This window comes from Bufo gargarizans, chromosome 1 (genome assembly GCF_014858855.1).
Source record: "Bufo gargarizans isolate SCDJY-AF-19 chromosome 1, ASM1485885v1, whole genome shotgun sequence".
Classification (NCBI taxonomy): domain Eukaryota; kingdom Metazoa; phylum Chordata; class Amphibia; order Anura; family Bufonidae; genus Bufo; species Bufo gargarizans.
The window spans coordinates 83,719,808-83,863,986 of record NC_058080.1 but is presented as its reverse complement, the minus strand read 5'-3'; the positions used below and the strand labels follow the sequence as shown (position 1 = coordinate 83,863,986).

The window sequence follows — 144,179 nt, the reverse complement described above, 5'->3', positions numbered from 1 at the left end:
TTGCACATGCTGGACAGACTGTGCGAGCAGCAGCAGGCCATAGTGGAGTTTCAGCTGCAGCACGCACGGGTCGGTCGCACTGCGGAACAGCACCACTTCACCACCAATGACTGGGCCTCCATGCGAGACCTGTGTGCCCTGTTGCGCTGTTTCGAGTACTCTACCAACATGGCCAGTGGCGATGACGCCGTTTTCAGCGTTAGAATACCACTTCTATGTCTCCTTGAGAAAACACTTAGGGCGGTGATGGAAGAGGAGGTGGCCCAGGAGGAGGAGGAGGAGGAGGAAGAGGGGTTATTTTTAGCACTTTAAGGCCAGTCTCTTAGAAGTGACTCAGAGGGAGGTTTTTTGCAACAGCAGAGGCCAATTACTAATGTGGCCAGCCAGGGCTCACTACTGGAGGATGAGGAGGAGGTGGAGGAGGATGGGGATGAAGCATGTTCACAGCGGGGTGGCACCCAACGCAGCTTGGGCCCATCACTGGTGCGTGGCTGGGGGGAAACAGAGGACGATGACGATATGCCTCCCACAGAGGACAGCTTGTCCTTACCTCTGGGCAGCCTGGCACACATGAGCGACTACATGCTGCAGTGCCTGCGCAACGACAGCAGAGTTGCCCACATTTTAACGTGTGCGGACTACTGGGTTGCCACCCTGCTGGATCAACGGTACAAAGACAATGTGCCCACCTTACTTGTGATAGGAGCGTGATAGGAAGATGCGTGAGTACAAGCGCACGTTGGTAGACTCACTACTGAGAGCATTCCCAAATGTCACAGGGGAACAAGTGGAAGCCCAAGGCAAAGGCAGAGTAGGAGCAAGAGGTCGCCAACGCAACGGTGTCACGGCCAGCTCCTCTGAGGGCAGGGTTAGCATGGCAGAGATGTGGAAAAGTTTTGTCACCACCCCACAGCTAACTGCACCACCACCTGATACGGAACGTGTTAGCAGGAGGCAGCATTTCACTAACATGGTGGAACAGTACGTGTGCACACCCCTCCACATACTGACTGATGGTTCGGCCCCATTCAACTTCTGGGTCTCCAAATTGTCCATGTGGCCAGAACTGGCCTTTTATGCCTTGGAGGTGCTGGCCTGCCCGGCGGCCAGCGTTTTGTCTGAACTTGTATTCAGCACGGCAGGGGGCGTCATTACAGACAAACGCAGCCGCCTGTCAACAGCCAATGTGGACAAGCTGACGTTCATAAAAATGAACCAGGCATGGATCCCACAGGACCTGTCCATCCCTTGCGCAGATTAGACATTTATAACTACCTCCGCTTAACAATATATTCTTGTACTCCAGTGCACTTCTTCATTCAATCCTCTTTTTTTAATTTTACCATTATATTGCGGGGCAACCCAAAGTTGAATGAACATCTCCTCCGTCTGGGTGCCAGGGGCATAAATATCGCAAACTGGCCTGTTCCAATGGTGGGTGACATGAAGCCTGATTCTCTGCTATGGGACCTCTCTCCTCTGTCTGGGTGCCGGGGCCTAAATATCTCACAGTGGCCTGTTCCAGTGGTGGGTGACATGAAGCCTGATTCTCTGCTATGGGACCTCTCTCCTCTGTCTGGGTGCCGGGGCCTTAATATCTGACAGTAGCCTGTTCCAGTGGTGGGTGACATGAAGCCTGATTCTCTGCTATGACATGAAGCCTGATTCTCTGCTATGGGACCTCTCTCTTCTGTCTGGGTGCCGGGGCCTAAATATCTGACAGTGGCCTGTTCCAGTGGTGGGCAGGGGCGGACTGAGAACCCTCAGGGCCCCCGGGAAAAATAAATCAAGGGCCCCCTTACAGGCCCCATCCATGTTCTGATGCAAGCCCCACCCTTGTCCCGCCTCCAGCCACACCCTACACAATCTTTAATAAGATTTCAAAGTTAAAGTGACACAAAAGGCACCCAGACCACTTCAGCTCATTGACGTGGTCGGGGTACAGTGTCCCTTTTGCAAATCGAGCTGCAATGTTCTAGAGAAACTGCATTGTTTACGTTCCAGCCATAAGTCAGCCTCTAGTGCTGGCAGCCACCTGAGGGCTTCCTGGATTAAAACAGACCTTTGGTCCGGTATCTGATGCTGGACGTCCTCACACCCTGCATGATGACCTCCAGGGTCAAATTGATTTAATGCTCTTGTATGGGGTGATCTGATCTCAGCGTCCATTAGTGAGCCTCTGTTAGAAGCAGTGTGGGCATAACTACTGTGAAGGGGGCACATATCTGGGCATAACTACTGTGAAGGGGGCACATATCTGGGCATAACTACTGTGAAGGGGGCACATATCTGGGCATAACTACTGTGAAAGGGGGGGAGGCCCTTCACAGTAGTTATTAATCCCTTTAAGCAGTCTCCCCCTTCAGTGAATTCAGTTAATAACTACTGTGAAGGGCCTAGCCATCTGGGCAACCCCACAGATCATCCCCCCACCCACCTTGTACTTGTTCCACTGATCCGCTACTTGCGGGCTACATGGGCATGAGTTCAGTCACTTCAGTGCGCAATCCCATCCTGTGGCGCGTGATCCCGCGAGACCCGTGACCTACAGCGGCAGGTCTTGCAGGATCACGCGCTGCAGGACGGGATTGCCCACCGAAGTGACTCAACTCATTCCCGCGTGCCCACAAGTAGCGGAACAATTACAAGAGGGGTGGGGAATAGCCAATGCACCTATTTTGAACCAAAAGGTGTTATGGGGGCTCTGTGGATGGCACTGTTGTGGGGATCTGTGGATGACACTGTTGTGGGGGGGGGGATCTGTGGGTGACACATATATAGCACCTTATGCTATATATGTGTCATGCACAGATCCCCCCATAACAGTGTCCCTGTGAGTGAATGGTCCCCAATACACTGCGCATGCGCGAAAAAGACGACTTGGCGCAGGCGCAGTAGAGGTTAACAAAATGCAAACAAAAATAAAGGTTAACAAAATGCAAATATCTCGACCTCTTCAGCACCTCTGCGACGTTAAATTGACAGTATTATGTCTATATCGTGGAAAATAGTTTTAAGGAAATGAAATAAAGATTTAAAATTTTATATTAATCAGCACTTCAAGCTAGACGTAATGTAAAACTATCTCCCACGATATAGACATAATACTGTCAATGGAACACCGGCATCTGGTGTTGTAATGGCAGCGGGGCCCGGTGCAGTCACTGTATTCTATTACACCGGGCCCTGCTCACTGTAATACTAATATTCCTATGTGAACAACTTGAAATCCTCTGTGATCCTCTCCCTCTGAGCTCTCTGTACTCACAAACTCAGTAGCAGGCCATTCACTTTATGAATGAAGCAGGCGGAGCAGGCGCGTGACGTCAGTGAGTTGCGCTGCCGCCCGGCCTGCTACTGAGTTTTAGAGATGGGAAGTTCGGATCTTTTTCATGAATCGGATCTTCGGTTCACTTCCTGAGCCGGCAGAAGCAAGTGAACTGAAGATCAATGCGCATGCTCAGCTCATCGAATCTTCGGTTCACATGCTGAGTCGGCTCTCAAGTGAACCGAAGGTTTGGAGGGACTCGCTCCTGGCAAACACAGCTCTGCTGCAGTGGAGCAGACTGATGTAATTACACTGTATAGTTATTGCAGGGATTTAGATAATGGTCTAAGAGTTTATTAGTTAAAAGAATCAAATGAGTCAGAGACGTGTCACCGAGTCCCTGCCAGGCTTCCTGCTCTGCTACATTGCTGCATGCACCCTGTACACACACAGCTCTGTACTCCTTAGGGATTATCTGCAAAAAAATCAGGCAATAAAATAATCCATGTGTGAATGACCCTTAAAGTCCTTTTACACGGGGCAATTACAGCCCAGAACAGGCACCACTCAGTTACATACAGGAATGGGAGATAAGTGATCACAGTCGTCCCCCATTCAGTTTGCATATTGTTGGCAGCACATCCCCGTTTACACAGGGCAATGTACTGCTAACAAATGGTGACACATCAAAGAGGAAATCAGACGCTAAGGGAGCGTCTTTAGGTTTGTCCCAGGATAGGTGGCATTCTTACAAGGGCTAATTATTGGGAACGGTGTTCGCATAAACGGTCATTCCTAATAACTGGCCTGATCCTCTTTAACTATTTGGTCTCTTTGATTATAATGAAATCTGTAGTCGATTATAATGCAAATTCAAAGACTAGAAAAATATTAGAAATGAGGTGAAATGAATAGTGATAAGATTTAATACAAGGGAAAAGGTTTTGATTTTGACTATAACGGCAGCTGAAATTTTGAAAAAGTATTCTTACGCCTGCAATTTACTTTGTGAATTATGTCAGACTTGCACTTAAACAAGACAATCTTGTCTTAAAAATAGTTTAGCGCTCTCTTTTTTGACAGTTTCCACTGAAGGTGACTGTGCCAATGTGGGTCCTAGGGAGGCTGCCCATTACCACAGCTTGTCCCCTCCAGGCATTCTCCGAAACGGTTGAAACAGCCTCATTTTTTGACCCCAGCACCCCCGAGGGTCATCACAACTGTAGGCTGCTACCTTTCTCAAGCAATTCTTCATGACCAACCAATGGCTGTGGACATGCAACCAAATGCACATTTCTCCAGTCCAACTGACTCCAAACACAAACAGAACCGGCCTAGTACACCACTGGCACGGGTGAGATGGTGCCTGGGCAGTGGCGTACCGCCCATAGAGGCAGACCACGCCACTGCTATGGGGACCGCGGCACTGGGGGGCCCGTAGCGCAGATAAGGCCCCGCCCACTCATGACCTGCAGCCGGCTATGTGGCTGCTTTTCTCCCCAGGGCCCACCCCATGTTTAGCTGAATCGCCTCCCAGAGGCGCGGCTAAGGCCCTAGACACCCGCCCCCCTCCTCAGCGCCGCGCTCTGCAAACACCCGATCTTCCTCTCGTCGGCGTCCCAAATCCCGCGCAGGCGCAGTGCCGGCGATTGCCTGCGCCTGCGCTCTGATAATACGGCTGAGGGCAACAGCTTCAACATCGTCACTGGGCATGCGCCGAGCCCAGTGACGATGTTGAAGCTGTTGCCCTCAGCCGTATTATCAGAGCGCAGGCGCAGGCAATCGCCGGCACTGCGCCTGCGCGGGATTTGGGACGCCGACGAGAGGAGGATCGGGTGTTTGCAGAGCGCAGCGCTGAGGAGGGGGGCGGGTGTTGAGGACTTAGCCGCGCCTCTGGGAGGCGATTCAGCTAAACATGGAGGTGTTAGAGTTTTCATATTTAGCCGGGCACGGCACTTCAGAGGGGCACCGTTCCTGGGCACCGTGGAGAAAGAAAAACGCCCCTCTGGGCTCCAGTCCTTACAGCTTCATTTACATATCATAAGAATTGATTTTTTGAAGAAATGACAAGACTGACAATCAAAAGAACAAGACTAACAGGTACTCTGTTAAACATGGATTCATGAAAAAAAAATTGGGGGTAAATTGCTAGTGACAGATTCCCTTTAAGGCTACTTTCACACTTGCGTTCAGAGCGGATCCGTCTGGTGTCTGCACAGACGGATCCGCACCTATAATGCAAACGCTTAGATCCGTTCAGAACGGATCCGTTTGCATTAACATGAACAAAAAAAAAAAATTTTTTTTTTTTGTTCATGATAGTGCAAACGGATCCGTTTTGACTTTACATTGAAAGTCAATGGGGGACGGATCCGTTTGAAAATTGAGCCATACTGTGTCAACTTCAAACGGATCCGTCCCCATTGACTTACATTGTAAGTCTGGACGGATCCGTTTGCCTCCGCACGGCCAGGCGGACACCCGAACGCTGCAAGCAGCGTTCAAGTGTCCGCCTGCTGAGCAGAGGACAGACGTAGCCATACTGATGCATTCTGAGCGGATCCGCATCCACTCAGAATGCATTAGGGCTGGACGGATCCGTTCGGTGCCGCTTGTGAGAGCCTTCAAACGGAACTCACAAGCGGAGACCCGAACGCAAGTGTGAAAGTAGCCTAACATGGCACCCCAAATAAGGAGACCTGCAGGCTGCAGCAGATATCCCATGTGACAGGTCACCCCCAGGAAACCCCTAACAGTTTCTGTAGGTCATGTATAAATTTATTTAATGGGGGTGTGGCATGGGAGGAGCAAAGTCAGGAAGTGGGAGGGGCCATGGTGGGTAGTGGGCGGGGTTAAGGGGCCCAATTCAGATTTTTGCTATGGGGCCCAGTGATTCCTATGTACGCCTCTGTGCCTGGGATAAATCCGATCCAGTTTAATCAACCAGGGCCGCAGGCCGGGCTAGTAGTACACTGGGACGGCCCTGACGGGTGAGATGGTGGCGGACAAAGTAAGTCAGTGAGTGGGAAACACTGGGAATTTAATTGATGAATCATGGATCCGATCCAGTTTCATTAACAACAACAAAACAATGTAAAAACCAATGAATTATGAACCTACCAGACTAAAACTTGGCTGGGGGCTGGCTGCCTTCTGACTGTGGACGGCGGGCCTTCCCTGGCGCTGCTGGCAGAGTGTCAGACTGGGCTGTGGCTGGCCTGGCTGCCAAATGCCAATGGTATCCAACAATCCGTATCCGCTTCCTTGCTTGCTTTGCTTTGCTTTTCTAGTTGCTCCTTCTCCTTGCCTCAATGCCATTGCCAATGCCTCTTGCTCAGTGCACCTTAAGTACTATCCGATTCCTCCAAGCAAGTTCTCTGCTCTGGGCGAGGGGGCGGAGCCTGTGGCAACATACGTCAGCCAGACGCAGACGTGCCTGCCTGTGCCATGCATGCCGCTGCTGCTACAGTCTTGAATCTCTTAAAGAGACAAGCAGCGGCAGCGCAGCGCAGGCACAGTCAGTGGCCGCCTGCGCCCGGCGGGGGGCCCCTCCACACTTGACTGCAGACTAGTGACGAGTCCAGACACTCCAGTCGACTAGCCGCCCAGTGAGTTAGTTTAATTTATTAATTACATTACTGCCCGCTGCCACGCTGCACCAGCGGCAGCCCGCAGAGTCCAGACACTGTCTGTCTGGTCCTGTCTGTGTCATGACTCATGTCATTGTTGTGAGTGTGACAAGTCTGACAATAAGATAATATAATAGTAGTTGCGGCCGGGCCGGCCCTAGGGGCCGGAATGGCCCCCTAAAGAGCGGGGGCCCGGTGGAAATTGCCGCCCGTGCCTCTATGGTAGCGCCGGCCGCAATGCAGGCTAGTAATATCAGTTGATAGGAAATAATAGGTGTATAGCAGCAGCAGTGGTGGTGATGACAGCGATTGGCAATATAGTAAAGATTATACCACCGACCCCATAGATGAAGGTAGTAAACTTCACCATAGGGGCATATAAATAGCTATACAGGTGACAGTAGTAGGCCAGAAATAACTGACAAAAAACAGTAAATAATATAAACAATAAGACAGAGCTAGCCCGCACCACTGATAATTTTAAATTGTCTATAGAGTGTTGATGTTTATATAGAGATAAGAAATGACAAAGTGTATTAAATAAAACAATAAAAGTGAAGTTTTAACTAAAAAACAGTACATGATCCAAAGACGTATTCAGGTCCATAGTGACCATCAGTTCGTTTTCTTGTTTGGCTGTTAACCCTTGCTTTGTTAGCGGGAAAAAATTGATTAAAATGGAAATCTGCCAAAAAAGTGAAATTCTGAAATTTCATCTACATTTTCTTTTAATTCTTGTAAAAAAAAAATCTTGTCTAAAATCTGTTTTGAATCCCTTGAGACTCAAGTTTTATATGGGGAATACCCGATAGATAGCGTTAACCTTATGGAAAAATCAAAGAGGGATCCACCCTGGAGCATTGAGAAGCACATATAACAGCTGGGGCATGAGAATCATTTTGATAAGATTTGATGGCCCAATCAATGTGAGAGGAAGCTTAGACAATATCTATATCTTACGTTGGAAGGAACCCAACAGCGACTGCAGGTTTAACCTGTCATAGTCCTGAGAATTGGGAGATACTACTATTCCTAAATACTTGAATTCTTTGACTATCTGCAGTCCCCTAGCCTGAGTACTAGACACATCCGTCCCCTGCCTAATGGGGAGTAGCATCGATTTTGTCCAGTTAAGGCCTCATGCACACGACAGTGGCAGGGAGGCCATCCTGCTCCTGGAGCTTTACTGTTAGACATAGATTTCAGCGCTTCCTCTGATTCTTAGGGTAAAAGGGGCATCTAGCAATGCTCTCTGCTCCGCAGTTAGTGTCTACAGAGGTAAGGGATTCAAAAAGGAGTGTAATTCCCTATCGGTAGTGTGACGGACTGAACCATCACTGGGGCTGCTGGAGAAGCCTGAGGGCCAGCCTCCTTCCTACGGACTATGGACCCAGAACTATGGAGACCCCTTCAGACCTTTTGGGGTTACAAGTAACTATGAACCCTGATTTATTTGTGGAATTTATATGACACATATTTCCTATTGCCCATTAAAAAGGCATGGTGTGGATTCAGCAACACAAAAAGGGGTAACTCTGCACTGAGACTCCCACTGATTGTGTTAGTGATGGGATTAAGATAGCTGACTCTAGGAGCAGCCGATGAGTAGATCACCCTTATGATACACTCAGGAGATAATCCCATCACATGTGTCTCCTCTGTTCCTATTCCTCAACCAAGCTGCGGCGGTTCGTGGGGTCAGCAGTGATTACGGTGTCATGTGGAGTGCTTGGAGCCCTCAGGATGCACTAGGAGCATCCATCAACAGAGGTACCCAGTCGGGGTGCCAGGAGATCCGTTACAGGTAGGGCTAATCCTAGCCATATACAAAGAGGAATAAAAGGATTTCAAGATGTCTAAGACATATCTCGGTGCAGCGCATAGCTCCCACGACTCAGAGCGTAAGGCCACTATATATGCTGTGTCATGCTGGGCCTTAGACATCGACGCTAGTAGGCGTACCACTCTCTCCCCATCTTCATAATATTTGGTTTCTGGAAGAAATGCTTATTGTTTGCATTATCCAAGAGCTGTTTATTGTAGCGCTGCTGTGCTTGCTGCCACTGCTGCGCATTTTCTTCCAAAGGGTCATTTAGATATATACTTTGTCATAAATTCTTGAAATCATGAGCTGGTTTATAGGCCCGAAAACTCTCAGCTCCCTGGGACTGCAGTGCCAAATCTCTAGTTAAGGCCCTATTCTTATTTTTCGTCCTGTTGACCTCCGCGATCAACATTCCCCTCAGGAGGGCCTTTATACTGTCCCATATCACTGATTTGAAGGCTAAGCCTTCATTAGATTCAAAGAACTCCTGCAGTTTATACTTTAAGCCCATTATGTCTTCTAGTACCTGAAGCTAGAATGTATTAAATCTCCAAATTGTGATGCCTCTTTGCCTAAGAGGAAGGTAATTAGCTGATAACAATACCGGGGAATGGTCAGAAATATGTCTTGGCAAGTATTAAACATCATTCACCAGGTACCCCATTGGAGTATTAAACATCATTCACCAGGTACCCCATTGGAGTATTAAACATCATTCACCAGGTACCCCATTGGAGTATTAAACATCATTCACCAGGTACCCCATTGGAGTATTAAATATCATTCACCAGGTACCCCATTGGAGTATTAAACATCATTCACCAGGTACCCCATTGGAGTATTAAACATTATTCATCAGGTACCCCATTGGAGTATTAAACATCATTCACCAGGTACCCCATTGGAGACCTGTATGTCCTAGAGCAACAGGAGAAATGCTTTGCACCCGGATTTCTTAATTTCCAATAATCCATTAAAGATGCTTCTGCCAGTAATCTACGAAAAGCAGAAGGCTTACAGGATTGCAGTTGTGACATAGAGGGCCGCACAGCCCATTAGGCGATGTGAGGTGATCTTCTCAGGCGGCGCGGCCCTGGTGACAAGTGGGCGGCGGCAGGGCACAGGGAGATGAGAGTTTCCATTGTGGAAGCGCTCATCTCCATAGTCATTTGTATCGCCGTCCTCAGGACAGCGATACAGATGGATGTGCCCTGGGGCAGGGGAGAAGCATCTCCCTTTCCCGTTCCTATCAGAGGCCGGTGCAGGCGGAGCAATGACGCTATCACGCCACCTGAGCCGTACAGAGTGGGACACAGGCCTGCATCACATTGCTGCCAGCCTGATGGAGGTAAGTATGTGAGGTTTTTTTTTTTTATATGGTACAATACAGGAGAGGAGCGCTGTGGGGGCACTTGTTACTGGCACATGATTGGGGGGGCACTTGTTACTGGCACATGATTGGGGCATCTATGTGGGGCACTTCTTACTGGCACATTATTGAGGGGCATCTATAGGGGCACTTCTTACATTATTGGGAGGTACTATGGGGACATATACTGAGCCCACAAAGAAGGGGTATTTTATATGGTGGGTACTATGGAGAAGGGGGGAGAGGAGTACTATGGGGTCATCTAAGGAGGCACTAAGAAGGGGTATTTTATACTTGCAAATTATGGGGGACACTGAGGCCATCTACTGGGGCACTATATATGGGCATTTTATAGTGGTACATTATGGGGGACACTAGGAGCAAGTGGAGAGAGGAACACTATGGGGCATTTACTGGGGACACTATATAGGGGTATTTTTTGCTGGCACATTATGGGGGCACTAAGGGGACATTAACTCAACTAGGAGCATTAAAAGGGTTTTTGCACTGGCACACATTATAAGGAGGCATTTTTTGTACTGTCACATTATAAAGAGAATTATTACTACTGGGGGGCATTATGGTGGACTTTATTACTACTGGGGGTCTATGGGGAACATGATTACAAGCATGGGCACTATGGGAGCATTATTACTTCTGGGGCACAGTCAGGACATGTAGGGGGCACTGTAGGAGCACTATTACTACCATGTGTGCTCTGGCAGAGAATTATTACTATTGGTAAGATTTTGAGGAGTACTATTACTGTGGGGGCACCTTGGCAACAGTATCAGCTTATCACAGTTATTTTGGGGGGATGTTATGTTTACACTGTTAGTGTCAAGGACACTATTTGCTGGGCGCAGTTATTTTAGGACACTGCGTGCCAATAATTATTGAAGGGCACTGTCTCCATGGTACTAGTATTATCAGGGGGTATATCTGTTTCTGGAGTATAATATTGAGGAGCACAGCAGGCACAGTATTGGGGGTGGTAGGATGATTTGTCCAGAAGATGGGAGGATGATGCAAAAGTAGTAAATTAAGAATTTTTTTTCAGGGGCGCCCGGGTCGGGCTATGCGAAAGACCACTGTTGTAATGACATGCTGAAAAATTACTTCCTTTCTGTGAGTATAATAAAACGGAGGATTTTAACTGTGCTGGTGGTACTCTCACTATTGTGTGGTATATGACATCTTGCAGAAAGCCCACGACAGCTCAGCATAGAGGTGTGGGCGGTTCTGAACCATACAGAGATGACATGCTGAGCTTTCCAACCTTTGTGGAAGTATACTGCGATTTAATCTAGAGGTGTCTGTCTTGAGCCGGATTAAGTGAATATCTGCATTCAAGGAAAAAAAGCTCTGTTTGAATGAGGAGCAGCGCGGTCCCACCATATGGACATTTTATAATTGTGAAGAACCCACTTTGTTCAAGGAGACCAGCAGCGCAAGTACCATTGAAACCTAGCGACTCATTTTTACTCTTTTTGCTTTCCCATATCCCCAACAGCACCCCTTATCCCTTAACATGTGCACTCCCACCCAACAGACTCCCACTTGTACACTCCAAAAAGAGCCCGTGAGAATAACTATCACCTGTCAGGAGGGCCACCCACCAGGCGAGATCGCTGCAGTGGATCTACCCGCGGGCTTACCCAGCACATGGTATTTTAGCAGGCAAACAGGTAAAACAAGGAAAGAAGGGATAAAATTAAAAAAATGAAGAAGTTAGACAAATAAGAGAAAAAGATGGAGGGAAGACCAGAGCTAACAATATCTTCCATTGCTTCCTCTGTATTCCTTAGTGTATCCTACTCCATTCAGCTCCCGGCCTCCCCCGGTTACGCCATCTGGATGGCTAACTACGGCGCTGCCGCGTAGTGTATACAATTCACACTTGCCATACATTTCAGCACTACACAGACCCCTACTAATCATCTTAGCACTTCTAGGTTACTTATGAGCCTTACTGATAAACAAACATAACCATGTCCTGCTTATAGTTGGGTACTTGCATATAATGTCTGCAGGGCAATTCAGGAGTCCCGATTAGCTTCCTCTCCCAATTGGTTTTTATTACGATCCAGCCACCGCATCGCTTCTTTGGGATCTTCGACAATAAAAGGGGTGTGGAGTAAGGCTGAGAAAAACACGCTATCTGCACGAGAAGGCTGATTCCACAGACTTAAAAAAGGAGTGCTTTTCAACTCCGAAAAGCGTTGTCACCAATATGTTAATAAAATAGAATCGTCTCCAATTTCTTGAGGTTGTGGTTTTTGCACCAAGTATCGAAAACAGTGGACCCCTATTACTTCACACCCCTTTTATTGTCTCTCATTACTCCTCTGGAGGATTGGCACCTCCACAAGTCAGGAGCGAACGATACTGGCAGCACCGACTATTATTAAAATACACGTCTACACTAGTCTTGTGCCTATGCTTGCACAACACCAAAAGTTGAGCATAATCACTACTTTTTCTTTAATCAACTGACCAAAAAACTATAACCCTATGAACACCTTTAACGTTTTTGCCAGATGTTAGGATCTTCGAAGAAGTGTGTGGAATAAGGAATCTTCAGGTTTCTTAGGCGCCACTTGATATCTATGAAGCGTGCTCTCCTCTTCTGCACCTCCATTGAGTAATCTGGGAACAGCAACACCTTTTGACCGTTTATGGAGATGTCAGGCTTGACTCGGGCCCGGAGGAGGATAATGTCTCTGTCCCTCTAATCCCCCCCAAAAGATGGATCCCACCAACTAATGCTGTCAGCGGGATCCCTTGGGGCCAGACTAATCTATACACCAAAAGAATAAATGTCCCCCCACTAATAAAGAACAAAGAGAACAAAGACCAAAAATCTATATCTTTATTAAATTATGCAAATCGTGAACATATAAAAACAGTCACAACAGCTACATACATATGCAAGCTAGGAGGATACATTGGTACTGCAGTAAATGGTTATAGATATTCAATGAGCTACATCCATCTCAATATAGCGTCCCAGTCTATCACAGGATTACAAAATTTGTACAAAAATACTTCTAAAGTGCATGTAAAAATAATACATGTCCCAAAAAGAGAATAGAACAAAAGGACAGCTAAACAAGCACATCAAATTACATCACATACCAACAAGCCACAATATAACCCATAATGATCAAAACCATACAGACCAAAGTGCCTCCAATACTGATGTACGTTTCACTATACAGCTTTCTCATCCCTTGAGAAAGCTGTATAGTGAAACGTACATCGGGTTTGGAGGCACTTTGGTCTGTATGAGCAGCTTTCTGAGCAGATCGCAGTGTGGTGAAGCTATAGTACATAGTGTATAGGCAGTGCCCCACTTATGTGTGTATGGGCCACTTCAAATTTCTATATGACCTTTCATGTCATCTTGCATAAATCACTGTAATTTCCTTTGTCACAGCTGCTAAATTCCTATTACAAGCTGGTGAAATGCATTACACGCTACCAACACTAAAGGTCCACACAGAGAGAATGCACCAAACAGATATAACACTGACTATGCTGGCAAGACATGAATGCAGGTATTAAAAGCTGAGACTTTTGCCAATATATTCCAGTCATGGAGATATCGGAGCCCATCATGCACCATGTCACGGTTCTCAGCATGGCAAGGGGTCCTAACCACTGCTCTAACTGTGGTGTGAACACGGTCTGGAGGTGATATAATTCAGCTCGCAGCCAAGCTCCCACACAATTGCCCAGCATAAATACTGCAGTTGTACAATGTGAATGAAGCCAGGCCGCGAGCCACACCCACACCAGACCATGTGATGGAGGTTACCAGGTGCAAAAGAGTGTTAGAGTGCCAAGTAAAGGCAAACGCACTCAAATCTGGGTGTGGCTCGCGGCCTGGCTTCAATCACATAGTACTACCGCAGTATACATGCTGGGCATTTGTGGGAGCTTGGCTGCGAGCTGAATTATATCACCTTCAGACCGTGTTCACACCACAGTTAGAGCAGCGGTTAGGACCCCTTGCCAAGCTGAGAACCGTGACATGGTGCATGATGGGCTCCGATATCTCCATGACTGGAATATATTGGCAAAAGTCTCAGCTTTTAATACCTGCATTCATGTCTTGCCAGCATAGTCAGTGTTATATCTGTTTGGTGCATTCTCTCTCTGTGTTCCATATGATTGCTACATTCTGTGTAGTTTGCTCTTGTGGTGCATGTGGACCGCGCCGATATCTTCCATTGTATGCATATTTTGCTGGGGTTAGTCGATTACTGCGGTCCACATGCGGTCGGGCTGCTCCCCTAATAAAAGACACGCCACAGTGTCATGGGCTGAGCAGCTCCTCCAGAATTGCCACTATATATCTTTTTGTTTTTCGTTTTCTGCAACACTAAAGGTCACTATAACACCATTTATATAGGTCAGCCACAGGAAGTTGGGGAGTTAGTTTAGATTAGGAGTGAGGAGGAGGAGAGGAGACAGACTTGTCTCTGTTCTCCTAGGCCTTGCCCAGGAGGTAAGCTACTTGAACTTTTGGAATCCAGAAGCAGGACTTAGTAATCCTGCATTGTAGAGTCAAGTTTAGGTGCTACTTGGACTATAGTTCAGACAACCTTTTCAAAGAATAGAGCAGAGAGTTTGCCTGCCATGAGGGAGACAGCCCTTGGGTTGTATACTATTAGTACCAGAGGATCCATATTATTTCAAGACTGAATAGCCAGAGCAAGATCAGGAACTAAGTAAAGTATCATAATAACTGCTGCATAAGTTGACCTGGAACCTATATTAATCACCTCACAGAGCCTGCTAATTGGGATTTGTAGCTTTATCATTTTTACCAACTTCATGCAAGACAAAGTACTGCTTTTGAATGCTACTTATTGCAAGACTACAACTTACAAGTAAAGTTCCTGTTTGGTTCAACTATTGCCTCTCATTATTCTACTCCATCTCCTGCTGGCGTCATGAACACAGGGGCCCAGCCACCAAAGCACCCTAAGCGTTACCCAATTACCATCAAGGGCACCCAAACCAACATCTGGCTGGTGTTCCCTGCAACAGAGAGTGCCCCGGAGGATTTAGGGCTGTCTTCCCTTCCACTGCACGCCGGCCCAGGGAGCTACAGAAAAGTGAGTACAACTATTGCACCCACTTGGCACATTATTACCACTCTGACCGTGCACTCACTACATCCCCTGTGGCCCGGTCGTCGCATATATGATTGGTAGGACACAGCTCTTCGATAGGGCTCTGCCCTCAGCCTGATGGCCAGTCCTGTCAATCAATGAAGAGGGGTGTGTGCAGAGCACAGGGGATGCTACAGAGCAGTGCTCAGAATATTTAGCCCCACCTCCGAGTGTCGGAAATTCTCATTTGCATATGAATTAAAACGCAGATTAAGCTGAGCCCTATCAGGCTGTATGTCTCGTTAAATTGGGTTGATCCAGGTGACAGAGCCTCTTTAACCACCTCAGTGCCCCTAGCTTAAACACCCTTAATGACCAGACCACTTTTTACAATTCTGCACTACAATATTTCACCGTTTATCGCTCGGTCATGCAACTTACCACCCAAATGAATTTTACCTCCTTTTCTTCTCACTAATAGAGCTTTCATTCGGTGGTATTTCATTGCTGCTGACATTTTTACTTTTTTGTTATTAATCGAAATTTGCCAACATTTTTGCAAAAAAATGACATTTTTCAGTTTCAGTTGTAAAATTTTTCAAAAAAATGACATTTATATATAAATTTTTCTCTAAATTTATTGTTCTACATGTCATTGATAAAATAAAAAAATATGTTTGGGTAAAAAAAAATGGTTTGGGTGCGTCCACTCGGAATAACAGGCCCGCCGCCAGAACGTGATCCTGCGTACAGTGGTCCTGTAGTGGTTAAAATGGAACAGCAGCAACAGTATCATAATTTTTCTCAGCTTGTACTTGACGCATACTGTATATTGCAGTTCTCTTCACAGTATAGTCCTAGTCCCTTTACCCTTGGTAACACTTCTACCTTTTATTCAGGGGCAGACTGGGAATTGAATGTGGACTAGTTGGAAAAAAGCCTAAAAGTGTCCCCATAGTGTTTCCAAATTAACAGAAGGCAGACAACACAGTAGGCAGGGCCAATACAAGTACATGTGGCTAACACAAGTAGGGAGGGTCAATAATACCATAGTGCACCACAAAATACTCTCCCAGCAGAACCACATATCATAGTGCAGCATAGTATACTGCCCCAGAAGCTGTCTCTCCATGGTGGTCATTAGGGATGAGCAAATCGACTTTGGATAAAACATCCGAAGTCGATTCGCATAAATACTGTACAGAGAAAGAGCTCCGTACAGTATTAGAATGTATTGGCTCAGGTGAGCCGAATTTATTACTTTGCGAAGTCTCGCGTGACTTCGCGTAATAACTTCATAGATTTCCTGAACTTGGGTTCGGTTTCAAGTGGTACCTTGGAAAAAAAAAAAAGAGTTCGGGAAATGTTTTTTTACAGTAAAAATGTATTTATGAAGTAATTACGCGAAGTCACGCGAGACTTTGCAAAATAATAACTTCAGCTCATCTGAGCCAATACATTCTAATACTGTACGGGGCACTCTCTCCGTACAGTATTGGGCCGAAGTTTTATGCAAATCGACTATGGATGTTTTATCCAAAGTCGATTCACTCATCCCTAGTAGCCATCAATAGCTGCCATGTTCAGTCCTCCTCCTCTAGTTGCCTCTAATTAAGATATATTCTCCTAGATATGACTCCCATAGTTCTCCCAGTAGTATGTTCTCCAACTGGCCAAGGAAAGTAGAAAAAAATACCTGAGTGTTATTCCAAGTTGCCATCTACGGTGCAGGCCAAAGGCCTAAGATGCCCGTGTCTCTGTCCAAAATGTAGACTGCCTGATATAGTGGTCTGTGTACTATGAGCAGCAGAGCAGGGAGCCAAGGGCCTCCCATGCCCTACCACAGTATTTAACTTCATCACCGTCCTGAGGACATAAGTACCTGATACTCCCAGCCTTGAATACAGCTGAGACCATTAGATCATTATGTACCCAGCCAGAAGCAGTGAAGTGGGTTTGGGCGGCCCCCAGGGCATCGGCACACTAGGAAATTTCACTGTGGGACCTATAGCCAATCCACCCCTGTTCTTATGGCATACAGGAAGAGGGTTGACTACAGACAATGGTTTATGTTTCAGTCCCTAACTGGTTATGGCAAGTGTAGATACATCCCATTGCTCCTCCAACTGTAGCACAAGCTTAATCACACACTGTTAAGGCCTATGACTACAATACACATTCATTTCACGTAAGCAGGCTGATATGGTCCTCAGCCACCAATAACTTAGCTTTCTAGCCCACACACCACAGGAGAGGTCAGTAATTCATCGATTGCTTAATGGGAACCGGGATTTTGGCCATAGAGCTGGGGACATGGGCTGCTAGATGGCCGCTAGCACATCCGCAATACCCAGTCCCCATAGCTCTGTGTGCTTTTATTGTGTTAAAAAAACGTTTTGATCCACATGCAAATGAACTTCATATGTGTCCTGTATCCGGAGAGGAGTCCAGCGGAAAGGAGCCCAGCACCGCCCCGCGTCCTCCGAATCTCCTCCTTGCTGGCTGACGTCACAGAGCTGGAGCGCCAAAATCTTGCGATGCGCGAGCTAGCGAATGCGTAGTTCGTTCCCTGTGCTGATGCCAGCACAGGGAATGAACATGATGCCGACACTGCGCATGCGCTAGCTCGCGCATCGCGAGATTTCGGCGCTCCAGCTCTGTGACGTCAGCCAGCAAGGAGGAGATTCGGAGGACGCGGGGCGGTGCTGGGCTCCTTTCCGCTGGACTCCTCTCCGGAAACAGGACACATTTCAGGTTCATTTGCATATCGATCAAAACGTTTTTTTAACACAATAAAAGCACAGAGAGCTATGGGGACTGGGTATTGCGGATGTGCTAGCGGCCATCTAGCAGCCCATGTCCCCAGCTCTATGGCCAAAATCCCGGTGACAGGTTCCCTTTAAGAGTCCCAAGTAGATTGCTGCTAGAGCACCACCTTCAAGGTTATCCTCCTCGGAAATGTGAATGAAGTTGAATTGCGACAGAGCTCAGAAGCTGTTGGCTCAGTGCCCTGCTATGTCGTCATCCTCCTCTCACCTCATCACTGTGGTGGTAGTGGGAGCACCTTACACTGCATAGCATATATTCCTGTATTCCTACACCCTGCGACCACTTTCAAATGTGATTTGGAAACATTCTGTGGCTCAACAGAACAAATCTGCTGCAGCACATCATGTGCACCGCTTAGTATGTCTCTTTTTGTGGACATTATTAGTCATGGTTGGAAGAAATGTTCAAGGTGATCTGAGCCCATATGGAGAAGAAGAAAGACAGTTTCTACAATTACAGAGGACATTATCAGTGAATCTCTGGATATAATTGTTGTAAATTCTGCTTCTGATACACGCCCCTGTTAACGTCAGCACTTTTCCGTTATTGCCCTGTCAAAACTCAATACCGTGTAGATCTCAAGATCCTTCTAAGGGCTCATGCACATGAGCGTATTTTTTGGTCTGTGTCTGTTCATTTTTTTGCTACCCATATGCGGAAACATTCACTTTAATGGTGCCGAAAAGAAACGGGAATGACTATGTGTGCGTTCAGTGTCCGTATGTCTGCATGTCTGTTTCTACAAAAAAAAAAAAAAACATGTTATTTTATTGTCCACATTACGGAAAAGGATAGAACTGTTCTATTATAGGCCAGCCATTCCGCAAAATGAGGAATGCACACGGCAGGTATGCGCAAAACAACAACAGTCATGTGCGCAAGGAGAGAAGAGCCCCTGACCCCTGAATGAGGGGCCCCTGCCTATTGCCAGGTGTGATAGTGTTACAAAAACTTGTTATACACAGTTCCAAAGGTGTTCAGGCTGTGACGCAGCTCCAAGGCTCCTGAGATGTCTAATATATCACTTCACACAGGAAACTCCTATCACCTCACAGTGACGGGTGCATCCCAAATCCATTACTCTCTTTCCATGTCCTTCAGCAGCGCAGACTCTGCAGGGATATAAACATCAGCCGAAACCTTTGAATCTGGACAAGTGCTGCAAAATATGTATGACCAACAGCTGTGACCTTTACAATATGTCTGGCCAAATGCTATGGGGTCGGTAACAGTCGTGTTGTTGCCCCTAAAGACAACTCTTGCACGTCTTCCACAGTTAGTTATGGCTCACAGGAGTCCATTGGAGATTTTTGTGGCTGGACCAACTGGCAGAGACTGGCAGGCAGCTGTTTGCCCTCAACTCCTCACAGTAGCACTAGGAGGACGTGTAGGAGCTTGTAGCACCATTCTCTTTCTAGCTGCATCTCAGGAGGATTTGGTAAGACATGAATCAGCCAAACATGGATTTAAAGTTACACTACAACATCACGTCAGCAACTGCAATAAATAAATAACCAGTCACTAGCAGTACTTAGTGGAGTTAGTGGCTTGTTACGTGGACTATTTAGTGGTGGCAGAGAGAACTTTGTGGGATGAGATGAACTATGTTAATTTAGAACACAATACTTATGGACACTCTTATCGAGATTGGGGACTTCAAACCCCATAGAGAGTCCCACCCAAGTCTGGTAGTGCCAGAAGTTCTATGACCATGTGAGCCAGCCCGTGCCTACACTACCACCGCCATGAACCATAGAGGAGCAACTCTCTACCACATGACCTTACCACGTACCTGTTATATCAACTAGTGGACTGGCGTAAAAGAATACTGCAATCTACACCAGCCAGATATCAGTATAAGCGCACAGACTACGGGAGGTTGCACCACCAGTCTATGATACCTCTGCCCCTATCTATTGTACCATGTCATCTATTGAAAAATGGGGGGGAAAAAGCTTTGTGGAGTGAAACAGAAAAAAACATTCGATTTCTTTTCTTTTTACGGCATTCCCTGTACGCCAAAAATTTTGATAACCTTATTCTGCTGGTCGTCACAATTATGATGATACAAAATGTATGCAGTTTTTATTATGCTGTACTATTAAAAAAAATAACCCTGAAAAAAACTAAATTTTCTTTGCATCGTCGTTTTTTGATACCCAAAACTTTTTTATATTTATCTTTACACTGAGCTCTCCCTAGTGGCCACTGCCAGAAAATGCAGCAAATCCAAGTCGGGAAAGAAGTAGTGCAGTGCTAGGCCCCATAGGAGTGGAGATAGGAGTGGGTTCCAGGGGTGGGACCTGCAGCAATCTGACATTGACCAATCTCTGAGATGAGATAACCCATTTAAATGGAATATGCTAGGACATGCCATTACCTTATGATTGGTGAGCGTCCGATCTGAGAATTATAAGGCTGTAGCACTGAAGGGGAACTGCAGACTAGCTCCATTAAAGTGAACATGGCCAGCTGCGGGCCAGGAGCACAGCTGTTTAGGAAAAAAACTGTGAAGATTAGTCCCCCACTGATTATAAAGTGTGTCTTTTTCGGTGATAATTGGGCTTGATTTTTTATGTCATTTTAGGTGTTATCTTTTGTTTTTTCCTCATGATTGATTTATGTTACTGTACAAAAGACCTTTGGGGCAGTTTCAGTACCACAGACCCGAGGTATCTTCAATTTGTGTTATTGTATTGTTATATTGTGTTATTTTCATGTTTTGGTCGTATGTTCCAGCAGAGAAGGTATGGTTGGCAATGGTTGTCAGGAACAGGACTAAACACCCTGTTCCTGCTCTTTTGATGGGGTAGGCTGGTGCTGCTTCATACCATGAGGGGGAGGTCCAGTTCAACCAATGAAGAGAGAGGAAGCGCATGTCAGAGCTTTTACTCCTAGAAACTCTATGCGATTCTTGTGTGAGACCAACACTACAGAGAGATCATCAGCATCAAGAACACTGCTTCCAGAAAGCATCAGTGTGAAAAGACAGCAGAATAATCAGCAAAATCACTGCTGCAGGTGAGGGAATATTGCTCAGACAGCCATCACCCAAACCACCTCCAGACCAGACTTACTCCAAGCCTGTATCACACAGTGGACCACTATATCCACAAGTAACTGCAAGCACCATTTAATTGCCACACAACCAGCCACCAAACCTTCTGGTGCCAGAAACTGCATTTTCTACGTAATACTGCTAGATGTCCCATAAGTTATATTCTGCACTAAGTAAAGGGAGACTTTTATAAGTTTACTTCTAGCCTGATTCTTCAAACCACCTTTCCACTGCACCAGTCCCCAGGGAGCAATGGCCTGAGGGAGTCCACCATGACACAACATCTCATCAGGGCCACTACCACTCCCATCCTCTGCACTGGCTTCTCAGGGACTTGCTGCACATTTTACATTATATTTTGTATTATAGCTGATTTCTCATGTAACTGGGGCTGATATATTACCACTATTTATATGGGCAATACAGTCTCTGAAGCCTCACTACAAAGCTGATCTGGGTCTGCTATGGCCCAGCAGCTCCTGCAGCTACCTGGCACCCCGCAATCACTTAATCAATGGCAGGAAAGGAAAAAGCATTATGGCGCATTGATAGGGAAGGCAGGGGCAGTAATAAGCCATGTCTGCCTTCTTTTTGGGGAGTCCGGATGTCACTGACAACTGGCTTCCCACTACTACAGCTTCAAATGTTTCTTGTGGACCTGCCGGATGTCACCTAGTATTCCAGAAACGGTTAGACTTAAAAGTTTGTCTTTCATATAGACACAGCAGCTGGCTAATGTTAAGCCTCATGCACATCAATGAGTTTCACGCACGCGTGCCAACCGTGTTTAATTTTGCGCTCAAGTAATGGTAAACTGAAGGAAGTTCTGTCAGCAAGCAACTGATTTTTTACCCTCAGTTCTTCCTGTTTGCTTCAGTGTTTTCTGTGATTCTGTTGCGTTCTTCCGTTTCTTCTGGACAAATACTGTATTATCATGCATATTTCCATGCGTTCTTCACGTATGTGAAAAAAACTGAAGAATAACACCCAGCATCTCCCTGAAACCATAAGCGAAAAACCGACAGTCTGTCAGTGTGCTTCAATTTTTTTTAATCACTGACCCATTGACTTGAATAGGCAAGTTCTGGGTGAACAACGCAACACTTACCATGCTGTGGCAGCTATGTGTGAAACTTGCTTGTGTGCAGGAGTCCTTAGGCTAATTATACATCAATGAGTTTTCCATCCAGGTGGGATCCATTTTACAAATGGACAGCCTACGGACTAAATCCTGACCCATTCATTTCAGTGGGTATATGTATATGTGTGTACTTTTTCATGTATCATCCTTAGGGCTTGTTCACACGACCGTGCCATTTTTTGCCGTCTGCAAATTGCGGATCCGCAAAAAATGGATGCCGCCCGTGTGCCTTCTGCAATTTTCAGAACGGAACAGGAGGCCCATTATAAAAATGCCTATTCTTGTCCGCAAAACGGACAAAAATAGGACAGGACTCATCATTTTTGCTGGGCCACGGGACAGAGCAACAGAGTGCTGTCCGCATCTTTTGCGGACCTACTGAAATGAATGGTTCCGTATACGGACCATATGCGGAATGCAGAAAACGGCCTGTATACGGAACGCAAAATAAGTTTGTGTGAACGAGCCCCTATGTTCAGGAAAGAATGCAGCATGTTCTATATTGTGCAGTTTTCACGCAGACCAGTCCCATAGACGCAAATGTGGCTTGTGTGAAAAGCATGCGGATGCAATGTGTTATTTTTCACTGATGGTTGATAGTAGATGCTGAGAGTTATTCTCCAGTATTTCTTCACACCCATGAAAAACGGATGCAATCTGGACGGAAAAAACCTAAGCACTGAACTCAGTCGAAGACAATACTGATTCAACCTGCATGTAGAACTATCATTTTTAACTGAACATGCAACGGGCGGCCGCACCCCAGGGCCCTCTACACCAAAGGTGTAGGAATGGCGAGTGGTATGTTGCAGCCTAAGATGTCTCTTTATGTGTGTCACAGTGCTCCTACCTGGATACAGCTGGACACCAGCCGTTGGCTCTGAAGCAATAAATAGGGGGAATAATTGAGGGATTTGAAGAAATAACTTGGGTCCAGGCCTTAATCTGAAGTTCAATGGCAGCTTTACTTGAATAAATGTTTCTCCAAACAGGCTCCGGCTTTGTCTTGGTTCCAGCAGGCTTTAGCATTAAACTGGCAGGCAAACTCAACTCTATAGCTCTGTTTCTCTCTGAATCTGCTGTGCTGACAGGCTGGCTGTATAACTCAGCTCCTTCTGTATGCTGCACTTCCTCTCTGCAGTCTGACTCTAGGTTATGCCAGGGAATTTTCCTCCTGGCTCCTGAGGCTTTAAGCTTTAGCCTCCATGGCCAGCAGAGCTTAAGGTGCTCTGGCTACTGTGGGCATGTCCAGCAGAGACGTGCCCCTGCACACCCTTACCCTTGCAGGGGGTGAACTGCATCTCAAACCAACTGCCTCCCCCTTCCTGCAGGAAGTAGGCTGGCCCAGCTCTCTCCAGAGGATGGAATTGAAGGTTCCACTCTATCTAAGATAGCTCTGCCATGTTTGTATTAGAAATGCACAGTGTGGAGGACCTGGAATAAATACATAAGATGCATTCAGGTTAGCCCGTTAGAGATAGTAGCAGGGTGCAGACCCTGGGGTGTTACAAACAGACCCTGACATATTCTGTACTGCTCATGTGAAAGAGGAATTAATGAGCTTTTGACACAGGTCTTGCTGATTCTAATCAAATGGGCAGTGATACAGACTGAAACACACTAAAGGATTGTCCACTTTTCACAAGGGATTGCTGGGAGATGCTCGGTGTTATTCTTCAGGATTTTTTCATGCCTGTGAAAAACACATGAAATCAGATGACATCCATAAAGAAAAAAAGGAAGAACTTAAAGGGGTTCTCCCATGACTAATGTAAAAAAAATGAAAATCAGACATCATATAGTACATGACAATCTCTTTCTAACAAAAGATAGAACCAGCCCTGTACCTCCCATGGATCCAGAGATCTCCACATCCACTGCTCTAATTGCTCTGCTAGACTTATTTAAGCTGACAGCTTGGGGCAGGGAGGGGGGGGGGGGAACTGTCCTTTCTCAAGTAGAATGTCCTTTCTGCTGCAGTTCTTTCCCTGTCACAGCTCAGGTGGGTGTGTCTTTTCTCAGGGAGCATGTCCTTTCTGCTGCAGTTCTTTCCCTGTCACAGTTCAGGGGGCATGTCCTTTCTCAGGGTGTGTGTCCTTTCTCAGGGGGCATTGGGCCTCTACTTTCTGCTTAAGCTCTCTTTCTTTCACAGCTCAGGAGGTGTGTCATTTCTCAGGGGTGTATCCTTTCTGTTGCAGCTCTCGCCCTGTCACAGCTCAGGGTGTGTCCTTTCTCAGGGGTGTATCCTTTCTGTTGCAGCTCTCGCCCTGTCACAGCTCAGGGTGTGTGTCCTTTCTCAGGGGTGTGTCCTTTCTGTTGCAGCTCTCGCCCTGTCACAGCTCAGGAGGTGTGTCCTTTCTCAGGGGTGTGTCCTTTCTGTTGCAGCTCTCGCCCTGTCACAGCTCAGGAGGTGTGTCCTTTCTCAGGGGCGTGTCCTTTCTGTTGCAGCTCTCACCCTGTCACAGCTCAGAAGGTGTGTCATTTCTCAGGGGTGTGTCCTTTCTGTTGCAGCTCTCGCCCTGTCACAGCTCAGGGTGTGTGTCCTTTCTCAGGGGTGTATCCTTTCTGTTGCAGCTCTCGCCCTGTCACAGCTCAGGGTGTGTGTCCTTTCTCAGGGGTGTGTCCTTTCTGTTGCAGCTCTCGCCCTGTCACAGCTCAGGAGGCGTGTCCTTTCTCAGGGGTGTGTCCTTTCTGTTGCAGCTCTCGCCCTGTCACAGCTCAGAATGTGTGTCATTTCTCAGGGGTGTGTCCTTTCTGTTGCAGCTCTCGCCCTGTCACAGCTCAGGAGGTGTGTCCTTTCTCAGGGGTGTGTCCTTTCTGTTGCAGCTCTCACCCTGTCACAGCTCAGAAGGTGTGTCATTTCTCAGGGGAGTGTCCTTTCTTTAGTGCCTGTCCTTTCTGTTGCAGCTCTCACCCTGTCACAGCTCAGAAGGTGTGTCATTTCTCAGGGGAGTGTCCTTTCTTTAGTGCCTGTCCTTTCTGTTGCAGCTCTCGCCCTGTCACTACTCAGGAGGTGTGTCCTTTCTGTTGCAGCTCTCGCCCTGTCACAGCTCAGGAGGTGTGTCCTTTCTCAGGGGTGTGTCCTTTCTGTTGCAGCTCTCGCCCTGTCACAGCTCAGAAGGTGTGTCATTTCTCAGGGGTGTGTCCTTTCTGTTGCAGCTCTCGCCTTGTCACAGCTCAGAAGGTGTGTCCTTTCTCATGGGTGTGTCCTTTCTGTTGCAGCTCTCACCCTGTCACAGCTCAGAAGGTGTGTCATTTCTCAGGGGAGTGTCCTTTATTTAGGGCCTGTCCTTTCTGCTGCAGCTCTCTCCCTGTCACTGCTCACAGGCGATGTCCTTTCTTTAGGGCCTGTCCTTTCTGCTGCAGCTCTCTCCCTGTCACTGCTCACAGGGGATGTCCTTTCACATGTGCTTTCTGATTCAGATCTCTCCCTGTAACTGTCACAGCTTTAAACAGTAGATACAGGTGGTGGCAGTTGAAGGATGAAACTGAGCATGTGTGACCACTCTAGCTTATATTACTGAGGTGGACAGAGAAATAAAAAACCAGCAGGTGGTGCTATACTGATAGTTTTTATCGAATAACTCAGTGAGTATACTACATTTTTATTAGATATAGCTACAAAAGTTGCTGGTTTTAAAGATGCTGAATATTTTTCGTGGGACAACTTCTTTAAAAGAATTGCAGAAAACAGTGAAGCAAACGGAGGGGAAAAAGTCAAGTTTTTCAGTGACAGAACTTCCCCGAGTTTCCTACTGCAGGTGTGCACGAGCCCTTACTCTCACCTGTCCTGTCTCCTGCCACCACAGACGCCCAGCTCCCTGCCAGACCGGCAGTAGTTAAATCTCCCTCGCCCTGCAGGTGAAGAGTTACTCAGTGTAGGTCTAGGAAGTAGAAGAATTTATTTCCATGTCTTGTCACGTGATCCCTTAATTCTCAGTGTCACCAGCTCCCGTCCCTCATTAAGAGAGGTCATGCAAACTGCAGGCTGCTCCAGCAAGTCAGACTCATTTCACATTCAAATCCAGATGACAGGCTGAAAACTATGGAGCCTACACAGAAGAGGACCTCACCACCCCATGCACCAGGAGAGGACAAGTAAGAACCCCCTCTACTTTCTGTAGTACCTGGGCTGTGAGTACTGACACACCTGTTACTGCATGCAAGACCTTACTGGAAGATGTAGCAGAGCTGAACTCGGCATTTAGCTAGTCTGTAACTCGTGTGTTAGACGGAAAACAGAGGTAGGTACTGGATTTTGAGACAAGTTTTTTAGTGGCGTTTCTTGCACTAAAACTTGAGGTTGTGGCAGATTTTACGGTAATAGCGCCGGCTCCAGATTTTAGCTGAAGGTCTATAGAAAATATAAAATTCAGGATTGATAAGTGTTTTTTTGTCTACTGGTGTTTTTCTCTAACTGGTGATGTTTTTTGGCTCGTTGCATGTTGAAATTTTTCGGCATTTTTTACAATTCCTGCTAAAAAAAATGCCACCCACACATCGGTTTTGTAAAAAAAAAACTGCGCTAGAAAAAAATCAAAACATTATATTGACAAAAAAAAAACGCAAGAGGTGTCTACAGTGTTTATTAGTGGTGGAAAAACGTCAGTACAGGAGTATTCCGGGTGAAGTAAGTTGTCCCGTGGATAGGAGATAACTATTAGATCGAGCAGTAGAACCTCCACTGATCTGAGAACTGCCCGACCTCATAACCCAATGGGCACCCCTGAAATGCATGGCGGTGTACAGGGTACCCCTTCTCGAGATCGGTGGGTAGGGGATAACATGCTACAACCGGAATACCCCTTTAAGATAATGCAATAGGTTTACCTGCAGTCCTATGTAAAAGCACAGCTCAACGCTGCTGCACTTGAATATACCATTTTATATACCATTTTATTACTTTTTATGCTATTGTATAGTTATTGTAAATAATAGAAAGGTATAAAATAGTGTCCGTTTTGCGGACCACAAGCCGCGCATCCGCAAAAACCCCATTGACTTCAATTGGTCCGCAATCCAAAGAAATCGTGGACCAGCACCAACCTAGAAGCTCACAGAAGGTCTAAAAAAGACACCGCTGTGTGAATGGACCTTCAGCAGAAATATTATGCGAGGAGTAGAAACTAATAAGAAATGGCGAGATATTTGGCGTCTGCGGTGGACCTGTATCACCACAGAGACGACATATACCGTCATATTAATTGCGGCCACCAGTTGGGGTTCGCTCTGCCGGACGCTCTGCTGAACTGTTCTGAATATTCTGGGTGATACGGTTGTAAATGTCCGTTTTATATTTAGCTGCCTGTTACAGCCAGAAGCAGGAACATAAATCATTGTACAATGTGACTGAAGGCAAACAACAGCAGGTTTTGTAGATAAAAGCCAGTAAAGGTTGGCACGGTAACAATATGGACATTGTGAGTAGAGACGTAGTAGAGCCGAGTTTGCCATTTGCAAGATTTGTGAATTGACGTTTACCTAGTACTGACTCAATACAGTGCCACAACTGTTCTGTGACAAATTCTACTCTGCTACATTTGTGGAGAGGAATTTATACGTCTCACAAATGAATTAGGCCTCTTTCACACGGGCGTCACAGATTTTGTCCGGGTGCATTGCGGCAAACCCGCGCGAGTAGGCACGCAATTTCAGTCAGTTTTGTCTGTGATTGCGTTCCGTTCAGTTTTTTCCGCGTGAGTGCAATGCGTTTTGCACACGTCTGATAAAAACCTGAATGTGGTACCCAGACCCGAACCTGAATGTGGTACCCAGACCCGAACCTGAATGTGGTACCCAGACCCGAACCTGAATGTGGTACCCAGACCCGAACCTGAATGTGGTACCCAGACCCGAACCTGAATGTGGTACCCAGACCCGAACCTGAATGTGGTACCCAGACCCGAACCTGAATGTGGTACCCAGACCCGAACCTGAATGTGGTACCCAGACCCGAACCCGGAGACTTCTTCACTGAAGTTCGGGTTTGGGTTAGGTGTGCTGTTCGTTTTATTATTCTCCCTTATAACATGGTTATAAGGGAAAATAATAGCATTCTTAATACAGAATTCCAACTAAAATGTCCATTGAGGGGTTAAAAAAATAAAATAAACTCACCTCATCCACTTGACCTGCAAAAGGACTTTGGATGACGTCATCGCGCTCACCAGTGACGTCAGCGCAGGTCCTGCTGAACGAAAATAGAAGGACCTGTATTAGGAACGCTATTATTTTCCCTTATAACCGTGTTAGAAGGGAAAATAATACAGTGAATAGACTTTAATGGGGTTCCGGGGTTGCTCATCCCTATCATCTCCTAGCAACCTTGAGTGAAAATCGCACCACATACGCACTTGCTTGCGGATGCTATGCGATTTTCACACAGCCCCATTCATTTCTATGGGGCCTGAATATAGAACATGCTGTGATTTTCACGCAACGCACAAGTGCTGCGTGAAAAACACCGCTCATGTGCACAGCCCCATTGAAGTGAATGGGTCCGGATTCAGTGCGGGTGCAATGCGTTCACGTCAATACTGCGGAATACTCGCCCGTGTGAAAGGGGCCTTAGAAATTAACTTTTTTTCCCCTTGGGCCAGGATTCAACTGAGGTTTTTTTTATGCAGTTTGCGAAGCCAAAGCCAGGAAAGGATCCTAAATGGAGGACACACATACAGGAAAGCCTGCGCCTTCTCCTCTTTATAAATCCATTTCTGGCTTTGGCTTCAAAACTGCAGGAAAAAGTCCTGAACATGGACGCGGCGGTAGAAGTGAGGTGCTTGGTTTTCTTTCACTGAGTTTTGTCAGAAATGAAAAAACAAACAAAAGAAACAAACAAAATGAGGCTGAAATAAACCGGTATGACACTATCAGCCAATAATCGCAAATACTGCCGCCAATTACCGGATGAACGAGCAAACACGCGTTCATCAGTCAATTCAGATTTTTAAGCTTGTTTAAAAATCTGTCTTTCCGGCGGAAGATCGTGCTGTCTAATAGCAATCTGCCGCCGGCAAACCACTAGACAGTATGGGGCCTAGCGATGGCATAGCGAATGCGCCAGGCTGCGGAAGAAATCGCTGCATGTAATAGTAGCAGTCTCCTCCGCTAGTTAGCACGCTATTACCAGGAGGGAACGCGTCCTTCTTGACAATCTTGATGATCTGCCTGTCCAATCCAGGCTTTATTGTGGGTTTAACAGAGCAGGGACCTTCCTAAGGCCTCTTGCACATATACGTATGTATTTTGCGGTCCGCAAAAAACGTATCCACAAAAAATATGGATAATGTCTGTGTGCATTCCATATTTTGCGGAACGGAACAGCTGGCCCCTAATAGAACAGTCATATCCTTGTCCGTAATGCAGACAATAATAGGACAAGTTCTATCTTTTAGCGGAACGGAAATACGGACATAAAGAAACGGAATGCACACGGAGTAACTTTCCTTTTTTTGGCGGACCTATTGAAATGAATGGTTCCGCATACGGTCTGCAAAAAAAACGGAATGACACAAAAAGAAAATACGTGTCTGGTTTGCTGTGGTCTGGTGTGGTCTGGTTTGGAGCTAAAGGGTATGTCCCCACTGGCCAAAACTGGCAGATTTGCTGATACGCAGCACTGACTTTCACTGTCTAGTCTATCCCTTAATTAAAGGGATTCTGCATATGTGTACAAAGAGGGGTGGGCTACTTTCTGTGTATGTAAGATGACTAGAGTGCATTCGGAAAGTCTTCAGCCCTTTTCACTTTCTTTACATTTTATCATTCTGCACTCAATACCCCATAGTGACAAAGTGAAAACAGAATTTCGAAATGTTTGCAAAACATAAGTATTCAGACCCTTTGCTATGACACTTGTAAATTACCTCTGGAGGCCTGCCATTTCTCTTGATCATCTTTAAGATGTTTCTACACCTTGACTTGAGTCCACTTGAGGTAAATTCAGTTGATTGGACACAATTTGAAAAGACACACTCCGTCTATATAACATCTCACAGCTGGCAATGCATATCAGAACAAAAAACAAACTGAGGAGGACAGAACTGCCTGTAGAGATCAGATATTGGATTGTGCGAAGGCACAGATTTGGAGAAGGGTACAAAAAAATTCTGCTGCACTGAATGTTTCCAAGAGCACAGTGGCCTCCATAAGCCTTAAATTGAAGAAGAAGTTTGAAACAACCATGATTCTTCCTAGAGCTGGCCGTTCCAAACTAATTAATTGGGGAAAAGGGCCTTGGTAAAAGACGCGACCAGGAATGCAATTGTCACTCTAGCGGAGCTCGAAAGATCCTGTGTGCCGTTTGGAGAAACTTCCAGAAGGTCAACCATTACTGCAGCACTCCACCAATCTGGGCTTTATGGCAGAGCGGACAGAAAGAGGCCTCTGCTCAGTAAAAGACACATGAACGTTTTCAAAAAAGTGCCTCTCAGATTGTGAGAAAAATGAATTTCTGGTCTAAGCATTATGTTAGGAGTTAACCAGGCACTGCCCATCATCTGCCCAATATCATCCCTACAGTCAAGCATGGTGGTAGCAGGATCATGCTGTAGGAGTGTTTTTCAGAGCCTGGGATAGGGAGACAGCTCAGAGTTGAAGGAAAGCTTAATAGAGCAAAGTACAGCGATATTCTTGATGAGAATCTGATCCAGAGTGCTCTGGACCTAAGTCCTGAGTAAAAGGGTCTGAATGTAAGATTCTATTTTTTTCTTTTCAATAAGTTAGAAGATTTCTATTCTCACGTTCTTATTATAGGGTACTGAGGGCAGAATGATGGGGAAAAACATAGAAACATAGAATGTGTCAGCAGATAGGAACCATTTGGCCCAACTAGTCTGCCCAATATAACATTAACTATTTTTATTTTAGCACAAGGCCGCAAAAAAATGTGAAAAAGTGAAAGGGTCTGAAGACTGTGTATATGAAGACACTGTATATGGCACTAACTAAGAAAAGTCTTTCGTGATATTCTGTGCTGTTTGATATATTTGATAACTGTCCTCAGGGCAAATCTTCTGTGCTGTCCACCTAGAGGTCCTGTCCATAAGATGGCTGCTGAGGGTCATGTGACCAGACACATCACTCAGCCTCCTCCATTTCAATACACTGCCCCTGCCATCTGTACTTGTACTGTTAGGATTAGGTTTAGTGCAGGTGCCGTGTGTCTGAATGGAGGAGGTTGAGTGATGTATTTAGTGTGTGAGTGGGAGATTTATCAAAATTGGTGTAAAGTAGGGCTGGCTTAGCAGCCCACAGCAACCAATCAGATTCCATATTTCATTTTTCAGAGCTCTATTGGAAAATGAAAGATGGAATCTTATTGGTTGCTACGGGCTAACTAAGCCAGTTCTACTTTACACCAATTTTTATAAATCTACCCTCGTATGTTCAGTTGGCAAGGTATGAAGAGATCAAGGAAAGGACCATGACTCTGATGTGGAGGGATGAGAGAGCTTCTAACAGGAGCAAATGGTCGATCAGAGGTGCAGGGACAGTTTAGGGTGGACATGTTGTTTTGAGACAGTGTGATAGAGTGAAGGAAGAACAAAGAGGATAGGTGAAGGGATGGCTGCTTAAGGAAGGGTGCGATGGTTGCATTTTTAAAAGATGAAAGGAAAACGCCATTTCTGTGGGCACCTCTATGGGAGCAGTAGTAGGGCTCCACACGGAACTGAGCTGTAACATACATTGAAAATCCCGCCCAAGGGAACATCCAACTTCACCCGGAAATGCCCGTTAATGGATAGAGTTATCGCTGGCCTTACCCATTTTTGGCCCAGGACAGCCTGAATTTGCTTGGACTGTCTCTGAAAACCAGGGACAGTCCCTGCAAATTTGTGACAGTTGGCAACGATGCTGTAATGCAACAGTGTCCATGACCCTGCTGCTAGAAATGACAATTAGGGGTGAGCAAACCGAGCTTTGCTGATTCATTCCTAAATCGTTTTAATGCTGTACAGACCTGTTTCCGTACAGCATTAAAATGTATGTGCTGCGAGGAGGTAAAATTAATTAAAAGTCTAACTTCAGCAAGTGGCATTTATCATGTAGAGAAAGTTAATACAAGGCACTAATGTATTGTGATTGTCCATATTGCTTCCTTTGGTGGCTGTCTTGCACAATATACCAAAAAGCATCGGCCTATGTGCACAGTCCCAGCAAACAGAGAGGCTGACGCTTTTTCCTATAGTGTGCAAGCACGACCACTGCTGATGGATTGTAGGGTGGTCATAACCATGGAAACAAGCAGTGTATAATGTAATAGAAAAATGAATCCAGCCAGCAAAGGAAGCAATATGGACAATCACAATACATTAGTAAGTGCCTGGTATTAACTTTATCTACATGATAAATACCATTTGCTGAAGTGAGACAACCCCTTTAACATGGTTACATAGTTAATACGGTTGAAAAAAGACATAAGTCCATCAACTTCAACCAAGGGATAGGTGGGGATGCAAATCCCAGAAAGAATTGAGACTCAGATACACGTTTTCATAAGCATTAATGTTGTTTACTTTTAACAATTCATCTAACCCAGGCATGCTCAACCTGCGGCCCTCCAGGTGTTGCAAAACTACAACTCCCATCATTCCCTGACAGCCTACAGCTATCATCCTACAGAAGGGCATTGTGGGAGTTGTAGTTTTACAACAGCTTGAGGGCCGCGGATTAAGCATCCCTTATCTAAACCCTCTTTAAAACTGTCCACTGTTTCTGCTGTGACCACGTCCTGAGGAAGTCTATTCCACAGCTTCACAGTTCTCACAGTAAAGAAGCTTTGACACTTCTGGAGACTGAACTTTTTCCTCTCCAATCGGAGGCAGCGCCCCCTTGTCTTTTGAGGGCATTTTACAACAGTTTTTCACCATATTTTTTGTATGGCCCATTTATATAGGTTAATCATGTCCCCCCCTTAGACGTCTTTTCTTAAGACAAAATAAATTCAATTCTTTTAATCTTTCTTCATAACTAGGACCCTCCAGGCCCCTTATCAGTTTAGTCGCTCTCCTCTGTACATTCTTCCAGCTGCAGAGCATCCTTTCTATGTTCTAGTGCCCAGAACTGGACTGCATATTCCAGATGAGGCCGCACCAACGCTTTGTAAAGTGGTAGTATTACATCCCTGCCCCGCAAGTCCATGCCTCGTTTAATGCATGGCAATATCCTGGTGGCCTTAGAAGCAGCTGATTGACATTGTATGCTGTAATTTAATCTACCATCCACAAGGACACCCAAATCCTTCTCTATAAGTGACTCTCCCAGTGCTACATCACCTAGGACATATGAAGCACAGAGATTATTACTACCAAGATGCATAACTTTACATTTGTCCACATTGAACCTTATTTGCCAAGTTGATGCCCAATCATTTAGAGTGTTCAAGTCAGCTTGTAGTATATGGACATCTTCCATAGACTGTACAGTACTACACAGCTTAGTGTCATCTGCAAAAATAGAAATGGTGCTGTTAATCCTGTCCTCAATATCATTAATAAATAAATTAAATAATAAAGGGTCCAGCAATGAACCTTGGGGTACACCACTTATAACTCAAAAGCCTTTGCAAAATCCAGAAACACTACCTCCACAGCCGCCCCTCTGTCCAGGCTACTACTCACCTCCTCAAAAAAACTAATCAGGTTCGTCTGACAACTTCTGTCCTTGGTAAACCCATGTTGGTTATCACTTATAATATTATTTACAGTCACATACTCCTGTATATAGTCCCTTAAGAGTCCTTCAAACATTTTTCCCACTAACTAACCGGTCTATAACTGACTGGTCTATAATCACCCGTGAAGGACCTTGACCTTTTTTTGAATATGGGCACCACATTTACCTTGCGCCAATCACTTGGCACTGTACCAGTCCCTAGAGAATCTTTAAAAATTATAAACAGGGGCACAGCAATGACTGAACCCAGCTCTTTAAGCACTCTTGGGTGTAATCCATCTGGACCTGGAGTTTTGTTCACATTTACCCTATTTAACTTCTCTTGGACCATATCTACAGTTAGCCAATTGAGTATATCACTGGATGTACTAACAGCCCCAGCACCACAGATATCAGCTCCTTTCTCTTCTGTATATACAGAGCTAAAAAAAAAACATTTAGTAACTCTTCCTTGTTTTGCTCTCTTTTGCTACCTGCTGTTAGTTTTGTATTTTTGCTAATTTTATCCCTTTTTTACAGATTTTTTTAAGCCCTCTGTAATCTTCAAACGCACCAGCTGACCCCTCATATTTGTATTTTTTAAATGCCCTTTTTTTGTCTTTTATTGCCCTTTTTACAGTAGCTGTAAGCCATGGGGGGTTTAATCTTAGCCATTTATGCTTGTTACCTAAAGGAATAAAAAAAAAAGCGCAATTACTCAATGTGGATTTGAAGCTCTCCCATTTATACTCAGTATTATTATCTGACAGTAGCTGCTCCCAGTCTATGCCCTGAACTGCTGATCTCAACCCAGGGAAATTAGCCTTTTAGAAATTTAGTGTCTTTGCTCTGCCTGACAGAGTTTGCTTCTTATAGTTTAGGGGAAATATACTGTATTTTTCGCTTTATAAAACGCACGTGATGATAAGACGCACCCCAGCTTTTAGAGTAGGAAAATAATAAAAAATATTTTTTAGCAGACCTCATATCAGCCCACTCAAAACCCCATGAGACCTCATATCAGCCCACTCAGAGCCTTATCAGACCTCAGATTAGCCCATAATACCGTTATCAGACCTCAGATTAGCCCATCAGACCCTTATCAGACCTCAGATTAGCTCATCAGAACCCAGATTAGCCCATCAGTACCCCCATTAAGACCTCAGATCAGCCCATCAGAATACCCAGACCTCAGATCAGCCCATCAGACTCCCATCTTCCGGCCTGTGATACACATGACTGCGTGCAGCGTAAGGTCATAGTGCGCGCACTACGTCCTGACGCTGTACGGGGTCAGGACAGTGCAGCACAGGCCGGGAAGATGGGAGTGCGACAGCTGAAGAGGAGCTGCGGAGCAGACCAGGCAGGGTAAGTATTACCTGTGCTTGCGGCGCTTCACTCCCCACTCCTAATACATACTAGTGAGCGCTTCCATAATGGAAGCGCTCACTAGTATTAATTTTATAAGACGCACAGACATTTCCCCCTCACTTTTTTGGGGGAAAATTGCGTCTTATAAAACGAAAAATACCTGTGATTATATTGTGGTCACTATTACCTAGTGTTTCTTGAACAGCAACATTTCCAACAAGCTCTGCATCAAAGTTTAAGTTCAAAGTCATGTGAGGAATCTGAAGTCGGCTTCAATACCAAGTTACCAGCCGGTAGGGAAGCCAACTTCAGATTCTTGTTTTAAAATGGTTTTTAAAGTTGTAGAATCAAAGCCTGAAGTTGTTCATTGAAGTCTGGCACGACATCAGACTTAACTAATTTTTCCTCGCACCATCAAATACATTTTAATGCTTTACAGAGACAGGTCTCCGTACAACATTAAAACGAAGTTTAGGAAGAAATCGACTTCTGATCTTGGATCCGAAGCTCGATTCGCTCACCCCCGATTGAGGGTGTAATCGACCTTGTCCCAGGATGCTTTCCTAGAGTTCTCTGCGAATGACTGCATTAAACATGGAAAGGTGAAGTAGAACCTAATATTTCATTAAAAAAAAAAAAGATGCGACAGAACTGCACTGTGAGAACACAGCCCGCCTCTCCTGATAGCCTATGTACGTATACGCATTATGCTAGCAGCCATTTCATAATTTGCATTTTTTTTTACTTTAGACTTTATATGTGCGGCTTCTTTAAGATTGTGAATTTGATATTTAGTAATACGTATTATAATATAGATTTTGAAAAGGTAATTTGGTCCTTGTCACAAAATCCAACCTGAAAGTTCTCACCTGTCACAAGCTCGGCTCCATGGATTCTGCTAGATTTGTTGTCTAGGAGGTATGGAAATGGGTGCTGACAGCAGAGCGGAGAATGTGGAGCCGCAGGTGGCAAAACGCGGGTGTCCTCCTCTTAGAACTTCAAAAATCCATCTCATAATCCTGGTTATTTCAACATTGCAGCTTCTACAGTTGCCTATAATATCATTTACACATAGGTGGTAGATTTTTCTGAAGGCATATACATAACCAATTGGCTGACAACAGGGAACTATAGCTTGTGTTCATCTGTATTGTTTTTACCTAAATAGGTATAAGTCTGAACTGATGATTTTTCATTATACTATTAATATATCTTGACATCAGTCTGAGCGTTTCTGAAAAAGGCTCCAAATCCTTTACATACAAATGGGCTTAAATTATAAACTTTCAGATCACCATAAGGGGGAGCTTTTGTGATTGCTGTATATGGTGTACTCCATAATAAAGCAATGTGCTCCCCCTAGTGGTGGCAGTCACAGCTCTGAGGGCTATAAAGAATATATATGAAAGTTTTTTTTTTAGGCTTAGACTTTTCCACCGATGACCTTTCCTCTGGATAGGTCATCAGTATCTGATTGGTGGAGCTGTTTGGGAAGGCATAGGCACTCGCACTCCTTCTCACAGCTTAGCCTAGGCCAGGTGCCGTCACGGTCATCGGTCATGTGGCCCTGGCGCAGCTCGGCCCCATTGAAGTGAATGGGGTCGAGCTGCGATACCAAGCACAGCCACTATCAAATGGATGGCGCTGTGCTTGGTGAGAAGAAAAAAGGCCATGGAGCAACTGCGAGCACCAATTCCTTCTCAGACCCCAACCGATCAGATACTGATGACCTATTCAGAAGATAGGTCATCAGTAGAAAATATCTCAGAATACCACTTTAAGACATTATAATCAAGACAGAATGTTGGACTCAAAATTGATTGAGGTCATGGAGATTTGTTTCTATATATGTTTCTGATTACTGCAATGACGTCCACACTTTCTCCTAATCTCCTAATGACGGTCATTTGTATTCAGCCCTGGTTTCCCATTACTTACCTTATATCTGATCTAGACATGAAATGTTAGGACAATTCCACATGATGGTCTTCAGTCTGGGAAACATGCTCCTTGTGAGAGCAGTATTTCCCGGGCAGAACACTGCTCCTGTGACACGAGGGCATGGCATTATATCGTTTTATATTGCTGTCAATACCAGTCCAGATCTACTGAATTACCCTCACGGCATTATGCGAGTACGGTTCAGTCAGGGCCGGTTTTAGACAAAGTGTGTCCCTGGGCAAAATGCTAAGTGGGGAAATGAAATATGTCGCCTGCCTGCGCAGATTGCAGATAAGCATGGTTTTCCACGCAGATTCTCGTGCGGAGAAACTGCAGCGTAATACAATACCAGCAAGGTGTAAAAGATTAGACAAATCTCAGGTACATTTTGCTTCTTTGTTCCTTTCGCAAAGTGACTTGCCATGTGGATTTAGAAATCCGCAGAATGTCATGTATATACAGTAATGATCAAATAATACTATACAGGACCAAATGTTACTACTATAAATTGATTAAATATAAATTAATTGGTTGTGTAGTTGATAAGATTGAAAAAGAAGGTTTATCTAGTCCAACGTCCAACACTAAAAATGAACAAAACAAACTGTACAAAGGCCAGTATTACCAGTAATACCACTATATGGGGCATCATAACCACTACCACTACTGAATAGTATAAGCAAGGGGGTGCAGGTGATCAACACTCTTTAATGCTCTGACTCCTCTGGGTTCAAACACAACCACAATAGGATGGAATAGATTTTTATTTATTGGTAAAATGGTAACAAAATAAAAAAATTAAAAATCTATTCCATCCTATTGTGGTCGTGTTTGCACCCAGAGGTGTCAGAACATTGCACAGTGTCGACCGTTTGCACCCCCTTGCTTATACTATTCACTTTCCTCCGGAGGGTTGGCTACCCCTTGTGTTGAGGACCTAACGACACTGGCAGCACCGACCAATGGCACCTACAGTACATACCTTTCACTACCGTTGTGCCTATGACTGCACAACACCTAAAGATGAACATAATCATCTAGTTTGTATCCTAAATTATCATAGATATCACCCTATAAGTGCCTTTCCCCCTTTTTATTTTGCCACAGTTTGCATTACCACTAGTAACTGAATAATATTACCGTAGTCTTACTGAATAAAAAATCACTACACAAAGACCAATGTTACCACCATACAGTGACTATAAAGTGTAGATACTAGTTCTACAGAGGAGCTCAGAAGAACAACATGTGATCTGGGGATTCAATATTGATGGTCTATCTTTAGGATAGGTCATCAATATCAGACCGGCTGGCGTCCATCTTCCAGGACCCCTGCCGATCAACTGTTGGGGCGGCCAGTGATGTCACTGTATATCAGTCACAAGGCCTAGTTGCAGTTCAGTCCCATTCAAGTGAAAGGAGATGAGCTGCAATACGAAGCACCGCTGCTGTCTAATGTCTGGCACGGTACTTGGTCAGCTATATAGAGACTGCAGTGCTCTCCGGAACTCTGGTGAGCGCCGTGGCCTCTTCAAACATCTGATCAGCGGGGGTGTCGGTAGTCGGATCCCCGCTGATCTGATATTGATGACCTATGCTGAGGATAGACCATCCATATCAAATTTCCGGGTAAACCTTTTAAGTGAAAAAACAAGAAGCAGGTTGGAAAGACAAACATATATAGTGTGACTCTCTTTTAAAAACACTATATATGTTTCCTAGTGACCTGCCAATTTTGGAAATCAGGGTATTGAGACCCCTCTTAAACAAGGAGGCAGAAATGCTCAGCCTTGTACTGTCCCTCCTCACTAACAAAGACTGGATCACAGACTTTCTATAAGACCTCATGCACATGACAGTATCTATGGTCTGCATGCATTCCACATTTTTTGCGGTTCGGATGCGGAACCATTTATTTCAAAGGGGCCACAAAAGATGCGGACAGCACATTATGTACTGTCCGCATCCGTACATCCGTTCCGTGGCCTCACATAAAAATAGAGCATGTTCTTTTCTCTAGACTGGAAAAAGAAAGATGGCATGCTCATGGCCAAGATCTGTGTTCTGCGGACGGCTATACAGATTGGTCGTGTGCATGAGGCCTTACTGAGTCTTCAGCTAGCGAGGAGGGACAACACCTGACCGAGCACTTAAAAAAGTGAACAAAGAGGCAGAAGTGTGTGTCTATACACTGTGTATATATATATACACACATTTTGACACATTTTCATATATATATATATTGTGGGGATTTGCTCTGGTAGACAGGCTTGCAGACACAGTACAGAGGCAATGACAACATCTTTAACTTAAACAGTGCAGTGTTTTATTCACACATAAGGCAGTATCAAGGAAAAACAGTCACCTTGAGTCTGGTGTTTGTTCACACCAGGCTGCAGCACATAAGTCCTTGGGTGCAGCAGAAGTCCACGTGCTTTTTCCTAAACAATATAGCAGGCCTTAGTCCCGGCCCAAACTCTCAGGCCCCAGCACAGAGACTGGCAAAGCTCCAGTATCAGATGGAGGATAGTCCACACAGCTGAGACTGCTGGCTGGGTTTTTATCCCAAACCAAAACTCTGGCCTGGAATGTGGGGAACAGCCACCCACCCTGCACTTTGGCTGCTCCCAGTAAGAGCCGGCCTGGATCGGCTTTACAGCAACACTAAATAATCAATAGTGTCAGTCAGCACTAGCTGCCACTGACACTTAAAATTACCAATGACGGCCCCTTGCGCTTTCCTACAATACACACACTCATACATAAGGATATACATACAGTGTGTGTGTGTATGTATATATATAGACACAGACATAACTACATAAAAGCACACCAAAAACCTCATTTACGAAGGTATGGCCATACTGTAATTACGGTAAATTCACTTTACATACATTACTTTTTATGGAGCATAGCTGGGTGAACTGGAGGGAGAGTTAGCTGGCAGGATGGAGAGTGGATGAAAACCTCCTCCCCCACCCCTCTCTGTCCCGACGCTGCTCTTCATCACTAAGGCTACTTTCACACTAGCGTTTTTACTGGATCTGGCAGGGTTCAGCAAAAACGCTTTGTTACTGATAATACAACCATCTTGTATTATCTTTAACACAGCAAAGAAGGATCCGTCATGAACTCCATTGAAAGTCAATAGAGGACAGATCCGTTTTCTATTGTGGCAGATTGTGGCAGAGAAAACTGATCCGTCCTCATTGACTTGCATTGGGGGTCATGCCGTCTTGCTCCGCATCCCAGGACGGAAAGCAAACTACAACATGCTGCGGTTTGCTCTCCAGTATGGGAACACAACTAAACGGAACGGAATGTAATTTGGAGCACTCCGTTCTGTTCAGTTACGTTTTGTCCCCATTGACAATGAATGGGGACAAACCTGAAGCTTTTTTTTTAGGGTATTGAGCCCCTATGATGGATCTCAATACCGGAAAACTAAAACGCTACTGTAAAAGTAGCCTAATAAGGGGCTGAGGTATCTGTGTGTGTGCCGGGGGAGGTGTATGACGGGAGCACAGGCTGTAAATCAGCTGCTAGCAGAGGGAAGGAGTCAGCTGCTGTCCGCCTAGTGCAGACTGATTCCAGTTCACCTCTGCTCCCAACTCCAGAGCCTCATAGCATTGTTTTCTGTAAAGATAGGAGGCAGACCACCTGAAGGGGGGCCCTTTGGTGATGGGGACCCAGGGCAATTGCCCAGTTTGCCCCCCCTAACGCCGGCCCTGAGTTCAATAAAGCCGAGGTCAGGCAGGAACCCCCCGCCAAGCAATTGTATAAGTCTAGCTTCATCTCTGGAAGCTTGTGCCAGAACTACAGAGCACCATCAACATTGTACTAGAGGGAGGCCATTACTACAGCACTGCTCCCATTGGTGGAGCTACACCCCGACAGCTGATGGTGGGTGTGCAGGGTGTCAGACCCCCACCAATCAGCTAGTGGTTGTCTATGCAGAGGATTAGCCATCACTTAGAAAAGGATAACATTTCTTTAAAAGGGTTCTCTGAGCTTTTAGTATTGATGACCAATCCTCAGGATAGGTCATCAATATCAGATTGGGGTGGTGCGATACCTGGCACCCCTGCCGATCATCTGCTAGAGGAGATGGCGCATGCAGTGTGCACGTGCCGTCTCCCGTCTGTCTTCCTGCTCGCTGCTGCTTTGCCATAGACATAGCAGCAGTGAGCAGGAAGAGAGACAGGAGATGGCACGTGCACACTGTGTGCGCCTTCCCTTCATACAGCTGATCGGGCCGGGTGTCGGACCCCCATTGATCTGATATAGGTCATCAATATTAAAAGCCCGGAGAACCCCTTTGATACATTTAACAAAAATTCTATCTCTGTGGAGACTACACACATTTTCACAAATAAAGTCACAATGTTGTCATACATCATAATTTGAGATTTTTTTGACATATTCAACATCAAAAACTGGTGTAACCTGGTAATGTCTACAATTCTAAAACAGGTATACCAGCATTTTCTCAGCAGTTATCACCTCCTTAGGCCTCATGCACACGTGCTTCCGTGGTGTTTCTGCACCGCAAAAAAAAATGAACATGTTCTATGTTTTTTGCTGTGCGGACAGATCACGGACCCATTCAACTTGAATGACCATGTGCATGAGGCCTTGCAAAATATGCTTGAAGAAGTCTGACCTCTTGTAAAGTTAATTGACCTGGGAGTTATAATGATCCTTTCTGTACATTTAATGCATCTTAGTGGACTTGTTATGGCACCGCTATGATAATCAGAATGACCAAATAAAATTCAGGAAATACTATTGTCTGTCAGGGCAGTGTTATATTTAATGTGGGTTGATAAACCACACATCTCAGGGTTCATTCATATCTCCGTTCTGTAGTGTTCCTCCAGTCGTCTCTTCCAGCAAAGGAACAGACTACCGGAGTTACTGTATCAGCATAGCCGGGCACCTCCGGATTCCCACTAAAAAGGGATCCAGCTTGTTTCTGGAATAAATGCCAGACTTCTGCCAGGGAAATAGTGCTGCAGGCATCAGTTCGTCAGGTCTACACAATAATCTTATTTCTAAGCAATGCATAAGTCACACCCTATTGACATAAACCTTGCACTGGCCGTCATAGGACGCATTTAATAAGACCAGTATTTCATATGATATTGATAATTTTGTTGCATCTTGGGAGGCCCATGCTCTAGACATGAGATTTGTATCAGGTAGCGTAGATGTCTGGTGTGTCACCAGGTTTGTGCCGCATAGGGTGGTAAATTTGTCGTGCTGTGTAGGCCCCATCCCCTCTTGCATCTTTCCTGAAAAGTGGCTAGTGTGGTGTAAATGGTCAAAACATTTTCTTAATTGGGGTTTACTGCATGTTGGCCACAACATTTCTGGTACTGAAGATTGATAACTTTCCCCCTTAGAACATGTGAGTAGACTTGGCAAGGGCAGAATCAACTCTCAAAGGAGCTATACACATTAGGTAAAGGTAGCGAATATGCTATGGGCCCTGGAAAAGAAGACGCACAGCCCAGGTTGGTCTCATCACTTTTCCTCTCTTGGGAACTGTGTTGTTCGAAAACAATGGGACGTGGAAGGTTTGGGGAGAAGACAACAAACAATAGGCACTTCTGATTAAAAAACAGCACCATAATGTAGAGGCCATTTTAACCTTTGCTAGTGGGTCCTCTCATTGTTATGTACACCACTACACACCACCTATCTACCCCAATGTCCAATAAACATGCACCTTAAACTTGACCTAGTATGCAAGCCTTTCAGTAGGGAGAGAGGGATAACCCACTGCCAGATAACTCTGGTGCTGGATAATCTCCCATGGGTACAAAATCCAACATGCCGATCCTTTTTACCCCAGTAGGTAACTCTGTCAGACTGCCCTTATTGGGTTCTGCTGACTTTCATCTAATGTGAACACTGAACCTACAGATCCTTAAAGGGCTTTAGTGGGAGTAGAACATTGATGACCTATACATTGGATAGGTCATTAATATCTGATCAATGGGGTTCCAACAGCAGACACTACCAACTGAGCAGCTGTTTGTGGAGGCACAGCATACAAAGCACAGCTCCGTACATTGTATGCGCTTAGTATTGCAGCCCACGTCAATTCACTTGAATGGGACTGACCCGCATCTAGGCCATGTGAGTTATGAACATGATGTCACTGTCCTAGGAAGAGGCCGTGGCCCTCACCGGAGGGATGTGGCCTCTTTAAACAGCTATCCACCAGCAATCAGCTATTAATGAACTGTCCTGAGGATACTGTAGGTCAGTGATGGTTAACCCTCCATCTATCCGGCTGTGGTAAAACTACGACCTCCAGCATGCTCAATTCATTTCTTTCTTTGGATTTCTGAGAACAGCCAAGCAAGAATACATCTTGGTAGTCCTAGTTTTACTACAGATGGAGGTTAGCCACCACAGCTGTAGGTCATTAATATTCTACTCCTGGAAAACCCCTTTAAGGGACTGTAGGCATAATATACACATTAAATGAAAGTCAGCAGAACCCAATAAGAGCAGGCTGATAGTTCTAGATCCTGGGGGGGGGGGGGGATTGGCATGTTGGATTTTTGGAGATTATCCAACACCAGAGTCATCTGGCAGAGGGTTACTCCCATCTCCCCACTGAAAAGCATGCATGCTGGGCCAAGCTGAAGGTGCATGTCCTAAGAATAGGTCATCGATATTAAACTCTCGGAAAACCCCTTTAACTCTAACCCCACAGCTTTCCCTATTAACACTAAGGATCTGTTCACACTGGTATCACGGCTTCTATGATGGATAGGATGGGTTCATTATTATCCATCAAGATCCCTTTTGATCTGTCAATATTCCATATACAGTGGTTATTTCCACATGCTATTATTTTAGGTGGGAACCTGCTGCCGCCTTGTGATCTACGATCCTCATGCTCGCTGTCTTTTATTGTAATTTTTTTAAATGATTTTAATTGACCGCTAAGCAAGCTCTAATAAAAGGCGTTTTCATGTGGCTTTTAACAAGGATGAATAGCTAATAATTAAAGCTATGTGTCTTGTGATGACATCATAGTGCACAACATTTTACAGCCTATTATTATATAACATAACACATCAAATCTTCTGATTATGTCATAATTAACAGGAGAAAACCATGATGAAATCATCTGGATGTGATCTCAGACCATGGATTTCCTGGGTGAAAAGGCTCTATATGGGGCTACTGCAAAGAGATTTCTGTTGCTGAAAATCTATGTCCTTCAGTTGCTTACTGCGTTCCTTAGGCCGTGTTCACATCACTATTTAGTTTTCCGTTAATCTGATCCATCAGAAGAACAGAAAACAAAAAAAAACACAAATTTGATATTTAAAATTTCCATTATGCTCAGTTATACAAATTTTACATCTCTTTTAGCCATTCCCGTCTGAGATCCATTATTTTAGTGTGGGTTTGCATCACTTTTTATGCTTCCGTTTTAGGCTACTTTCACACTAGCGTTCGGCTGTCCGCTCGTGAGCTCCGTTTGAAGGGGCTCACGAGCGGACCCGAACGCTTCCGTCCAGCCCTGATGCAGTCTGAATGGATGCGGATCCGCTCAGACTGCATCAGTCTGGCGGCGTTCAGCCTCCGCTCCGCTCGCCTCCGCACGGACAGGCGGACAGCTGAACGCTGCTTGCAGCGTTCGGGTGTCCGCCTGGCCGTGCGGAGGCGTGCGCATCCGTCCAGACTTACAATGTAAGTCAATGGGGACGGATCCGTTTGAAGATGCCACAATATGGCTCAATCTTCAAGCGGATCCGTCCCCCATTGACTTTACATTGAAAGTCTGAACGGATCCGTCCGAGGCTATTTTCACACTTAGCTTTTATATGCCAAAATAATGCAGACGGATCCGTTCTGAACGGAGCCTCCGTCTGCATTATTATGATCGGATCCGTTCAGAACGGATCCGATCGAATGCTAGTGTGAAAGTAGCCTGACATATACGTTAGGAAAAAAGGATACAAAAACAGTCTGGTAAAAAAAGTTTTATATTTTATTGTTTGTTTTTTTACAATGGAACTGTATGGTGAACGGATGCCACTGTATGGCATCAGTCTGAGGCATCTATTTAACGTATATATTTTTTGCATACGTTAAAGTGTTAAACGGATGGGAAAAACGGGATGTGAACCCAGCCTTAGACAGAAAAAAGGCCTCCACAAAATATTTTTTTTCCGTCTAAAATAATAACTCTCAGACTGAAATGGCTAAAACAGATGTAAAATGTGCATAACTGAGCATAAGGCTACATGAACACGACTGTATGTGTTTTGCGATCTGCAAAAAATAAAAAACGCATGACATCCGTATGCCATCCTTTTTTTTTTTTTTTTTTTTGCAGATCCATTTTAACAATGCCTAAAACGGACAAGAATAGGACATGTTCTATTTTTCTTGCGGGGCTACGGAACGGACATACTGATACGGACAGTATGAATAAATGGGTCCGCATCCTATTCGCAAAAGAAAACGGAACGGACACGGAAATAAACAACGTTCATGTGCATGTAGCCTAATGGATGCATAAAATACCTTTTTTTGTGTTTATATTCTGTACTTTTGGCGAATCAGATGAACGGAAAACGAAACGTTGATGTGTACCCAGCCTTACGTGTATAGTGTTTTTTGCTGCTTGGTTTGTACATTGTAGCAATTGGTGGCAGATTTTATCCAAACATATATTTTATTGTCACACATATGTCCCAGGCTCAGCCTCCTTTTACCTTTTACTCTGAGGCCCTAGTTAACAATCGCCAAATGGCAACTATTTGTCCAGGATGGGCTAAAATAACAGAAATAATCCATATTGTGACCTAATGTCATATAAGGAACTTACATACGTCTATTCTGTAATTTTCAGTCGCCCTCATTGCTGTTGTTTGTACATTGCTGTTGATGTATCTTTAAGTAATGACTGGACTTTCCCTTTAAATGACTAGTAAGTCACATGTAACATAGTAACGTCATTTAGAATGAGCTACAATCATGTTTTCCATTTGAAGAAACATCTTAGTTATCACATTTCAAGGTATTTCTGCTTCTATACCCAGCCTTCATATAATCTAGTAATCCGCTTCCTTCTGGATGCTGTAAGAGTGACACAATCATTTATACCAGGAAACTAATGCTTAAACAGGCAGTGTACCTTCAATTAACTTTGCATAAATCAATAGTATCAGCAAATACCTGTATATAAAAAAAAACTGTAATATAGCTTATCAGAGAAAAATTCCTCTTTCTCTGTTCCTACCCCTGCCTCCTGAACTCCCAAATTCACAGCTATTATCCATCTGGAGAGAGGAGATTGACTGAGGGATCAGGTTACATGCTGCCAATAGAAGTCTATGGAGAGGAGAAGAGGGAGTTTCTGGGGAAAGACAGAGGCTCAGACACAATGGGCCAGATTTATCATGACTCTGACAGCTCACTCCACTTTCACATATGGCTAAAGTCAGTTTTAGCCAAGTCAGATTTATGATCGCCCCTTTAAGACTGTAATAAATGTGGTTTGATAGTAGCAGTTTATCTGTCAGTAAGCAGCTTTACAAAAGTCGCACATCTTTGCGAAAAACTCGCACGTTTTTATGAAAAAGTCGCATGTTCTATTAAAAAGTCTCATAAGATAAGCATGGTCCTCACTGGAGTGAAATTGCAACTTTTTTGCGACTTTTCTGCGACTTTTTAAATAGTCCCAATAGTAAATCTGTCTAGAGATTCATTTACATAAGAAAACACGCCCACTTTCAGAAAACTGGCGAGCATAGTGCAGAGCAGAAAAAAGTCACAAACTTGTGCGCAGTTTTAGCGTTTGCGCATTTTTTTGGGACTTTTTCACTCCATTATTCTGACCTGAGCGAATGATAAATCTGGCCCAGAGACTCTGTTCCTTGCTCTAGTAAGTTTTCTATCTTACTCCAGTGCTGGATTCACAGCTACACTTGTTGTGATGTTGTGCTAATGTCATTCACAGCTACCAGTAGAGTAATACTTACAGCTATGGCTGGGTTTTAGAATCAATATTTTATTGGCCAGCCCGAACGATGTAATAATCATTGTAAGATACACTTTGCTTCTATTGTAACTCGTAGTAGCTGGAAAAACAGGCTTGTAATATGGACAGTAAACTGCTGGAGAAAGAGAACGCCTCAGGGAGTTGTTCCACTATGATGACAAATAACATGAGGTATTAAATGCTTAAAGAATGTGGGGGAACCAGGTTGGATGCATGTAATACATCACCTCCGAGACAGATGCATCACAGGGAACTGGTCACCAATTTACTGCCTGCATTTCTCCAATCACTTACTAGTTCCATTTATAAATCCAATTATCGCAGCTGTGCGAAGGTGAAATTCTGAGCATTCATTACAATGTAGCCGACTCCTGAGGATGGTTATTAGGGCTGACATGACACTGCGCAAAGTCACCGCATTAAATCGCTTGCAATCTCATTTTATATGCATTGTCACCTTCCTCCTATAAAGGGTTGTCAACCATTCAGAAGTTCCTGGACGGTCTATGAAAGTAGGGGGCTTTTTCCAGTGCCCGTGACAAAAATAGCTGTGTCCGTGATTTTTCATTTATTTATTTTTTTGCGGCTGGTGGAGCTTAAAAAGATCGTTGTGATTGTAATTATCATAATTTGACAGCTTTCCAGTAAATGCTGGTAATGGGTTAGACCTATAGATATGTCTTACTTATTATCTATCGTTCATTATCTCAATACCGGAAATAAAAACGCATCCGTTCTGATTTTGCACATCAGGGTGCATCCGTTCTGTTAGGATGTGGTTGTGTGAAATGAAAACGGAAAAAATAAACGGATCCGGCACTAAATACTTTGAGAGTCAGTGGGTGATGGATGCGGTTTTTTATCTTCTTGTTTTCAGTGCCAGATCCGTATTTTTCCGTTTTTATGACCAGGCACTAAACTGGATGGACAAATGTCTTTTTTCGGCCTTATATACTATGTAACTATGTTACTATGTATAGCGCCACCTGCTGTTTGCCCTCTTTTTAAATTCTCTGTCCAAGGCACTGAGGTTAACATAAATGGTCAATTCCATCCTTCAACTGCCACCAGCTGCAGCAGAAAGGACAAGTTGCCTGAGACCTTACACACCATTAATCATATATTGATGGTCTATCTTAATGTGAGCCATACATTTAGATTGTTGTCCAGCATACCAGGTTCTTCTTTCCTCAAGATATGCCTGAGGTAATGGACTCTCATCCATATTGTGGGCCAATAATGCCAAAACTAACGTGCAGGGCCAGCTTAAGAATATTATCAAATATTTGCGAACCGTTCGTGGTGGACCTCATTAACTTTCAGGTCATTTTTGCAGCCACCAAATACTAGAAGTGCAAAAATGGTCCCACAACATGGACAGTAACATACCAGAGGGGGATCAATGGTAAAATTCCCACCCAAAATATGTATTTTAATCAGGGGCCATTTTTATGCATCTTAAAGGGAATCTCTCAAAAATGTGCCCTGCTGGAGCATCGAAAAAATTTATTTTAGGTATATTAGGCATTCAACTGACAGAAAAGAACAAGTGATTATGTGGCTGGAGGTACATTAGGCGGTTTGGGGTTTCGCTCTGGTAGATAGGGTAAGCGGGCGCAGTACGGAGGCAAAATACAAGTTCTTAAGTCAAATCGTCAGTGTTTATTCACACTTGAGGCAATTGCACAAAACAGCACATAACTTTGCAGTCTTGGTGTTAATTCACACACAATGGAAAGTTCATATAACACAAGTTACCTTGCTGGCAGTTCTGCCTCCAGTAGTCCACGGCAGGCTTTAGGGGGCCTGTTTCCCCAGCATGTGGCTCTCAGCCCTCCATCTCTGCTGAGCCCAGCTGCCAATTTAAGGACAGCCAGGTGCTTAAAAAAACTCGGACCGGCACTTAAACTCCGGTCCGGTATTTTACCTCACCTGGCTGGAAATCAGCCCACCCGCACATGCTGGGAGGAAAATACCTGCCTTGCCAGACACAACCCCTCACTGTGTCATAGCGGTCACTGGATAGCAATTTTACTGTAGGCCAGTAAAGGCCCCAAAAATTAAGTATTCACCTGACAGAAAAGAACAAGTAATTATGTGGCAAGAGGTACATTAGGCGGTCACTGGACAACAATTTTACTGTAGGCCACTGGAGTAGAGTCCCCAAAAATTAGGCATTTACCTGACAGAAAAGGCCTTTTATGCAGCTGTATATACTGTACATAAGACAAGGACCATTCTTTGTTCTGGGTGGTGGCGGATATGTGTGGGCTGGCATGAGGAAATTAAATTACATGTGATCGTCCTCCGAGATCCATGCCTCATTCATTTTTAGAAATGTGAGGTAGTCCACACTGTCGTGAGCTAGGTGAGTGCGCTTATGTCATGATCCCACCTGCTGCGCTGAACGTGCTTTCGGACAGGACACTCGACGAGGGGCAAGCCAAGAGTTCCATGGCAAATTGTGCCAGCTCTGGCCACAGGTCAAGCCTGCACACCTAGTAGTCTAGGGGTTCCTCGCTTCTCAGAGAGTCCACATCAGCCGTTAACCCGATGTAGTCGGACACCTGTCGGTCTAGGCGTTTCGTAAGGCTGGATCCAGAGGGCGGCTGTCGATTGGTTGGCTGCAAGAATGATCTCATATCCAAAGTGACCAACACATCTTCAAACCGCCCTCATCTTTCAGGCACAGTAGGATTGGTACCCGCACCTGTTTCGCTGTGGGTGGAACTTCCTCTGCCAGCGCCCGTAACAGTAGAATGCAGCATCTCTCGCAGCAAGGCCTGGAAATGCTGCATTCTGATAGCCCTCTGTGATGCTGGTAACATGTCCGCCATTTTGTGTTTGTACTGGTGGTCTAAGTATGTTGCCACCCAGTACTGGTACTTGCCCTTTATGCTTTTTATATGGGGGTCCCTCTTCAAACACTGGAGCATGAATGCCCCATTTGTACTAAATTGGAAGCGGTAGAGCGCCCTTGCTCCTGCTCATCTCCCAGGAGAATGTCGTCCTCGGTCTCCTCCTCCAGCCACGGACAACACCAGGGATCCCTGAAAAGTTTAAAGTCCCCCCCAAAGCCTGCTCTTCTTGCTCCTCCTCTTCCTCCCCCTAGCCACCATCCTCTTCTAACTTCTCTTCAGACTCCTGCTGACTTGTCTCAGATGGAGTAGCCCCCCCTGGGAATTCATTCAGCATTGCAACTTCATCTTCCAGCTCCTGCTCCTCGATGGCTTGATCAATGACACAACGCAATGCACGCTCCAGAAAGAAGGTGTAAGGTACGATGGTGACCTGGGTGCGACTGGCCAGTTTGGTAATCTCATCAAATGGCCGCAGAAGTCTGCATGCATCGCGCATGAGCAGCTCCCAGAACCTGTCCTGCTGCATAGTTCGTACAGGTACGTTGCTGTTGGAGAAGCCTATCAAGCATATACTATATGGATCTTGGCTTGCATACACAACAGCCGCAGCACAGCATGGCAACGTCTCACCTGGCATGTCAAATAGGTTCTGGGGAGATTGGGGGGGTGCAGCGGAAGAGGCGGTAGCAATGGAAAAGGAGGAGTCAGCCTAGGAGGAGATGGAGGATTGAGTAGGAGGAGGAGAAGAAGAGGCAGGCCTGCATGCAATCCGTGGAGGTAACACCAAATCCACATGGGATTCACGGGTTACATGCTTGACGGCCGTCAGAAGGTTCACCCAGTGGGCAGTAAAAGTTATGTACCTTCCCTGCCCGTGTTTGCTAGACCACGTGTCTGTGGTCAGATGTATCTTGGCACTGACACTGTGCCAGAGATATATTCACTTGCTGCTGAAGGTGGCCATATATCTCTGCGATTCTGGGAGAAATATTTCCTGCCGGGGACATTCCATTGCGGTGTGCCAATTGCCACAAATTTTCTAAAGGCCTCTGAGTCCACTAGTTTATATGGCAGTAGTTGGCGGGCTAGCAGTTCCGACAAGCCAGCGGTCAGCCGTTGGGTAAGAGGGTTAACCAGCGTCATCAACTTTTTACGTTCGAACATTTGGGCCACGGAAGCCTACCTTCTGCCAGATGAACGCGACGACGGCACATTGGAAGGTGGAGTGGAGGACAAATGGGAGGAGAGAGGAGAAGGAGAAGAGGCAGGACGTGGAGCGCCGGGAGTGTGGCTTTGTGGGTTCTGACGGCATTGCTCCCACTGGGTTCGGTGATGGGAGGCCAGGTGAGTTTTGGGCTTACCGCGACTTATGCTTTGACAGCACAGGCTGCAGATGGCAACACTATTGTCAACAGCTGACATGTTAAAAAAGCCCACCCTGCGGAGCCATGTGTCACCGTTCTGGGAGCGTAAGATGTGACTGTACATGGTGGATGGCTCGCTCCAGATACATTTGCAGTCTGCTTTTTGCCTCCTGTGCACTGCAAGTTCTGCCTGCTTCTCCTCCTTCTCCTTCCTATCTGCTGCTCCGTCTCTCCCTCTGAACTCCCCTCCTCTTCCTCTATTGTGGGCACCCACCTGACATCTATCGACACATCATCATCGTCGCCTTCACCACTGACATTAGAGAACTCGGAGTAGGCAGCAACAGCGGGGAACACCCTCCTTGGACTGATCTGGGTACTGTCGTCAGACCGCTGGGCGGTGGCCGTTGCTACCTCCTCTTCCTCATCCGATGCCAAGAATGGCTGCGCATCGGTAAGGTCTGGGAATGGATAGGAAAATAATTCCTCTCGAGTGGGGGGGCTATGGTGGTGGTGGTGGTGTCGTCTTTGGGGGTGCACACAGCAGAAAGTGAGGAGGGTGCAGATACAGAGGATGAGGAGGGTGCAGAAGCGGAAGGCTGAGTGAGCCACTCAACCAACTCTGGTGCATCCTTTGACGTAATCGCATGCACCTTCTCGAACTTCCCACTTAGGCTCCGGCCTGGTGCACCTGCCCGACCCTACCACCCCTGCGGAATGGCCTGTTTCTTCCTCTGCCTGTCATTTTCAAAATGACCCTGTGCCAAAGTCCCTAGATAAGAGCAGTATTTGTGGAATCAGATATATCGCAGGCCTCAATCAGTATTTGGTGAAAGCAAATCCCCTTACTCAGTATTTTGCGGAAGCAGGTGTATCGCAGGCCTCAATCAATATTTGGTGGAAGCAGGTATATCAATCCCCTTAATCAATATTTTGTGGAAGCAGGTATATAGAACCCCTTAAACAATATTTGGTGCAAGCAGGTATATCGCTCCCCTGAATCTGTATTTTGTGGAAGCAGGCATATCAAACCCCTTAATAAGTATTTTGCGGAAGCAGGTATATCGTAAGCCTCAATCAATATTTGGTTAAAGCAGGTATATCAAACCCCTTAATCAGTATTTTGTGAAAGCAGGTGTATAGCAGGCCTTTAATCAATATTTGGTGGAAGCAGGTATATCGCACCCTTCAATCAGTATTTTGTGGAAGCAGGTATATAGAACCCCTTAATTAATGTTTGGTGGAATCAGGTATATCGCACCACTCAATCTGTATTTTGTGGAAGCAGGTATATCAAACCCTTAATCAGTATTTTGTGGAAGCAGGTATATCGCACCCCTCAATCAGTATTTTGTGGAAGCATCCCCCAGAGGAAGTCATTCTAGCCAAACACGTGTCGGGGTACGTGGCTCTCCTGAGGTCGACATTACTATTATATGTGTATGTTACTCTATGGTGTGAGGTCTTTTACATGAGTGGTTGGGGCCTGCATATGTTATCTTTGTTAGATTTGGCCATTTGCCATATGTTATAGGGACATCGCTCTTTATATTTATCTGGTGCGATCTCTCTTTCTTATAGATTTTGTGCTCACTAACAGGCCATTTAAGTGATTCATCTATAGAGATATATATATACTTTTTTGCTTACGGCCCCATTCTTAGGGCATTGATAGTCATTTCCCTTGCACTCAGAGGTATGCACCTGCACTTTTTGATATGATCTGGATACTCGTGATATTTTTGTGATTTCTGTATATATCAGTTTACTTAGTGTATAATCTAGCCAATTGTGGTTGTCTTATTCCCCTCTACCTACTGGTTTACTGTGTCATGTCCCCTCGGGTGTATGCCCACTTTTTTATCTGATGTATTACATCATATATATATATATATATATATATTTTTTTATGAGAATTATTGAATAAAGTATATTTAAATTTTGCTACTAAGCCCGTTTAGTCTCAGTTTATCTTTTGTTTGTGTATGTCGATGTACACTGAGTGGGTATGTTACTGGAGGGTGTTCTTTTCACATAGGATCACTATATCTTAATGCAAATCTATGTTTATTTTGTGACCAATTTGTTTAATTATTTTGAGGAAGCTGGTATATAGAACCCCTTAATAAATATTTGGTGGAAGAAGGTAGATCACACCCCTCAATTAGTATTTTGTGGAAGCAGGCATATCAAACCCCTTAATCAGTATTTTGTGGAAGCAGGTATATTGCCCCCCTCAATCAGTTTTTTGGGGGGCAGCAGGTATACCACACCAGTTGCAATTAGTTATTTCAATAGCGTTTGTCCCTCTATATAGCTGCAGTATGGCAGCAGAACCGCACACAACTGCAGCACAATACAAATGCACTATAATATACTTTCTATGTTAGAAAGTATATCATAAGTATATCACACCCCTCAGTATATCACACCTATCGCTAGCACACCTATACCAGTCCTTAAAAGGACTTTTGTGGCCCTACATCGCCATATGTTTGCATGTTCGGCGAATCACGAACGTGCTAAGTTCACCGCAAAACGACCGCCGGGCAAACCACAAGGCCATCTCTAATGACAACCCTTCCGAGCATGTTTTATCATTTACATAAGCCCAGGTAATGTGATCATGTGGAAATTTCAGTGGAAGAGGTTACTCTCTAAGCCCAGGAATTAGATGTAAAGCTCTGTACAGAGGCCCGTGTGAGAGGTTATTCACTGCTGCACAACACGTCCATAAATCTTCGAGGCATTAGGTGTGAGAAATAAATATTAAAAAGAGCGTTTGCTTGCTTAGCAAAGGGTAGAGGGCTCCATAGCATGGTCTGTCCGCATGGTACGTACACCCTTGGGTCTCCTTTTTAGAACAGGTTACATGGGCAGATAAAAAGCCTAGGGAAAAATAGCTGCCTAACTTTCTGTGTAGGTTAAAGTAGGTTGGGTTAGGAGTGGTATGTTAATTACACTTCGTATATAAAGTATAAACAGGTATGTTTGCTTGGATGTACCTTCACAGCCGACACATGGTCAAACTTCTCTCTACTATTCAACCAGTTGTTGGATTATTATATCTACAGTAGTTCTTTATGCTGGATGAAATAATATATACATGGTACAGTACAGTATTGTTGTTCTCCTATACAATTAGTAGAAAACCTAGGTGCACTATCTTAGAAAGCTGCCTCTGTGCCTAGAAGTCATCTCAGCCACCTGATGTGTCTAGAATAATAAATTGTGTCGTTTGTTAAATAATAGTAGTTTGTTTTTAAATGAACATAGACTGGTTATCTATATGTAGTACTATTGGTCTACTATGCCATGTGCCACTTGTGCAGAGAGTAGGGGACTAGGGGCCCACCTTGATCAGGAGAACACCAGGGGATTCACCTGTTCCCCTGTGCACCAGTCAGAGCCTGAACCACTTGCATCTGTGTAATGGATGACTATGTGCATAACCTAAAGATACTAACAGATGACGACTTACTGCATTCAAGGAACTGCATGTTCACATTCCCTATGTAGGATTTACAGGATCCGCAACTGAAATCCAAGGATGAAATTTCTACCCTGGATGTGTCAGCAGATCTGTACAAGGGTCTTAAATACCCGGCTCATAGGCTCTGGATGCGACATATTTGTGGATTTGATGAGGACCTAGACAGCTAAATCCTCATGAAATCCATATGATGAATGAATGACTTCTCTTTACTTAAAGGGAACCTGTCATCAACTTTATGCTGACCTGACTGAGGGCAGCATCAGTTTGTAACAGAAATGCTGATTTCAGCAGTGTGTCATTCATGAGCTACAAGTAAGTGGTTGCCAAGAACCAGCATTGTAACCATTGCAGCCCGGGCCTGGAAAAGAGTCAAATATACTTGAGAAGTCATGGTTATTCATAATCTTCTGCACTCTCACCCATCTGCTGATGATTGGAAGTTCTCTCCTAGAGATAAATGGAGAAAACTAGGTATTAGACTATCAGTCATCAGCAGGAGAGCAAGAATTCATGAACAACCAGGACTCTTCTCAGGTGGCAATGACTCTTTTCCAGGCCCAGTCTGCAATGATTGTGATGCTGGTTCTCGGCAACCATGCACTTTTAACTTATAAATGAAAGACCGCTGAAATCAACTCACCTGTCTCTACTTTATTCTGCCGTTAGTATGGGCAGCATAAAGTTGATGACAGGTTCCCTATAAGATAAACCCAGAAAATGAACTTCATTACTATCATTGTTTTGCATCACTTTTATTAAAATCATCATGCAAAAGCAGATATAATTCAGCAGATCGAATTCTGGCTCAAATAAGTCACAAAATAGGGTTTTGCGACTTGTTCGGAAAACTTGCAAAAACATTTTTGAGACTTTTTTGTGTTTTTACACCACTCACTCCAGTTTTGAAAAGTGGATGGGCAAGTGGGCGTGGTTCTATATGTTAAGGAGTTTCACATACGGTTTATCACTGTGACTTTTTTTAAAAGTCACAAAAATTGTCACCAAGTACAAAGGTGGCATAAAAAACTGGAGTAGAATTTCTAGGCAAATTGTTGTGTTATAAGATGCCCAAAATTTAATGAACAACATGTGGCATTTGATTAATTTGCCACAAAGTAATTTAATGCAGACTATGGCAAAATGGACTTCAAATACTAAAATCAAACAAGCATAGCAGCATTGTTCAAACTGTCTATATACAAATTAATACCTCATCTAATATACAATCAGAGGATCTTAGCAGATATATTTTTTGATCAAAAAGTATCTGGGCCCATCCACCAACAGCAAGGTGACCTCAATGTATTGGTCATTGGTCATGCTCTTCAAACTAATGTCGGACATTGTCTTGTTGGAAGATCCCACCCCCCCCCCCCCCCAGAGAAGACATCACAATGTATGGGTTTATGCGATCTGAAAGGATGTATTCATACCCATATCGGTTGAGAGTGACTTCCAGATGGATGAGTCGGCCACGAAAACATTCCCCAGACCATAAAACCACCAGCTTGTTTTTTTCCTGCAATGGTTGCAGGGTGGTTGTTCTCTGATGTTTCCCACCTGACACACCAACATCCATTTGTTCAATGAAGAAGAAAACGTAACTCATCAGAGAAGGTAACCCTTTGCCAATCAGCGGAGGTCCAATTCCAATACTGCTGAGAAAAACTGATGTCTTTTCTGCTAATGCAACATCGTTAGCAGAGTTGCAGTGACCATCTGTCTGCTTCCGAGCCCCATATGCAGTAGGTTTTGCTGAACTGTTGTTTTAGACACACATCTGGTAGCCCTTCTGGTTCATTTTGGCAGTGAGCTGCTCCACTGTAGTGTGTTGATCTGCCCTTGAGCACCTTCATAGCCAGTGATCACCTCTCAGTTCAGTGGCACGTGGTGCTCTGCAGTTTCCACATCGCTTATTCACAATGGTGCCATTTGTCAACTAACGATACATTTTCACCACAGCAATACATGAGCAGTTAAACTGGACTGTTTCAGAAATACTGTCACTTTTGGTCCAAAAGCCAATTATCATCTCTTTTTACAATTCTGATAAATCACCCCTTTTACCCATGGCAGCAACAAGGAATATGGGTGCAGACAGCCTATCACACATCTTATATACCCATCAAGCCAGCTCATGACACATGACTTCCTTCAAGAGCTATATGCTGCTGACATCGAAAGTAGGAAGAGGTCATAATAATGAGACTCAAATTTAGATATGATCTAGATAGATGTGAGACATATATCTATATATACAGACAGATGGGTAAATAGACAGTCATTATAGGCTATCCATCTTCTATGTTCAGAAAATGCTATTTTCCACTAGTAGATGTACTCATAACCTCCTGTCTATTCGTTTCTATAATGAAATGTATGAAGCCGGACTATTATGTCATTAGTGCATGTCCTAACATGAATTGATATTTTCTGCTGTATAAGGGGCATTCCTGGAACTTTCATTAATGGTCAGTGTAATATAAATTCATGGTTTTCCCTTATTTATCTATAATCTTGCTGGCAGCCACATCTTCTGATTATGAGCAAAGGATCAGTTACACTACATAAATCACATCTGCTAGGACTTGCCCTTCATCGGATGGAAATTATTAAGAGTTTACACAAAACATGACAGAAGTAGATAGGAGTAATAATCTCATAGCAAATACCTGCAGACTGTCCTAATATCCATGGTGGAATGAGCTACCTATTTATTAAAGCAGAAGGATGGAACACGTGCTGCAGGTTTGGGCCTCCCATCCATTGGGCCTCTTCTATTAAAATGATGGCAAAGATTTCATTCATACTTTCTTGTATGTAACAGAAGATCCACAACCTGTAAATGAATGTGCCTTTCAGTGACCAGTCCAACTCTTATTGGGTCATACTCACCAGCCTACCTCCTACTGGGTCATATTGAGGTAATGGAGAAGAACCTCTTAAATTGGCTAAAGTCCATCACCACAAAAAGAGAATCTCTTGGCTCTAGAGGACCACCAAGGCCTATTGAAAATAAAACAGGTCCATTTATTTGCAGGTCCAAAAACAAACAAAACAAAAAAAATATACATTAAAAATAAATGCATCCCACAAGGATTGTGAAAAATAATGGATTTCCATTGAGTTTGCAGAGGGATATTCTCAATACGGATGAATTGTGGCTTATCAGCAGCCTCCATGCTCTGTAGTCAGTAGCAGTCAAACTGGTTTATGCTGTTTACTCAGTGAATTCAATGGCAGAGAGATATAAAGGCTTTGGAGATAATGGAAAAATTGAATAATGCATAGGACCGAGTATTGTATGTTATATATGGTGTTCTTCATTCATTTTATGGTTGACTTACCTTTATCATAGCCTTCCATTTAAACCAAGCCCTTTATCTTTAGATCCATGTTGTAGAATCTACCAGAAGTAGAGCTTGCAACTATTTGGCAGCCAAACATAAGTCATTCATATAATGAGCCCTATAGGAATATATACAGAAAGAGGTCACAGCATCTAATAAATGTAAGCAATGTAAATCTGCAGAACCCATAAATATCCTTTAAATTTTAGACTATTCCTTATGTGTACATAATGACAAATTCCAAATTCCATTTAATATCACACTGAGAACCCCCACACACACATTGGAATAATGAGTATTTTCTTTATTTAGTTACTTTCTGCATTTTAACTTTTAACTGTTACTTCAGTGGGTGTGGACCCACTGTGCCAACCAACACATTTGACTTAGGGCTAAACCTAAGGGAGTATCCTGTTGATTCCCTGATTTTCAGCCTTTAACCCCTATACAGGGATCTAGATTTCACTGCAGGGAACACACCAAGCTGCTACCTCCTGGAGCAGTCTCTGTGAGGTTGTCTGCTGACCCACATGGGGTGAAAGACATCAGTACAGAGCACCAAAGGGACAGGCAAAACTCATAGTAACAGGCCAGGGTCAAGGAAGGTAAGGTACATGCAAATCCGTGAAAAAGACCAAAGGTCAGGATCGGCAGTGGAAGGTCAATATGGTAATCGGGCATGGTTCAGGTCAGGCAGCAGAGGATCAGATTCAGTAAACAGGTAGAGTTCGATACACGGACAGACAGGTGGAACAGCACAACTTACGCAGGGACTAGCAAGCGTTAGGTGCCTTAAGTCTCCACAGGCAAGCAGGCCATTGGCTGGTGAAGATTAGGGTGCACATGAGCTGGCCCTTTAAGAGCCAGGAAGCGTGCGCACCCTACAGGCAGAATGGAGAGGTCTAGCTGGCAAGCAAAGGCCGTGGCCTGCAGCAGAAAGCAGAATATGGGATGCCAGTATCTGAGCCCACTGCTGGGCAGAGGGGGCCAAGTGGGTCCGGACCGCCAGGATAGAAACAGCTGCAGGGTAGCAGGATGGCAGCAGGCATGGGCTGCCAGCATAACATTACCATAGGGGCAGTCTATGTGTCAGCTATGCGGCACCTGGAGAGAGGACCCAGTCTAGGTTAGCTACATCACTTATATATAGATGGGAAGAACCAGTGCAGGAATCCCCAATCCACATGTCCTTCAAACCATAATGTATGGAGTTAACTCAAGGACATAGGGCAAGAAATCTCCAAGGCCTCCTGCCCAAGGTATTTACAGACGTGGACAAAATTGTTGGTACCCTTTGGTCAATGAAAGAAAAAGTCACAATGGTCACAGAAATAACTTTAATCTGACAAAAGTAATAATAAATTAAAATTCTATAAATGTTAACCAATGAAAGTCAGACATTGTTTTTCAACCATGCTTCAACAGAATTATGTAAAAAAATAAACTCATGAAACAGGCATGGACAAAAATGATGGTACCCCTAACTTAATATTTTGTTGCGCAACCTTTTGAGGCAATCACTGCAATCAAACGCTTCCTGTAACTGTCAATGAGACATCTGCACCTCTCAGCAGGTATTTTGGCCCACTCCTCATGAGCAAACTGCTCCAGTTGTGTCCGGTTTGAAGGGTGCCTTTTCCAGACTGCATGTTTCAGCTCCTTCCAAAGATGCTCAATAGGATTGAGGTCAGGGCTCATAGAAGGCCACTTTAGAATAGTCCAATTTTTTCCTCTTAGCCATTCTTGGGTGTTTTTAGCGGTGTGTTTTGGGTCATTGTCCTGTTGCAAGACCCATGACCTGCGACTGAGACCAAGCTTTCTGACACTGGCTAGTACATTTCTCTCTAGAATTCCTTGATAGTCTTGAGATTTCATTGTACCCTGCACAGATTCAAGACACCCTGTGCCAGACGCAGCAAAGCAGCCCCAGAACATAACAGAGCCTCCTCCATGTTTCACAGTAGGGACAGTGTTCTTTTCTTGATATGCTTCATTTTTTCGTCTGTGAACATACAGCTGATGTGCCTTGGCAAAAACTTCGATTTTTGTCTCATCTGTCCACAGGACATTCTCCCAGAAGCTTTGTGGCTTGTCAACATGTAGTTTGGCATATTCCAGTCTTGCTTTTTTATGATTCGTTTTCAACAATGGTGTCCTCCTTGGTCGTCTCCCATGTAGTCCACTTTGGCTCAAACAACGACGGATGGTGCGATCTGACACTGATGTTCCTTGAGCATGAAGTTCACCTTGAATCTCTTTAGAAGTCTTTCTAGGCTCTTTTGTTACCATTCGGATTATCCGTCTCTTAGATTTGTCATCAATTTTCCTCCTGCGGCCACGTCCAGGGAGGTTGGCTACAGTCCCATGGATCTTAAACTTATGAATAATATGTGCAACTGTACTCACAGGAACATCTAGTTGCTTGGAGATGGTCTTATAGCCTTTACCTTTAACATGCTTGTCTATAATTTTCTTTCTGATCTCTTGAGACAGCTCTTTCCTTTGCTTCCTCTGGTCCATGTCGAGTGTGGTACACACCATATCACCAAACAACACAGTGATTACCTGGAGCCATATATATAGGCCCAATGGCTGATTACAAGGTTGTAGACACCTGTGATGCTAATTAGTGGACACACCTTGAATTAACATGTCCCTTTGGTCACATTATGTTCTGTGTTTTCTAGGGGTACCATCATTTTTGTCCATGCCTGTTTCATGAGTTTATTTTTTTACATAATTCTGTTGAAGCATGGTTGAAAAACAATGTCTGACTTTCATTGGTTAACATTTATAGAATTTTAATTTATTATTACTTTTGTCAGATTAAAGTTATTTCTGTGACCATTGTGACTTTTTCTTTCATTGACCAAAGGGTACCAACAATTTTGTCCACGTCTGTATGGGTAAGATTCTGCTAACCAGCACCAGAAGGAGTCCACATTTGAATCTTATGTCACAGGTATGTACAGTGCTAGTCTCCAGGTTTTATGTTGGGTTTAGATCGATGTCACATTGTTGTATATAGGGTTGAAGCTGTATATTCAGAATTGATTTGTTCTAGGTGGATATAAAACTACTGATTGCCCAGTTTTCTGAGATTCTTAAATAGTGAATATTCTCGATTATCCATCATTATACATCTCTCATTGCTGCAGAGCTTCTAGTGCAGATCTACTAATCAATAAAAGTTGGGTGACAATAGCCATGGGTGCTGAGAGTTAGGAATCGGCAAGACTAGGGCTACACTTTAGCTGCGAGATTCCAACTTGGGTGTCACAGCAGCACATGAGACTACACTGGGTGTTGGAGATAATCTCTCCTAGAAACAGAATCTCTCCGGGAAAGAATTGTTTCTGGGGAATCTGTCAGATTTGTAAGGAATACAATAGAAAAACCTCCATATGTCTCCATAAATTTGAGTCATACGGAGGTACAGTTGATGGCTCGTACATTTCTATGGAAGCCCTATTACAGCATTGTGCATAACACAGCCATAATACAGCCATGTGCATGAGACCTGAGATGGGAACCACTTCACCAGTAAGTGTTCCAATTCTGCACAATATCTGTGTAAGTAAAGAGAGAACCCTTCACCTGATATGTGACTTGGATGTGAAATTCTCAACAAATTGCCATATTAATAATTTATTTTTTAATTTTAGAGGGAAATGTTTTATTTTAAGATAAATTGAGGAAACCGAGGAATTGGATGTGACTTCACTTCTATGGAGCATTAATAGGCAGATGCATCACGTGGGTTACTCCTATATTTAGCCTTCCATCCAGGTGCTTTCTGCATTTTCTTGCGGCTGCCCTTTTATGCAGACTGCTGCTCTTGTGTTTACTGTGGCCTTTTCCTTGTGTGTTACATAGTTACATAGTTGATACGGTTGAAAAAAGACATAAGTCCATCCAGTGGCGTAGCGTGGGTTGCCAGCACCCGGGGCAAGCTAAGTATTGCTCCCCCCCCCCACACCTGTGACCACGCCCTTTTTTACAAATAGCTGTCACCTGCAGTCCTACGTAACACCACAGATAACATAGTGATAACTGTAGAGTACAGTAGATGGGTGTGAGGCCCCAGAATACAGAACACACACAGTGGGACCTGAAGTCTGGGGCCAGGCTTTGGCAGTGTGGGCCAAATTCTATATCCACCCCTCCCCAAAACAGATATTTGGATGGACATTACATACATGGATATCAAATATACAGGAGAATACAGCAGCACATACCTCTTACATCCGGTGACATCTCCTGTCATGTAGACTTTCCTCAGCATCTTCATTCGGAGATAGGGCCGTCATGATACCTTCTTTCAGCTGCATCTCGTCTCTGCAGAGTTTCACAGATTTTTTTTTTAGATTCCTCACTTTACTACCATCTCAGATAACAGACCTCCCCTCTCCCCGTAGTGCTAATAAGTATAATATATAATATATAAACTAAATACATACAATATACAATTATTTTAATCTTTCTTCATAACTAAGACCCTCCAGGCCCTTTATCAGTTTAGTCGCTCTCCTCTGTACTTTTTCCAGATGCAGTGCATCCTTTCTATGTACTGGTGCCCAGAACTGAACTGCATATTCCAGATGAGGCTGCACCAACGCTTTGTAAAGTGGTAGTATTACATCCCTGCCCCATGAGTCCATGCCTCGTTTAATGCATGGCAATATCCTGGTGGCCTTAGAAGCAGCTGATTGAAAGTGTGTGCTGTAATTTAATCTACCATCCACAAGGACACCCAAATCCTTCTCTATAAGTGACTCTCCAAGTGCTACATCACCTAGGACATATGAAGAACAGAGATTATTACTACCAAGATGCAGAACTTTACATTTATCCACATTGAACCTCATTTGCCAAATTGATGCCCATTCACTCAGAGTGTTCGAGTCAGCTTGTAGTTTATGGACATCTTCCATAGACCGTACAGTACTACATAACTTAGTGTCATCTACAAAAATAGAAATGGTGCTATTAATCCTGTCCTCAATATCATTAATAAATAAATTAAATAATAGAGGGCCCAGCACTGAAGCTTGGGGTACACCACTTATAACCTGGGACCATTCCGAATAGGAATCATTGACCACAACTCTCTGGACACGGTCCTTCAGCCAGTTTTCAATCCAATTACAGATATATACTTTCCAAGCCTATAGACCTTACTTCACCTATTAAATGTCTATGAGGGACAGTATTAAAAGCAAAATCCAGAAACACTACATTCACAGCGGCCCCTCTGTCCAGGTTACTACTCACCTCCACTAAAAAACAAATCCGGTTCGTCTGACAACTTCTGTCCTTGGTAAACCCATGTTGGTTATCACTTATAATATTATTTACAGTCACATACTCCTGTATATAGTCGCTTAAGAGTCCTTCAAACATTTTTCCCACAACAGAAGTTAAACTAACTGGTCTATAATTACCTGTGGAGGACCTAGATCCTTTTTTGAATATGGGCATCACGTTTGCCTTGCGCCAATCACTTGGCACTGTACCAGTACCTAGACAATCTTTAAAAATTATATATGTGTATCCTAGTAAAAGCTTTGACCTTTTAGTATTACATTAAGGGGACCATAAGGTGGATGACATTATTTAGCAGTTACCAGAAACCAGCCTTGTATTTAGAAGCAATAAGTCCAGGTTCTACCGCTGAAAATTGTACTATGTATTTTATGTGGATTAGATAAGCCGAGCAAGATTTTACACTCCATGGGTTGATGACTACCTAATTCTTATCTCCTGTTAAAGGGGTGTCCCGCTTCAGCAAGTGGCATTTATAATGTAGAGAAAGTTAATACAAGGCCGTTACAAATGTATTGTGATTGTGCATTTTGCCTCCTTTGCTGGCTGGATTTATTTTTCCATCACATTATACACTGCACTATCCTAGACCATTAGGGCAACTGGTATTAACCCTATTATTGCCCTAGAACACTAGGGAGTTGGGTATTAAACTTTTTACTAGTCACCAAAAGAGCAAATGTTATCCCATCCTGCACCCTTAGAGCAGCTACACTACATTAGACCATCAGAGAAGCTGATATTAGCCCCTCCTCTACTCTGAACCATAAGGGAAGCAGACTAGAACCCTAAACTAGAGCACCAGAGAAGTATATAATTTGTCTTTAAATCAGCCTTGTAATTTTTTTAGATTATCAAATAAGTTAACGTTTATCATATATAGTAGCACATTATAATTATGATATCAATTGGTGGGTTCCGACACATGGGGCCCTCCACCAGCATCAGACTAGTCCACCAGAGTACCCGAGGGCCCAGGCTACCATAGTGGACCTCAAAGGTTAAGAGAAAAAAATTGGAGCTGTCTTTATTCAAATCAAAACCTATTAGACTTTATTGATGATATGGGAGTTGGGCCTTGAGAATTATTTTCTCTGGTGGGCCCAACGAACCTCAGTCCAACCCTGCCCTCCACTAATCTCAAATTCCATTTTAGTACAGAGGTTGCTATGGATTTTCCCTTCTATTTAACTTAGTAGAAGTTATGGAAACCTATTTCTTCATTAACAAACTTCATTAACCTACTTCTTCATTAACAATAGGAGATTGAGACTTCATTATTGGTGGAGGTCCCAGCTGCTAGACCTCCTCAATTCTAAGAAATATGCTTTATACTGTATATAGCAATAAAATAGCCTTTATACTGTACAGCATATACCCATAATGGATCAGGAAACTTATCATTAGTCAATGCGCCCCATTAGCAAACATAAAATCATTTCTTATAAGGAACAGCAAAGTCAAGATGATTTATGTTACACCACTGAGAAGACTGTTAAGCTATTGTTTATTGGATAGTTTCATTTAGTTGAACATAGGAGTACCATATATATATAGGAAATGAGATAAATGGGAATTGCCAAATATACTGTTAGTATCTATATCCCCCTTTAGCTGTGGGAGCTATGCCATAATGAGGTGTAGTGACACAGGAGAATTTCCTTCCTCACTATGAATTTGTCAGCTGACTGCATTGTATGATCTATTAAGATAATAAATACTAGGTAGATCAGTCTGATATATGATAAAGACATTCCAAAAAAGTGCTGCCTCTAAGATTTTCGCTTATGGAAAGAATATGGATTCTACATCAATAGTAAGGTCAGAGATATTCACAAGACTTAAAGTGAATGTCCATCGTTTAACGCAAAGTCCAACATCCTACAGTATACTGAATAATTGCTCAATATAGTTTTACATCATTCTGAGGCAGTGGCGTAGCGTGGGGGTGGGGCAGGGGGGCCTTTGACCCGGGTGCCAAATTGTAGGGCGTGTCCACAGGATGAGGGGGGACACAATACATGGCTTGCCCCGGGTGCTGGAAACCCACGCTATGCCACTGTTCTGAGGTCCATTTGACTAATACAGATATCCAACCTAATCCCCTGCATAGACATTGAGTTAAGCTGTCTGCAGCCACCACTAGGGGGAGCTTACTGCATACTGTTTTATTCTTCAGTTGAATGTATAAACAGTATGCAAATAGCGCCCTCTAGTGGTGGCTGCAGACAGAGAGAATGTTATAATGTAACTCTATATGCAAAAGATTTGGAGCTCTGTATAAAAAAAGTGGAACTCCGATTGCCATTACAAGTATAGCAGTTGGTTGAACGTGTGTTCAGTTGACAACTGTCTAAGGTGTATAACTGCTTTTACAGAATACCTTCCTGGTTCTCACCTCATCTTACTTATCAGTAAGTTAAACAAATGTTTACCTAGTAAATTATTATTTTTCTGGCCATGGCTGGTTCCCATACTTTGTATATCTCAATCTAAACATCATTGAACAAAATATACTACTTAAAGAAGTGCTTATGCATGCTATCATTGCTCACAAGCTCAAACAGTCTATAGATGAATTGGGCTTAAAGGTGTTCTCCAAGAGTATAAAATGTCCCCTCATGTGCCGGGCACCCCACATGGAATATACTTACCCCGGTCCCTGCTCCCAGGGGACCGGGGTAAGTATATTCCATGTTGGGGGCCCAGCACATGAGGGGACATTTTATACTCTTGGAGAACCCCTTTAAAGGGGTTTTCTGAGACTTTAATACTGATGACCTGTCCTCAGGATAGGGACCCTTGGGACCCCTGCTGATCAGCTGTTTGAGAAGGCAGCAGCACTCGCAGTAGCACATGACCGAGAAGCAGCTCAACCCCATTGAAGGGAATGGTGCTGAACTGTGATACCAAGCACAGCCACTATACTATGTATGGCGCTGTGCTTGGTAAGCATGGAGAAAGTCTTCTCAAACATCTGATCGGCGGGGGTCCCAGGTATCAGACCCCCACCGATCAGATACTAATGACCTACCCTGAGGATAGGTCATCAGTTATAAAAACCTGGAAAATCCTTTTAATATTTAACATTTCTTCACAAATACTTGTGAATGGTTCTGTTGACCTCAATGGGGCTGGTGGGATATAAAGACGTAATCCAAATGAAATTAACCCTTGGCTGAAACATCTCAGATATATGAATCTCCACTATAAATCACCCCACACATGCACTTCAGTCTCGCAGAGACCATATGTTCTCCAGGCTGGCTGTAGTGAAAGTCTTTACCCCGCAATTGTGTGTTGCCCCTGACCGGGCTGTGCTCTAAATAGGTCATCAGTATCTGATGGGTGGGGGTCCAACACCTGGGACTCCCGTCAATCAGCTGTTTGAAAAGGCACCAGTGCTCGCCGTAGTGCTGTGTCCTCCTCTCAACTTACCAAGCACAGTGCCGTACATTTGATAGCGACTATGCTTGGTATCACAGCTCAGACCCATTCACTTCCATGGGGCTGAGATGCACCTAGGTCATGTAACTGACGAATGTGACGTCCATGGCCTAAGAAAAGCTAAGAGAAGGCTGCGGCACTACTGCGAGCACCAGTGCCTTCTCAAACAGCTGATCGGCGGGGGTCCCGGGTGTCAGACCCCCACCGATCAGATACTCTATCTAGAGGATAAGTCATCAGTTGAAAAGTCTTGGAAAACCCCTTTAAGTGCAGTCACAGCTGAATTTTAGAGTACAGAATTAGGTGCCCATACCCATCAGACAAAAAGTAAATGAAGATTTTAGGGCACCAGAATTTCCCCAATAATAGATGTCTGTGAAAAGAAAGCTTAGGCATGTTGGATTTCTATGAGAGAAGGGTTGTTTAAGGGCACATTCATACGACCGTGCCGTGTTTTGCAGTCCGTGATTGCGGATCCCCAAAGCACAGATGCCGCCCATGTGCATTCCGCAATTTACAGAACGGAACGGTCGGCCGTTTTATAGAAATTCCTATTCTTGTGGACAAGAATAGGACATGCTCTATATTTTTTGCAGAGCCACGGAATGGAACAACGGATTCGGACAAATGAATGGGTCCACACCCGTTCTGATGCAGACCCAGAAATACGGCCGTGTGAATGCACCCTTGCAGATGTTTGGCTGGTAACGAGTGCCAGTAGACGATGACAGGATGCCGATGGGCGCTCGTTGACCACATCTACAGTACATGCAGCGTTATCTTTAGCATGGGGAAGAACCGTCCGTCGTACCATTGTTTGCCCCTGTACGGTCTTCATTTCTCTGCAGCATATATCCTGTTTATAAGGAACCATGTGCAAATGATGATTTTGGTGCTGCATAGAAGATGTGATCACCCGACAAGTGAATGTTTGCTCATTTGTCAGTGATCATCTGCATGTTAGCACGTGGCTACGATCGGCGACGCACATTGGCCACATAAAAGACCCCCAAGACCTCTGGCAGCGGCTTGTTCTCACCTTCCCCCAATTAAGAGAAACATACAAGCTGGGCCAAGACAAGTAATAAAGCTGCCAATGTATTCTGTTTTATCCCATGCCATTGTTCTCTGTATGATAATGTTACACGCATTAATCAAGGTGAAATCAAAGTAAATTGGATGATTTATCTATAGAAACAAGTAGTTTCTATGTGTACTTCCAACCTGGCCATTAATAGTCTCTAATAGGTCCATAGTCCAGTAATGTGCTGATTCATTTCACAATTTATCTTTACAGCAGTGATAGCCTTGTCTTTCTGATACAGAGCTCCAAAGCCCCCGTGTAGACCTATGGCTAAAGAATGGAATTCTAGCATCCTGCAGCCACCACTAGGGGGAGTGAAGGAGCTTATAGGGGTCTTCAAGTTGTGTAACAATTAGATTAGTGGAGATCCTACTGCTTTGACCCCCACCAGTCACAAGAACAGAGACCCAATACCCCTTGTGACTCCCCAAAATGAATGGAGCAGCAGCTTGGGCATGTGTACTGCCACGCCAATCATCCTGGATCCCGTACAGATGAACGGAGAGGCAGCTTGGGTATGTGCACTGCAACTCCAATCATCTCTATAAGCGTTCCAGAACTAGCCGAGCGATGTACTCAGCTATTTCCAAAAATCCCCTACAGATGAATGAAGCAGTAGGACACCTGCCCCACTTGTCACTCTGTTCATTTCAAGGGATCCTGATGGGGTACGGGGTCCATGTTCTCATAATCAGTGCTAGGACCCCTTTTGATCTAATAGCTAACTTGTGACAACCAGTATAACCTCTATTCATATTAATGAGGTGGCATTCCAGGACGTTGTTGAGATCTTTCTAGTGGTGACTGCTGGCAGCAAGAATTTTATGTGTTAAAGGGGTACTCCAGCACATTACAAGCTGATTGGGAACATTGTAACAGAAAAACTGACTTCTGGTGCCAATACCGTATATTACAAAGTCAACAGAGACTGTTGGGCTTAAAGTGGGTAATCGCCATGATGTAAAAAATGAAAATCAGACATCATATAGTACATGACAATCTAAGAAAGCTAGAACCAGCCCTGTACCTCACATGGATCCAGAGATATCTTCATTCATTGCTCCGATTTTTCTGATAGATTATCTTCAGGCTGGCAACTCAAGAGGCGTGTCCTTTCTCAGAGGATGTGTCCTTTCTGCTGCAGCTCTCTCTCTCTATCACAGCTTAGGAGACTGCCCTTTCTGCTACAGCTCAGAGGATGTGTCCTTTCTGCTGCAGCTCCCTCTCTCTCTATCACAGCTTAGGGGACTGCCCTTTCTGCTACAGCTCAGAGGATGTGTCCTTTCTCCTGCAGCTCTCTCTCTATCACAGCTTAGGGGACTGCCATTTCTGCTACAGCTCAGAGGATGTGTCCTTTCTGCTGCAGCTCTCTCTCTCTCTATCACAGCTTAGGGGACTGCCCTTTCTGCTACAGCTCACAGGATGTGTCCTTTCTGCTGCAGCTCTCTCCCTGTAACTGTCACAGCTTCTAACAAATATATGTCTGGTGACAGTTGAAGGATGGAACTGAGCATGTGTGACCACCTCAGTAGGTGGATGTGCACATTACTATAGAGATTAAACACTGGGGGTTGGGGAATTATAATGAAATGAAGAGCATATCTTACCACTGGAGCATTGTTGTAACAGAAAGTAAATTACAAAAGTAACAAATTTTCATGCAAAATTATTAACTAAAAACAAAACATTTAATGGTCGGTCACACAGTCCCTTTAAAAACCGCTTGGTGTTGAAGGACATTAACGTTAAAAGGCTTTTGCAAGACCCAACACTATTCTGAAAGGAAACTTAAATCTAACAAATTGGTAAAAACAACACACTTAATAATTGACTTGCATTGGCATAAATTGATTTGATTGATTTGATTCAACTTTATTATCATTACACATGTATAAATACAGGATAACGAAATGTAGTTTGCATCTAATCAGAAGTGCAAAGAGTAGCAAGAGCAATGAAAACATGTTATATACCGATAAGGGTAGTGTCGACAGTGGGAATAGTTATGTACAGATTATGTACAAATAAGTCAAGTAAACAGATGTACTATGGACAAATATACAGATGTACTGATGTATACATATATACAGCTTAACTATTCTATATTGCTATACAGAGGGCAAATATACAGATGTACTATGACCAAGTATACAGATATGCTGCGTATATACAAATTTACAGATGTATAGTAAAAAGATCTGCAGAATGCTATGAATATAGCTCCAGAAGTGGAAGAGTAGCGCTATGTAATAGTGAACAATGTAGTGTAAGTACATACTATAACAGAGACTTATGCTATGACAGTGTCCCAACTATAGCAGTAACCAATGTGAACATACCGTGAATGTTGAAAATGAATAACAGTCATGATCATGGTCACTGGGAGTGATGGAGGGGAAGAAACTGTTCCTAAACCTGCTGGTTTTAGTTTGAAGGGTCCTGTAGTGCCTTCTGGAAGGAAGCAACTGTAAGAGTATATTGGCTGGATGAGAGGAGTCCCTAAGAATGATGTGTGCCCGACGTAGACATCTCTCCTTGTGAACATCCTTAATAGCAGGAAGTGGAGTGCCTGTGATGCGTTGGGCAGTTTTCACCACCCGCCGCAGTGCCTTGCGGTCAGCAACAGAGCAATTTCCATACCAGACTGTAACACAGTTGTCAGGATGCTCTCTATCGCACAGCGGTAGAAGTTACCCAGTATGTCAGCAGACAGGTAGTTTTTCTTCAGTGTCCTCAATAAAAAGAGGCGCCGATGTGCCTTCTTGACCAGGCTGGAAATGTTGGTTGACCAGGACAGATTCTCAGAGATGTAGGTCCCCAGGAACTTAAATCTGGAAACCTGTTCAACAGCCATGCCATATATGTGGATGGGGTCATGGGTGTCTCTCTTCTCCTTCCTGAAGTCCACAATGAGCTCTTTTGTTTTTCTGGTATTCAGGAGCAGGTAATTGTCAGTGCACCACACAGCTAGGTGCTTTACCTCTTCGCTATAGTCAGACTCATCGTCAGTAATGAGACCAATCACCGTGGTGTCTTCTCAAACTTGATGATGGAATTGGATCCATACCTAGGCCTGCAGTCATATGTGAAAAGAGAGTAGAGGAACGGCCTCAGCACACAGCCCTGTGGAGTGCCAGTGTTGAGCGTGATGCTGGTGGAACAGTCATTTCCTGACCTAACATGCTGGGTTCTGTTGGTCAGAAAGTCCATGATCAAGTTACAGATAGGATTGCGGATTCCAAGATCCACAAGTTTAGTGATCAACTTGGAGGGAATAGCTGTATTGAATACTGAGCTGAAAACAACAAACAGCATTCTTGCATAAGTATTCTTGTTGTCCAGGTGTGAGAGTACATAGTGAAGCGCAAGCGCTGTAGATACAGCATCCTCTGTACTCCTATTACTTCGATAGGCAAAATGGCGAGGAATTAGTGTGGGGGGCAAGCATAACTTTAGGTGTGCCAGGACCAGTCGCTCAAAGCACTTCATAACTATAGGCGTGAGTGCTACAGGGCAATAGTCGTTTAGGCACATTGATGATGAGTGTTTCAGCACTGGCACAATAGAGGTGGTCTTGAAGCACGCTGGTACTATTGTCTGGGCAAGCGACAGGTTGAAGATGTCAGTAAAGACCCCTACAAGAGGCTCAGAACATGCTCGAAACACACATCCAGGAATGCCGTCAGAGCCAGCAGCCTTGCAAGCATTGATACTGCTCAGTCCATTATGGACATCCATGATGGTGAGAGTGAATGTATGGCAGTCATCAGACGGTAGGGTTTTGGCAAACTTTTCCTTATTGTCCTTACCAAAATGAGCATAGAAGTCATTTAGCTCATTGAGGGAGGACACTGTTTGTGTGGAATTGCTGAGCTTATAGTCAGAGATAGCCTGAATGCCCAGCCACATGAGTCGTGGGTCAGAGTTGACAAAGTGTTCCTCCAACTTTAGCTTGTATCTGTGCTTTACCTTCTTGATGCCCCTCTTCAGGTCTGCCCTGGACATACTATAGGCCGGAGCGTCACCTGATCTAAAGGCAATGTTACGTGCCTTTAGTAGAAGCTGCACTTCCTTGTTCATCCATGGTTTCTGATTTGGGTACATTGTGATCTGTTTTTTGGTGGTAACGTTGTCAATTGTGGTGTTGATGTATTCCAGTACTGAGTACGTATGAGAGTCGATGTAAGTGTGAGAACCACAGGTGGCTTGAGAGGCAAACATGCTCCAGTCCGTGTCTTTAAACCTGATGGTTTCACACGGTTGATAAGCAGCAAGTACTTGGGGGAGAGAAACAAAGAAATGTGATCAGACTGTCCCAAGTGGGGGAGGGACGTTGCCTTTTAGGCTCCAACAGTGTTTGTATAGTCATGGTCCAAGATCTTATCCCCTCTAGTATGGCAGGAGACATGTTTATGAAATTTAGGTACCACTGACCTTAATTTGGAGTGGTTAATGTCACCTGCTACAGGGTGTGCAGATTGTTGTTTGCTTATGACCGCAAGAAGTTTGTTCATAGCAAGCTTGGCATTAGCATCCAGTGGGATATATGCAGCTGTTATTATAGTGGAGGTAAACTCCCTCGGCAGATAAAACGGTCTACACTTAAAGGGAGTCTGTCACTAGATTTTGACCTTATAGACCGCTTACATAGCGCTCTAGCATAGCAGTCTATGATTCTAATGGTACCTTTGATGTTTTCTTGTGAAGTTCCCCCAAGGCAAAAACTGACTTTTATTCATATGTAAATTAGGGCTCGCAAGTGCCCAGGGGTGGCGTTCACCTCGTTGGTGCCCAGGCTGTTCTGCCTCTTTTCGTCATATCCCCGCCCCAGCCTCTTCTTCTGCCCTCCCCGCTCTTCCTTTGCATCCTCCTTCTCAAGTTCTCTGCAGCAAGATCCCGTGCCTGCGCTCTCCATTGCTTGGCCGGGGCATGCGAACTGCGATGCCCATTGTGGGTGTCTCTGGTCTGCCTCCTCGCCGCTGTTTCGCGCCGTTGGCTGGTGCATGCGCAGTAGCTACTGCGATGCCATGCCCACAATGGGCATCGCAGTGCACATGCCCCGGCAAAGCTATGGATAGCGCAGGCGCGGGATCTCACTGCAGAGAAGGAGGACGCAAAGGAAGAGCGGGGCGGGCAGAGTAAGAGGCTGGGGCAGGGATATGACGAAAAGAGTCAGAACAGCCTGGGCACCAATGAGGTAAACGCTGCCCCTGGGCACTTGCAAGCCCTAATTTACATATGAATAAAAGTCTGTTTTTGCCTTGGGGGAACTTCACAAGAAAACATCAAAGGTACCATTAGAATCATAGACTGCTATGCTAGAGCGCTATGTAAGCGGTCTATAAGGTCAAAATCTGGTGAGATACTCTAGGTCAGCTGAGCAGTGTTACCCAACAATGACAGAGTTCGTACACCAAACCTTGTTAACATAAATGCACAGTCCTCCGCCTCTTGTTTACCGGAATCATCTGCTATTCTGTCCGCCCGGAGAGTATGACGTCCGACCAGCTCAACAGCACTGTCAGATATTCCGCTGTGTAGCCATGTTTCTGTGAGTATCATGACATTACAGTCCATAAGTATCCTGTTGTCAGTGATCCATAGTCATAACTCATCCATTTTGTTCACCAGGGACTGCACATTAGCAAGGAAGATGCTGGGTAAAGAAAGCCAATACGGTGTTAGCCTTAGCTTAGCTGTTAGCCACCGCGCTTCCCCCGCCTTTGTTTGCGGTCCCTGCGCCGTCTTCAACCACTTCCGGTCGGTAGAGTAGCCTGCAAAGCGTCGGGTGTTCTTCTTATTTCAGGGATGATTCAAAGGTTGCTGATAAAACAGTCGGAGTTGTGTGATCCTATATCCAAAAGCTCTTGTCGGGTGTAAGATGTAAAAGCAAAGCTGCTCTGAATGAACAGACCCGAAATGAGCAGGAATAACACTGCTAACTTGCAAAATCTGAGGAGACACTGGTGCACATGCCGCCATCTTGCTAGATATCTTGCTAGTGTGAGAGGAGCACATGGAGACTGCTCCTTCTTCCTCCCTCTCTAGGATGTACCGATGTCCCTCTCTAAATGTACAGATACCTAATTTCTAAACTAGTCATGTGATACCATGAATGTCCCTCTCTAAATGTACTGTTGTAGAAATATTAATAGTTGTAATCTGCTCTCCAATGTCTTTGTGTAAGGAAAGGTAAAAATCCCTCAACCGCAGTCAGACCCAGGTGTTACCATCTTGCTTGAATTCTTGCTGAGCACTCCTCTCCTCCCTGCTCAGTCTGTGTCTTTTATTTACTCACAAAAGGTGTAAAAGGGGCTGGCCCAAGACAAGGATACAGGAAGTGATGACATACAGGAAGTGATGACATACAGGAAGTGATGACATAGGAAGACAAGACACCATAATTTAGAATAACCTAGCCAGCTAACAAACACATGTATCCTATAACCACTGGAGCTAATTTTATCCAGCCTTGCTCAGTAATTAATGCCAGATAAAATTACTATGATCCTCATGCATGTTTATTTACAGGACCACGTCATTATCTCCAGCGGCTGATCAGGCGCACTAGAGACAACAAACGCACGTTCCTTTCATATATTGTTCTCTTAACAAATGCATCCACGCCAAACCAATAAATCCGCGTCTTGTGTGGGGGCCCTAGCCGGCGTCCATACATCAGCCAACAAAACACTGCTCTGCTTAGCACATGGACCATTCGCCGACGGAGACCACTGCGCCCAGCAGCTGTGACAGGACATACACGGGAAGATATCCACTCCAATGCTTTACCCTGACACTGAGAGACATGATGACAATGAACAATATATTAAATACAAATCCTAATAAAATTTCCACAACAGTACCGATGCCTAATTTCTAAACTAGTCATGTGATACTATGGTCCATCTTCCGTTCACTTCTGCTGACATCCCGTACACACAGACTATGGAGGAGATTTATCAAAACTGGTGTAAAGTAGAACTGGCTTAGTTGCCTATAGCAAACAATCAGATTCCACCTTTCATTTTTCACAGCTCCTTTGGAAAATGAAAGGTGGAATCTGATTGGTTGCTAGGGGCAACTAAGCCAGTTCTACTTTACACCTGTTTTCATACATTCCCCCCCCCCAAAAGTTTTTGCGGCTCAGTATACGGGTCCGTCATCGACATCATCATCTGCTGTGGTCTTGGAGATCTACATCTTCAAATCACTACTCCCCGACTGACCGGCTAAACATAAGATTCGACTTCTGTTGCAGCCCCAGGGGATGCTATAGACTGAGCATGAGTTTACCCAGCCAATCAGGGACTACTGATGATGATGCGGGTAGCCCAGCACACAGTAGATGATGATGTCAGTGATGGACCAGAACACCAAGCCTTAAAAGGCTCATGGACTTTGTGCACAGTATGTCAGTGGAAGTGAATGAAATATGGCCTACAGCATCAAGTCACTGGTGCAGAATGAGTACAGTTTTGCAAAATTTTCTTTGACACCAAAGAAGGATCCAAATGACATTGGAGAAACCATGAAAATCCTCAATAGCAGATTAATCAATCCATTCTCTACTTTTACCAGATGGTGGGCACCACATTTGCCTGGTAGCATGTACACCATTTTATTATACATACCCTCAATTCTTAGTTATAGGGCTGTTTAGTAGCACAGGTAGCGCCCTCTACTTCCACACACAGTTCCTGCAGCTAATAATTACCCTATATCCATCGCCAATTATCATATATTGTATCTCTGACCTTATGGGACTGAGCAAATAACCAGTCAGTGAGGCATTCGCTTCCTAATAAAGCTGCAGTATGAATATTAGAATAGTTAGCGCACTTCTGACATTCATCTTATACAGTTTACGTTTTCCATCAACATTTTTTAATGCAGCTCATATTAACGTATGAGAAGATTGCCCCAATGAACTAACTAAATAACCCAATGCTAATTTCAAGGTCTAGAGATAAATGAATTGGAAGTGTGCAAGCACCTTAGAGAAAGGCAATTTACGGCCGCGCTTGGCTGTTTGATGTGCTCAGTCAGATAGAAGGTAAATGTCCCTGGATGTCTTTTTGAAGTCACTAGACATTTACAGCATCAGAAACGTGTTCACGGAGAAATATCTGATGAAAGGTAATCTAAATCAGTGCAGCGGACAATATGGAAATTGTCGGAATCCCATAATCACTCTTTAGTAGATTAAAGGATTTCTAAAGGTTTTGTCTGCTCCCAGCAGTACACAGAACGGCCCAATATTATTACAGTGAATTGTGTTAATATCAATGTGTAGGGGGGATTGGACTAGAAGGACATCGAGAGGTTCACAATTATCAAAAATCTGCATTACCCAAAGCGGAGCAGAATATACAGAATTCATCAATAGAGGATCTAAAGGATTTGTGGTCAATCCCCCATCACGAGGTCTGGATTAGCTTTAAACCAGCATGTAAATATGAATGTCAGCGCTGGTATATTACAGGGGTTTCCAGAGCAGGAATTGTAGATTTTGATTGTTTTTGCCAATGTGGAAAAATAAAATTGCGAAGACATCAGATTTTCTGCTTATATCCATGTCCATATAACTAATGTCTATGGACAGTGCCAGCAGTCTACCTGCTTAGGCTGTGTTCACATTGTTCTTTATAGGATCAGAACATCACATGATGGACGCTGATAGACCCCATTCTCTTTATAAAGTCAGTTGGGTTGCCATCATGCTGCAATTTGCCAGACAAGGTGGCACAGCATGTTGCAATTTTTTGTACAGCATTTTTGACAGAATCTGCAGCTAATGATGCTTTTGACCCAGATGTGAATGCAGTCTTACAAAGTGTCAGAGCACTGCCCTCCATAAACAACAATGCCATCAGAGTTCCCCTAATAAGCAGTACCAGCATAGTGCTATCAATAAACAATGCCAACACAGTGCTCATAAATAGTGCCAGTACAGCGCTCCCTCATAAACAGTGCCAGAACAGTGCTTCACATAAACAGTGCCAGTACAGCGCTCCCTCATAAACAGTGCCAGAACAGTGCTTCACATAAACAGTGCCAGAACAGTGCTTCACATAAACAGTGCCAGTACAGCGCTCCCTCATAAACAGTGCCAGTACAGCGCTCCCTCCTAAACAGTGCCAGTACAGCGCTCCCTCATAAACAGTGCCAGAACAGTGCTTCACATAAACAGTGCCAGTACAGCGCTCCCTCATAAACAGTGCCAGAACAGTGCTTCACATAAACAGTGCCAGAACAGTGCTTCACATAAACAGTGCCAGTACAGCGCTCCCTCATAAACAGTGCCAGTACAGCGCTCCCTCCTAAACAGTGCCAGTACAGCGCTCCCTCCTAAACAGTGCCAGAACAGTGCTCCCTTATAAACAATACCACACAGCGCTCCCTCCTAAACAGTGCCAGTACAGCGCTCCCTCATAAACAGTGCCAGAACAGTGCTTCACATAAACAGTGCCAGTACAGCGCTCCCTCATAAACAGTGCCAGTACAGCGCTCCTCCATAAACAGTGCCAGTACAGCTGCTCCCTCATAAACAGTGCCAGTACAGCGCTCCCTCATAAACAGTGCCAGTACAGCGCTCCCTCCTAAACAGTGCCAGAACAGTGCTTCACATAAACAGTGCCAGAACAGTGCTTCACATAAACAGTGCCAGTACAGCGCTCCCTCATAAACAGTGCCAGTACAGCGCTCCCTCCTAAACAGTGCCAGAACAGTGCTCCCTTATAAACAATACCACACGGCGCTCCCTCCTAAACAGTGCCAGCACAGTGCTCCACATCAACAGTGACAGTACAGCACTCCCTCATAAATAGTGACAATATAGTGCTCCCTTATAAACAATACCACAGAGCGCTCCCTCATAAACAGTGCCAGAACAGCGCTCCCTCATAAACAGTGTCACACAGTGCTTTCTCATAAATAGTGCCAATACAGTGCTCCCTCATAAATGGTACCACACAGTGCTTCTCATAAATAGTGCCAATATAGTGCTCTCTCCCAATTCCCCCAATCACATTCACGCTCAGGTTGGCCAAGTTTGAGGGAGCGTGTAATTGGCATGCTGACTGCAGGAATGTCTACCAGAGCTGTTGCCTGTGCAATGGCTGTTGATTTCTCTACCATAAGCCGTCTCTAAAGGTGTTTCAGCATGTTCACCTCCATGATCGTCTGAGACCAGCCACTCTGACAGCTGCAGCAACAATAGGTTTGCCTAACCAAAGAATTTCTGCACAAACTGTCAGAAACCGTCTCAGGGAAGCTCATCTGCATGCTCGTCGGTGTCTGGACCTGACTGCAGTTCGTCATCGTAACCAACTTGAGTGGGCAAATGCTCACAATCGATGGCGTCTGGCACGTTGGAGAGGCGTTCTGTTCACGGATGAGTCACAGTTTTCACTGTTCAGGGCAGATGGCAGACAGCGTGTGTGGTGTAGTGTGGGTAAGCGGTTTGCTGACGTCAACGTTGTGGATAGAGTGGCCCAAAAGTGTTGCGTTTATATTTTTGTTCAGTGTACTTTGCATATAACATGACGGCAGAAGGACAAGCTAAATCCTACATTCCTGCAGTAGCTAAATGGATGCAAGATACTAATCTCAGAATGTAGGAGTCTGCCGCCGCCCTTCGTAGGGAAAGTGACCTAAATATGTACTATACAGCCATTGAGTTCTATAAGGAGTAAGAGACACATATCAGATGCCTCCTCCAACATCAAAGTACCTAGCCATATAAATCTGACAATAAGATAAGAATACATGTAGACACCACCTAGAGTGATAAGCACGGTAATAGGACTACATAGGAGTAACGCTTATACACAGCAGGATTGTACTAAAGATTATATTTGATCAGTTCTGTCTTGGGTGAAAAAGAGAAAAACGAATACAAAAATATACACAAATATAGAACAATTCCATCCTCTTCCTGCTGCCTGTGCAGTACATTGTGTGTTAAAAATGAGAAGGAAGCAACATGGACTCTAAAGAACATGGTTTTCCTTCGCTACCTAACTGCAATTCTTCTCACTGATAATACATTAAATGGATAGAGGGATTTCTGTCTACTCTATGATGTCCATATGCTAGAAACATTTTGGCATTTTCATTCGTGAGTGTCAATAATATTAATGGCTTTTATTTATAGGCTTACATACTTAGAAGCTTTATATACTGTATATGCTTTACATCCATTCTGCTATTGAACCTATAGTATAAAACTTAGCAGAATGTTATATGGCTGCTTCCATATCTTCTATGGACTAAAGTTGGACGGACCAGCTCTCCTCAACACTTTCCCTGATATGGGATCCCGTTATTATCAGTAGGGCTGCCAGCGATCAACCCACCTTTGATCAAATATCTAAACATCGATGCTATATTCTATAGGTATGCCATAATCGCTAAAGGTCAGAAAAGGCCTACAAGGTTTCAGTCATAGTGTAGGTGAATATAATTTTTGTAATAAATATCAAAACTTTCTGATATTTCCGACCCCCATAGACCTAAAGAGGACCTGCAATGACTTTTTGGAACAAACATGCTTTATATGGTAAGATTCCTACTGGTCTCCTGATATTTGCCTTTTTTTTTTTTTTACTCCTTGCCCCCATTGTCCATTTATGTCCCCCAATTTGTTCTGGGGTGCTGTATGTTAATGCAGAGCCTACGTCAAAAGGGGTGTAGACCCACTCACTGCTTGGTAAGCGCTGACCTCTACATAATTCTGACTGTCCAATCACAGAGGACAGGGCACTATAACTGGATAGGGTCAGACCAACGCAGAGAGTGCCACCCACTGAGCAGAAAGCAAGTCTACACCCCTTTGGACCTAGGCTCTGCATTTACAGACAGTGCACCAGAATGAATTGGTGGGCAGAAATAGACAATGGAGGCACAGATTTTAAAAAAAAAGGAGACCAGTAGACCAGTAGGAATATTGCCCTATAAACCACGTTCATTTGAAAAAGTCATTACAGGTCTCTTTTAAGATTGTCAGCAGATCCCATACAAATGGGGGAGGGGGAAATCTGACATTTATTGGTTACTTAAGAAAAGCTTTAAGGAACTAGAACTGAGATAGGGGGCAAGAAGGGGGGGAAGTTAGGTGATCAAGCCTGACACCCTGAATTTTGACCTGAACTAAGTGTGGCCAGCCATTCTGGCCGCCTATGAATGTCTGAAAAATTGGAAAAGGGGAAAACTATATTGATACGATGAGTATGTGACAACTCATGCTAAGAATGTGGCCGATACTGTGTGTTGAACTGTGACCTACGAGTCTGTACTAGGTAGCACATGGCCTCTGATAATAGCAAGACCTGCTAAATGGAGTCCTGCCTAATACACCTGCAGTTGTGCATATGAATATTAGTCGTAACCACCAAGCATATTGCCTATTCCAAGAACTATAATCACAAAGTGTTGTGCTTTGTTATGGTTGTGTTATAACCATTAGGACTGTAGTCTCCATAAGAGAGAGGGAGGCTTTAACTGCCATACTGGTTAGCTCAGTACTGAGTAAATACCCACTGAACTTGGTGAGTCTATGTCATTGTGCCATCCTCGTGTGGGCCCCCAAGAATATAAAGGCCAGTGCAACCTGTAAGGATGAGCCCCTTGCACGCAACTCCACTTCATATATAATAGCACCCTTAAAGGGATTCTGTTACCTCGTTTTAGCCTATAGAGATGCGGACATGCACGGCTAGATCGCCGCTAGCATGTCCGCAATATACCTGTCCTATATCTCTGTGTGCTTTTATTGTGTTTCAAAAATGATTTTATAGATATGTAAATCAGCCTGTTAAGGAGCCCAAGGGGCTGTACTAACCTTCTTGGAGCCCTCCGAATCTCATCCTTGCTCACAGTTAGATCGCTGTAATCTCGCGATGCGCGAGCTCGCGCAGTACCAGCATAGTGTTCCTTCCCTGTGCTGGCATCAGCCTCAGGGAAGGAACTGCATTGGATATCATGGAATTTTAGTTCTGTCTGCAGGGGTATGAAGTACTTGCTTATTGGTCACCCTCACAATATTAGACAATTATAGAGCATTTCAGACCCTGTCTTCTTAAGAAGATTCTCTGAATCACAATGTACAAACCTTGCCTTCACCATTTTTAGGTTGATGTTGTGCGGGCTGAACTGAGGACAGGAGAGGTCTTGACATAAAAAGTGTATGATTTTGGTCTTCTCCGTGTCTTTACCTCCTTTCTTTTACAGTGAATAATTAATTTTAAAGAATATGGTAGATCACCTGAAATATCAAATGCAAATCAAGGCCCTTTAGAATCCACTCTGGTAGTTACGCCCAGTCCTATGGGAACTATTAATTATTAACTAAACTACTATGTTATGATAAAAAGTATTTAACGTAAAAGGTATTTACTTAGTCCTGGAGAACCTCTTTAGTATACTCATAATGTCCGATGTACACTAGTTACAGTAATGCAAATAGCTATACTATGGCGGTATGAAAATAGAAAGAGTCGTGTGGACTGTAGAAAGAAATCTCAGAACATATGCTTACGGTATGCACAGTGAAGCTCCTGGCACATACATTGAACAGATCTACAGGCCGCCATTATACCGATGTCGGCTTTTGTTTTGTTTTTGGCTTCTGTCAGGCTCCTAACCACAGGGAGTTTCAAGCTTACAGAATGGAAAAGTGTAGAAGACGGTGATATTCCATACAGAGCCATCCAGTAAAAATGTATACCAAGCGATATACATTCTTATCTGGGGCGTAGGTAAAGGTTCATAGGCCCTGGTGCAAGACCTCAGCTTGGGCCCCCCTTCACTCAATGCTTTGTAGCCAGGGGCAGGGAAGCACATAGTCTTCGTGATGCCTGAGGCAAAAATTGAAATGGCGCCCCCCCCCCCCCCCCTTCATGCCAAATTCTTGACCTAACCCCTTCCCTCCAGCGAGAGGTGCAACTTGCTCTGCCTTCACTTTCCATAATACCTGTTTGTTCTTATGCGACACAAGGGTCTTTGGGCCTCCTCAGGCTCCTGGGCCCGATAGCGACTGCTACCTCTGCCACCCTATAGCTACACCCCTGATTCTTATTAATATGGTTGGCTATGGGTGATAGATACCACTTGGTGACTTCCATTAAAGGCGCGCAACAAGGTTTCTGAACTCATATAATGTGAAAAGAGGCTAAGTATTTCATCAGGAAATCACACGTGACAGTTACGTCGTTGTTGGAGACCAGTACCAGTATGTTGTGTTATCTTAGCTTTAAAGAATAGTGAGACAACTTTGGAAACAGTTTTTGAGATCATTGTCCCTCTACATGAGGTGTGTAATTGACTCTGGTGGAGACTTTGGGAAGACAAAGGTTTCAGCTATTTCATATTTACTTGGGGCCTTCTTTCCTTTATTTGCTCTGTGAAAACATTGTGATACACAGGAATGTCCATGTCTTTTGTCCTTGACAAACACTAAACCTCTTTTTATAAGAGTGAGAAGCTTCAGAAACTACTCCCCACAATCTATGTAAATGTCAGAATAATAAAGGAGGGCACAAGTATGTGAATAAACCAGTACTATTGATAGCAATGGTAGCAGTACCCACATTACTGTCTAATGGGTACCCATATCTGAACCACACAATCTATACATAACTATCTATCCTCTGGATAGGTCATCAGAATTTGAGTGGTGGAGATCCGACACCTGGTACCCCCGCCGATCATCAGTTTGAGAAGGCAGCGGCGCTTGCAGTAGCGCCACAGCCTTCTCCAGCTTTTCCTAAGCCATGTGACATCATGTTCATCGGTCACATGGCCTAGGAGCAGCTCAGCCCCATAGAAGTGAATTGAGCTGAGCTGCAATACCAAGCACAGCCACTATACTATTTACAGCTACGGGCTTGGTGAGCTGAGAGAAGGCCACAACGCTCCCAGGAGTACCTGTGTCTTCTAAAACAGCTGATCGGCAGGTGCCCCAGTTGTCAGACCCCCACTGGTCAGATACTGATGACCTATCCAGCGGATAGGTCATCAGTATATAAGTCTTGGAAAGCGTAATGTAATTTTTTGTGATAGGTAGCATAAGGCAATGATATGAGCTTCAGTTCAATATACAGTACGAGTAGCCATCTAGATGTAAAGCTGTTAATTCACAGTAGATCACAGCACTCGGCAGATAACTGGCAAATGAATGGGTGCTCGTCATGTATTATCCATGACTGCACCTCAGGAATTCTTCAAATGGTTAATCAGAGTTTCAGACAGCACACCGCAAGAGATTTTCGATGCAATTAGTGTTTTATTCAGCCGGACTTTACATCATTTTAGAAAGCAACGTTTCGGTCTTACATATTATGCCCTTTATCAGGCTTTATCTGATAAGAGTGTGTATTGAGCCGGCATGATGTAAAGCTGCTTCTGCCAGATTTCATGGCTTGAGTTCATGCAACTGCTATTACTTGTGAGGGGAATAAACCTCTACAAGACATCTCTGGCGGTAGCTTATCTCCCTAGGGAACAACAGGACAGGGCATGTCAAAAAATAGCATTCACGACTCAACATCTGCCTTGGGGGTTGATGGGCGCACCCCCAATACATTTTAGATGGTCCTTGGGTTCAGCCAACAATCATCTAATGGGTACGACAACATTTACTCATGCACAACCTTCTTTTTCAGAAATCAATAGCAATTTCACATTATACTGTAAAGTATTTCCCCATTTCCTCAGTGTCCCAACTGTCCTACACTCATAAACTCATCCCATAAAACCAAGCCTTCATATGTCGACAACATTTTTTTTAAAAAGCTATGGCTTTTGAAGTGCAAAGATAAAAATATAAATATCAGTGTTTTTAAGTAGCAAAGTATGTCACGTTCTTAAAAGTACCCCAGTAGTAATAATGCCCTCTATAGTGCCATCAGTCCATCAGTAACAAAAATGCCAAGAATTATAATGCTTCTAGTAATAAAAAATTTCCCATAGTTCCCCTGGTATTATTAATGTCTCTTATAGTACCTTGCAATATAAAAAAAATGCCCCCCAGTAGTGAACTGTATAGTGTCCCCAGTATTAAAAATTCCCCCCATAGCGCCCCCAGTAATGGCCCAGTATTAACATTCCCCAATAATGTCCCTATAGTACCCCAGTCCTGTCCCCATAGAGTGCTCCCTGTGACTAGTACCCCAGTAATTCCCCACTATAGTGCCCCCAGTGAGTAATGCCCCTATAGTACTCCCAGTGACTAGTACCCAAGTAATACCCACTATAATACTCTCAGTGTATAATACTCCTTTAGTTCCAAATAGTGCCCTCTATAGTGTCCCCAGTGACTAGTACTACAGTAAAGCCCCCCCATAGACTAATGTCCCCTATAGTGTCAGAACAATGTCCCCTATAGTGGGCCAGTAATGCCGCCTATGGCAAGTAAAAAAAAAAATAGTAATACTCACCTGTACTGTTATACTCCGCTTCCCCTGGTGCAGACTGCAAGCCTCTTCTGGCCTGCGGCTTGAGATACCTGCCACCTGAAGCAGACAATTGGGTTGATGTCATTGCCTTGTGACCGCCTGCACTATTTTACCACCACATAGTGATCAGGCGACTAGGTCTGAAGCCCATGAAGGTGAACTGCGGGACAAGGAGCCATCGACTCCCCTTCCCTGCCACACTATTCAACTGAATCACCAGCTGGGTACCTGGCACTGCCACGGGGCATCGGTCAACCAGGAATTAGCCCAGAAGGGTCTATGACCAGTCAACTCCTAAACCAGGTTTATCAGTCAGGTATATGGGAAAGCTGGTTATCACCCAAATGCCTTGAAAAAAGTATATTCATTGTGAAAGAACACAGATCATAAATTCCTATCAGAAATTATGGATTTACCTAAATTTTGTACTGAGATTTTAACTGTAACTAAGCTAGACACATTTCAGCGATGGCAGCATCAAATATGTATGTCCTAAGGACCTGTATTAAAATTGACAAGCACTGAAAAACAAAGAAGGGTGTGGTGGTTCGTGTAAAACTCGCTAGCTGAGGCTGTTCAGCCAACATGCAAATTGTTTCCATGAAAAGGTACAGAGCCGGTCATTCTGGTTGTGAGAAGCGCCTCCTCCAGATAAGACGTCCATGTCCTGCACTTTGCATTTGCGTTGTAATGTGTGCTCAGGGCGGTGTGTTTACCATCCAGCTACAGCCGTGTGCTTTGTACATGGACCGGGGATAATGCACACGGCACAGATTGACAATATGACTTCTCAGGGGCAGCCATGGAGACATGGACTGTCATAATGGTCTGCGGTTGGCTCTATCTGCCCGAATGTTAAGCCGTATACACAACTGTGTGTGTCCTTCACAACATGGTGATAAAAATGTCTTTCATTTACCTAGAAAACTCCAGCGGGTTTTCTTCTTTGATTATTCTTTTGAAACAGATTTCTGATCTACAAACTTATTCTCTCAAAACTATCAGCACTTTTTATTTATTAGACCGTTTTCATTGTCTGGTTGGTCGCTGTTAAATGGTTGTATATGCGCACGTGAGGGGTAAAAAAAAAAACCAGGGACTAGAAATGAGTGAATCGAATATAAAATGTGAAAATCTAGCACAAATTTTGCAAAAAGTTATGATTCTAACGAACCCAAATTTTGTGTGATTTGATGCAGGAGAAGAGAGACGGAGTACACGAGGGAGAATGAGATAGACAGAGACTTTTCTAGGCAATTGGGTCACTTGATTTGGGTTGAATATTTTAATTCCTAAATCAAAACAGGTGACTGATTCAGACCAGAATCGAATTTTAAGAAATTATCTCATCTCAGGGATTATCTATATTAGGTATCAGGGGCTAAAGGTTCATGGGCCCTGGTGCAAGAGTTCAGCTTGGGACCCCCTTCCCACTTTGTTGCCAGGGGCAGGGAAGCACATAGCCTTTATACCGCCTAACGGCACCCACCACCTCCATGCCAAATTCTTTACCTAACCCCTTCCCTCCAGCCAGAGGTATAACTTGACCAGCAATCACTTTCTATAATACCAGTGTCTTGTTATGTGGCCGGTCTTTGGGCCCCCTCAGGTTCCTGGGCTACTTCTGCACCCCCTATAGCTATGCCCCTTTTAGGTATGAATATTGTACAACCCTTCTTCTCTGAGCTCAGGAGTAGTGCTACTAGGTCTGGTTCAGAGGCAGAAAAAGCCACAACGTGACTCCCTCTCAACTGCTGGGATGTGGCAGCAATCTGTCGGAGACATAAGTATGTGTAGTGTGTGTGACTATGTGTGCGTGTAATGTGTCTGCATGCGTATAAAGTATATGTATACATGTGTATGTAATGTGTATTATGTATGTACTGTATGCTGTATACATATGTGTGTAATGTGTATGCATGTGTCTCTAATGTGTATGTAATATGTGTCATTTGTATATATGCGTGTATGTATATGTATTTAATCTGTATATATTTAATGTGCTGTACGTGTATATCATGCTATGAATCTGCACTACCTTAGTAGTATAGCAGTTTGTGATATAACCACCACTATGTATTATATACAACTTACCTGGGTGAAGAAATTTCTATCTACAGCTCTTGTCAAGGGTACCAAGGGAGCTTGCCCCACCTTTGAATACAGGTATACCATTCATGTTCTCAAAGCTTAGGGCATCATCTGAACATATATATATATAGATACTTGAAAGTTTGTGAACCCTTTGGAATTTTCAATATTTATGCATAAAGTTGACCTAAAACTACTGTACGTCAGATTTTTACATAAATACTAAAAGTAGATAAAGATAATCAGATAAGTCAAACATGTTAGACTTGGTAATCTATTTATTTATTAAGGGAAATGATTCAATATGACATGTCCGTGAGTGGCAAAAGTATGTGAACCATTAAGATTAGATGGTAATTTGAAGGTGAAATTGGAGTCAGATCTTTCCTATCAAAATTGCCTGTATTATGGGTGCGGCTGCATCCGACATGAGATGAATAAAGATCCTCCCGTCTGAGGGTTGTGCAGCTGTTGTATAGTTTGTGCCTACAGGGTAGAATGGCAAAGCACCAATGTCACTAATGTATATAGCTGAGTAGAGGAGAACTGAGAAGAACGTCGGGGCACTAGCCTACAGTACAGGTCATCCCGATTTATAGGGAAACATAGTACTTATTAATTGATAATATGATGCCTTTTTTTGGGGGGGGGGGGGGGGGGATAGTTGCACATTGTTTTGTCACCACTTATCAGTGCATACAGTATATGTGTGGGATTAATTTATAGACTTAGGGGAATACTTGTTATTGTGTTTTTATACCATTCACTCATTGTAAATAATATAACAATTTCCTATGGTTATGGTGATGGTCAATACGTACAGTATATGTGTTCAGGCACATTTATAAATCAAATTGAGCCAGAATTATGTTGTACATGCCGTGCTCCACATTTATTAAGTGTTTAAGACACTTTTTGTGTCTTACTAGACACAGGTCCAGATTTACTAATGTGTCTGCACCTAGAATCTGTCCAAAATGAGGTGCAGATTGGAGCAATTTGACTTAACTAGGTTTTCTACAGGTTTTTCCAACTCGCTTGAAAAGAGATGGGAATTATCCTGAATGCGGCATGGATTCGCGGGAAAGAGGGCAGGCGTGAGATAACTTTTTGTGCCAATTCTGGCATAAAATTCTGTCTCAAAGTAAGCGAGTTAATAGATGGAGTCAGAGAAAAGTGTCCATCCCTACACCACATTCATTATCCAGCCTGAGCCCCTGTGATAAATCTGGATGCAGGTCTACACAGCCGGTCTAGGTTTAGTAATTCTGCCCCAGTGTTGTAAAGTATCTAGAAAAGGGCACATGTTGTTATTGTCAAGTGCCAGTTTTTTGGTACAAAATAATGAGCTAAATAAGCCAAACTTGAACTGGCATTAGAAAGAGTAAAACATCTAACATTGTGCAAGATGTGATAACCTTCTGACTATCCTGAATTTCATGGAGGCAATTTAACATAGACCAGCGTATTACACCAGTCCATTATTTTATTTATTTTACTAACCTATACAGCGATACTATATTCTGCAGTGCTTTACATACATTAGTATCAAGCTGTCCCCAATGTGGCTCACAATCTAAAGAACTGGAATACCTGTAGGAAACCCATGTAAACACAAGCAGATGTTGCCCTTGGTTGGATTCGAACCTAGGACCCCAGCACTGCAATGCACAAGTGCTAACCACTGAGCCTCCTTAGGTGGAGGCCTCGTAAAAAGTTAGGTGCAGCCTCTGTTAGTCCATGCACCTAGAAAGATTTCAATCTTCTTTTACACAAAAAAACTAGTGTAAAAAAAGATAAATGTGCTGGGCCCGCTGGTTCCACCCCTCCCCGCACCCCCTTCTTGAAAAGTGGCAAGGGCAATGGTGTTTAAAGGGCTTCTGTCACCCCACTAAAGTGATTTTTTTTTTTTGGGCTAGTGAAATTAGTTATATTGCGATATATGACAATATAATTGTGTTACTTACTTTGATCCAGCAGTTTCTGCAAAAAACAAAGTTTTATAATATGTAAATTCGGTCTCTACCAGCAAGTAGGGCGGCTACTTGCTGCTAGCTGCTGCAGAAATCCGCCCCCTCGTCGTGTTGATTGACAGGGCCAGCCGGGATCTCCTCCTCCGGCAAGCCCTGTCGGCATTTCAAAAATCGCGCGCCTGTGTTGATTCGGCGCAGGCGCTCTGAGATGAGGAGGCTCGTCTCCTCAGCACTCCCTCAGTGCGCCTGCGCCGATGACGTCTTCTATTTCGGTGATGTCATCGGCGCAGGCGCACTGAGGGAGTTCTGAGGAGACGAGCCTCCTCATCTCAGAGCGCCTGCGCCGAATCAACACAGGCGCGCGATTTTTGAAATGCCGACAGGGCTGGCCGGAGGAGGAGATCCCGGCTGGCCCTGTCAATCAACACGACGAGGGGGCGGATTTCTGCAGCAGCTAGCAGCAAGTAGCCGCCCTACTTGCTGGTAGAGACCGAATTTACATATTATAAAACTTCGTTTTTTGCAGAAACTGCTGGATCAAAGTAAGTAACACAATTATATTGTCATATATCGCAATATACGGTAACTAATTTCACTAGCCCAAAAAAAAAAATCACTTTAGTGGGGTGACAGAAGCCCTTTAAATAGTTGCAAACACAGGGTGTGAAAATTTTTGAAGCCAGAAAATCAGCAGGGGAATAATAAATTCTCCCCATGTGTCTAAATATTTGGCAGTATTCATTCATCTGCCTCATTGTGCTTGCATTGCGGTTTTGATTTTATATTATTTATATCATATTTATTTTTTTATTTTATTTGTCAGACCACCATAATCCTATATTAATGAACTCTCCTGAGGATAGGTCTTCAATATCTGTAGCCTGGACAACACTTAGCAATTTTCAGAAAAAGGGTCCATGGTGTTTCTGTTTTGTGTGTATAGTGAAATATAAATGAACTACAAACAATGACTCAGATTTACTATTATGTCTGCACCTAGAATCTGTCTAAAGTGGTGTAAATAGGAGCAATTTGGCGCAACTAGAGTTTCTACACTTTTTCCAACTGCTAGAAAAGGCGCCGGGGCTTAATGTGAATGAGTGGAGCTTCAATGGAAAGGGGGGGGGGGTGTAAGATGTGATGTTTTTGCACCACAATTCAGTCTCAAAGTAAACCAACCAATATTTGGTATAGAACTAGACAAAAAGGTGTCTATCCCTGAACCAGATGTATTATTCAGCCTAAGTCCCTGTAATACTGTATCTGTGGAACTTCAACAGACAGCCTAAGCTTACACCATCTACAGACTTAATCTGCCAAAGAGTTTATGATGTTTTGGCCTTATTTTTATTTAATTTTTTTGTTGGTATGCGCCTTTTTTTTTTTTTTTTTTTTGCTCTGGGTGTAGCATTTTTCCCAATGGCTTCTCTATAGGACTTAAAGAGGACCTTTCACTACTCTAAAAACGAAAAACTAACTATACCTGTGGGCAGATCAGCGCCCAGGGGTCCCCCTGCACTTACTAGCAAGTCTGGGCGCCGCTCCGTTCGCCCGGTATAGGCTTCGGTGCCTGCGCTCTCTCTGACTGTTTTCTTGTAGGAGGCGTGTCCCTTGCTGCACTGCTGGCCAATCGCAGCGCACAGCTCATAGCCTGGCTATGAGCTGTGCGCTGCGATTGGCCAGCAGTGCAGCAAGGGACACGCCTCCTACAAGAAAACAGTCAGAGGGAGCGCAGACACCGGAGCCTATACCGGGCGAACGGAGCGGCGCCCAGACTTACTAGTAAGTGCAGGGGAACCCCTGGGCGCCGCTCTGCCCACAGGTATAGTTAGTTTTTCGTTTGTAGAGTAGTGAAAGGTCCTCTTTAAGACACTCCAAAAACAGGATGTTTTAAATATTACAAAATGGCATTAAAATTTTTTTAAAACCCTATGGCAATCTATTAAAATTCTGAAAAGTGTGAAGGAGTAAAATAATTTTACTATATTTACTGTATTTAAGTGCATTTTTTTATTATTATTTTATGTACTAAGAAAAAACTGTTACTTTTCCAGGCATGCAGAGCCCACCTCTGACCTTTAATGGAATATCTTGCAGGTAAGCTTTACTTTCTTACATCCTGAATATGTATAAATACATAGCAAATCTTTTCTATGCTCTAAAACTCATAGTAAGAGATTATGAATAATTTTTTATAAGTTTTAATACGTTTTTATGTTGTAGAATGTGCCTATAGTACATATGAAATAAACCCTGTACCTTTCTGGTGGATACACAATGTAAGCACAAACACTTTACAAAGTGGACGGTATGATGACAGCAATGCCTCATGTAAAACAATCTACTGTAGTTAGATAGACGTGGGAGAATTTGTTAAGCAAAAAAAAGTAATACTACCTGTCTGTTAGCCTTTCCTTCTACTGTACCTTAGGCCCTTCACACAAGTTCTGTGCTAAAATCCACCTGCATGCATTCAGAATCACATTGTAATACCTGTAGGTAAGAACAGACAAGGACAGTGAGCCCTAATCTAGAACACAGCCTGATTTCCCTACCTTCTTTCAGTATAAGCCCTACTTGGCAGAACCGCAACTGGACGATGGTCCCTACTCTAATTAATTGCAGAGACAGACAAACATGAACAGACAACAAACACAAAAGAAAAGTCACACAGCAATGGGTCAGATCTAGATGGGCTATGCAGTACCAAATGAGAGACTGGCCAGAAGACAAGCCGAGACCAGAACAAGACGCGCTACACAGTACCAAAGACAGAGAGTGGTCAGAAGACAAGCTAGGGTAAGAAGCACAGAGGAACCTAGCTAGTGAACCAAACAAGACTATCACTGGCAATGGTGTATGGCCAGTAAGGGATTTAAATAGAGTGCCAAGTTCCTCTATCATGAACCTGATAGGTCCATGACTCGGCACTCCATTACTCAGAACACTAGCACACAGTAATAGAGCAGCTGAGCAATCAGCCCACTGCTAATCTCCTCCAGGACATGTCCACTGCAGGGAGAAACAGGACATTGTATCTTGTTACTAAGGATGTGATCCCATCACCGGGGGGCATGGCTCAGCAGCACGCCTCTCCTGACGCGGCCATGCCAGGGCTGAGGATCGTACCGCTGGAGCCCGGACAGGTAAGTTTATTACACACATGCATGTGAATGGAGATTCCCGTTCAAATACATAGGATCCTTCCCATACTGATTTCCAGCATTTTTTTCCCTGTAGAAATAACACGCATATCATTTATCTTTGGTGGAAATCTCTGTACATATCATCCTCAGATTTCTGCTATGGACAATACACATCAGAAAATATTTCCATTATATGAAAATATCCTGACCCAGAAATGAGCCTTATGCAAGTGAATTGCAAAGCTTCAGGAAATTAGACTATGGTCACACTGGTGTCATGATGTTTGTTTTACCAGGATCCATGATGGATACGACAAATCTGTTATGATCTTTTATGATCTGTTTGATGGATACATGTAAGTTCACATATTGACCTATACAGGAGTATTTCTCTGCATGTTCCATATGTGATGTTACATGGACAGTGGTGCTTAAAAGATTGAGAACCCTTCTATATTTCTGCCTAAAGATCCGTTTACACAGGATGATATACAAGCAGATTGTCGACAAGGAAAGGTTCCTTCCCGACAATCTGCAGACAGACAGAGTATGGGGAGGGGTGATAGCTATTGCCATCGATCTTCCCCATACTGTTTTTACACAGCACAATGTGCCACCGGAAAACAAGGATTTTTTGTGCTGTACAAACGATCCAATTACCCGATGAATGAGCGAAACGGTCGTTAGTGATGACATGTTCAATTCTCGGCACGTGTAAAGGGCCCCTAAATTTGACATAAAACTACATCAGATTTTCACACAGGTCCTAAAAGTAGATAAAGATAAGATTTATTAGGCTACTTTCACACTTGCGTTAGGAGCGGATCCGTCTGGCGTCTGCACAGACGGATCCGCTCCTATAATGCAAACGCTTGCATCCGTTCAGAACGGATCCGTTTGCATAACTGTTTATTTCAGATCTGATTTTTCACTTCGGAAAACTCAGATCCGACAGTATATTCTAAACACAGAAGCGTTCCCATGGTGATGGGGACGCTTCATGTTAGAATATACTGAGAACTGTGAACATGACTGCCCCCTGCTGCCTGGCAGATGCTGCCAGGCAGCAGGGGGCAGACCCCCCCCCTCCTGTATTTAACTTATTGGTGGCCAGTGCGGCCCCCCCTCCCTCCCCAGTATTAAATATGACCAGTGCGGCCTCCCCCTCCCTCCCTCCCCAGTATTAAATATGACCAGTGCGGCCCCCTCCCTCTATATTTATTGGTGGCCGGGCCAGTGCGGATTCCAAGTATTGTGAGCAGTGCGGCCTCCCCTCTCCCCCCCTAATTAAAATCACCCCCCCCCCCCCATCATTGGTGGCAGCGGAGAGTACCGATCGGAGTCCCAGTTTAAATCGCTGGGGCTCCGATCGGTTACCATGGCAACCAAGACGCTATTGCAGTCTTGGCTGCCATGGTTACTTGGCAATAAATACAAGCATTATACTTACCTGAAGAGCTGCGATGTCTGACCGGCCGGGAGCTCCTCCTACTGGTAAGTGAAAGGTCTGTGCGGCGCATTGCCTATAGCACAGACCTGTCACTTACCAGTAGGAGGAGCGCCCGGCCGGTCAGACATCGCAGCTCTTCAGGTAAGTATAATGCTTGTATTTATTGCTAAGTAACCATGGCAGCCAAGACTGCAATAGCGTCTTGGTTGCCATGGTAACCGATCGGAGCCCCAGCGATTTAAACTGGGACTCCGATCGGTACTCTCCGCTGCCACCAATGATGGGGGGGGGGGGGTGATTTTAATTAGGGGGGGAGAGGGGAGGCCGCACTGCTCACAATACTTGGAATCCGCACTGGCCCGGCCACCAATAAATATAGAGGGAGGGGGCCGCACTGGTAATATTTAATACTGGGGAGGGAGGGAGGGGGAGGCCGCACTGGTCATATTTAATACTGGGGAGGGAGGGAGGGGGAGGCCGCCGCACTGGTAATATTTAATACTGGGGAGGGAGGGAGGGGGAGGCCGCACTGGTCATATTTAATACTGGGGAGGGAGGGAGGGGGAGGCCGCCGCACTGGTAATATTTAATACTGGGGAGGGAGGGGGAGGCCGCACTGGTCATATTTAATACTGGGGAGGGAGGGAGGGGGAGGCCGCCGCACTGGTAATATTTAATACTGGGGAGGGAGGGGGGCCCGCACTGGCCACCAATAAGTTAATTACAGGAGGAGGGGGGGTCTGTACACAGTTCTCAGTATATTCTAACATGAAGCGTCCCCATCACCATGGGAACGCCTCTGTGTTAGAATATACTGTCGGATCTGAGGTTTACGATGTAACTCAAATCCGATGGTATATTCTAACATAGAGGCGTTCCCATGGTGATGGGGACGCTTCAAGTTAAAATATACCATCGGATCGGAGAAAACTCCGATCTGATGGGGACTCCTGACTTTGCATTGAAAGTCAATGGGGGACGGATCCGTTTGAAATTGCACCATATTGTGTCAACGTCAAACGGATCCGTCCCCATTGACTTCAAGCAGCGTTCAGGTGTCCGCCTGCTGAGCGGAGCGGAGGCCAAACGGTGCCAAACTGATGCATTCTGAGCGGATCCGCATCCACTCAGAATGCATTGGGGCTGTACGGATCCGTTCGGGGCCGCTTGTGAGAGCCTTCAAACGGAACTCACAAGCAGAGCCCCGAACGCTAGTGTGAAAGTAAGTAAATTGATCCAATATTACATGTCTGTGAGGGGCAGAAGTATGTGAACCTTTGCTTTCAGTATCTGGTGTGACCCCCTTGTGCATGTTCTATTTAGGTGTCATCCATTCACGAAACATTGTTCAATAGCGTTCTCGTTTGTTGAGGTGATCTTCAGAAAACTGCAGATGGGCAGCAATTTTATTTTTGACTTTCTCCTTGCAATCCTGCCATGCACACCATTGTTGTTCAGTGTCCTCCTGACGGTAGACTCATGAACATTAACAAATGTAAGATAACCATTAGTTGCTTACATGTTACCTTGGGTTCCTTAGTGACCTTGTGGACTATTAAATTCCTTGCTCTTGGTGTGGTTGACCACTCCTGGAGAGGGTAAGCGCTGTATTACATTAAAAGATCAGGCAGTCGATTATCGGGAGGGTAGCATTCCTTCCCAGATATCGCTTGCTTTTCAGCAGAAGAGACTGCTTCTATTACATGCAGCGATCTCCTCCAGAGTATAAGGAGGAACAATCATAATGTCATCGCTCGTCTCCATACTGACTAAATGTTTGCAAGCAGCAGATAGTAATTAGAGAGCACAATCTGTGGCCAGCAAGCAATGATTTTTAGGCATTCTTAAAAATCTGGGTTGCCCGATGAACGTTTGTTTGCTCATCGGGTAATCTGCGGCAGTACTACACTGTCAGATCATCTCTACCAAGCGTTACTACGAACACTCGTTAGCGATGATCTGCCAGTATAATACAGCCCTAATAGTGATCTTTCATTTTCTCCATTTGTACACAATATCTCTGAATGTGGATTGGTGGAGTCCAAACACGGATGAGCATCAGTAACTCTTCCTCTGAGGTCCTCTGAAATCTCCTTTGTTCGTGTCATGATACACTTCCACAAACTTTTGTTGGGAAGATCTTTGATAGAGCCCTGTTCTTTAAATAAAACAGGTCACCCACCCACACCGGATTGTCATCCCATTGACTGACAACACTCTAATTTCACCTTCAAGTTATGTGCTAATCCTAAAGGTTTGCATACTTTTGCCACTCACAGACATGTGATACTGGATCATTTTCCTCAATAAATAAATGACCAAGTCTAATATTTTCAACTCATTTGTTTGATTTGGTATCTTTATCTACTTTTAGGACTTTTGTCAAAAATCTGATGTAGTTTTAGATCACATATATACAGAAATATTGAAAATTCTGAAACATTCACAAACTTTTAAACACCACTGTATAATTGTCAAAAGCTTTCATTGAAGAGGATACTGGCAATTTTTGTCTCTTTGATTGGATTCTGGATAGGAAATGAGCCTGTTGCATCTGTGTATAATTTTCCATCCGCTGGTGCTGTCCACATTACTTCTGCTTCTATTTAATGGATCTGACATGATCCATTAAGGTCAATTTTTACCTCCATTATCTTATCAAAAAGAAGATTTTTTTTTAGTTTTTGCCAGTCCATTTGGGATTCAAGTATTTCTGATGGCAAAAATAATGCAGTCCGCAGCACTATTCTTTCAGTTAAAAATATTGTAACCCAATAGTAAGGCTGCTTTCACATCAGAACTTGTTATTTCCACTCTTTTGCCATGTTTTAGGAGCAGAAGAACGAAAAAAACGTAAGTGTCGGATGTGGCACATGAAAGGGAACGGAGCCTAACAGATCCCATTGACTATAATGAAATCCATTACACTTCTGTTCAGGAGAACATTTTTTCAGCTGGGAAAAAGCTGACTTTTTTCTCCGCAATTTAAAAAAAATTCTGTGACGGAAGCCCCGTACGGAGCGCCCAACACAGATGTGAATGTAGCCTAACTTGACAAAATCCATTATAATCCAGCGGTCCGCCAGGATTTGCTAGTATCCATTAGCAAAAATGGCAGGATACATTCTGTAATGTGAAAGTTACTTAATTGGGATGCCTGACTAAGAAACCCAATAAAACATTGTATACTCAACACTTAATCTCCCGAAGTTTCCCACCCTTCTGCTCCAGTTCTAACCTCCAAGTTTGTGTTTACAAGCTGCAGCGGTGACCTTGCTGTATGCGGCACATGACCACTGCAGCCAATTACTGGCATCTGTGGTACATGGCACAAAACCACTGAGGCCAGTGATTGGCTGCAGCAGTCACATGCTTTATACAGAAACATCATTGCTGCAGCCTGTAAACACAAACTAGTGGTGAGTAGTGTTGGGAGAGCATGCTCGGCACATCGCGGTGTTCAGCCGCGATGCTCGAGTCTCCTCCCCGTACGTTTGTTGGCCGCTACACAGCCAATAAATGTGCGCAGAGGTACTGGCACTCACTGTAATGCCGTAGCCATGTTGGCCACTGGCATTACAGTGATTAGCTGGCCGGAACGCTATATAGCACACAATGACACGTGGTTCGGCTCAGTCTTAGTCAGGTAGAGCTGCAGCAGAAGAGACAGATAGTGTAGGGACAGGAATTGGTTTGTTTGTTAGGCAGGTTTTACTGGTAATAGGTGTTAGAAACCCAAAAGTCCTTTTAAGGACTATTGTTTTATCTGGCTGCCATATATATTATTGGCGCAACCTGCACTAAATTGCGTGCAATTGTTTGGCCGCTGCTAACAGTGACACAACCTCTGCTACATCTGTTGTGTTATATTTGCGCTGTGAAATTCAGGACAATTGTTTGGCCGCTGGTGACAGCGACATTACCTGCACTACATCCACAGTATAACATTAGCTCATCCGAAATATCAGTGACATTCAGTCTAATTTTTTCACTGCGACATTACCTGTGCTACATCTCCTGTATAGCGTTTGCCCATCCTAAATATCAGTGACATTCAGTCTAATTTATTTGCGCATACACTAACAAAACCTGCGCTACTGTACGTGTGACATACTTGCAAGTATATATACCATTTAATATACACAAGGCGATCAGTAAGGGACAGAGAAGTGGACGTGCTGCTGATGGTGCATGCAGAGGCCGTGGCCCTGTGCGTGGTGAAACTGTGTCTGCTGCCAGAGCACAAGAAACACACTCATCCACGATACCTAGCTTCATGTCCCAGTTTGCAGGCCGGCATAGGACACCCCTCTCGACGTCACACCAGTGCAACCAAGTGGTCGGTTGGATTGCAGCAGATAATGCTTCCAGTCGGTTAAGCACCACCCTGTCTTCCACAAAGTCCTTTCTCAGTAGCCAAGAGTCTGGTCAACAGAATCCTCACCCTGATCCTCCTTCCTCTCACCATGGAGAGTCTTGGCAAACAAGTGATATTCCGAGGAGCTGTTTTCATCGCCATTCCTTAATTTGGCCCTCTCGCCAAGCCCGCTTGAAGAGGGACATGAGGAGATCTTGTGCAGGCCGTGCTGAAACTTATTTGCTTAGTTGACAAACAGCACACCGCCACAGAGCTGTGGCAAGGTATAAGGGACCAGACTGAGCTGTGGCTCTCGCCACTCAACCTACAACCAGGCATGGTTGTGTCTGATAATGGCTGTAACTTGGTGGCAGCTTTGGAGCTTGGCAAGCTCACACACATACCATGCCTAGCCCACATGTTCCACTTAGTGGTTCAGCGGTTTCTCAAAATCTGCCCCAATTTTCCTGAGCTCCTGGTGATGGTGCGCCACGTGTGTGCCCATTTCCTAAATTCATCTACAACTGCCGCCGGTCTGGCAATGCTGCAGCAGAGCTTGCAATTGCCAGCTCACCGACTAGTGCGATGTGGGAACATGCTGGAACTCCACATGTTGGCCAGGCTTTGTAAGCAGCAGAGGGCAGTAGTGGAATACCAGCTGGAACATGGTCGTCCTCTTTCCAGTCAGCTTCCGCTCTTCACAAGCGACGAGTAGGCATGGATGTCTGACCTCTGTGAGGTTTTATGCAACTTTGAGGAATCAACACAGATGGTGAGAGGCGATGTCGCTATTATCAGCATAACCATCCCACCTCTGTGTCTACTGAAACACTCGCTGCTCACAATGAAGGTGGGCGCTTTGCACGTGGAAGAGGTGGAAATGGGAGAAGACAGTACACATGGTGAAAGCCAGACCACCCTCCATTCGTCTTCTCAGCGCGAATTGGATGATGATGAGGAAGAGCAGGAGACGGTTGCCTCTGCTACAGAGGGTAGTAGCCATAGCAGGTTTATTCCATCTGTTCAGCGTGGATGGACCAAAGAGGAGGAAGAGGATGAGGAGATTGAGAGTCATCTTCCTGAAGATGACAGCGAAGTCTTGTCTGTTGGGACTCTAGCACACATGGCTGACTTTATGTTATGCTGCCTTTCCCGTGACCCTCGTGTTATGCGCATTTTGGCCAACACAGGTTACTGGTTGTTCACCCTTCTCGACCCCCGCTACAAAGAGAACTTCTCATCTTTCATTCCTGTCGTGGAGAGGACTAGCAAAATGGTGTAATACCAGAAGGTATAGCTAGCGGCAGAGTACGTAGTTCCTTGGGCAACTGAGGAGGGGATACGAGGGGAACACACAGCAGTTCCAACATAGGCAAGGCCTGGGACAGTTTCATAACACCCCGCCAGCACTCTCACCCTGATGCGCGGCCTAGTGTCACAAGGAGGGAAAAGTTTTGGAAGATAGTGAAGGAGTACGTATCAGCGTCCTCAATGATCCCTCTGTGCCTTACAATTATTGGGTGTCCAATCTGGACACGTGGCACAAACTGTCACTCTACGCCTTGATGGTGCTGGCCTGCCCTACCACCAAGCGTTTTGTCAGAGCGAGTATTTAGTGCTGCTGGGGGCATATTAACTGAAAAAAGGGTATATGGTTCAATCTTCCTTTTCTCGTCCTCCTCCTCCATCATATCAACATGCTTATTAGGCTGCCCTCGCTCCTTATGTTTTTGAGGGTCAGCTCAGCAGCAGACCCTCACCTGTAATGTTTTAGATGGTCAGCTCAGCAGCAGACCCTTACCCCTAATTTTTTAGATGGTCAGATCAGCAGCAGGCCCTCGCCCCCAATGTTTTAGATGGTCAGCTCAGCAGCAGACCCTCACCCCTAATGTTTTAGGTCAGATCAGCAGCAGACCCTCACCACTAATGTTTTAGAAGGTCAGATCAGCAGCAGACCCTCACCACTAATGTTTTAAAAGGTTAGATCAGCAGCAGACCCTCACCCCTAATGTTTTAGAAGGTCAGATCAGCAGCAGACCCTCACCCCAAATTTTTTAGATGGTCAGCTCAGCAGCAGACCCTCACCCCTATTATTTTAGATGGTTAGATCAGCAGCAGGCCCTCGCCCCTAATGTTTTAGAAGGTCAGATCAGCAGCAGACCCTCACCCTCAATTTTTTAGATGGTCAGATCAGCAGCAGACCCTCACCCTCAATTTTCTAGATGGTCAGCTCAGCAGCAGACCCTCACCCCTAATTGCTTAGATGGTCAGATAAGCAGTAGGCCCTCGGCCCTAATGTTTTAGATGGTCAGCTTAGCAGCAGACCCTCACCCCTAATTTTTTAGAAGGTCAGATCAGCAGAAGACCCTCACCCCTAATGTTTTAGATGGTTAGATCAGCAGCAGACCCTCACCCCTAATATTTTAGATGGTCAGATCAGCAGCAGGTCCTCGTCCCTAATGTTTTAGATGGTCAGATCAGCAGCAGGCCCTCACCCTAATGTTTTAGAGGGTCACCAGCAAGCCATCAATCATAATTTTTCAAGGGTGTGTATGATGCCCTCCTTTATGTGTAATAAAGGGTGTATTGGAGTGCCGGATCCTTGTAATTTTTGGCAGCTCTTTCACTTAGTGCATAGGCTTTATGAGTGTAAGAGTCCCACTACCTGAACAATTGTACCACATGTGAATGAGACCCTCCTTTATCTGATATACAGGTTGTATCGGAGTGCCTCTCCCTTGTAAATGTTTGGAAGTACTTGCACTTTATATACAAGTAAATAAACAGGTTTAACAATTTTTCCCCTAAAATTGATTTTATCTTCGGTTTAGTGTGTATTATTGTCAGTCTGTAAAAGTGGTGTACTACTCGGACAATATCATTGCCAGCAGCGACCTGGGAGTCCAAGATGCATCCAGACATCCTCCCCCATGCTGTTCCCGAACCATTTCAGTGGTGTTTTAATCAATTTCTTACCTTTTCCTATAAACCTAACACCCTCCCCTTTTCAGAGCAGGGGGTGCCTAGTTTAATGCTTGGGTTCTCCCATTGACTTCCATTGTGCTCGGGTGCTCTATCGAGCACCCGAGCATCCCAAAGTGTTCTACTCAAGCACCGGAGCACTTTGGTGCTTGATCAACACTAGTGGTGAGCACCCGAGCACCAGCACTAGTGAGCATATATTGTTTTTTGATTTTATTACATTTGGGGGCACTAAAGTGGTTCTATTAAATAAAATAAAAACTTAGCTATCACAGTAATGCAGTTGTTTAGTATACATTAATGATGTGAATAGCGGAATATGGAACTGCTCCCAGCTGATATGTGTTGGATGAAATAACTAGACCATTTGCTGGTTTACTGAGATTTACAGACGAAAATAATCTAACTTTGGACTTTTGTTCCCCATATTATTGTGTTTTATTATCTTACATACAGGTGTTAAGAGACCTTAACCAGATGGGGTGCAACTGCTGTAGAATGCTGAACAGGTATACTGCTTTTAAAAAATAATAATATATATAATGTATTTCCATATTGTACCAGAGTGCATGTGGGATGAGTAATAGTGAGTGTAAGAGTGCCTATCCCTTATGTACTATTCCAAGAGGGTAGGAAAGGCTCAGGTATTACAACAGAGATGCACAAGAGAGGCAGATGGAAGTCCTGTTACAGTATACCTGCATGCAGGTGGGTGACCAATCACCCAAGACCACTAGCAATAATTTGTCTGATGGATTTATTTGTTCCTACTATACCTATCAGAAAAGTGGTTGTTCAGTTTTCAGTAACTAAAAATCTATTTTGTTTCAGGATACAGATAGTGCTTATGCCTGGTACCCAAGGGGGATGGCCAAGGATGCCTGTATCAGAGGCAGCCTATGGTCTGCTAAAAGGCAGAGTGGGGGTAAAGCCTTGTTTTGTCCCATCACCTTAGCTATTGGGTGGAGGGAACCTGTGCAGGACTACTAGCTACCTGGGAAGTGAATTTCTAATAAACAAAGGCCAAGGTAAAAAAAAAAGGATGTGGAGGGGGAAGCAAAGTACAGAACCTTTTGTGCTGATCGAAAAAACAAGCACCATAAGGCAACTCATCCTACTGATCTCTGAAGTGTGTCCTCTCCTGGAAGACACAGTAGTGTAAAACATCTTTACAGCGTGTATATATTTTTGTGTCTGTCATTTTGACAATTACTAGGAATGTTAGTTCAGGATTTATAGATCAAGTCATGTTTCACTTCCCCCGCATTCTGTACTATACACAAAAGGTTTGGGGTTTTAACTAGGATATGCCTTTATTTATGAACAAATTAAGTTTACGCCATGTTGATGTGTTTACTTACAATAGAGTTCGGAAAATAGATCTATCACTCAGCAGATAGGTGCAAAGCCCTCAATGCCTGCCCCCAGAGGAAATCCATACTCCAACACCAATGTTGCCTGTAAGCTTATATAGCTAGTAAGCGGGGCAGTTAGAGACCTTGACACTGTTCCCTCTAAGTCAGATGATTGAAATCAGTAGAAAATATTGCCAAATAGTGCGCAACCAAACACAGAGTGACCAGGTAGATAATCTGTGTCCAGATAAATATAATAGTTTTATAATGTATATTCCAAAATCTCTGGTGGTCTACGATATTGATGGACCTATGTCAACATCTCTAGTGGTCTAGTGAGTATTGATGGTCCAATGCAAAACATTTCTGGAGGTCTAAGGTAATAAAGGGATTTATGCCAACATTCCTGGTATTTTAGGTCAATGAGGTTCATGGTAACATCCCTGGCAGTCTAGGCCAGAGAACAGATCAATGTCTAGATCTCTGGAGGTCCAGCACAGTAAAGACAACAGTGTCTATCACTGGATCCATGAAGAAATCTTTGCCTTCTTGTCCACTACACAGAACGCACTGGTGGTCTGGAGAGCCTTTTCCCTCACCAGTCGTGTCATCTGTTACTAAGAGTAGTAATAAGAATAGTATTTGCACTGTTGATTTGAGCCATTGAGTAAAGATAATAATGTAGGTAACTATAGCAGGTTTTATATTGTTTTTACAATTTTATATCTGCATGTATATTATGAAGTACAAATAACCTTCTGTTGTATTTTAGTTACATGTTCAAACCACAAGAACAGCCGACAAATGGATATGTGAATGAAGCACACAGCTACGATCATGACCGTTCCAAGTCACCAACTATAAAGATCAGTGAACTTATGAGTGAGGGATACAACGTAATAGAACGAGACAGATTCACTGGCTCACATGATTTGTACAATGGGCCTGAAAAGATCAATGCTAAAACTGATGAAGCAGATTCCACAGAACCATACAGTTTCTCATCATATGCCATTTTAAATGGGAACTTTATAGGTGATGACAAAGAACAAGATGCCCATTCCTCCCAATCTCATGACAACCTGCAGTCAACACCTACTTCCAGCCAAGATAGGCTAGACACATCAAATGACCACACAACCAATTCTGACGAGCCAGAATGCATTCAGCATGAGCTATCTGGATCAATGCAGGAAAATATTTCTCTTACAGAAAGTGCAATACTTGAAGTCCAAAGTAGTAACTTACACTTAGAATCCTCCAATGACATTGGAAATATCACACAGTTCATTAGTCTTCCAAAAGAGGCACATCATGTACATGACTCTAACAAAGATCCTTCATACACAGCTCCCCATGGATCCAGATCCCCATCAGATGACCATGTTTTTATAGATAGGTCAAGGCCTCCTTCATTGGTTCACCTCATTATCGAAAGAAGTGCAGCACGGGGTTCAAAGAAAGGTATAGTAGTTACAAATGGACCATACCTGGAAGAGGATATGGATCCAGATGTGGCTGAAGCACTAGCAGCACTGGCCGCTGCAATAGCCAGTGAAGAATATGAGGACTGTTAGGGATCTGGATGCACTTTAAAGAAATAATCAAACTTTCTTGAGAAAGACAAGCTTAGATTTTCACATCTTTGGAATTCAGGAAGTTCTGGCTGAAAATGTTTAAAGTCTATCAGAAAAAAGAAGGAAAATATATTGAATATACAATAAATTATCAAGGGCATAGGATGATGTTTTTCTGACGTACTGTTAAAGGGAACCTGTCACCAGGATTTTTGGTATAGAGCTGAGGACATGGGTTGCTAGATGGCCACTAGCACATCCTCAATACCCAGTCCCCATAGCGCTCTATGCTTTTTTTATGTAAAAAAAAACTGATTTGATACATATGCAAATTAATATAAAAGAGTCATATCTTACTTGTGTGACCAGAGAAGAGTCATATTTTCAATCTCTGACTCATCTCAGGTTATTTTGCATATGTATCAAATCGGTTTTTATACACAATAAAAGCACACAGAGCTATGGGGACTGGGTATTGCGGATGTGCTAGCGGCAATCTAGCAGCCCATGTCCTCAGCTCTATATCCCGGTGACAGGTTCCCTTTAATTGGGATGTTTAATTATTAAGACCATTTTTATCATTTTGGTTCAAGACATTCTGAATACCACTGGTTGGTAGTAGGTCTCTGTTTCATGTAATTTAATTTCTTTTAACATCTTTTAATATTTATTGGAATAATTGTAATGTATAATCTATTTAACATTTTTAATCAAGGAACATTGGCCCTCATGTGTCAAAAATCACTTGTTACATACAGTGCATTGTTCAGATGAAGATAAACTTTAGTTGCTACTATTTAACTGAGGCACCCGTGATGCATAACGACGTTGGGATATGTTTCTCTGTCACTGGATATTTTTTTTTTTAGCAATAAATGCATTCCATTTGCAGCACGTTCAACCCTTCAGTAATTCAGTTTTCCATAGTGGTAGCATCATCCATTCTTTAATGTGAAGGCTTATAGACAAGGACACAGAGCACTTGTGTGTGGGTTTCTCCAGCAGTCCCATGGAGATAAATAGAGTAGCAGTGTGCTTGTTTGACCCACCACTCCATTCACTTTAGGTGTATGGAGGCCATGTTTTCATGATCAGTGGAGACTGGAGATCCCAGCAGTTAGATCCCCACCAATTTATTACTTACAGTATCCCATTCCCTGTGGATAGGAAATCACTTCATCTAACTGGAATACTCCTTTAAATTTCCTTCTTCCTTTGTTTCTTTCTTTTCATCATGGGTGAGACGAGGCATAGACATTGTAGGCCGCTGCCTAAGACACCCTTAAGAGGGTAAATGCAATGTATGGATTTTAAAAACAAATCTGCACTTTGCCTTTAAAGGGAACCTGTCACCACGTTCTGACATATAAAACCAAATGTACCTTAATGCTCGTTTACCCTGATAGTTCCCAGCGATCGATCCATAATCTTCTCAGGACTAACCTGTCCTATTTTATCGCCCTATAACGCTTTTCCGCCTTTTATGCTAATTAACAGAAACGAGTCATATCTTACATGCTTGAGTCAGCTCCGCCTAAGAAACGCCCCTACAGATAAAATCTCACGTGAGCTTCCTTGCTTCGAGTCTAGGTAAGCACGCCCCCTAACCGTCCCCTCTTTTGTTAGATTGACAGCCTGCAGTGTGGCTGGGATCGCATAAGTCTAGCGCGTGCGCGGTGCGCTCCTTGGTAAGGCGTGATCCTGTCTCCGGCTGCCACTGTTAGCCGGGTTTCAGCGGCGCACTGCGCATGCGTGAGACTTGTGCCATCCCGGCCGTGCTGCAGGCTGTCAATCTAACAAAAGAGGGGACGGTTAGGGGGCGTGCTTACCTTGGCTCGAAGCAAGGAAGCCACATTTGCATACGACCTGCGGGGGAATAATAGCTGTTTTACAGCGATCATGCGCCTCAGACATCTTACACAAGAACATCATTAGAAGCCGGATGCTAACAGCTTTAAGGGACTGCTGGTGGTTTATGATGCATTTTGGTGCTGACAGGTTCCCTTTAAATTTCTTTGTACAATAAGATGATAATGTTGTATGTTCAGAAAATTCTGAGAGCTTTCCTTTAGTGAAACGTAATTTTGGGTGCACTGTAAAACCCTTTCTTTGAACACTAAGAGAGCTTGTGGGAAAATAGCATGGCTTTGTGTACAACCTCACTGTTAGCTCTACATTAGATAGATGCCAGGTGAAGTAAGCTGAAACTCCTAGGTTCCAGTGCCAAATCTGTAACAGGATCACCCACCCCCTCTGTGCCATTTATAATACTTGTGTCTTTTTATGTGTCAGAGGGGCTTTTGGGTCCCCTCTGCCCCCAGGGCTTAGTGAGACTGCTACCTCTTCACTCACTATAGCTATGTCCCCAGGTGGTGACCTCCAGGTCACAAGCATCTCCTGCCTTATGGTTCTTCAGGGTGTGCATGTACCTAAAACAGGTGGAGTTATAAACCACTATTAATTAAGGGAATGTAGAAGACCAGTGGTGCCAGGAATTGGTCACTACCAGGATTGTCTAAAGATGGAATGTAATAGCAGTCCAGACACTGTGACTTGTTATTTAGCAATTATGACAACAGCTTGGGAAATTCAATAGTTACCTTCACATAATAGTAAATTAACTTTTCTAATATGTCCTTACCTTACCTCTTGCCTATTTCTGCAAACGAGAAATATAATCTTAGGCTTAATTTAAGAAACTTTTGGAACACATGATAAAACCAGCTTAAACCAACCAATTTACTAGGTCATTAAACGATCAGCTCAGTATTTAGTATAGAATAGTACACAAGGATAGACCTAAAGCATGGCACCAACCATCACTACACTTACTTGCTAAGGCCGTGTTCTGCCAGAACAGACTGCTGGAGGTCACAGAGCATATGTGAATATGGCCTAATAGAAAAAAATACATTAAATGGGTTGTCTGGCCTTGGCACTTCCAACACCTTAGTCCGGTCCTATGCCTTTGAACATAAAAAAAGAAGGACTCGCCTGTCTGTGGTCCCGCTGTTGCTCCATTCCCAGCTGCTTATGTCATGGCACTGATGTACCGTTCATGTCTCTGTGACCGATGAGGCCTGTGATTGGCCGCAGTGGTCATTGGGCCCAGCGCTTCCTGGTCCCACAGTGACGGGACTGTGGACAGGCGAGTCTTCCTTTTTTTATGATCAGGGGCACAGAACAGGACCAAAGGAGTTGTCGACTCCAAGGCTAGCCAATCCATTTAAAGTTCACAGTGCCATTCTCCTTGTTTAGTTTCAATTTGATACTTTCCTAAACTGGACACCTTTTAAGTCATATACTCTGTATACTAATGCCAGTATGAAAGTCGAGCATCACAGTCAGAAATATAGCAACTAACCAGGCTCAATTTACCTTTTTTGTAAAGAAGTAGGGGTTACTCTTGGTAAAGACAGATTCCACAAACTAAATTAATTTTATTGAATCTTCCTTGTAGTCAAACACTTTTTTGGGGAAAATATCAAGCCAGCGATATTTTATTAGGAGGTCTTCTCAATATTATAATAGATACAAAAATTGGAACAGATCAGGAGGATCAAATAAATGTCCCCCTTTGAATTATGAAACCAAATTAATATGAAAATGATTTAAATACAACTTCAACATCATAGTAACAATCTAGAAGAATTATCAGAATAATTTCCACTGTTTATGATACGACTTACCAGGGTCACACTGACTCACAAGAGAACCATAGATTCCTCCAATAGGAGTAGATTGGAACACAATATTTGGCTATAAAGATCCAGCAGAAGACAATTTGGAGCTAAGTTTGGGGCAACTAGGGTCTATTTATTATAAGTTGCTTAAAAAATGCTGGTGGGCCGATATAAGCCCAGTCTGGCATGGCTCCTGGCATTCTGTAAGTAGTGGTTGGCGAGTTATATGAACAAGTTGTTTAAACATAAAACTGGCATGCCCATATTGGATATCAAGGTTTCATGAGTGAATTACACCCATTGGCATGGGTTTTCATTAACTGAATGGACCTGAATTGTCCACCAGAATGGCTAAGATCCTTATCCGAAGTCCACACAAACAAAGGCCTTTGGAACTTGTTTCTCAAGAAATAAAAAATAACAAAGACTCATACGCTATATAAATAGTCTATATAATGCATTCACCCCTCCCTCAACCTCATTTTCATGTTTTATTGTGCATTAAAGTGAAGGCAAATCTCTAATTGTTCCACGCCTAATTAAGTCCACAGTGATTCAATGCTGGTGATTTATGGTTGTTAAACATTACATGAAAAAAGTCCATGGTGGTGAATAATTTTATTAGGCACTTTATATGTACATCACCTGGATGCACCGTTTATTGTACTGTACCACATTTCAACCATTTCACAATAACTGTTCTATTATATTATGATATATATGACATCCCATATGTATAGCGTCATTAGACATTGCCTATAATGTGAAATTATAACTAGAAAGAGTGTGTAGCGGGCTCATGAAGTTCCAGTCAGTTGAGGCTTATGACAGTATCTTTGAGGTCCTCTTCACTGATGGTGACCAAGGCAGTGCCCCTAATGCATGGACTATGTGAGCATTCATTGGTAGGATCAGTTGGATCTGCAAGCCTTAAGTTAGTCCATCCATTCATCTATATTGAACTATATTTTTCGGCCATACTACAAGAGGGCAGCGTCAACTAACCTAGTTTGTCAGATACCAGATACCTACCTCGTTGTCAAATACAATAACACACATGAATTGTATCCATAATTAAAAGGGTTATACAGGTTTTTAAAATTGTTGGCCTGTCCTTAAAGGGGTTGTCCGGGTTCAGAGCTGAACCTGGACATCCCTCCATTTTCACCCCGGCAGCCCCCCTGACAGGAGCATCGGAGCAGTTCATGCTCCGATGCTCTCCTTTGCCCTGCGCTAAATTGCATAGGGCAAAGGCATTTTTAGGAGTTCCGGTGACGTCCCGGGGCTCTCCATGGGGCTGACAGGAACCCCGGCTAGGGCAGAGCTAAAGCCCGCCCCTCAGAGCCGGTGACGTCACCGAACACACTGCCGGGCGGAAGTTACCGCCCGGCAGTGTGTTATTGAAAACAAAAGAGCCCGTGCCCTGCTAGGCTCAGGGGGGTTTCCGGGGTGAAAATAAGGGTATGTCCGGGTTCAGCTCTGAACCCGGACAACCCCTTTAAGTGAATGGGACAAGGTTACAATACTGAGCATAGCTGCTACTAAAAGTATGGTATAGTGTATTACAGAGCAAAGAAAACAACAAAACGGCTGCAGCACTTGTTCAAGCGCCGTGGCTCCTTTAAGCAACTGATCGTCTAAGGACAGGCCATTAATTCTAAAAACCTGGACATAACCTCTTATAAATCTGTTCTCTTCTGTTGAAGCCCTCAGGCAGTGTCCTTCACACTAGCTGTGAACATTCACACACAATGACCTCTTCAATTCGATGCATGCCTTCAAACCTAGGAAGTACACTGATTATATGCCTAATATTCCTGTAATGCTTATTGTATTTTAGACTAAATTATAACCTCATGTATGTACATACTGTATTTAATAAAACCTTTATTATTTGTTTCTATTCAGCTAATGTTTCTCACTTGTTTAATGGAATCTTTAGCGTTATTTGATAAATTAGACATTAGTGGGGTCTATAACATTTGGCTCCACATCTCTTGTAACTATTGCTCCTAATTTGCAGGCCATAGTAAGGGCTCTTTCACACCTGCGTTCTTTTCTTCCGGCATAGAGTTCCGTCGTCGGGGCTCTATGCCGGAAGAATCCTGATCAGTTTTATCCTAATGCATTCTGAATGGAGTGAAATCCGTTCAGGATGCATCAGGATGTCTTCAGTTCCGGACCGAAAAGTTTTTGGGCCGGAGAAAATACCGCAGCATGCTGCGCTTTTTGCTCCGGCCAAAAATCCTGAAGACTTGCCGCAAGGCCAGATCCGGAATGAATGCCCATTGAAAGGCATTGATCCGGATCCGGCCTTAAGCTAAACGTCGTTTCGGCGCATTGCCGGATCCGACGTTTAGCTTTTTCTCAATGGTTACCATGGCTGCCGGGACGCTAAAGTCCTGGCAGCCATGGTAAAGTGTAGTGGGGAGCGGGGGAGCAGCATACTTACCACGTCAGGGCGCCCCAAGCGCATGGATCACGTGATCGCATGGCACGTCATCCATGCGCATGGGGCGCTCTGACGTCATTCTGGAGCGCCCCGGGAGCCGCACGGACTGTAAGTATACCGCTCCCCCGCTCCCCACTACTACTATGGCAACCAGGACTTTAATAGCGTCCTGGCTGCCATAGTAACACTGAAAGCATTTTGAAGACTGATCCATATTCAAATGCTTTCAGTTCACTTGCGTTTTTCCGGATCCGGCGTGTAATTCCGGCAAGTGGAGTACACGACGGATCCGGACAACGCAAGTGTGAAAGAGGCCTAAAAGCTGTAGTTTTGAGACAGCAGGAGAGTTGCAGGTTTCAGACCACTACTGTACAAGCCTTAAAAGGGAATGTGTCATCAGAAAATGACCTATTATATTTAAATCACATTTTTATGTTTAAATATATAAATATATCAGGGGTCAGTACAGAGATCTCTCCCATCATCTGTTTATCCCCAGGACTGTGACTGACGAGGGGACATCCTCTGCGTCTGGAGGAAAGAAGGTTTGTACACAAACATAGAAGAGGATTCTTTACGGTAAGAGCAGTGAGACTATGGAACTCTCTGCCTGAGGAGGTGGTGATGGTGAGTTCACTAAAAGAGTTCAAGAGGGGCCTGGATGTATTTCTGGAGCGTAATAATATTACAGGCTATAGTTACTAGAGAGAGATCGTTGATCCAGGGATTTATTCTGATTGCCTGATTGGAGTCGGGAAGGAATTTTTTATTCCCCTAAAGTGAGGAAAATTGGCTTCTACCTCACAGTTGTTTTTGCCTTCCTTTGGATCAACTTGCAGGATGACAGGCCGAACTGGATGGACAAATGTCTTTTAACGGCCTTATGTACTATGTTACTATGTAAGATATTTTAAAATAATTTTTGATGATGTTATTTTTAATTTTCCATGTCAATATCTATAGTTAAACAAAAAACATAAAATCCTGCAGTTTTCACACTGGCCACTAAAGCCTGTATTACACCAGCCAATTGTGGATTATCACAAGCGTTCATACGAGCAATGATCTAGCAGTGTAATAATGCCGCCGATTACCTGATGAACGAGCATCGGGCAATCCAAATCTTTTGACAGGTTTAAAAATAATCGTTTTCCGGCAGCAGATAGTGGTGTCTAATCACGATCTGCTGCCGGTAAACAACTGGACAGCATGGGGATGAGCGATGGTATAATGATCGCTTGTCCCCATGCTGTGGAGGAGATCGCTGCATGTAATAGCAGCGGTTTCCTCCAGTAGTGAGCAGGCGATTGCCGGGAGAATCAGGCTGTCTATTATACAGCCTTAATCCTAATAATTGGTGCCACGTCTTGGTATGTACAGATCACTTTACTGCAGTTACTGCTTAGCTATACACAGAGGTGATATCATTACAGACAGGATTAGAATGATAGATAAGACAGGATCCACCATTCACAATAGCTGATTGTCAGAGCTTATATAGTCTTCCCTTCTACAATGACCTCTACAGGTCACAGAGTATGCCTAGAGAACGCTCCCATAGAAGTCAGTGAGGTCCCCTCCAGACAATTATGTCTATGGACCTTGGGGCTGTTTTAAATCAATTTTCTTAATGCCTTGTAAATGCTGTTAAGGACAGCTCAGGCAAGATGGCCACCCCAATAATCATGTTCAGAAAATCAGAAAATAAAAACAGATTAGAAAAAAAAAGTTGATGTGTTCTGCCCAGCCGAGTTTTAGAATCATTACAGATCACGTCTGCCTCAGTTTTGGTATTTCTGTAGTGATTACTGTGGTTATAGCACCATCTAGCGGTGTTAAGTTGTATTAAAATTAGTTTTTCCTGTTACAAAGACTACTGCATTGTGGGTGGTGCACAGCATTGTGGGAGTGCAAAGCATCCTGGGAAAGAGAAGCCTCCAGTCTCCAGGACTCATCAGCAGAGCTATCCTTTTGCATATCTCCTCAAACTCCACCATCCTTGTAAAAGTATATCTGGTGAGATATCTACCTTTGTTTCAGGGATAATATGTTAAGCAGAGCTGTTCTTTCAGTTGTAATTGTTACTCTGGGAGTTGTTACAACTGTTAGTTAGACATGTAGTCCTATGTTAGGCAGTCATTTTACCATATGCTTCAGTGTTATGGAAATGTTACAGCACATGCTATTCTATACGTTATACTTATACATGCTATTTGTATTCTTGTAGCTTTACCAAACAATCCTGTTTTGCCAATCAACAATCCTGTTTTACCAATAAACAAGTTAGACTACAAAGTACAGTCCTATTTGGAAGACAGGAATGGATTATGCTGAATGTCATACAGATGGAGCTGCCATCAGAAACGCGGTCCTGGTAACAAGATTGTAGCAGCTGCCATACAGTCAAAAGTAGTGAGAGTGCCGACCCCAGCAAGTGCAGTACGATCCAGACCACACTGAAGTCTGATTCTACATAGACTCTGCACAGAGACATTAGGCAGCCAGCAAAAGGCACGCAATGTCCGCTAGCCAGGCATTATCATACAGGACTAGGTCACAAGCAAGCTGCTGTAACAAATCCTCAATAAAAGGCTGCCCTCGCCCGTGCAGAAGCTGAGGCTGCAAAAGTAAGGTCTTCCTTTGCTGCACAAAAGATGCAACTAAAGAAAGAGAGAGCACATATGCAAGCGTCACTGGAAGATGAGACAGCACGCCTGCTAGCGTCAAAGGAATAAGAGAGCACGCCTGCAAGCGTCACTGGAAGAAGAGACAACACACCTGCAAGCATCAAAGTGAAAAGAGAGAGCATGACTGAAAGCATCACTGGAAGAAGAGACAGCATGCCTGCAAGCGCCACTGAAAAACTCACCGCAGAGAAAGAAGTGGCAGCCGCAGTGGCCAAAGCAGAGTTCCTAGAAGCCTTGGAGTTCCCCGAATCTGAGAAACACAGCAATGTACTTGTTCCAGACCTAGATGAACAAGATCCAACACAGCGTGTCTCAGAAGACGTCTATCAGCATCCCAAGACAGATGACAACTATGATCCAGTATATCAGCAAGTTTATACAGAGTGTCAAAAATTCTACTTTGAACCACAGTGCCTCCAGCAGGACGGTATGCGACAATACGATGCTGACCACAACTACCGCCCTGCAGAACGAAAGGAGGAGAAGTGGATCATGCATGGTTCCCATTATAAACAGTTTCATAATGTACTATTCCCCCCTTTTGTGGTGTTTGTAGACTTTGTTACTCAACAGGCAAGAATTAGAAATGATCCCAGTTTTGACTTTACTCTGTCATGTTCCACTACCCCTGGTTTTAAACTTCATAAAACACCAGTGGCAGTCCACAAAACTAATGTTGCCTCCACAGGTTCTTCTTACAGGCAGTTTAAGTCTTCTCAAGAAAACAACACACCCACAGATCTTACCAAAGAATGCCGCCTGTACAAGAAACCACATCCTCTACTAAAATGCAGAGCCTTCAGGGAGAAGTCTTTAGAGGACCGCAAAGAATTCCTCAAAGAAAACAACATCTGCTTCAGGTGCTGCACTACAACATCGCACTTCGCCAGGGACTGTAAGGTCAGTGTGACATGCACAGAATGTGGTAGCACAGAACACAACACTGCTTTACACCCTAGACCACCCTCTCAGGTATCATCCCAAGCAGAGGAGCATGACGGGAAGCAGACAGACACTGACATAGACACCGCAGTAGTCACTTCTCACTGTACAGAGATCTGTAAAGGACTTGCAGGAGAGAAGCCCTGCTAAAAAATCTGCCTTGCCAGAGTTTATCCGGTTGGCCACTGAGATAAGGCGATGAAGTTATATGCCATCTTAGATCAGCAAAGCAACAGGTCTTTAGATAAAAACACCTTCTTCGACACCTTCAACATTGTAGGGCCCAATTCTCCCTACTCTTTAAGGACATGTGCTGGTACCGTTGAGACGGCTGGGAGGAAGGAAACTGGGTACAAGGTAGAGTCCATAGATGGTCAGACCTGCTTGTCCCTGCCAACCATACTGGAGTGCAATCACATTCCTGACAACCGGTCAGAGATACCTACACCAAAGGTAGCAGCATACCACTCCCACCTGAGGCGTATAGCTCATCTGATACCGGAACTGGACCCAAAAGTCCCGATAGTCTTACTCCTTGGAAGAAACATACTGTACTACGAGTTCATAAGGCCAGAGGACACATTAACAATCCTTAAAACGCTACATACGCCTAGAAACTTGACCTAGGATGGGTCATCATAGGAGACGTCTGTCTAGGAGGAGCACACAAGCCGACCTCAGTCAACAGTATGCTCACCAACACACTTGAAAATGGACATCCTTCCCTATTCCAGCCATGTCACAGTAGTTTACTGATAAAAGAACTGCCACACAGTGCTCCTGTGCCTTGTCCTTTCGCAGATACCTCCTGTGAAGACCACGCCTGCGATGGTGAGCAAGATCATTTAGGGTGCACAGTCTTCCTCAGGACAAGAGAAGACAACAGGGTCGCAATGTCCATAGAAGACAGGCTGTTCTTGGATATTATGGATCAAGGAATAGGAAAAGACAAGTCAACAAGCTGAGTTGCACCTTTACCATTTAAACCCCGGAGACAACGCTTACCTAACAACAAAGAACTTGTCTACAATCAATTTATTTCCCTTAAACACAAACTTAAGAGGACACCAGAGACGAGAGAACATTTATTTACCTTCATGGAAAGAATATTCCAGAACAACGATGCAAAAATGGCACCAGCACTCCAAGACTCCGAGGAGTGTTGGTACTTACCCATATTCGGCGTGTATAATCCTAAAAAACCAAAGGCAGATACGAGTAGTATTTGACTCGAGCGCCAGATACGAAGGAGTCTTGCTAAATGATGTTTTACTGTCTGGTCCAGACCTCAACAGCAGACTTCTGGAGGTACTTCTACGCTTCCGCAGAGATTCCGTAGCATTTATGGCCAACATACAACAGATGTTCCACTGCTTCCTCATCAAGGAAGAACACAGAAACTACTTGAGGTTCTTCTGGTACCGCAACAACAACCCCAATGAAGACATTGTAGTGTACCAAATGAGAGTACACATCTTCAGAAACAGTCCTTCCCCTGCAGTTGCTATCTACCGTCTCAGACATTCAGCCCGAGAGGGTTAAGCAAAGTATGGGTCAGATGTCAGATCCTTTGTGGAAAAAGATTTCTACGCGGATGACTGCTTGAAATCAACACCCACGAACGAGACCGCAATCAGTCTCCTGAAAAGGGCTCAAGAGATGCTCGCTTTATCTAATTTGAGGTTGCACAAAATTGCCTCCAACAGCCGTGAGTTAATGGAGGCCTTCTCACCCCGAGACCATTCAAGTGATCTAAAAGACCTGGATCTTAGCACCGACTCCCTTCCCATGCAGCGGAGCCTAGGTTTGCTCTAGGATTTAAAGGGAGACACATTCACCTTCCAAATCAGCAAGGAAGAAAAGCCCTTTACACGCAGAGGAGTTCTGTCCACCATAAACAGCTTATATGATCCTCTGGGATTTGTAGCGCCTGTTACTATCCAAGGCAAAATGATGTTTAGAGACTTCACCACAGAGACATTTGATTGGGATGACCTGCTTCCCGCAGAGAAAAAGGACATGTGGACAGGTTGGAAGAAGTCTCTCAAAGCTTTGACCAACCTTCACGTGGCACGACCATATGCTCCCGTGCCATCAACTGAAGTCAAGATGCAAAGACTATATATCTTCTGCAACTCTTCAGTCAAGGCGATTGCTGCCATAGCATACCTAATGACCATTGATGTCAAAGATAAAAGATCAATGCCATATAGGGTTTGTCCTGAGCCGTACCATACTAGCGCCACTTCGCGAACACACGATTCCCAGACTGGAACGCTGCTGTGGTTGAAGTGGAGTTGGCTGAACTTATAACAACAGGAATGAACCGGGAAATGAGGAAGTAGAGTTTTAACACGGACATCAAGGTAGTCCTAGGATATATTTGCAACAAAACCAGATGCTTTTATGTCTACGTCTGCAATCGGGTGCTAAGGATCAGGAGATCCACTTGTCCTAAACAGTGGAACTACGTGCCTACATAGCATAATCCTGCGGACCACGTGACTGGATCCATCGCACCAAGCCACCTTAAGGAAACAACATGGTTTAGGGGTCCTGCATTCCTGTACCGTTCAACGTCTTGCAGCATTGGATCCGACATGGTCGAATTGGTAGACCCAGAAGCCGATGAAGAAATCAGACCTGAAGTATCTATTCTACGTACAGTGACTTCGGACCACCAACTCAAATCCCATCGTTTCAACAGGTTCTCCACCTGAATGTTGCTTGTTTGTGCTATAGCTTGTATAGGTCATATAGCTCAGTCTTACAAGTCGACATTACCTATGAGCCACAAGCCTTGAAAAACTTGGCATCACTGCAAACACGCCTTTGCCGCTCCTAATCTGGAAAGGTCCAAGAACATAATTATTCATGCTAAGGAAATAGACTCAAATCACTTAATAAAGTTGCCTAAATGGGAGGAAATGCTCAGAACCCCCAATACTATACCATATTTATAACCAGGGGAGCAAAACCTCTACATGTGATCCACTGCAAATGGATAGACTACCTCAGCAAAGGTCAAACAGTCTCCAAGAATAAAGCTTTGATGAAGCTTGATCCTATCACTGTCAAAAATGGGTTGCTAAGAATGAAGGACCTAGTAGTGGCGTCTATTGACGCCAGACTGGGAGTGTTCTGCCCAGCCGAGTTTGAGAATCATTACAGATCACGTCTGCCCCAGTTTTGGTATTTCTGTAGTGATTAGTGTGGTTATAGCAGCATCTAGCTGTGTTAAGAGAGGGAGTGCAAAGCATCCTGGGAAAGAGAAGCCTCCAATCTCCAGGACACATCAGCAGAGCTGTCATTTTGTATCTCCTTCTCAAACTCCACCATTCTTACAAAAATAAATCTGGTGAGAGATCTACCTTTGTTTCAGGGATATTATGTTATGCAGAGCTGTTCAGTCAGTTGTAATTGTTACTCTGGGAATTGTTACTACTGTTAGTTATACATGTAGTCCTACGTTAGGCAGCCATTTTACCATGTGCTTCATTGTTATGCAAATGTTACAGTACATACTATTCTATACGTTATACTTATACATGCTATTTGTATTCTTGTAATTTTACCAAACAATCATGTTTTGCCAATAAACAATCATGTTTTGCCAATAAACAAGTAAGAATACAAAGAACACAAAGAACAGTCCTCTTATTTGGAAGACAGGAATGGTTTATGTCAGACTGCACACTGCGTGAACGTGTATGAAGACAGAACAAGATGTGTCGCTATCTGGTTGCATTTTACTAATTTTGAGCTAAAATTATTTTTGCAATTGGTCTCTTTATTTAAATTTCTCAGCAGTTTTTGTGACACAGGCAGGCGGGTCCAAATTGACAGCAGGCAACATAATTAGGCGGGTCCAATATATGAAGGCAGGGACAATAAGGCAGAGCAATATACCGCCCCAGCTGAACCAAATACCACAGTGCCGCACAACATACTGCCACCTATGCTACCATATTCAACTGTCAATACAGGAGTGTCATGGAACCATGAACCAGACGTACAACAAGAGATAAGTGGAAATAAGAAGGCTTTATTGAAATCAAGCTGTAAGCAAAAGTCCAAACGGATGGCTAAACCGAAGCAGGGTCTTGCGTAGCCAGAGGTCAGGAACCAGAAGGGTAGTCAGACGAAGCCTGGATCAGGAACCAGCAGGGTAGTCAGACGAAGCCAGGATCAGGAACCAGCGGGGTAGTCAGACGAGGCCAGGATCAGGAACCAGAAGGGTAGTCAGACGAAGCCAGGATCAGGAACCAGCGGGGTAGTCAGACGAGGCCAGGATCAGGAACCAGAAGCAGCAGCAGTCTTAGAAGCATGTGAACACAGGAGGACCAAGCAAGGAACTGAAGCCACAGACCTCCTATATATATGAGCTAGGCATCCAGCTCCTCCCAGTGGGAAGGAGAAGCCGCAGGGTGGGAGGCTACAAGAAACCCAGAAACCAAGATGGCCGCCAGCACATGTCAAACGAAGGAGGACGGCAAGAAGGTAAGACCATGACAGTACCTCCCCCTCAAGGGCCCCTCCTCCGCGGAGTAAGGAACGGTTTCTGAGGGAAGCGTGCGGGGAAGGCTCGGAGCAAAGCAGGAAAATGGACATCTGCGGAGGGAACCCAGGAACGCTCCTCTGGACCATAACCACGCCAATGGACCAAAAACTGCAACCGACCGCGGACCAGGCGTGAGTCCAGGATATTGCTCACCTCATACTCCTCACGATTGCCCACTTGGACCGGACGAGGCCGAGGAACCGAGGAAGTGAAACGATTACACACCAATGGCTTCAACAGGGAGACATGAAACACGTTGGAGATCCGCATGCCAGGAGGAAGCGCAAGGGCATAGGCTACCGGGTTTACCCTGCGAAGCACTCGGAAGGGACCAACAAAGCAAGGCGCCAACTTGGGAGTGGGCACTCGAAGGTTGAGGTTGCGGGTGGACAACCATACACGGTCTCCGACCTGGTAGGAAGGAGCGGCGCTCGTCTGCGATCAGCCTGGAGTTTCTGGCGCTGCGCAGAGACCTCAAGGGACCTCTGGATCTGTACCCAAGAAGCACGTAGGACGGAAAGGTGATCCTCCACAGCCGGAATATCCTGGGGAGAGAATACCTCCGGTAACACGGCAGGTTGGAACCCATAATTGGCCATGAAGGGAGACGTCCCAGAGGAAGAGTTCACCGCCGTGTTCCTGGCAAACTCAGCCCAAGGCAGGAGGTCAACCCAATTGTCTTGGTGATCGGAGACATAGCAACGAAGGAATTGCTCCAAGGCCTGATTGGATCGTTCTGCGGCCCCATTGGACTGAGGGTGGTAGGCCGAGGAGAAAGAGAGATGAATCCCCAACTGGGAACAAAAGGCGCGCCAGAACCTGGACACAAACTGACTCCCCCGATCCGACACAATCTCCTTGGGCAAACCGTGCAACCGGAAGACCTCCCTGGCGAAAATCGTGGCCAACTCTTGTGCAGAGGGTAACTTCTTGAGAGGAACACAGTGGCACATTTTGGAAAACCGATCCACAATCATGAGAATGACCGTATGGCCTCGGGATGCAGGGAGGTCCACAATGAAATCCATCCCCAGGTGTGACCATGGGCGCTCCCCGGTGGCTATGGGTTGCAAAAGGCCCAACGGAAGGTGCCGAGGGGACTTACTCTGGGCACAAACGGAGCATGCCGCTACATATGCGGCGATGTCGGAACGTAGAGAAGGCCACCAGAACAGACGTGAAACAGCCCAGGACAGCTGATTCTTTCCAGGATGCCCCGCGGCCTTGGAGTTATGGTAGGTTCGCAACAACCGAGTGCGCAACTCCTCAGGCACAAAACATCTGCCGTTGGGTCTCCCAGAGGGAGCACCAGATTGAGCCGCCAAAATCTGCTCACCCAGGGGAGAGGTCAGGCTGGTGCGAATGGCGGCCAGGATCTGATTCGGAGGTATGACCGAAGTCGGAATCGACTCCTCCCCGGACAGCTCGGAGTACTGCCGTGATAAGGCATCCGCTCTGATGTTCTTGGAACCGGGTAGGTAGGAGACCACGTAATTAAAACGTGACAAGAACAGAGCCCATCTGGCCTGACGTGGTGTCAATCTCTTGGCCTCAGAAAGGTAGGTCAGATTCTTGTGGTCCGTCAGGATGAGAACCGGAACCACCGAACCCTCGAGCAAGTGCCTCCATTCTTTAAGGGCCTGCACGATGGCCAATAACTCCCTGTCACCAATCTGATAGTTGCACTCCGCGGAAGACAGTTTCCGGGAGTAAAACCCACAAGGAAGCAGAGGACCCTCTGGTGTTCTACGCTGAGACAGGAGGGCGCCTACTCCCGTCTCAGACGCGTCCACCTCGAGGACAAAGGGCAACCCAGGGTTGGGATGCGACAGAATCGGAGCCGACACAAAGGCGGACTTTAGAGCCTCAAAAGCTCGGATGGCCTCGAGCGGCCAGACCTGGAAATTACTGCCCTTTCTGGTCAGATCTGTGAGAGGCTTGGCTAGCATAGAAAAGTCCCTGATGAACTTCCGATAATAATTGGCGAAGCCCAAAAAGCGCTGCAGGGCACGGAGACCACTGGGCTGGGGCCACTGTAAGACAGCCGAAACCTTCTCAGGATCCATGGAGAACCCCTCAGCGGAAATGATGTAACCTAAGAAGGTTACCTGGGATCGGTGAAATTCGCATTTCTCAAGCTTACCGAACAGCCTGTTCTCTCGTAACCGTTGCAACACTCGTCTGACATCCATAATGTGGGCCTCCATGGATTCAGAATATACCAAGATGTCATCCAAATAGACCACCACACACTGCTGCAACAGGTCACGGAAAACATCGTTGATGAATTCCTGGAAGACTGCGGGCGCATTGCACAACCCAAAGGGCATAACCAAGGATTCATAATGACCGGTCCTGGTGTTAAACGCGGTCTTCCACTCATCGCCCGCCTTGATCCTTACCAGGTTATATGCCGCCCTCAGGTCGAGTTTGGTAAAGACCGTGGCCCCTTTGAGGCGATCGAACAGCTCGGAAATCAAGGGTATCGGGTAAGCGTTCTTGATCGTGATGCGATTGAGACCCCTGTAATCGATGCAAGGCCTCAACTCACCGCCCTTCTTTTTCACAAAGAAAAATCCAGCCCCTGCCGGGGACGAGGATTTGCGAATGTGTCCGCGTGAAAGCGCCTCCCTCACGTACTCCTCCATGGCCTCATTCTCCGCTACCGACAGTGGATAGACTTTGCCACGAGGAGGAACGGCACCAGATTGTAACTCTATGGCACAATCGTATGGGCGGTGCGGAGGTAGGGCAACCGCGCGCACCTTATCGAATACATCCCGGTACTCTTCGTATTCAGGAGGCAACAGAGAGTCCGAGGAAGTACACAGCAACTTGACAGGCCCATGGATGCAACTAGCCCCACACTGCGGTGACCACGAGAGGATCTCGGCCGATCTCCAATCGAAAGTCGGATTATGCTTCTGGAGCCAGGGGTACCCCAAGACCACCGAGTAGTGTGGAGACGAAATAACCTGGAGACAGACCGACTCTCTGTGAACGGCACCAATGGCTATCCCCACTGGAAGGGTCTCATGAGTCACGTGTGGCGGCAGAAGGGGTCTGCCGTCTATCGCCTCAAGAGCCAGTGGGGAACCTCGAGGCTGCAGAGGAATGGAATTGGCGGCAGCGAACACACTATCAATGAACAAACCACCAGCACCAGAGTCCACCAACGGCTGGGTCGTCACCGAGCCCCCGACCCAGGAGAGGACAACAGTGATCAGTGGTTTGTCAACACGGGAAACCGGGGACGAGGAGACTCCACCCAAGATCTGCCCCCGACAGGATCTCAGGTGCGAGCGTTTCCCGGACGGTTCGGACATGCCAACCGAAAATGCCCACCGAGACCACAGTACATGCATCGGCCCTCGCGTCTCCGGAGTACCCTCTCCCCCTCGGACAGGCGAGCAAACCCCAGCTGCATGGGTTCACCCCCAGACAAGTCATCCCCAGGAGGCGTGGGAGGAGAGGGAGGCACGGGTGGGACAGCAAACGTAGGCGCCAATCTGTTAGAAGACCTCCGCAGGCTCTCCTTAAAGGAAGGTCTCTCCCTGAGTCTGGTGTCAATCAAAATCAGGAAAGAAATAAGAGACTCGAGCTCCACTGGTAGGTCCTTAGCTGCAACCTCATCCTTCAAGGCATCCGAGAGACCATGAGAGAAAGCAGCGACCAGAGCCTCATTATTCCAGCCCACCTCTGCTGCCAGGGTACGAAACTCAATGGCGTATTCAGCTACGGATCGTGAACCCTGTCTGATGGACATAAGGAGCTTCGCAGCAGAGGCAGCGCGAGCCGGCACATCGAATACCTTCCGAAGAGAAGCAACAAAACCGGAAAACTCGGCAACCACCGGATTGTTGTTCTCCCATAAAGGGCTGGCCCAGGCCAAGGCCTTGTCCGAGAGCAGCGAGATCAAGAAGCCCACCTTTGATCTCTCAGTAGGAAAGGCATGTGGCAGCAACTCGAAATAAATGCCCACCTGGTTAAGGAAACCTCGGCACTGAGTTGGCTCTCCCCCAAAGCGCTGTGGAAGGGGGGCAGAACCGGTCATACCCCGAGACACCGCAGGCGCAGCAACAGGTGTCAGGGTAGACTCTGGCGCAACAACCGGAGCGGCAGTAGGAGCGGGCCCAGGAGCGACAACCGACCCATCGGCAACGGAAGCGAAATGAGCCGTGCGTTCAAGCAGGGTTTGCAACGCCACAGCGAACCGACCCAACAGGTGATCCTGCTGATCAAGTCTGGCAACCAGCGTAGGTAGCGAGGATGGCCCTGTACCGTCAGAATTCATGGCTTGGTCCTAATGTCATGGAACCATGAACCAGACGTACAACAAGAGATAAGTGGAAATAAGAAGGCTTTATTGAAATCAAGCTGTAAGCAAAAGTCCAAACGGATGGCTAAACCGAAGCAGGGTCTTGCGTAGCCAGAGGTCAGGAACCAGAAGGGTAGTCAGACGAAGCCTGGATCAGGAACCAGCAGGGTAGTCAGATGAAGCCAGGATCAGGAACCAGCGGGGTAGTCAGACGAGGCCAGGATCAGGAACCAGAAGGGTAGTCAGACGAAGCCAGGATCAGGAACCAGCGGGGTAGTCAGACGAGGCCAGGATCAGGAACCAGAAGCAGCAGCAGTCTTAGAAGCATGTGAACACAGGAGGACCAAGCAAGGAACTGAAGCCACAGACCTCCTATATATATGAGCTAGGCATCCAGCTCCTCCCAGTGGGAAGGAGAAGCCGCAGGGTGGGAGGCTACAAGAAACCCAGAAACCAAGATGGCCGCCAGCACATGTCAAACGAAGGAGGACAGCAAGAAGGTAAGACCATGACAAGGAGGGAACCTACGGCTGTTGGCCAGGTGCGTGGGAGAGAATCAGATCATTATGTACCCAGATGGCAGCCTTGAGGAGGTCTTGGGTGGCCCTCCTAGGCATTGGCCCACCAGGAAATCTCCTTATAGGGTCTATAGCCAATCTGCCCCTAGGGTTCAATTTCAGCCTGTTTGCAGACTTTCTGTTTTCTCCGAGTCCCTGATGACAGCTCATGTAGTGTCTGTAAAGTCTCCATACTTTTATCATATGCAAATTTCTTCACTACCAGCAAGTTGGTTGTGTACTTGCTGGTAGCTGCCGCATCTGCCGCTTCTAGACACGTGCCATCTCCTCTTGATAGACAGGGCTAGCGAGCGCTCTTCTCCTCCCACTAGCCCCGTCTGCTGCTGAATTTCCGTGCCTGCGCCGTAACGTTCCTCGATCGACGCAGGCGTACTGAGTGAAGGACGCGCGCTTGCCAGCTCCTTCCTCAGTGTGCCTGCGCCAATTATGTCACACTACACCCGGAATAGAAGACTGCCGGCATCAGCGATAATCGGCAGTCTTTTCTTCCGGGTCTAGTGTGATGTAATCGTCGCAGGCGCACTGAGGAAGGAGCTGGCAAGCGCGCGTCCTTCACTCAGTACGCCTGCGCCAATCGAGGAACCTTACGGAGCAGGCGTGGGAATTCAGCAGCAGATGGGGCCAGCGGGAGGAGGAGAGCGCTCGCTGGCCCTGTCTATCAAGAGGAGATGGGCGTGTCTAGAAGTGGCAGATGCGGCGGCTACCAGCGAGTACACGTCCAACTTGCTGGTAGTGAAGAAATTTGCATATGATAAAAGTATGATTTTTACAAGAAAAAAGCCACAGACAAAAGGTAGGACATGTATGATTGCACTCAGCTGACATTAGCAAATAGCTAATGTCGGCTAATGAAAGTTGCACATTGGGGGGTAACAGAAGCCCTTTAAAGTTTTTAATAAAGAACAACTTTAAAAATGATTTTTAGCCTAAAATAAGTGGAATGAGTATAATAAAAAAAAATGCCTCCAAAAGGTATTCATAGTCTATAAGGCAAATATTTATACTTCTAACCTGTACCTTTGTTCTAGACCAGGTGTTCTGGATGTATAGCTGGCCAAAGAGTTAACAAGGGACAGTTTGCATGTCTTCAACCACTACATTTAAATGAAGATTAACCTGCTTATGAACTGCACAAATGCCTTTTACTTTAAGAAGGGTGTGGCATGCTATGTAAAGCCATTGTTAGGCTTAGTTGACAATGGTTCAGTTTGCTGCCCTAGTCCAATATATTGTTTAACCCCTTGAGTCCTGGAGGATTTTCATTTTTGTGTTTTCATTTTTCCTCCCTGCCTTTCCGGAGCCATAACTTTTTTATTTTTCTGTTCACTAAGCCATATGTGGACTTAACTTTTGCAGGGCAAGTTGTACTTTCTAATGGCACAACTTAATATTGCATACAATGTAGTGGTAAGCTGGAAAAAAATTCCAAATGGGGTGGAATTGGAAAACAAATGCAATTCTGCCACAGTTTTATGGGTTTTATCTCCACTGCTAGCCCTATGTGGTAAAACTGACCTGTTACCATCTGACCCCCATAACTTTTCTTTTTGTTATGTCTGTAGAGCTGTGTGGGGGGCTAATTTTTTGTGGGATGATCTATACTTTTGATCATATTTTACTCTTTTTTGGTAAGCAAAGTAATGAAAAAATTGTGATTTGCCTATTTTGATGGTTTCCATTATGCCATTTACCATATGAGATAAATATTTTTATATTTTAATAGCTTAGGCATTTCTTCACTGTTTACCTACTCGCTGTTGACACTGCAGCAGTGAGCACTGCAATTACAGCTCCTCGTCCCAAGTGAATGGGACGGATGAGCTGTAATTACACTGCTCGCCACTGCAATGTTGACGGCAAGAACGTAAACAGTGAAGAGAATGCAGTGCTCGCAGGAATGCTGCATTCTCATTATACAGCTAAGGCTACTTTCACACTAGCGTTCGGGCGGATCCGTTCTGAACGGATCCGCTCATAATAATGCAGACGGAGGCTCCGTTCAGAACGGATCCGTCTGCATTAAAATGGCAAAAAAAAAGCTAAGTGTGAAAATAGCCTCGGACGGATCCGTCCAGACTTTCAATGTAAAGTCAATGGGGGACGGATCCGCTTGAAGATTGAGCCACATTGTGGCATCTTCAAACGGATCCGTCCCCATTGACTTACATTGTAAGTCTGGACGGATCCGCACGGATCCGCACGCCTCCGCACGGCCAGGCGGACACCCGAACGCTGCAAGCAGCGTTCAGCTGTCCGCCTGTCCGTGCGGAGGCGAGCGGAGCGGAGGCTGAACGCCGCCAGACTGATGCAGTCTGAGCGGATCCGCTCCATTCAGACTGCATCAGGGCTGGACGGCTGCGTTCGGGTCCGCTCGTGAGCCCCTTCAAACGGAGCTCACGAGCGGACACCCGAACGCTAGTGTGAAAGTAGCCTAATCGGTGGGGGTGCCAGGAGTCAGACCTCCGCCTATCTGATATTCATGATCTATCCTGAAGATAGGTTATCAGTATCATGAACCAGACAACCTCTTTAAGGCCTCTTTCACACGGGCGTCATTTTTTTTGCCCGGATAAGAGCCGGGTGCGTTGCGGGAAAATGCGCGATTTTTCCGCGCGAGTGCAAAACATTGTCATGCGTTGCACTCGCGTGAGAAAAATCGTGCATGTTTGGTACCCAAACCCGAACTTCTTCACAGAAGTTCGGGCTTGGGATTGATGTTCTGAAGATTGTATTATTTTCCCTTATAACATGGTTATAAGGGAAAATAATAGCATTCTGAATACAGAATGCATAGTAAAACAGCGCTAGAGGGGTTAAAAAAAAAAAAAATAATTTAACTCACCTTAGTCCACTTGATCGCGAAGCCCGGCATCTCCTTGTGTCTCCTCTGCGCTGAACAGGACCTGGGGTGAGCTGCTCCATTAAATAGAGGTTAAGGACCTTCGATGACGTCACTCCGGTTATCACATGGTACGTCACATGATCTTTTACCATGGTGATTCACCATGGTAAAAGACCATGTGATGACCGGAGTGACGTAATCAAAGGTCCTTAACCTCTATTTAATGCAGCAGCTCACCCCAGGTCCTGTTCAGCAGAGGAGACACAAGGAGATGCCGGGCTTCGCGATCAAGTGGACTAAGGTGAGTTAAATTTTTTTTTTTTTTTTTTAACCCTTCTTTTTTTAACCCTTCTAGCGCTGTTTTACTATGCATTCTGTATTCAGAATGCTATTATTTTCCCTTATAACCATGTTATAAGGGAAAATAATAATGATCGGGTCTCCATCCCGATCGTCTCCTAGCAACCGTGCGTGAAAATCGCACCGCATCCGTACTTGCTTGCGGATGCTATGCGATTTTCACGCTTTCCATTCACTTCTATGGGGCCTGCGTCGCGTGAAAATCGGACAATATAGAGCATGCTGAGATTTTCACTCAACGCACAAGTGATGCGTGAAAATCACCGCTCATGTGCACAGCCCCATAGAAATGAATGGGTCAGGATTCAGTGCGGGTGCAATACGTTCACCGCACGCATCGCACCCGCACGGAAAACTCGCCCGTGTGAAAGGGGCCTAAGGCTTGCTAACCAACTAATGTTCATCTGGAGAGCAGTGCTTTCTTTTAATAGTGTTTTTTAGTATCATAACGAACAACCTAAATTTCTGAGCAAGGAAGGAAGTTTTCTGTAATCCTGAACTAGGTTATAAACAGTGGAGACCTGCAGTGAAAGCTCTTTAATAAGGTGTAGATAAAAATATTAATAGCTCACAGGACTACATTACTGAAGGTGTGTCTCCAATTCTGAAATAAAACAGCCAGGACCTTGTGACCCTGAAAAGTACTCCATCGCTCAACCACGAAAATACCATTTATAAGTGAATGTAGTCTCCAGCAATGTAGTACTTTATCTAGCATAGGGTACGGTTGTGGCCAAAAGCTTTGAGACTGACACAAATTTAGTTTTTTTTTACAAAGTTTGCTTCTTCAGTGTTTTGGATCTTTTTGCCAGATGTTTCTATGGTATAGTGCAAAACAATTACAAGTTATTTCTTTTTTTTTTTTTACTTTTGCCTAAGAACATTGCATAAATAAAACATAGAAACATAGAATGTGTCGGCAGATAAGAACCATTTGGCCCATCTAGGCTGCCCAATGTACTAAATACTATGGATAGCCCTTGGCCCTATCTTATATGAAGGATGGCCTTATGCCTATCCCATGCATGCTTAACCACTTCAACCCCGCTAGCTGAAACCCCTTTCATGACCAGAGCACTTTTTACACTTCGGCACTACACTACTTTCACCGTTTATCGCTCGGTCATGCAACTTACCACTCAAATGAATTTTACCTCCTTTTCTTCTCGCTAATAGAGCTTTCATTGGGTGGTATTTTATTGCTGCTGACATTTTTACTTTTTTTGTTATTAATCGAAATGTAACGATTTTTTTGCAAAAAAATGACATTTTTCACTTTCAGCTGTAAAATTTTGCAAACAAAAACGACATCCATATATAAATTTTTCGCTAAATTTATAGTTCTGCATGTCTTTGATAAAAAAAAAATGTTTGGGCAAAAAAAAAATGGTTTGGGTAAAAGTTATAGCGTTTACAAACTATGGTACAAAAATGTGAATTTCCGCTTTTTGAAGCAGCTCTGACTTTCTGAGCACCGGTCATGTTTCCTGAGGTTCTACAATGCCCAGACAGTAGAAAAACCCCACAAATGACCCCATTTCGGAAAGTAGACACCCTAAGGTATTCGCTGATGGGCATAGTGAGTTCATAGAACTTTTTATTTTTTGTCACAAGTTAGCGGAAAATGATGATGATTTTTTATTTTTATTTTTTTCTTACAAAGTCTCATATTCCACTAACTTGCGACAAAAAATAAAAAATTCTAGGAACTCGCCATGCCCCTCACGGAATACCTTGGGGTGTCTTCTTTCCAAAATGGGGTCACTTGTTGGGTAGTTATACTGCCCTGGCAATTTAGGGGCCCAAATGTGTGAGAAGAACTTTGCAATCGAAATCTGTAAAAAATGGCCTGTGAAATCCGAAAGGTGCACTTTGGAATATGTGCCCCTTTGCCCACCTTGGCTGCAAAAAAGTGTCACACATCTGGTATCGCCGTACTCAGGAGAAGTTGGGGAATGTGTTTTGGCATGCCATTTTACATATAACCATGCTGGGTGAGAGAAATATCTTGGCAAAAGACAACTTCTCCTATTTTTTTATACAAAGTTGGCATTTGACAAAGATATTTTTCTCACCCAGCATGGGTATATGTAAAATGACACCCCAAAAATGATCCCAGACTTCTTCTCACACTTTCGGGCCCCTAAAAAGCCAGGGCAGTATAAATACCCCACATGTGACCCCACTTTGGAAAGAAGACACCCCAAGGTATTCAATGAGGGGCCTGGCGAGTTCCTAGAATTTTTTTTTTTTTGCATAAGTTAGCGGATATTGATTTTTTTTGTTTTTTTCTCACAAAGTCTCACTTTCCGCTAACTTAGGACAAAAATTTCAATCTTTCATGGACTCAATATGCCCCTCACGGAATACCTTGGGGTGTCTACTTTCCGAAATGGGGTCACATATGGGGTATTTATACTGCCCTGGCTTTTTAGGGGCCCTAAAGCGTGAGAAGAAGTCTGGAATATAAATGTCTAAAAATGTTTACGCATTTGGATTCCGTGAGGGGTATGGTGAGTTCATGTGAGATTTTATTTTTTGACACAAGTTAGTGGAATATGAGACTTAGTAAGAAAAAACAAAAACAAACAAAAAATTTCCGCTAACTTGTGCCAAAAAAAATGTCTGAATGGAGCCTTACCAGGGGGGTGATCAATGACAGGGGGGTGATCAATGACAGGGGGGTGATCACCCATATAGACTCCCTGATCACCCCCCTGTCACTGATCACCCCCCTGTAAGGCTCCATTCAGACGTCCGCATGATTTTTACGGATCCATGGATACATGGATCGGATCCACAAAACACATGCGGACGTCTGAATGGAGCCTTACAGGGGGGTGATCAATGACAGGGGGTGATCAGGGTGATCACCCCCCTGTCACTGATCACCCCCCCTGTAAGGCTCCATTCAGACGTCCGCATGATTTTTACGGATCCATGGATACATGGATCGGATCCACAAAACACATGCGGACGTCTGAATGGAGCCTTACAGGGGGGTGATCAATGACAGGGGGTGATCAGGGTGATCACCCCCCTGTCACTGATCACCCCCCCTGTAAAGCTCCATTCAGACGTCCGCATGATTTTTACGGATCCATGGATACATGGATCAGATCCATGGATACATGGATCGGATCCACAAAACACATGCGGACGTCTGAATGGAGCCTTACAGGGGGGTGATCAATGACAGGGGGTGATCAGGGTGATCACCCCCCTGTCACTGATCACCCCCCCTGTAAGGCTCCATTCAGACGTCCGCATGATTTTTACGGATCCATGGATACATGGATCGGATCCACAAAACACATGCGGACGTCTGAATGGAGCCTTACAGGGGGGTTATCAATGACAGGGGGTGATCAGGGTGATCACCCCCCTGTCACTGATCACCCCCCCTGTAAGGCTCCATTCCGACATCCGCATGATTTTTACGGATACATGGATACATGGATCGGATCCACAAAACACATGCGGATGTCTGAATGGAGCCTTACAGGGGGGTGATCAATGACAGGGGGTGATCAGGGTGATCACCCCCCCCTGTAAGGCTCCATTCAGACGTCCGCATGATTTTTACGGATCCATTGATACATGGATCGGATCCACAAAACACATGCGGACGTCTGAATGGAGCCTTACAGGGGGGTTATCAATGACAGGGGGTGATCAGGGTGATCACCCCCCTGTCACTGATCACCCCCCCTGTAAGGCTCCATTCAGACATCCGCATGATTTTTACGGATCCATGGATACATGGATCGGATCCACAAAACACATGCGGACGTCTGAATGGAGCCTTACAGGGGGGTTATCAATGACAGGGGGTGATCAGGGCAATCAGGGTGATCACCCCCCTGTCACTGATCACCCCCCCTGTAAGGCTCCATTCAGACATCCGCATGATTTTTACGGATCCATGGATACATGGATCGGATCCACAAAACACATGCGGACGTCTGAATGGAGCCTTACAGGGGGGTGATCAATGACAGGGGGTGATCAGGGTGATCACCCCCCCTGTAAGGCTCCATTCAGACGTCCGCATGATTTTTACGGATCCATGGATACATGGATCGGATCCACAAAACACATGCGGACGTCTGAATGGAGCCTTAAAGGGGGGTGATCAATGACAGGGGGTGATCAGGGTGATCACCCCCCTGTCACTGATCACCCCCCCTGTAAAGCTCCATTCAGACGTCCGCATGATTTTTACGGATCCATGGATACATGGATCGGATCCATGGATACATGGATCGGATCCACAAAACACATGCGGACGTCTGAATGGAGCCTTACAGGGGGGTTATCAATGACAGGGGGTGATCAGGGTGATCACCCCCCTGTCACTGATCACCCCCCCTGTAAGGCTCCATTCAGACATCCGCATGATTTTTACGGATCCATGGATACATGGATCGGATCCACAAAACACATGCGGACGTCTGAATGGAGCCTTACAGGGGGGTGATCAATGACAGGGGGTGATCAGGGTGATCACCCCCCTGTCACTGATCACCCCCCCTGTAAGGCTCCATTCAGACATCCGCATGATTTTTACGGATCCATGGATACATGGATCGGATCCGCAAAACACATGCGGACGTCTGAATGGAGCCTTACAGGGGGTGATCAATGACAGGGGGGTGATCAGGGAGTGTATATGGGTGATCACCCGCCTGTCATTGATCACCCCCTGTAAGGCTCCATTCAGACGTCCGCATGTGTTTTGCGGATCCGATCCATGTATCCATGGATCCGTAAAAATCATGCGGACGTCTGAATGGAGCCTTACAGGGGGGTGATCAATGACAGGGGGTGATCAGGGAGTGTATATGGGTGATCACCCGCCTGTCATTGATCACCCCCCTGCAAGGCTCCATTCAGACGTCCGCATGTGTTTTGCGGATCCGATCCATGTATCCATGGATCCGTAAAAATCATGCGGACGTCTGAATGGAGCCTGACAGGGGGGTGATCAATGACAGGGGGGTGATCAATGACAGGGGGTGATCAGCGAGTGTATATGGGTGATCACCCGCCTGTCATTGATCACCCCCCTGTAAGGCTCCATTCAGACGCCCGCATGTGTTTTGCGGATCCGATCCATGTATCCGTGGATCCGTAAAAATCATACGGACATCTGAACGGAGCCTGACAGGGGGGTGATCAATGACAGGGGGGTGATCAGGGAGTTTATATGGGGTGATCATGGGTGATCAGGGGTTCATAAAGGGTTAATAAGTGATGGGGGGGGTGTAGTGTAGTGTTTGGTGCGACTTTACTGACCTACCTGTGTCCTCTGGTGGTCGATCCTAACAAAAGGGACCACCAGAGGACCAGGTAGGAGGTATATTAGACGCTGTTATGAAAACAGCGTCTAATATACCTGTTAGGGGTTAAAAAATTCGGATCTCCAGCCTGCCAGCGAGCGATCGCCGCTGGCAGGCTGGAGATCCACTCGCTTACCTTCCGTTCCTGTGAGCGCGCGCCTGTGTGCGCGCGTTCACAGGAAATCCCGGCCCTCGCGAGATCACGCATATATGCGTGACTCTGCGCAGGGCCGCCACCTCCGGACCGCACATCTGCGTTAGGCGGTCCGGAGGTGGTTAAACTCCTTCACTGTATTTGCAGCTACCACTTCTGCAGGAAGGCTATTCCATGCATCCACTACTCTCTCAGTAAAGTAATACTTCCTGATATTACTTTTAAACATTTGCCCCTCTAATTTAAAACTATGTCCTCTTGTAGCAGTTTTTCTTCTTTTAAATATTCTCTCCTCTTTTACCTTGTTGATTCCCTTTATGTATTTAAAAGTTTCTATCATATCCCCTTTGTCTCGTCTTTCTTCCAAGCTATACATGTTAAGGTCCTTTAATCTTTCCTAGTAAGTTTTATCCTGCAATCCATATACTAGTTTAGTAGCTCTTCTCTGAACTCTCTCCAAAGTATCAATATCCTTCTGGAGATATGGTCTCCAGTACTGAGCACAATACTCCAAATGAGGTCTCACTAGTGCTCTGTAGAGCGGCATGAGCGCCTCCCTCTTTCTAGAGACGCAGCAGGTTTTTAAAATGATTTTTCCTTTAGGTGTTACAGCAATCAAATGAAAGTTATGTTATAACACCTAAAGGAAAAACATAATTAAAAAAAGATGCTGTTTCTCTAAATGACCTGATGTTGATAGTAGTGTTAATAGAGTCTCACAGGTTTGTAAAAATAGTGTACCTGCTTCTATAGACCTTTGAGACTCTATTACCACTACTTTTAGCATAAGATCATCTGGAGAAACATAAGGTTTTTTAAATTATTATTTTTTCTGTAGGTGTTAGAGCAATCAAATGGAGAGGGAGAAATGTGACATGGGTGAGGATGGGGTTACATGATGGGCTGGAGACAATGTCTGTAGTCTGTCTGTGCCATGGACGGGGAGAAATATGACATGGAGGGCTGATGGCTGACATGGGGGTCTGATCTGAGGCATGCGGGTCTGACCTGAGGTGGAATGAAAAATATTGTTTCCTATTATCCTCCTCTATAACCTAGGTGCGTCTTATGGGCCAGTGCATCTTATATGGCAAAAAATACGGTTCTTGCTTACTCCTCCTCCCAACCTCCCCTGCCCTTTGTGTACGCCGCGCGCCGTGACGTCACGCGGAGGCATTTGGGTGAGTTCCCACACTTTTTTTCCCAGGACTTGACCCCTGACTACAACACTCTGTTGTCTGTCCCTCAGCCACTGCCTAATCCATTCAACAATATGGGAGTCCAAGCCCAATGACTGCACTTTAATGATAAGCCTTCTATGTGGGACAGTATCAAAAGCCTTACTAAAGTCTAGATAAGCGATGTTTACTGCACCTCCTCAAGCTATTATTTTAGTCACCCAATCAAAAAAATGTATAAGATTAGTTTGACGTGATCTCCCTGAAGTAAACCCATGCTGTTTTTCATCTTTCAATCCATGGGATTTTAGATGTTCCACAATCCTCTCCTTAAGTATGGTTTCCATTAATTTCCCCACTATTGATGTCAGGCTTACTGGCCTATAGTTGCCCGATTCCTCCCTACTACCTTTCTTGTGAATGGGCACAACATTTGCTAATTTCCAATCTTCTGGGACGACTCCTGTTACCAGTGATTGGTTAAATAAATCTGTTAATGGTTTTGCTAGTTCACCGCTGAGCTCTTTTAATAGCTTTGGGTGTATCCCATCAGGTCCCTGTGACTTATTTGTATTAATTTTAGACAGCTGACTTAGAACCTCTTCCTCTGTAAAGACACATGCCTCAAAAGATTCATTAGTCTTCTTTCCTAACTGAGGTCCTTCTCCTTCATTTTCCTTTGTAAAAACTGAACAGAAGTATTCATTGAGGCAGTCAGCTAGTTCTTTATCTTCTTCCATATACCTTCTGAAGAATGCCTTATCGCCTTTTTTCCCTGACTGAGCTAATTTATCTTCTGCCTGTGCTTTAGAAGCTCTTATAACTTGTTTGGCCTCTCTCTGCCTAATCTTATAAATTTGCCTGTCATCCTTGTTTATTTATTTATTTTTAATATAATTCCTAAATGCTATCTTTTTGTTTTTAATGATTTTGGCCACTTCAGCTGAGTACCACAGTGGTCTCTTCCTTTTTTTGCTTTTACTGACAAGCCTAATGCAATTTTCTGTTGCCTTCAATAGTGCCACTTTTAAGTAGTCCCATTTCTCCTGGACTCCAATAAAGTATGGTATCAAAACATCCTCCAAGAGCAACTTCTCCCAGCCATCCCGGAGCAGTTTGGTTATGAGCAATGCTTTTTCCAGCATGATGGAGCACCATGTCACAAGACAAAAGTGATAACTAAGTGGCCTGGTGAAGATAACATTGATACTTTGGGTCCATGACCAGGAAACTCCCAACATCTCAATCCCATTGAGAACCTGTAGTTAATCATCAAAAAGGGGGTGGACAAACAAAAATACAGAAATTGCGATAAATTCCAAGCACTGATTAGGAAAGAATGTGTTACCATCAGTCAGGATTAGTCCCAGAAGATGATATCCAGCCAGGGCAAATCGCAGAAGTCTTGAAAAAGAAGGGTTAACACTGGAAATATGGAGTCTTTGCATAAATTTGATGTATTTGTTCAATAAAAGTTAAAACAAAAAACTTATAAAATACCTATAATTGTACTTCAATATACCAAAGAAACATCTGACAAAAAGATCTAAAAATACTGAAGTGGCAAACTTTGTAAAAACATAAATTTGTGTCTCAAAACTTTTGGCCATGACTGTACACAGTTACACAAATAATGGAAGACTTTATGTTCAATCACTCCTTTTTATAGAATATGCTCCATTTTAGAAATTTATATCATATGTGCACAAAAAGATTTACATTACAGGTGCATATGTGAAATACAATGGCACAAATTGTCTGACCCCATCCCCATCTCAAGATTTTTAGTATACTTCTGTTTCCATAGGTAAATAGCTCACAGCCAACTTTTTTTGTCCTCTAATGGGATTAGTATATTAATGAGAATTTTTTTAAAATTATTTTTGCAACCTGTAAAAAGAGTATGGTTAAATTTTCTGTTAAATGCTGACGACTTCATGATAGGTCATCAATATCACATCCGAAGCCAACTGGCAACCCCACCAATCAGCTGTTTGAAGAGGACACATCACTCCTTTGAGCAACGTGGCTTCTTTCTAGGCCAGTGACGTCATGTCTATTGGTCACATGTGAAGCTCAGCTCCATTCAAGTGAAAAATAAAAAAAAACTTACAGTCCTCAGAAAAAATGAAATGTAATTTTTTTTTAATTGCTGTTATTGTTTAAATGTAGTAAAATAATAAAAAAAAAATAAGATAAGAATAAAGGTAACCTGTCATTTATACAACATGCTGGATGACATAAAATTAAAAACCCAAACTACAATGGTGGACTTTCTGATTTTACCTATTCCCTCCCCCCAGAAAATATTATGCTCTGATGTACTCTGGGTAGTTTATTAATGCCCCTAAATTATAAAGTGAAATACCAGTGAAAGAAGACCACTGCTTCATATTATATCACCAGATGAATACCCTAAGGCACCCCGTTTCCATGATGGGGTTACCTCTCAGGGATTTCTATTGTACTGGTACCTCAGCGCATGTTCAAAAGTGAAATAGCGCCTGTAAACCAATCCGTCAAAATCCATGTTTATTTAGAAATTTACCTTTTCCACGTTGTTGTGGAAATTTTATTATTCAGACATTTTATCTTAGGATGTGTGTGTTTTATAGATTATCATCATGTCTCTCAGTGGTAATGGTAGATTATTGTATACATGTGTTTGTCTGGCTATGTTATACAGAGTCTGCACAGCCACATTGACTGCCCCTCCCTGTCCTTTGATATGTCATCACTTCCTGTATCCTTGTCTTGGGCCAGCCCCTTTTACACCTTTTGTTTAGTCAATAAAGGACGGACTGGGCAAGGAGGAGGAAGGAGATGCTCAGGAGAATTCAATCAAGATGGTAGCATTTGGGTGGTTCTATGGCTGCAGCTGATGGAGGATGGAGTTACCTTTTTCCTTACACAAACTTTGATGCGAGCTGATTACAACTATTAATATTTTTACCACAACAACGTCCCAGTGGTAAAATATGCTATGCATCACCTGTAAACAATCACTACACCCGAGATGAATTCCTTGAAGGCTATAGTTTACAAAATGGGGGTACTTTTTTGGGGTTACCATTTTACTGGTACCCCAAGGTCTCTGCCGTGTGCCCAAAAAGGGCATTCTTGTCTCTTTTTTTACCCTTTGTGAAAATAAAAGGGTACTATTGCATTCTGTACTATTGGGATTCTGACAGGCTGCCTGAGAAGCCATGCCTCGGGCACAGCTTTTCAGGCAGTTTGCCATGATAGGCCTTGTAACCTTCACAAGGCTCCAAGACTGTCATCGCAACCGATCAAAGCCCAGGGATTTCTTGATTAGGGGACAGATGGAGTCTCCTCCCTCTTAGCGGTATCTGAGGGGTTAAATGACTACAAACCGGATTCCCAAAAAGTTGGGACACTAAACAAATGGTGAATAAAAACTGAATGCAATGATGTGGAGATGGCAAATGTCAATATTTTATTTGTAATAGAACGTAGATGACAGATCAAACGTTTAATCCGAGTAAATGTATCATTTTAAAGGAAAAATACGTTGATTCAAATTTTGATGGTGTCAACAAATCCCCAAAAAGGTTGGGACAAGTAGCAATAAGAGGCTGGAAAAAGTAAATTTGAGCATAACGAAGAGCTGGAAGACCAATTAACACTAATTAGGTCAATTGGCAACATGATTGGGTATAAAAAGAGCTTCTCAGAGTGGCAGTGTCTCTCAGAAGCCAAGATGGGTAGAGGATCACCAATTCCCACAATGTTGCGCAGAAAGATAGTGGAGCAATATCAGAAAGGTGTTACCCAGCGAAAAATTGCAAAGACTTTGCATCTATCATCATCAACTGTGCATAACATCATCCGAAGATTCAGAGAATCTGGAACAATCTCTCAGTAAGGGTCAAGGCCGTAAAACCATACTGGATGCCCGTGATCTCCGGGCCCTTAAACGACACTGCACCACAAACAGGAATGCTACTGTAAAGGAAATCACAGAATGGGCTCAGGAATACTTCCAGAAACCATTGTCAGTGAACACAATCCACCGTGCCATCCGCCGTCGCCAGCTGAAACTCTACAGTGCAAAGAAGAAGCCATTTCTAAGCAAGATCCACAAGCTCAGGCGTTTTCACTGGGCCAGGGATCATTTAAAATGGAGTGTGGCAAAATGGAAGACTGTTCTGTGGTCAGACGAGTCACGATTCGAAGTTCTTTGTGGAAATCTGGGACGCCATGTCATCCGGACCAAAGAGGACAAGGACAACCCAAGTTGTTATCAACGCTCAGTTCAGAAGCCTGCTTCTCTGATGGTATGGGAGTGCGTGTGGCATGGGCAGCTTGCATGTCTGGAAAGGCACCATCAATGCAGAAAAATATATTCAGGTTCTAGAACAGCATATGCTCCCATCCAGACGTCATCTCTTTCAGGGAAGACCCTGCATTTTTCAACAAGATAATGCCAGACCACATTCTGCATCAATCACAACATCATGGCTGCGTAGGAGAAGGATCCGGGTACTGAAATGGCCAGTCTGCAGTCCAGATCTTTCACCTATAGAGAACATTTGGCGCATCATAAAGAGGAAGGTGCAACAAAGAAGGCCCAAGACGATTGAACAGTTAGAGGCCTGTATTAGACAAGAATGGGAGAGCATTCCTATTTCTAAACTTGAGAAACTGGTCTCCTCGGTACCCAGACGTCTGTTGAGTGTTGTAAGAAGAAGGGGAGATGCCACACAGTGGTGAAAATGGCCTTGTCCCAACTTTTTGGGGATTTGTTGACACCATGAAATTCTGATTCAACATATTTTTCATTAAAAATTGTACATTTTTTCAGTTTAACCCCTTAGGGACCCATGACGTACCGGTACGGCATGTTTCCCGAGTCCTTAAGGACCCATGACGTACCAGTACGTCATGAGTTTAAATTGAGATTGTGGCGCCCCAGGGGTTAATCCGCACAGGATGCCGGCTGAAATCATTCAGCCGGCATCCTGTCACAACGCCTGGGGGGGTCATATGACCCCCCGTATCGGCGATCGCAGCAAACCGCAGGTCAATTCAGACCTGCGGTTTGTTGCTATTTCTGCTGTTTCTGATCGCCGCGGTCCCTGACCGCGGCGATCAGAAACTTTAGTGTGGCACAAATCTATAGTGATCACCCCCCCTGCATGATTTTAGCCTGGTGGGAGGTGCAGGGGGGGGTGTTGCGGGCGGTGTGGGCGGTGCGGGAGGCGGGCGGTGCGGCAGGCGGGATCGCGATCCCCCGCCCGCCTCCCGCCGAATAATCGTTGGCTTCTACTGGGTATACCAGGGTGCCTCACAAAGTGACTTCAGAGCTGTAGTGGTCCCTAAAAATTGGGTTTTTGTAAATTTCTGAAAAATTTCAATATTTGCTTCTAAAGTTCGAAACCTTGTAACATCCCCAAAAAATAAAATATCATTCCCAAAATAATTCCAACCTGAAGTAGACATATGGGGAATGTAAAGTCATCACAATTTTTGGGGGTATTACTATGTATTACAGAAGTAGAGAAACTGAAACTTTGAAATTTGCAAATTTTTCCAAATTTTTTGTAAATTAGGTATTTTTTTATGCAAAAAAAATAATTTTTTTGACTTCATTTTACCAGTGTCATGAAGTACAATATGTGACGAAAAAACAATCTCAGAATGGCCTAGATAAGTCAAAGTGTTTTAAAGTTATGAGCACTTAAAGTGACACTGGTCAGATTTGCAAAAAATGGCCAAGTCCTTAAGGTGAAATAGGGCTGAGTCCTTAAGGGGTTAAACTTTTGTTCCGTAATTTATGTTCTATTCTGAATAAAATATTAGAAGTTGGCACCTCCACATCATTGCATTCAGTTTTTATTCACGATTTGTATAGTGTCCCAACTTTTTTGGAATCCGGGTTGTAGAATCGCCATCATCGCTGATCCTGATCACTGCCGCCACCCTACGCTTATGGCACAAACTTCTGGCTTCTTGTGAAAAAATGCAGCATGCTATATCTCTTGGCATTTTTTTCATGTGTTTTGCCATTACCTTGTTTATAATGAAAAAACGCTTTAAAGCAAACGCTAGTAGCAACACTCTGGACACTTTCTGAAAAGGGGGGCCGGTGGACACGAAAAATGTATCTTATTTTGCTCCTGTTTTTAGGCACAAATGAAGAGAGAAGTCTACGGCACCTCCGAACTGCAACAGATTTCATTCTTGCGCACATGGCCTGCTGGCCGATGAACCTAATATATTACAAGGTCTGCGTTTTCTGGCACCGCAGGAGATTTCATGCTGGTCTTTGATAAATCTCCTCACTGTGTGCAAAAATGACACAAAAAAACAAAGCAAAAAATTCAGGTGCTGGAAAAAATAAATAAATAAATAAAACGTTTGTGCTTATTATGGCTTTTTTTAGAACATGTGGAGGAAACATATATCTGTAAGATCAAAACAAACTGCCTCCTGACAACATGGTAGAAACCTCCAAGAGTCCTGAATCATAGTGACACCTTAATAAATCTCATTCAAATACCATTTTAAATTACTGTGTGTTATTGGTATATAGGGGGTTAAAAAGAAAGAACATTTTCAGAACACAGACATTTTGAGGAGTTGTTCATAATTATATCTTTGTAATTACTGGTCACCCTGCTAACTCTATTATTCATGGCTTTGCCTCCCTCTGCTGGACACCAGGTGTATTACAGCCAATCTTTATGTATTTGGGCTTTTTTGATTTCTATCTAGTAGTGATGCTTAGAAGTAAATTGCAATTAATTGTATCAGTTTTGGCAGCCTGATATCTATTTTCCAATGGTTCCTATTATCTATTAGGCTTGTGTCACATGAGCAGTATGGAATGAGTCAGGCTCTGTTCAGGAAAAAACTGATGGTTTTGCCGATCTGTCTGTGATTGCGTTGTGTTTCTATCACGATCGGCGTGACTATCACATACGTGACACAGAGGGAGGGAAAGAGGAAGGCCCTGCCCAAGTGAGAGGGAAGGTGGTGACCCCTGACTCACCTTGCGGCTGGCACCTGGCTGCCCTGACGTCCCTAGACGGGTTCCTCACCCGTACGCCGATCACGTGCCTAAAACCCTGGCTTTCCCTAAGGCTGGGTTCACACTTGAGCGTTGCGCAAACGCGCGTTTTACGCGCGTTTTTGACGCGCATTTTTATGCGCGTTTTTGTAATAGTAAACGCGCGTTTGACGCGCGTTTGTGTGATTCACTACAGTGTCCTATGGCCACAAACGCCCCAAAAGTCGCTCATGTACTTTTTGGAGCGTCGGGCGTTTTACAGCGCGATCGTACGCGCTGTAAAACGCCCAAGTGTGAACCATTCCCATAGGGAATCATTGGTTTCTCCTTGTTGAGCGTTTTACAGCGCGTAGGAACGCGCTGTAAAACGCTCAGGTGTGAACCCAGCCTAAGATGAGCCCTAGATAGTGAACAGGGCGGTGGGAACACTAGTCCGCACCACTAGCTCTAAAGGAAAACACCAAGGACGAGAATCAACAATTCTGGATATTTGAAACTCCAGATTACCATCCACAATAACAGGAGGAGGTGGCAGCGGTGATGGTTCTAGAGGTGGAACATACTTCTTGAGTAACGACTTATGGAAGACGTTATGGATAGGGATGAGCGAACTCGAACTGTATAGTTCGGGTTCGTACCGAATTTTGGGGTGTCCGTGACACGGACCCGAACCCGGACATTTTCGTAAAAGTCCGGGTTCGGGTTCGGTGTTCGTCGCTTTCTTCGCGCTTTTGTGACGCTTTCTTGGCGCTTTTTGAAAGGCTGCAAAGCAGCCAATCAACAAGCGTCATACTACTTGCCCCAAGAGGCCATCACAGCCATGCCTACTATTGGCATGGCTGTGATTGGCCAGAGCACCATGTGACCCAGCCTCTATTTAAGCTGGAGTCACATAGCGCCGCCCGTCACTCTGCTCTGATTAGCGTAGGGAGAGGTTGCGGCTGCGACAGTAGGGCGAGATTAGGCAGATTAACTCCTCCAAAGGACTTGATTAACTGATCGATCTGCAGCTGTGGATCATTGAGCTGCTGATCCTCAATTGCTCACTGTTTTTAGGCTGCCCAGACCGTTTGTCAGTCACATTTTTCTGGGGTGATCGGCGGCCATTTTGTGTCTTGTGGTGCGCCAGCACAAGCTGCGACCAAGTGCATTTAACCCTCAATGGTGTGGTTGTTTTTTGGCTAAAGCCTACATCAGGGTGAAGCTGTCACACCAAGTGCATTTAACCAGCAATAGTCTGTTCATTTTTTGGCCATATACAAAATCAGGGGCAAGCTGCGCCTGTCACCAAGTGCATTTAACCCTCAATGGTGTGGTTGTTTTTTGGCTAAAGCCTACATCAGGGTGAAGCTGTCACACCAAGTGCATTTAACCAGCAATAGTCTGTTCATTTTTTGGCCATATACTAAATCAGGGGCAAGCTGCGCCTGTCACCAAGTGCATTTAACCCTCAATGGTGTGGTTGTTTTTTGGCTAAAGCCTACATCAGGGTGAAGCTGTCACACCAAGTGCATTTAACCAGCAATAGTCTGTTTATTTTTTGGCCATATCCCAGTCTAATTCTGTCACTAAATCCATACCGGTCACCCAGCGCCTAAATACTAGGCCTCAAATTTATATCCCGCTAAATCTGTCCTTAGTGCTGTAGCTGGGCGAGTTATTTAGTGTCCGTTCAAGCACATTTCTTGTTCTGGGTTGAAATACAATTCCCAATTTAGCAATTTCATAATTTAGTGGTTTCTGCTATATCAGAGCTATTTGAAATCTATCCCTAAAAGGGTATATAATATTCAAGGTGCACATTGGGTCATTCAGAATAACTTCACACACACCCGCTACTGTGTATTTCCAAGTCTAATTCTGGCACTAAACCCATACCTGTCACCCAGCGCCTAAATACTAGGCCTCAAATTTATATCCCGCTAAATCTGTCCCTAGTGCTGTAGCTGGGCGAGTTATTTAGTGTCCGTTCAAGCACATTTCTTGTTCTGGGTTGAAATACAATTCCCAATTTAGCAATTTCATAATTTAGTGGTTTCTGCTATATCAGAGCTATTTGAAATCTATCCCTAAAAGGGTATATAATATTCAAGGTGCACATTGGGTCATTCAGAATAACTTCACACACACCCGCTACTGTGTATTTCCAAGTCTAATTCTGGCACTAAACCCATACCTGTCACCCAGCGCCTAAATACTAGGCCTCAAATTTATATCCCGCTAAATCTGTCCCTAGTGCTGTAGCTGGGCGAGTTATTTAGTGTCCGTTCAAGCACATTTCTTGTTCTGGGTTGAAATACAATTCCCAATTTAGCAATTTCATAATTTAGTGGTTTCTGCTATATCAGAGCTATTTGAAATCTATCCCTAAAAGGGTATATAATATTCAAGGTGCACATTGGGTCATTCAGAATAACTTCACACACACCCGCTACTGTGTATTTCCAAGTCTAATTCTGGCACTAAACCCATACCTGTCACCCAGCGCCTAAATACTAGGCCTCAAATTTATATCCCGCTAAATCTGTCCCTAGTGCTGTAGCTGGGCGAGTTATTTAGTGTCCGTTCAAGCACATTTCTTGTTCTGGGTTGAAATACAATTCCCAATTTAGCAATTTCATAATTTAGTGGTTTCTGCTATATCAGAGCTATTTGAAATCTATCCCTAAAAGGGTATATAATATTCAAGGTGCACATTGGGTCATTCAGAATAACTTCACACACACCCGCTACTGTGTATTTCCAAGTCTAATTCTGGCACTAAACCCATACCTGTCACCCAGCGCCTAAATACTAGGCCTCAAATTTATATCCCGCTAAATCTGTCCCTAGTGCTGTAGCTGGGCGAGTTATTTAGTGTCCGTTCAAGCACATTTCTTGTTCTGGGTTGAAATACAATTCCCAATTTAGCAATTTCATAATTTAGTGGTTTCTGCTATATCAGAGCTATTTGAAATCTATCCCTAAAAGGGTATATAATATTCAAGGTGCACATTGGGTCATTCAGAATAACTTCACACACACCCGCTACTGTGTATTTCCAAGTCTAATTCTGGCACTAAACCCATACCTGTCACCCAGCGCCTAAATACTAGGCCTCAAATTTATATCCCGCTAAATCTGTCCCTAGTGCTGTAGCTGGGCGAGTTATTTAGTGTCCGTTCAAGCACATTTCTTGTTCTGGGTTGAAATACAATTCCCAATTTAGCAATTTCATAATTTAGTGGTTTCTGCTATATCAGAGCTATTTGAAATCTATCCCTAAAAGGGTATATAATATTCAAGGTGCACATTGGGTCATTCAGAATAACTTCACACACACCCGCTACTGTGTATTTCCAAGTCTAATTCTGGCACTAAACCCATACCTGTCACCCAGCGCCTAAATACTAGGCCTCAAATTTATATCCCGCTAAATCTGTCCCTAGTGCTGTAGCTGGGCGAGTTATTTAGTGTCCGTTCAAGCACATTTCTTGTTCTGGGTTGAAATACAATTCCCAATTTAGCAATTTCATAATTTAGTGGTTTCTGCTATATCAGAGCTATTTGAAATCTATCCCTAAAAGGGTATATAATATTCAAGGTGCACATTGGGTCATTCAGAATAACTTCACACACACCCGCTACTGTGTATTTCCAAGTCTAATTCTGGCACTAAACCCATACCTGTCACCCAGCGCCTAAATACTAGGCCTCAAATTTATATCCCGCTAAATCTGTCCCTAGTGCTGTAGCTGGGCGAGTTATTTAGTGTCCGTTCAAGCACATTTCTTGTTCTGGGTTGAAATACAATTCCCAATTTAGCAATTTCATAATTTAGTGGTTTCTGCTATATCAGAGCTATTTGAAATCTATCCCTAAAAGGGTATATAATATTCAAGGTGCACATTGGGTCATTCAGAATAACTTCACACACACCCGCTACTGTGTATTTCCAAGTCTAATTCTGGCACTAAACCCATACCTGTCACCCAGCGCCTAAATACTAGGCCTCAAATTTATATCCCGCTAAATCTGTCCCTAGTGCTGTAGCTGGGCGAGTTATTTAGTGTCCGTTCAAGCACATTTCTTGTTCTGGGTTGAAATACAATTCCCAATTTAGCAATTTCATAATTTAGTGGTTTCTGCTATATCAGAGCTATTTGAAATCTATCCCTAAAAGGGTATATAATATTCAAGGTGCACATTGGGTCATTCAGAATAACTTCACACACACCCGCTACTGTGTATTTCCAAGTCTAATTCTGGCACTAAACCCATACCTGTCACCCAGCGCCTAAATACTAGGCCTCAAATTTATATCCCGCTAAATCTGTCCCTAGTGCTGTAGCTGGGCGAGTTATTTAGTGTCCGTTCAAGCACATTTCTTGTTCTGGGTTGAAATACAATTCCCAATTTAGCAATTTCATAATTTAGTGGTTTCTGCTATATCAGAGCTATTTGAAATCTATCCCTAAAAGGGTATATAATATTCAAGGTGCACATT

The 144,179-nt window shown here is 44.4% G+C and overlaps 1 protein-coding gene across 2 annotated transcripts; it reads left to right on the top strand.

The window, feature by feature from the left end:
* The first annotated feature begins 26,192 nt into the window (after positions 1-26,192).
* LOC122931118 lies at positions 26,193-103,754 on the top strand. Of its 2 annotated transcripts, none has more exons than XM_044285111.1 (4): positions 26,193-26,340; positions 90,751-90,793; positions 101,088-101,140; positions 102,759-103,754. In XM_044285111.1, the coding sequence occupies exons 3-4, from the start codon at positions 101,109-101,111 to the stop codon at positions 103,561-103,563; spliced, it is 837 nt and encodes a 278-aa protein (XP_044141046.1). In that variant the 5' UTR covers positions 26,193-26,340; positions 90,751-90,793; positions 101,088-101,108; the 3' UTR covers positions 103,564-103,754. The 2 variants fall into 2 exon arrangements, with proteins under 2 accessions (XP_044141046.1, XP_044141131.1); XM_044285196.1 differs by lacking the exon at positions 26,193-26,340 and adding an exon at positions 26,366-26,486.
* Positions 103,755-144,179: the final 40,425 nt, after the last annotated feature.

Excerpts from the sequence above, each read along its gene's own strand:
- LOC122931118 (XM_044285111.1), top strand. The coding sequence starts at position 101,109 with ATGGGGTGCAACTGCTGTAGAATGCTGAACAG. Across the intron at positions 101,141-102,758 it reads TGCTGTAGAATGCTGAACAG|TTACATGTTCAAACCACAAG; the intron begins GTATACTGCTTT and ends GTTGTATTTTAG.